The 144179-nt window shown below is 42.9% G+C and overlaps 3 protein-coding genes across 8 annotated transcripts; 2 read left to right on the top strand and 1 right to left on the bottom strand.

Annotated features, from left to right (window-relative positions):
- Positions 1 to 23777: 23777 nt before the first annotated feature.
- On the bottom strand, positions 23778 to 51731 carry RDH10 (retinol dehydrogenase 10). Of its 2 annotated transcripts, XM_040626046.1 has the most exons (7): positions 51037 to 51731; positions 49888 to 50136; positions 48039 to 48274; positions 28388 to 28486; positions 27019 to 27164; positions 25310 to 25441; positions 23778 to 25211 (listed from the first exon to the last, which is right to left on the bottom strand). In XM_040626046.1, exons 1-7 carry the CDS (start codon positions 51152 to 51154, stop codon positions 25088 to 25090), a joined length of 1104 nt encoding a protein of 367 aa, XP_040481980.1. In that variant the 5' UTR covers positions 51155 to 51731; the 3' UTR covers positions 23778 to 25087. The 2 variants fall into 2 exon arrangements, with proteins under 2 accessions (XP_040481980.1, XP_008709046.2); XM_008710824.2 differs by lacking the exon at positions 51037 to 51731 and having other exon boundaries at positions 49888 to 50301.
- Positions 51732 to 51808: 77 nt separating this feature from the next.
- RPL7 (ribosomal protein L7) lies at positions 51809 to 55719 on the top strand. The gene is made up of 7 exons (XM_008710799.2): positions 51809 to 51900; positions 52679 to 52787; positions 53074 to 53240; positions 54289 to 54426; positions 54549 to 54658; positions 55141 to 55350; positions 55660 to 55719. The coding sequence occupies exons 1-6, from the start codon at positions 51887 to 51889 to the stop codon at positions 55347 to 55349; spliced, it is 747 nt and encodes a 248-aa protein (XP_008709021.1). The 5' UTR covers positions 51809 to 51886; the 3' UTR covers position 55350; positions 55660 to 55719.
- Positions 55720 to 60269: 4550 nt separating this feature from the next.
- Positions 60270 to 83180, top strand: CUNH8orf89 (chromosome unknown C8orf89 homolog). 5 transcript variants are annotated; one of them, XM_040625548.1, is made up of 6 exons: positions 60270 to 60492; positions 72743 to 72912; positions 74565 to 74718; positions 77771 to 77826; positions 80546 to 80581; positions 82908 to 83180. In XM_040625548.1, the coding sequence occupies exons 2-6, from the start codon at positions 72786 to 72788 to the stop codon at positions 83054 to 83056; spliced, it is 522 nt and encodes a 173-aa protein (XP_040481482.1). In that variant the 5' UTR covers positions 60270 to 60492; positions 72743 to 72785; the 3' UTR covers positions 83057 to 83180. The 5 variants fall into 5 exon arrangements, with proteins under 5 accessions (XP_040481482.1, XP_040481481.1, XP_040481478.1 ...); XM_040625547.1 differs by having other exon boundaries at positions 60271 to 60492; positions 72746 to 72912; XM_040625544.1 differs by lacking the exon at positions 60270 to 60492 and adding an exon at positions 64825 to 65086 and having other exon boundaries at positions 72746 to 72912.
- The last annotated feature ends 60999 nt before the right edge of the window (positions 83181 to 144179 follow it).

The raw sequence follows: 144179 nt of genomic DNA, 5'->3' as shown, positions 1-144179 counted from the left end.
CAAACCCAAGGATTTACTTCAAATACCTGCTGGTCCTGGAGCCCGCTTCCTAGGGACTTCCCTGCTCAGAGATGTGCCTGGGGCAGAGAGGAATTCTAATACCAAAGCTGATAGCAGGTTTCTCTTGTCTGAGCTTGGGGAAGTCTGACATTGTAAAGACTGGTCACGACAATTAGGCATTGACTTGGTGACCTCCTAGGGGAAGGGGTCTTCCATTCTGTTTGCCCCCCACGGCCTCCCAGCTTTGTGGAGTAGAACCATGGGCTGCCCTAATTCCAGAGCAGATCTGTGGGCAACCCCACCTCTGTTCTCACAAACCTGTTCGTCAGAGGAGAGACTCCCTCTTCTGTCCTCATGTGCAAGAGAGGGAAAAGGGGTGCTCTGCCCTGCCTCTGGTCTGGGAAGCTTTAGCTTCATGTCCTGATGCGGCCGTGTGCCTGGGATCTCCGGTGAGCTCAGGGCAGCCACAGCACAGAGGTAAGCAGCTCACTACTTACCTCCCACACGGAATACAAACTTAATTTCATGTTACTACAGAAAAATGAGAAAGTATGCATTAGACGGGGCGCCTGGGTGGCTCAGCTGGTTAGGTGTCTGACTCTTGGTTGCTGCTCAGATCACGATCTCCCGGGTTGTGAGATTGAGCCCCGCGTGGGGCTCTACTCTCAGCACAGTTTGCTTGAAGATTCTCTCCCTCTGCCCCTCCCCCCACGATCTCACTCTCTCTCTCTCTCTCTCAAATAAATAAATATTGAGGAGGGGAAAAAAGAAAGTATGCACTGGATACAGACTTAAAATTCTCCATGTATTTATAAATATACATACAAATACAAAAATAGGATCATATTATCATTTTGTAACCTGCTTTTTTCATTTTTACTATATCATGAACATCTTTCAATGTTAAGAAATACAAATTAGCAACATTTATCTTTATGGCTACATAATGTTGTGCCGTAATTTATTTAATAGCACCCTATCATTGAGCATCTGTTGTTTGCCACTTTTTGCTATTATTATAGGCCACACTGTGATAAAGACTTTTTGTACATACACACTTATTTGATAATTTCCTTAAGAGAAGTTCCTAGAAGTAAGATTACAGAATCAAAGGGTATGTACATCTTAATGTTGGATCAATTTACATCCTATCAGCAGTGGGTGAGGTACCAATGGGGTACATACATTGTTTTTTGTCTTTACCACTCTGAGATCTTGTGTCTTATTTTAATATTACTTTTTTCATTTAAATTCAATTAACCAATGTATAGTACATCATTAGTTTCAGATGTAGAGTTCAATAATTTATTAGTTGCATATAACACCCAGTGCTCAACATATCACGTGCCCTCCTTAATGCTGTCACCCAGCTACCCCCACCACCACCTCCCTTCCAGCAACACTCAGTAATTTTAATTTTTGATTTCTAGTCATTTTGGCCGTTTTAAAAAAGATTTATTTATTTGAGAGAGAGAGAGCATGAAAGAGCAGAGTGGAGAGCAAAGGGAGAGGGAGAGAGAATCCCAAGCAGACTCTGTGCTGAGCATGGAGCCCAACACGGGGCTCGATCTCACAACACTGAGATCATGACTGAGCCAAAACCAAGAGCCGGATGGCCAGCCCACTGTGTCACCCAGGTGCCCCCATTTTGACCATTTAAAAAATAAATATTTAATGTCTCTTTAAATTTCTTCTTTTGTAATTGCCAATTTGTGGGACATTTTTTTTTTAACATGAAGCAAAATCACTTCAATTCACAAATTCAAACAATTTGAATCATGTTCATTTTACTACTTTCTACCTTCTCTTTTTTCTGTCTTTTCTACCTTTTCTGGATCTGACCTATGTTCCCCCTACTCAACCCTCACCTTTGCACATTCTACCATTGGGTTCTGCTCCCCTGGCCTGTCTCTGCTGTGGTCTGTGGCCAGCATGACACTCCCACCCCCCCGTTGACACAGAAATTCCTCAGGACAGGATTTGGTCCATATTTCCATCTTATAAACACAGGCAATGAGCCAGAGACTGGGCTGAGATCTGAGAGGTTAAAAATAAATGAAACACAGTTACTGTTCTCCAGAGCTGATCGTCTATCTGTACTAGACTCAGACATAGCTTTAGTCACTCATGCAAGGCAGACTCTGAGATACACACTAATGGAAGTGAAATGGGTCTGGAGGGGGAGATAATAATTCTAACTCTTGGATCTCAGATGATTTCTTAAAGAAATTGAGGTTTGAGAGGGAAAGGCATTTCAGGCAGAATGAACAGTATCAGTCAGAGGAAGGCAATTCGATATCGGGATGCCCGGGTGTCTCCTTTGGCTCAGGTCACAATCCCAGGGTCCTGGGATCGAGGCCCGCATCAGGCTCCGTGCTCAGCAGGAAACCTGTTTATCCCTCTGCCTCCAGCTCCCCTTGCTTGTGCGCGCATGCTCTCTCTCTCTGTCAAGTAAATAAATACAATCTCTTAAAATATCTAAATAAACACTACCCCTGAAACTAGTAATACACTGTATGTACTTAGTAAGGACCATGTGCCAGGCTGACAGCTGGTATTGCTAATTCTTCCAACACTAGTTTACAGCTGAGGAAAGGAAAGCGTAGCGAGGCTGAACAACCAGCTGAGGCTAATGGCTTGTGTCAGAATGGAGATTTGGACCCAGGTCAGTGGGCAGTTGCTTCTTGCCTTCCAATGCTGTTTGAGCACAAGTTGTAGGGCAGAGAGTATGCAGAGCACAGGATTCTTGGGGTCTTGGGGCTGGGGAGGCAGGACTGGTGTACAGGGCCAAACAGCAGAGAGCTGTGAATGCGCTAGCTAGCAACTACTGTCCCTACCATCCTGCAGGTCTCAATTCAGGCCTCACGTCCCCCAGGAAGCCTTCCCTGACTTCCTCTAGTCACTTCAATGTCCACCCTCACCAACTCCCACTTGTAGGCGTGACCCTGTGCCCTCCTTTCCCATGGACTTATTCATTGTATATGAATTGTCTACTCATTGGTTTCTGCTGGACAGAAAGTTCCTTGAGGGTGGGGCCATATCTGATTGTCTTTGCATTCCCAGTTTGTGAGTGAGAGAATGAGAGTCAATGGGGCACTGGGTGTGGAGGAGAGGGCATGAATAGGTTCAAGGCAGCCTGGCAGGATTTGGCAGCAGGCGATGGGGCTGAGGGCAAAGAGGAAAGGAAACTGAGGATTTAGCCTGTCTGCGAAGAGGTGGGGGAAGCAGTGGTCTCTCCCTTCCCACAGGAATGGGGGGGGGTGCAGGGAGTGGGGAGAAAACATGGCTTTATTTTATTTATTTTTTATTTTTTTAATAAGATTATTTATTTGAGAGAGCGTGCACGAGCAGGGGGGAGGGGCAGTGGGAGAGGGAGAAGCAGACTCCCCGAGGAGCAGGGAACCCGACACAGGACTCGATCCCAGGACCCTGGGATCATGACCTGAGCTGAAGGCAGACGCTTGACGGATGGAGCCACCCAGGCACCCAGAGATGGCATTTAAAATTCACAGAGTATAATCCTGGCAGGGCCGGTGCTAAAGGTAACCTTGGCTCTGCTCTCAGACTGTCTGGGTCCAAATTCCAGCTCCACCACCTGACCCCCTCAGAACCTGTGGCAACTTAAAGAACGGTGGCTCAGTTTTGCTCGCTGGTAAAATGGGGCTATGAGTCTGACTGAGCTCGAAGCCTGAGGCTGTGCCAAGGCTAACATCACTGTCCCCTCTTTCACTGGGCATCTCCTAGCTTCTTCAAGGCTCTGCCTCAAATGCTGAGCATGAAGCATGTGAGCATTTCTCCTGGGAGCATGAACTAGCCCAGCCCGAGGCTGAGCTGGTATCAGTAAGCGATCTGTAGCCGAGTTTTGGTTTGTTTGTTCAAGGTTTTGGGCTCTGGGGTCACAGGACCTGGGTCAGACTTACTAGCTCCAAACTTACTAGCTGTGGAATCTTGACTTTCTTGCCTAACCCCTCTGTGCTTCAGACTCTTCTCCTATAAAACAGGGATAGTAGTAACAGGATGTGTGTCTCGTAGGGTTGTTTGGGAGAGTTAAGTGAGATAGGATGTGGCTTCTCGTCAGACACAATAACTTCCAAATTGCTCATCACGGCCTGCGAGTTCCCATGTGCTCTGACTTCTTTGCACGAATCCGATGGCCACCACCCCCGCTCCCGCCCCTACACCCATCCCAACCCCACAGTACTCTTGCTGCTCTCTGAGCTTGCTCTCATCTTGGGGCCTGTGCACTGCTGGCCCCATGGCCGGAGCCATTCTCCCTTTGGGTCTTTGCCAATCTTTCTCCCTCCCTTCATTCAGGTCTGCTCAATGTCACCTCCTCAGAGCAGTCTCCCAGGATCTCCCTGCTCCACTAGCTTCCCTCCAGCCCTATTCCTTACTTTGTTTTCTTGATCAGCCCTTACCTGAAGTCATATTCACATCTATCTGTGTGTTGTCTCTCCCTCCTGGAATGTAAGCTTCATGAGCAGGGGGACCTCGCCTGCCTCGTTCACTGATGTGACCCACTGCCTGCAAAAGCAACCGGCACAGATTATAACCAATATTCATGAAAGGAGAGAATAAACAAATTTCTTAGAGCTTACCTGACACACTCAGGACCCATTAAATGTTGGCTCTTGTGATTCTCAACGTTATCATTATTACCGTGGAAAGGCAGAGTTACTTGGGTTAGGGCATGAGCTCCGGAGTAGAATGCCTGGGTTTGAATCCCGGCTCTGCCCCTTTGTAGTGTATAGGGTAGGCTATGGTGTACCGCACAGCCCCCGGGCCTCGCCTCCACTGTGGTGACGAGCAAATGGGTCGATCTGTGGGGAACACTAGGGCCAGGGCAGAGAAAGCCCACCATGTCCGTGTTGGTCATCCTTAGGATGGTATGTGTGGCTGCACTTAGCCATAGTCCACCAAAACACTCAGGATTCCAGAAGCACGGATGCCAAATTACATTTCTCCCCTCTTCTACACTTCATGCTTTGTTTTTGCTTTTTCAAAAATTTGAGGTCAAATTCAGGTAATGTAAAACCAACCATATTAAAATGAACAATTCAGTGGGACTTAGTACATTCACAGAGTTGTGCAAGTATCACCTCTATATAGTTTGAAAAATAGTTTCATTAGCCCGAAAAGAAACCCTGTAATTCATTAAGTAGTCACTCTCCAGGCCCCTCTCCCCAAGTCCCTAGAAACCACTCCCTGTTTTTATAATTTGACCTATTCTGGAGAAAGCATGTAAATGGAATCAGAGAACATAGGACCTTTTGCATTTCAGTTTCTTTCATTTAGTGCTTTCAAGGTCCTCCCACGTTGTATCAACCATGTATCGGTGGTTTATTTGTTTTTATAGCTGAATAATATTCCATTGTAAGAATATAAGCATTTTATTTATTCATCTGTTGATGGACATTTGAATTGTTTCCATCTTTTGGCTACCCTAAACAGAGCATCTCTGAACATTTATGTATAAGTATCTGTTCGAATCACTATAAAAGGTAAGAGCTGGGATTCAGTTCCTTTGGGTGTGTACCTAGGAGTGGAATTGCTGGGCCATATGGTAACTTTCTATCTAACTTTCTGAAGGATTGCCAGACTGTTTTTCATTGCGGCCGCACCATTGTATGTTCCCACATCGGTGCATGAGGCTTCTCATTTCCCCACGTCCTCGCCAACACTTATTTTCTGTCTTTCTGATTCTAGCCGTCCTAGAGGGTGTGAAGTGGAATCTCATCCTGGTTTTGATTTGCATTTCCCCAATGACTAATGACATTGAGCATCTTTTCCTTCCCTGGATGTTATTGAACCAGAGGCGGGACTTGGTTGGATCGCCTCGGCTGGGCTTGTACTTCACAGGAAGATGCTTCCAGAGAATGTGGTTCCTCCCCTCGGGACTGGGGTTCCCTCCCCCGGCTGTGGGGTTGGCTTCCTGCATCCTGTTTGACATCCCTGAGTGCCTGGGGAGTCGGAGCCCACCTTCCTCTGTTAAACAGAGACATCGGACCCTGACTCAGAGTGAGAACCAGTGAGAAAGGGGAGCGGCCGGCAGTGTCGACTCTGAGACTGGCTTCCAGGTGTTTCAGTCCTGGCTCTGCGCCGCGGTGGATGTGACCTTGGGCTAAATGAGTCAATGTCTCTGTGCCTTCGTTTCTCGTCTGTGACTGAGTTTATTAATAGTAACTGCCTCACAGGGTAGCTGTGAAGATTAGATGAGTTAATAATGAAAGCCAGCACACAGTGAGTGTCTGCTATTATTATCTCGGCGTTCTGCATTTCGGCTTCAGCCGGACGCGGGCTCACGTTTGTTCCGCTCTGCTCACCAGCCTCCTCCGTGTTCTTTATGGACCGTCTTCCACTTGAACTACATAAGCTCTCTCTCATCTGTTATTTGTCTGCCTCACCCTTCAAAGCAAAAGGAGCCTGGTCTCAGTTAATAGCTCCTCTTGGGTCCAAGCAAGACTTGGATGAAACCCTTTACAGTCTGTGTATCTCTGATCATCAGACTCCGGGCCAGGAATGGAAGAAGGAGAATCTGAAAAGCCAGCTTAGTGCCCCGGACCACCGCTGCCTGGGCACCGCAGGCAGAAGGAAGACCTGCCTCTCCTTCCACTGCGGGCCTCCCCACACCTCTGAGTCCTGCCCTGTCCCACTGGGGGACCTCAGTCCTTTTGGCATGAGGCTAGGCCAACCTAAGCCCAACACTCCAGAAAATCCTTCCGGGGAAATCCCCCTGGAACTTTTCCTCAGAATGGCTTCCTCTGCCTTATCTGCGATCCTTTCAGCTCCCTTGATTTTCTCCTGCTCTCACTTCAAGTCTTAAAAAGTATGAAGTCTTGGCAGGAAATCTTACTTTGGGGGTGAGAAGAATGTCACCTTGAACTACATTATCCATTTTAAAGCCTTTCTTCCAGCCCCACTGAGCGAAAGCTGTTTTAGGTAGTGGAAGACATTCTCGCCTGACAGGAATGGGGACCTGAGCGCAGGGTCCCCCGTCCTGGGCTAAAGGGCGCATCTGGGCGCTCCCTAGAAGCCATTCATGCTCATGGCGGGACCGCTTCCCCATTAAGGGATAACCCCTTCATCCAGCTGCAGGAACTCTAGGCAGGTCCTGAGAACAAGGGCTCGGGCCCGAATCCCAGCTGCATACTTGTGGCTGAGCCCTCATCTGCATGGTGGATGAATGAATGTGTCCTGTGATCAGCATGGCGCCACCCTGGCTTTGACTGGCTTTGTGAAATCCTTTGAAGCAGCCTGTGCCAACAACTGACCCACTAGAATGCAGCCCAGGTTCTTAATTCAATGGATATGTATGGAAATCCAGCCTGGAGAACTCAAGCCCAAGGTAGAAAGGTGCCTGGCACGTCCAGGGCAGACCCAAGATTAGCATGGTACCCCCTACTCTACTCTCTGAGAAGTTCCAGAACTTCTCCCTGGGGTGTTCAGCAGTGTCTATGCATCTCCAGTTCAGTAAATGGAGGGTGGGGTTTGCAAAGATTGGAAACGCTAGTTTCCCAGAGCTGCAAAGTCAAGTTCTTCTCCTAGGCCTCACCTCCAGCTACCTATTGGTTCAAACAAATGGATTATTCAGCCTGCTAACCACTGCTCTTCTCATGTTGTCTACAAAAATTACCAATGAGGGGCTGCAGTTAAAGGTGGGACAGGTGGGTCCCATCACCCAGGGGCTTCAATACAGAATATTGTGCTGTTGTGTAATATTCCATTATATATATTTTATAAATATATTTTTTCACTCGACTGGTTATAGGTATTATTTTTGTTTCTAGTTTTTGCCTATCCAACTGATGCTTTCTTGAACCACATTCTAAGCAAGAATCGTGTGTTGCACACCTCTTTATATTATCTTTATATTATCTTATCTTTATATTATCTTATCTTTATATTATCTTATATTATCTTAACCTAGAATAGCACTTCACCTTTATCCTGACTTTCATGAGCTAATCTGCTTCCAGTGGTTAGGTCAGTTGTCTTGAATAATGTCCCAAATTCTGAATTTGTCTGAATTCATCCTTTTTCTGTATGACATCATTTTAATGTTTCTTTCTCTCTGGTTTTCTTGTAAAAGAGAAGCTAGGTCAAGAGACTTACTTAAATATTCTGGACAAAAATGCTTCATAGGTGATGCTGTATACTGCATATGTTTATCACATTAGGAGATGTGTAATATCAGGTGGTCCTATTACAACTTGGTTAAGGCAGCAATGTGCTTGGTGACTGGAGTGCAGCAAACACGAAACAAATATTGTGTTTGATTAACCCCATTTTACCGATGAGGAAATTAAGACTCGTATATTTTTGACTAACATTCTCAGATAGCCTCGCTAACGAGTGACAAAACTGGGACTCAAACCCAGGCTTTCTGACTCCAAATCCAGTCAGCTTTCCCTTGACAATCCAAATTCCCAGCTTTTTAGAGCTAAAAGGCACTTACAAGTCATTCATTCACTTATTAGTTCATTCAGTAAATAATTAATGAAAGTTTACTATGAGGTGTTCAGGCACTGTCCCAGACACCAGGGATACTTCGGTGACCAAACAAATCCTCAGGGAGCTTACATTGTAGCACGGTGAGATGGGCAGTAAACACAAGCAATAAGTAAAATCATAGAAGATGTTACGTGATTTAGAGGAAAATAAAGCAGCAACAGGGGGATGGGGTGGGTCCAACTGAGAAGGTGACTTTTCAGATTTATTTTGTTTTATATGAGAGAGTGAGAGAGAAAGCACACATTCTCAAGCAGAGAGAGGGGCAGAGGGAGAGAATCTCAAGCAGACTCCCTGCTGAGTGCAGAGCCTGATGCAGGGATTGATCCTAAGACCTATGAGAGCATGACCTGAGCTGAATGAGCAGGTGACTTTTCAGCAAAGACTTGCAGGAGGAGGGAGAGTGCGCCATGTAAAAATCTGGGCAGTAGACTGTTCTAAACAAAGGAAACAGCCAGTGCAAAGGCCCCGAGGGAAACACACGGTAGACATACCCAAGGAGGTAATTGAGGAATATTCCCTCCAGCCCCCAACCCTGAGCCTATCCAGCAGAGGTACTCCATCACAGCTATTCAATGGACATATATGTGGATTATGAATAGACTCCTTTGCTCTTTTAATAGTCCATGTATGGGTCTCCACTCAAACACCTGTAGATGTATTTGCGTGTCCCACTTGCCAACCAAAAGGTCCCCTGACATCCAATCACAGAGTGCGATTCTCCCACATGATGACCAAATAGGAAAAGAAGGAAGAGAACGCCACGTCACAGAAAGCCAAAGGAGGTGGGCACAGTTTTGGAGGTTGAAAGGTCAGAGCTTTGGAGCCAATGGCATCTTGAGATAAAGTGTCATGATATGGTTGAAATGGTTCTGTATAGATAGACAGACAGACAGATAGACAGACGTAAATAAAACCAGGATGAAAAAAGTTTACAACTCTTGAAACTAGGTATATGGATGTTCAATGTACTATACGTTTTTCAACTTTCTGTGTAATTAGAATTTTTCATAATAAAAAGATAGCAAAGAGATTCTAGGGAGCTTCTGTGTTTATGCAGTGGCAGGGGTTAGAGAGAGGAACATTTTGCACAAACATCAGCACGTTCCGGTGTCTCTACATGTTGTCCCTCTCACCGCATGGCCCTGGGCAGCCCCTTCACCACTTCTGTAAAACGCTACAGCCAGTGTGAATTGACCTCTGTAATGTCCTTGAGGGGAGTTTCATGTGTAGAAGAGACACCATCTGTAGATACATTTAAAAAATTATACTTAATTTATTTAAGCAATACATTGAAAAAACCCCTAATTTCCCTTAGGTTTTTGAGTTCAACTGACAACTTTCATTATTTTACTTATAAATCTAGTAAATTTTAATAGTCACTCTTAAAGGGGCTTTTTTTCATTTGGCTAATTAAATCCCCTTACATACTTTAAATTGGATTTATAAATTTAATATATTTGGTTTTATTTATAAGCACTTCAAATACCTAACAATCAGAACATTCCCAAATTCTAAAACAATTCTATTAAGTGTAATAAATTAAACTTAAAAATATAGTATGTCTCAAGTTCTCATAAACATTCCAATATTGTTTACAAACCTAGTAAAATCACAAATCTAAACAATTACTCAATTCCCCATTTTAAGTCGGAATCATGGGGCTGATAGATTAGATTCTTTAATGCCAGCTCCTCTTAAGCATTACAAACACTCAAAATGCCCAGTATACACAAGTTGTTGCAAAACCTTAACAGAAAAGCAGTAATACTTAATTTGAACCCTTCCCAAGGTCAAAAGACAAGGTCGAAAGAAGCAGTAAAGTTGAACTAAGCAAGTTGTAGTTGGCGTTCCAGCAGCTGGAGATGATACAGCAAAAAGGGATTTTTCTGTGGCTACAGGATCCAGCTTTCCTTATGACACGTACCTACAAGTTGAACTACCTTCAGCAGGAACTCCGTGCTTTTAGAGGGGTTGGAATCTCCGGGGTTCAAGGTAAAGGGTCGCCCCAGTTTCTCACCTGGTCTGGGTCTGCAATGCCCTCTGCCCAGGTTGTTCCACCTTATTTATTTAATGCCTGATTCTGTTCAGCACCCCCCACCCCCATATATTCTTCCGGCCTAGTAGCACCACACCCTTAGAGCTATTTAATGACACCTAGTTGGATTCTGTGTTTCTTCTAGCTCCACGTGTGGCCCACAGTGGTCATGGTGGAGACTGACTGGGGCCCTGTTCCCACTTATGGCCACAGGTAAGGTGGCAAAAAGCCATACAATGTCCCTGGAAGAGGGACCCAGGCCTCTTCTACACTCAAATCCTAAAACACTGTCTTAACTGTTACCAGTTCCCCCAGAACCCTCATGGGGGAGGAGATGGAGGGACTCTTTATCCAGGGACCACCCAATCAATATTCTCTGTCATGGCTTCTCATCCATCTTTCTCCTACAGGCCCCCCCAGGCCTGGGAGTTTTTTCCTGGTGTAAGGGTAGGTGGGATCGCTTTACCCTCTTAAACCCCCTGATCCCAAAAACTTAGTCTATGCCTCTCTGTTCCTCTAAGGGATTTTTTTTTAGGTTTGTAGGGTTTTAGAAGGCAAATACAGAAAGAGATCCATGCTTTTCTTTTCTTTTCTTTTTTATTCACCTTTGACTTTCAGAAAACAGAAGTATTTCAAGCATGCAAAATAGAATAAAAGGCAATTTAGAGAACATCCTTGTGTCTACCCCCTGTCTGTTAGAGCTTAGGGCTTTTCCATACTTCATTCAGATATAGAGACTTAGAAGGAAACAAAAACATGATACAGTTGAAGCCCCTGTATCCTCAGACCCTATTCTTTTTCCTTCCCTGAGATGAGCACCATCTGGAACTTGGTGCTTAACATTTTGTGTATGTTTTTACGCCTTTATTTAATACGTGCCCCATACGCGAGCTTGAAATAGTTTTTCATACTTTTGAACTTCAAATAAATGACATCATATAATGTGTCTTCCTGCAATTTACTTTTTGTATTCAACAGTGGAATTTGAGGTGTATCCTTGTGGGTGCAGGACAGCAGTACTTCATTCTTTTTTTCTCTGCTTTGTAATAATCCACTGAACGAACATATCACAATGTGTCCACTCTCCTCTTGATAGACATTTTGGTTGCTTCTAATTGGTCATACAAACATCCTACAATGGGCATTCTTGTTCTGACCCTCTTGTGAGCCCGTGTGAGCATTTCTCTAGGCTTTCTATCTAGGGTGGGGGTTGTGGGGTAATGCCGCGGGTATGACTTTGGTTTTGCCAGATGTATCGGAAGTTGTGCCCCCGCCACCAGCAGTTATGAGAGTTCCTGTTGCTCCGCACCCTGGACAACCATCTGTAGTGTCAGATTTGTTTCCTTTTTGCCAATCGGATAGACATGAAAGTGGTACCTCTTTGTGGTTTAAATCGCTTTTCCCTGATTACCAGTGAGACTGAGGGTTTGTTTACAGACTCTTGACGGAAGGTATTCTAGTCTGTGGCCTCCTTCCCCTGTGGCTGCAGGAAGATCCAATCACCACGGCCACCATGTTGCCTCTTGCATCTATCCCCACCTCACCAGCTTACACTGATCCCACCAGCGAAGCTTCATTCTCCCGATCCTCCATAGCCAACCTGGGAGTTTTAGGTGAGGCTCATTTACCTGGGCTATCCTTGACCCTGAAGGCTTGGTGCTTGTATGGAAAGTCCTTTTATGTCCAACCAGTGTGTTTTGTTTGGGTACCAGTACCAGGCCAGAGCTACGTTTGTGGAATGAACGCTGCAAATCTGGACACTCTGCCTCTAGATTTATGGTGACTTCCTCTCTCTAAAAGCCAGGATTCCAAGCTCACCAGACTTTCGGTATTTCCTGAGGAAACTCAGACTTCCACGAAACTCTAATTAGTAAACGCCATCACATCTTCATTCCTATTGATTTCATGGCTTCCCCTCCCCCCTGAGCAGGACCATTTTATTCACAAAGAAACAGAATGGTATTAGAATGTCTACTATTTCTCTTTTATCTTAATGTATAAAGAACACTGATGCCACACGAGTGAAGGAATCTGGCTGGCCTCTGGTCTCCCAATAGGGCCCAAGGACTCCATCAGGTGTCCCAGCCAGCTCCTTGCTTGTGGAATTGAAATTGAGCCCCAGCAAATGTGAAGTGATGGTATGCTGTGGACCTTTGCAATAGTGCATGAATTTTGCACACGTGAATGGAAAACTTGGATGTTAAAAGTTTATTAAGCACAGTCATTTATTCTTTTAAAAAATATATAATTTACATACCATACAATTCACCCATTTAAAATGTATAATTCCATGGTTTTTAGTATATTCACAGAGTTGTGCAGCCATCACCACAGTCAATTTAAGAACATTTTCATCATCCCCAAAGAAACCCCCACCCCTTTAGCTATCACACCCCCATTCCCCACCCCTACCCCCAGTCTTGAGCAACTGCTGATCGACTGTCTTTACAGCTTTGTCTATTCTGGACATTTCATCATACAACTGGTCCTCTGTGATGCCTTCCTCCCCACAGCACGTGGTTTTCCAAGCTCACGCATGCCACGGCTTGTACGAGCACATATTCACCTGTGGAGGGACGTCTGTGATGTTTCCACCCTTGACGACTGTGAACAGTAGTGCTGTGACATTCGGGTGTAAGTTTTTGTCTGAATACCTACTTCTAATTCCTCTGCGTATACACCTAGAAGTGCAATTGCTGGGTCCCTTTTTGAGGAAACGCCACAGTGTTCCGCGGCAGCTGCCCCATGTGACAGCCCCAACAGCAATGTACGAGGGCGCCAGTGTCCCACACCCTCACCAACATTTATGTTCTGCTGAAAGAAGTCTCACAGACACCTGGTTGATGTGAGGTGCTATCTTCTGATTTTCACTGGCGTTTCCCTAATAGCTGATGATGCCGAGAACCCTTCCCCGTGCTGTTGGCCCTTTGTAGATCTTCGGAAAAGGGGCTTTTCCCGTTCTTTGCTCACTTTTTATTTTTTATTTGTTTTTATGTTTTTCGTTTTTACTGAAACTCCAGTGAGTTAACGTGCAGGGAAATGTTAGTTTCACGTGTACAATTTAGCGATTCAGCACTTCCATACAACACCCGGTGCTCATCACAAGTGCCCTCCTTCGGCCCCATCCCCGTCCCCCACCCACCTCCCTCTGGTAGCCATCGCTTCGTTCTCTGTAGTTAAAAATACGTTTTGGGGGGATGCCTGGGTGGCTCAGTTGGCTGTCTGCCTCCGGCTCAGGTCATGATCCTGGGGTCCTGGGATCAAGCTCCTTGCTCACCAGGGGGCCTGCTTCTCCCTCTCCCTCTGCCTGCCACTCCCCTTGCTTGTGCTCTCTCTCTCTCTCTCAAATAAATGAATAAAACCTTAAAAAAAAAAAAAAAAAGGCTGCTTCTTGGTCTTCCTCTCCTCCCCCCCCATGATAGTTTGTTTTGTTTCTTAAATCCCACATATGAGTGAAATCATATGGTGTTTGTCTTTCTCTGACTTATTTCACTTAGCATTATACCCTTTAGCTCCATCCACATTGTTGCCCATGGCAAGATTTCATTTTTTTTATGGCTGAGTAATAGTCCAGTGTGTGTGTGTGTGTGTGTGTGTGTGTGTGCCCATGTGTGTATTTCACAACTTTACCCCATGATCCAGCAATTGCACTACTAGGTATTTACCCAAAGAATACAAGAATGCTAATTCTAGGGGACACATGCTCTCCAATGTTTGCAGCAGCATTAGCAACAATAGCCAAAGTATGGAAAGAGCCCCAGAGTCCATCAACTGATGAATGGATGAAGGAGATACACACACACACACACACACACACACACACACACACACACACACAATGGGATATTGCTCATGTTTTAATTGGACTGGTTGGCTTTTTATTATTGAGTTGCATTCATTCTTTCAATAAACATTTTCTTTCTTTTTTTTTTAAGATTTAATTTATTTATTTGACAGAGACAGCCAGTGAGAGAGGGAACACAAGCAGGGGGAGTGGGAGAGGAAGAAGCAGGCTCCCAGTGGAGGAGCCTGATGTGGGGCTCGATCCCATAACGCCGGGATCACGCCCTGAGCCGAAGGCAGACGCCTAATGACTGCGCCACCCAGGCGCCCCTCAATAAACATTTTCTGAGCACAAATTGTGCACTAGGTATGAGGTAACGGCATTCAGGAAGAGAGCTACAGAGACAGATAAGGTAAGATCCCCGCTCTGCAGTTGCTCTCAGGAGGGATGTGAACGGTGAGTGCCCCTAGCAAGGACTCAGGCCTCTGAGAGTTCAGTAGAGGGAAGGAGACTGCGCTTCTGGGGGGGCAACGCTGGGGCCCCTGGGGGGAGTAAGACCCGAGGCAGGCCCAGGAGAAAGGGGGGTGAGTGAGCTCAGGAGCTGATGTCATGGGTGGGAAAACAGCAGGAATGGCCTGGCCAGAGCTCAAAGATCTCCAGGGAGAGAGTAAATCCAGGACAACATTGGGAACGGAGGTGGGCAAGGCATGTGAGTGTGAGGAAAGTGCATGGACGAGATGAAGCCCAATCCACAATTGACAAGGTCGAGCAAGAGGACAAGGAGGAGGAGGAGGAAGAATGGGAGGTTGCACCCAGAGATTCTCACCGTGTGGAACCGCAGTAGCGATCTGGCTAGAAAGGCCCCTGGATGCAGCAACAGGGGGTTGTGCCAATTTGTTGTCAGGCTGGTATGGACTCAGGTGTGGGAGGGGCTGAGAAAAGGCAGCATGAAGACCTGGGAGCCCAGAACAGTCCTTTTCCTTACTAGGTGATATCTGTGTCTGCACCAGAGTCTGGGACTACCAGTAACTTGCCCCCTGCCCTCGGGGTCTCCGTTCAGTTTATCTGAGCCCACAGACAGCAATGTGGACTGCCCTGTAGGCTGTCAGTTTCCCCCCACCCCCAGGGCCTCAGCCTCATGGCTTCTTGCCTTACCTCTCAGGTCGTTTACAACTGAGGTGAAGGATCATTCTGACCTCCCTTACTTTCCACCCCAGTCCAGCTAGAGAGCTGGTTCCCCACTGGATCCACTCCTTCCTTTGCTACAGCAGGAAGACAAGTGTCCAGTGCATTCACTCATGGGTCCTGAATGCCTCCTGGGTGCCAAGCCGTCCAGGGGGAGGGAAGAAACCGAGAAGCAAGCCTGATTCAACGAGAGCACCTGGTCCAGCCTGGATCAAACACACCATGAAGTGTAAACAGCAGCTGCATTCCCAGCGTTGCTCAGAACCGAGTACCGCTCGGGACGAAGGAGTGTTAATAGTGACTGGGAACAGTCTGTGGCCACAGAGCACTTTACTAGTGACATCTCAACGTGGGGCTGGATCCCAGGACACTGGGATCATGACCTGAGCTGAAGGCAGACGCTTAACTGACTGAGCCACCCAGGCGCCCCTCTAGGTTTTGTTTTTTTGTTTTTTTTTTAATTGTGGTGAAATACACATAACATAAAATTTACCATCTTGACCATTTTTAAGCACACAATTCAATAGTGTTAAGTATATTCGTGTTGTTGTACACCCAGTCTCTAGAAAATTTTTGTTTTACAAAACTGAAACTCTGTACACATTAAACAATACTTCCCCATTGCTCCCCACCCCTACCGTCCCCCCATCCCCCCAGCAGCCACCATTCTACTTTCTGTTGCTATAAATGTGACTGCTCTGGGTACCTCATAAGAATGGAATCATATTTGTCCTTTTGTGACTGGTTTATTTCACTTAGTATAACGTCCTCAAGATTCATTCATGTTATATCACGTGTCAGAATTTCCTTCCTTTTTAAGGCTGAATAATATTCCATTGCATGTCAATACCAGCCTGTGTTTATCCATTCTTCTGTCCACGGGCATTTGTGTCGCTCCTACTCTTTGACTGTTGTAAATAGTGCTGCTGTAAACAAGGGAGTGCAACTATCTTGAGGTATTTGTACCCGTTCTGTTGCGCATGTACGCAGAAGTGGAATTGTTGGATCATGTGGTAATTCGATGTTTAATTTTTTTAAAGGACTGCCATTCTGTTTTTCAGAGTGGCTGCTCCATTTTATATTTCTACAGTGCACAAGGGTTCTCGTCTTTCAAATAACTGTTCTTTTAAGACTGGCGTCTGTTCTCTAAACAGATATCACTTGGAGTTGGAAATAGAAAACCTTTTTCTCTTCTTTTTTTATCTCCCTGCCTCCCCAATTTTCCACTGTATAACTGGTTTGATTTCAAATGAATCTGATTTTACGGATCGGATACAATAAGAAAATACCGGAAACCCTAGGGCTCATTGAGAAATCAATGTCAGCCTCCATGCCTCCGCTGTCGGGGAGAGCCCTGTGAATCCTGCCATTTTGTGCATTTTTCTCTAGTCCTCTTCCATAACCTCATCCTTTCCTCTTTAGCGGACATTTAACTGATTTTTAAAATTACCTGACTTTTTTTCCCTCTCATACATAAAATACTACGTCTTCCCTTCTAAGAGAAATCATTTCAAATTGATAGTTCTTTGTGGAGAATAGACCAAAAGTGCCCAAATTGCACAAACTTCTTACCGTGTGGCTCACTGAGCTGAAACCTAGAGGCAGGCATGAAACTTGTTCCCAAACGCTGGGTCCCAGAGAGGGGAGCCTGGCCGACCCCCTTCTCCAGAACGCACTCTCCTGCATCTGCAGCAGGTAAGGGGGAATTGGTCCTGGGCTTTCAGCTGGCTGTGGGGATGTCTTCGGGGACAGACTCCAGGCGGTGGTGGAGCAGGAAGTCGGAGCAGCTGGAGGAACTGTGGTTAGGGAATCTCCCCCGGGCCTGCAGCTTTTGCTCCATCTAGCTCCTTCCGTGACAGCCGTATTCATTTCTTCACTCCCTGGCCAGGCTCTGCAGTCCGCGAGGGCCTCCCTCTGCTTCAGGAATGCTGAGGGCAGAGCATTGGGCTCCAGGGGCCGTCATGAGAAAGATATCTTAGGTCCACTTCCAGGGATATTGCAAAGACCCTTTAGCATCCATCCTGCAGTAAATCCCTAAATCTGACAGTGCCATTGCCAAGGTCAGAGCAAAGGGATAGAAATTAAAAGGCAGCTTCTGGACAATAGGGACTTCTATTTGTTTTATTATTTTATTTTATTTTATTTTATTTATTTTATTTTCCCCAAAGGACAAGCTTTCCATTGTCAATTGGGCCAGAAGAAAATGGTGTTACAGGGGTCTAATTAAAGTGCTCTGTGTCTGCCTCAATGCCCATCCTTTTCAGGACCCAGCTAAGGTTTGTTGTCTCTCTCTCTCTCTAAGACTGGCCAGATATCCTGAAGGGCTGGAGGACCAGCATCTGTGGGGTGCCTTACAAACTCTTCTGGTCTTCAGTCACCTCTGCGCACAGGTGAGGTTGATCAGAGAAAAGACTTGAAGGGCACATAAATGGAAATTTCCTCTGTCCTCGCAGTTCCTTCAGAAGCAACGGGACAGGGAAAACAAAATCCTTTCATGTACAGAAGACTTGGGGAAGTCCTATTTCACAGGTGAGACCAGCAGGTATTATGTGATGAGCACAAGGGTCATCCAGGTCAACATTTATTAAGCATCTACAGCATGCTTAGCATTATATGAGGGGGCAGGACTGGAACCACATGGGATGAATGAAACAGGACACTCAGGGCGCCTGGGTGGCTCAGTCATTAAGCGTCTGCCTTCGGCTCAGGGTGTGATCCCAGGGTCCTGGGATCGAGCCCCGCATCGGCCTCCCTGCTCCGCTGGGAGCCTGCTTCTTCCTCTCCCACTCCCTCTGCTTTTGTTCCCTCTCTCGCTGGCTGTCTCTCTCTCTGTAAAGAAAAAAAGAAAAAAGAGAAAGAAAAAAAAAAAGAAACAGGACACTTGTCCTCAGATGTACAAATAAGTCATTGCAGCACAGTAGGTGTTTGTGATATAATAAAAAATATGTATATTTGGTCTTTGCCCCAGTTCCCGGCATAGATCTCCTAAAACCTTTGGAATTTCCTGAGCAATGGGAGTGTCTTCTGTTATTCATAAAAGCCTTTTCCCACCATACCGAAGTTCCTGCTATGAGATGACACAGGGTGGGCATGCAGTTAGTTTCAAGGGAGGGGCTGGCCACACTTAGAGGCTTGGAATTTTCTACCACCCCTCCTCTTAACTTCCAGGATAGGAGGAGGGGATAGAGATTGAGTTCATTCACCAGTGGCCAGTGGTGGCCGATCAAGCAAGCCTAAATAATAAAACCACCCTAACAACTCTAGACCTATGAGATTTGGAGAGCCTGCGGGCAGGTGAAGACATTAAGGCGCTGGGAGGGTGGTGTGTCCCCACGGGGCGTGGAAACTGTGTGCCAGCTCCCCTACTCCCCCCTTGACATATGTACCTCTTCATTGGGTGAGTCATGTGTATTACAAACTGTAATCGTAAGTATAGTGTTTACCTGAGTTCTGCGCTGTTCTAGCAAATTATCACACCTAAGGTGGGTGTCGTGGAAACCCCTCAATTTCTAGTCAGCTGGGCAGATGTGTGGGTAGCCTGGGGCCCCCATTAGCAGTTGGCGTCTGAAGTAGGGGCAGTCTTACTAGGACCCAGCCCTTAACCTGCTGGGTCTGTACTGACTCTGAGTAGTGTCGGAATGGAACTGAATCGTAGGACACCCAGCCAGTGTCAGAGAATTGAGGATTGTTGGAAAAACCAAGCAGGCCCATCCACTCCGATATCAGTACTGCCCGCCGCTGCCGCCACAGCCATCATTACCGTCTGGCTCAACTGTTCAGTGGGGAAAGGCCCTTGTTTAGGTCAAAGATGGCTGAGTAACAGCAGGTCCGTGTGATTCAACCCCATGCTGTTGCTTTGTGCTTTCTGTGCGTCCTCTCATATATCCCTCACAATACCCTTGAGATGCGAGTCCTGCTGTCCTGGCCAGGTTACATGCCGGGACTTCTGGACGCCTGGCTGCAGGCCCTGGGTGTGTGGTGCCCAGGGCTGCCTTGATACAGTATCGCAAACTGGGTGGTTAAAACAACAGAAACTTACTGTCTCACAGCTGGAAATCCGGAGTCAAGGCGTCCACAGGGTTGATTCCTTTTTGGAGGCCCTGAGAGAGAATTTGCTCCTCGCTTCCTCCTTGCAGGCACCCCTTGGTGCCCCTTGGCTTGTGGCTGCGTCACTCCAGTCTCTACCTCTCTCTCTATGTGGTGTTCTCCCTGTGTGTCTGCTCTCTTAGATGGATGCCAGGGGCTGGATGTAGGACCCATCGTGATTACACGGCAAAGGCCCTATTTCCAAATAGGGTCACATTGACAGGAACGGGGAAGGGAGGTTAGGACATCGATGTTACCTCTTCAAGGAGGACGTGATTCACTCCACAACACTGAGCTCTCAAACGGGGTCTCTACAGCTGGGCGACACTATGTGCTGGTGTTGGGGCCAAGACCCCCACCTGCCCGCTGGCCCCTTGGACCACTCAGGCTGTGCACAGAGCCAGGCTGGCCAGGGCCAGGATGGAGGAGGCCGGCACCTCCACTGGGGGGGAGGGGAGGCCTGCCGGGTGGCGTCCAGGTGGACCACCCAGGACGTGTGGGCAAGGCAAGGGGGCATTTTTCATGGCTGCTGTGAACACACATCTCCCTGCAGCATGGTTTAAATCACCTTGACAGGAAAACCTCAAACTTAGAATCTGGGCTGAAGATGCTTTGTTTTTCTTGCTAATCAATGCTCTTGCTTTTGGCTAGTGGTTAGAAAGGTTTCAACAGTTACAGCTAGAAAGCTTGTCAGAAGCTCCTGGAAGACACCATGTAAATGCTCTGCAGAAAAGGAGCAAGGGAGATGAGAAATAATTGCTCAGTGAGTAGGATTCTGGATGATGCCAAGTGCACATTCCCAACACTTCCCTGAAAAGATAGTCAAGAAAGCAGTTAAGTGCTCTGAAATACCGAGTGTGACGTAGGAACCGCAAACACTAGAAGAGTCGGCATAAAGAACACCTAGAACTGTGGTCGCCCACACGCCTCTGTCTGGTCATTCCCAGGGAGAGCCAGGGAGAGCAGAGGATGTCCATGAGGACCCAGGGACGTGCCTGGAGCGGTGCTCAGCTTGTGCTGAGTTCAATACTTGGGGCAAGCTGATAGCTGACGGTTGAGCCGTTGGATAGACTGGTCCTGTCCCATCTTCTTGGCAAGTAAAAAGAGTTCATTTGAGCTAACATGTATCCATTCGAAGATACTTGAAATGTACTTTGTTTTGCCTCTAGGGTTCTCATGAAACATTGCCTGCACATTTAAGCAAGTCATGCTTCTGAGGCCAAGCAAACAAAACGGCCAAACAACGGTGTCCGGGTTTCACGGAGGAAGAAACTTTCCTTTGGTCATTTAAACAATGGATTCAGTTACTAGAAACCCGAGTGCACGTTTAAAGACTCCATGTGCTATCTGTTAACACTGCCCTTCACCTTTTGGGCCTCTGCCCCAGGGCTGGCTACACAGACGCTTTTTTCTTGGGCCAGACTGAGGCTTCTGAAGGGTGACTCAGGCTGGAGATTAGGTCCAGGCAGAGGAGATAATTGTTTCTAGTCTGGTTTCTTCGAACTTTTTTCCGACGTCACCTTTTATGCCTCTTCCTTAGGCAGCTCGCTCATGTTCCCCAGGCTGTGGGCCCTGGCCCTTCTCCCCTCCCAGACCTACTGCATGGTACAGCTTCCTCGCAGAGGACTCCAGAAGCCCAGCACCAGCCTCCTTCCCGAGGACCAGATCAAGATGTCCACCTGTCTGCCAGGGCCCTGTCACCCAGTGTCTCCAAGGCAACGCTTCTACGATCAGGTTCACCATCTGTTCTGCGGCTGCTGCTGAAACATAGCCTGGCTTGTGCTGAGCCATTCTTCAGTCATGAAGCTCAAGAGTGGAGTCTCCTGGGCCATCAGTAGTTAAGCCTTAGCGTTCTCGCTCCAGCCTCTGGCAGCCACCTCTTCCTCTTCCAGCTCACCACTTCTTAGCCTGACTTTTGCAAGAGCCCCCCTCCTAACTGGTCTCGCAGCTTCCTGTATTCCAGAAGTCTTTCTAGCCACTGAATTGATTCTATTAACGTCACAACTCTGCTCAGGTCCTTTCCTGCTTAAAAAAAACATCCTAGGGCTTCTCTCTTCGCCATCCTCAGCCTGGAATGAGGCTATATTCAAGATGGGACCCACTTAGGGATCGCATAGCGTTCTCCTCGTGTGTCCTTTTTCAGGCACAATGAGTATAATCTTTCCTTTTCAACCTCTGAGCCTTTCCTGACCTTCAGTTCCCTGGAATGCCAAGCTCCCATTCTCATCTCCATCTGCTATATCCCCAATCTTCAAGGCTTCTCTCAGATGCCACCTTGCTGAGACGGCGTCCCACTCCGAGGCTTCATTTGTGGCATGCTCACATAGTTACTGGTATTTGAACGTGTGAGTCAACTGCAAGCTACCTGAACTCCTGGGATAGGCCCTCGGGTTTAGGAGATGCCTCGTGTACTTGTTTAACTGCGGGAGGATGCTGACTCTGCTCCCGACCCCTGGCCCCCTGGCCCCACGTCCCAGCCTTTCTGGCCCATCACAGCCTCGCTTTCACTCCTCTTCTTTTTAATCAGACACAGGCAATAAATTTGGCATGGAAAGCACTACCCTCCTCCCCCTAACCCCACTGATTTTAAATTTTGTTGGAGGCAAAAGCTAATTTCCAAGATTCAGATCAACACCAATTTAGAATTATTTCTGCCAGTTGGAAAAGAAAACTTTGAAAACGACATTTGACTTTTTTTTTTTTTAACTTGGGAAAAATTTGAAAGCTATAGCCTTTCAAGGAAACAGGATACTTAACACACACACACACACACACACACACACACACACACACACGCCCAGCCTGGCTTTATGTAGTTCAGTCCTGTCAAGCTAATCTAATCTCTTGTGACAGAGCAGCCGACCTGGTAGATCAAGGGGGAAACAATAGTTGGAATTCATCTTTGCTGGCTTCGCAACTTTTGATTCCACTCAATATGATTATCATTAAACTGGTTGAAAGGTTTGGGGGGTTGTGGGGAGGAGGGCACAAATCTGTTATAGCCGAGGGACAGAAGTGCTCCCTGGATGCCAGCCTTGAGCCCAGTGGCCCTGAATGTTGGCCTGAATGGGCCAGATGACAAAAAAGAGAACACGGGGTCAGCATGAATGACGAGATGGGGTGGGGTGGGGGTGTAGATTATTAATCAGCAAGAAAAGTCACTTCGGCAATTACCTATATGATCAACACTAGTATGTAGGTTGGACTAGGGGAGAGTTCACGCTTGGAGGAAACAGCAATCATTGTCAAAGTAGAATTATACTAAGAATGTGATACCAGGATGAACAAATGCAACATGTAGGAATCTTGCAGTCCTAAACTTGCACTAAATCTGTCTCCTTCCAACTCCACAGCTAAAGATGGGAAAGATAATTTGGGCAGGATTCGAGGGGGAGCCACAGAACTAATTAAACGAGGCCTGGACTAGGGATTTGAAGATTTCCACAATAAAGTTCAGTGAATCAGGTTTATTGAACTTAGAGATGGGCAAGCTTATAAGGTCAGTACCAAATGAAAATAGAAATCGGTTTAAATTATAACAGGTGAGAATAAAATTAAAAGTAAAGATGACTTTCCTTGGTCTTAAGATCAGAGTCGTGAAAGCAGCACAGATTTCTCTAGGATGGTCTGAGTGTGCTCTGGGCTCACCGAGAGGCGGAACTGCGTAAACTCGGATAATGTCTGTCTGTCCGTCCACCCCATGGTGTTATGAAGCAATACTTCAAAATACTTCTTGCAATCCCAAACTGAAAATCAAGAGGCAACCAGTGCCTCAATTATTAAAATAGCCTCAGACTTGGTTATCATTTCTCTTTTTAGAGAAATTCAAACATAAACAAAGTGATTCCTTAAGACCAGCGTTGGGGACACTCGCAGTGAGCAGGACTTTCCCATATGTGGCTACAGGGCTGATTTGGTCTGTGGGGGCAAACTAATGGAGGTAATGAGATGTTACTTTCCCACTTGCAGGATAAACAAGCCCCTGATAAAGTAACTCATTTAAGTGGACAGTAGCAATGGAAATTTGAATATATGGCACCCCAAGTTGTTAATGGCTATTCCTGATCATTACCCCCATTCATTTTTTTCTGTAAGGTGTGATATGAAAAAAAGGGGAACACAGTGATTCTCTCTACAATATTGCTGATCACTAATAATCACACAGTCAGTGGCATGTAAGTTAATTCTTTAAATTTAATCAGTCCTTTATAAAACTTCCCAATTAATTAGTAAAAGATGGCTTAATAGCCTTAAACATCGGTTGCTATTTAAACAAGACATTCTAAAAAAAAAAAAAAAGCAATCACATAATAGTTTATAGTAATTTACAAGTGGATGGTATACATTTAGATACAGAGGTAGAAGTCCACTTTAACAACATTTCACTAATACACATTTACCAAATTCAAGGCACAAAGTAGTTTGCTTTACAAAAAAATACTGTAAAACTGTCAATTGCTGTTCTACAATGTGAATAAAACTTTCAAAAGAATCTTCACGCCCTTCCGTACGTGCTCCATAGAATATGACCCCCACTGATCATAGTTGGACGCCCTTCCGTCCATGCTCCATAGAGTATGATCCCCCCACTGATCATAGTTGGCACAGAAATGGGGACTTTTTTTTAATGCATAAGTTCCCACTTTTAGAAACCATTCCTTTGCAGAGCTGCTGCTATGTATCTAGATAAAAGTCCATCCAAAGAAATGAAACACAGCAACTTCCTGAGGAAAGGGCACTTTCTGTATGCGGCAAAATTCACAGGTAGAAAATGTATGACCTTTGCGGATAACTAGGTCTCCAGAGGAATAGAGCCTTAAGGAAAGATTTCAGAGACAAAATTAAAAATTCGGCTAACACTTCAGTCCTTATGACTTTAAGAAAGAGACCTGATCCCCGTTACCGTAACAATCAAACATCATTGACTTCGAATTGATAGAGATTTCAAAATTCCTTTTTAAAAAGAGCTGTACACACAGACACCACGAACAGCCACACAGGCTTTGCAAACCGAAACTTGGAGAACATGAGAAAATATAGCACTATCAGTCCTTGAAGTTGCAAGGGTGTCAATTGGCTAGAGTTCAATTACAAGAATTAATAAACTCTATGGAGATTTAAAAAAAAAAAAAACACCACCACACAGGTGAAACACACTGTCATTTTCATCTCTAGACTTTCTGCTCTTTAAGAAAAATAATGATAGCCTGGAGACGTCACACAGTGCTTGTCTAAAAGATCTGACTGGTTTTAGGGTTCTGCCTCAAAGGACCCTATTGGCAACAACGTATGCTCACTTTTGCTGATCACATGTTCCAAGTATTCTAGTCGGTTAATTTGCACTTTATTTATTTTTTGAAAGTTGATTAAAAAAAAAAGTCAACATGGGTTTAGAATCCAGAGACTGTCAGTAATGCTGATGTGGATCGGACTGAAACACCTTGATCGTCTTCTGATAGAAATGATATTCCGTACAAAAAAGATCCTTAGATGCCATTTTTCGCTTCATTATTGTTTGTGGCTTGTTTTCTTTGAGCGATAAACGGGTACATACACTTGTCTGCTCCCAGGAACCGATACATGCACACAACCGCTTCGAAAGGGAGGATGCTGCGAAAGAAAGGGGTCTGTCAGCAAGTGCGTGCCGGCTCGCGGCAGGTTCCGGGGTGGGCACAGGAGACCCGACCCAGGGCGGAACCCACAGTTACCTCTTCATGAAAGTCACGATGTACATGAGGCGGGGGGTGCAGATCATGGGCTGGTCGGTGAGGATGGCCTTCATGGCCTGCTTCACACAGTAATCAGGCTTCAGAGGGGGTAGAAAAGGCTCAATTTCTTTCCTGAAAGTTAAATATTCAAAAAATGAAATGAATTAACACAAAGTAGGGAAGACTGGAAGTACACACCCAAACATTAACAGTGAGGTTATCTAAGTGTCAGGATCTTAGGTCCATTTTGTTTTCTGCACTGTGTTTTTCTGTATATCCAAATTTTCCTACTATGAATACATTTTATTTGCATGGTCTAGAAAACAGGTTAAAAAAAAAAGCAAAACTGGTCTGCTTTTCCGTAAAGTAAGACAATGTTTTTAAAATGCCTTAAAATGTATTTCATATTATTTCTCTTTTTTTTCCAATAGAAAAAGAAGAGGGCGTTTGGCATAACAAACACTAAACCCAAACACGACGCCAAACTTTTAGTGCTAAGTGTTGTTACAATGATGGTGTATAACACTGGCATAACTTTTCTGAGTGAAATAAGTCAGCTATATACTTTCCTGGATGCCCCAAGAGGTATTTTCTCTCGGGGGTCTCTGAAACGAAGTGTACAGAGACATTCTACCTTCAGCTGAATTCATTACATGACACGGTGAAATAACCTAATAGTGTAATTTATTCCTTTCACTTTTCATTGTCCCACCACAGCTTTGGACACCTGCCATGATACTAAATAGGAAACAGCTAAATAGGAAACAGGGCTCCTTAGACCCTAGGCAATTGGTTCCTAAGTATGTAAGATGAAAGAAACAAAACCACACACACACACACACACACACACACACACACACACACACACACACAATCGGGAAAAGAGGCAGAGCTTGAGGCGGTTCCCAGTCCAGACCTGGAGTCAGCCGGAGATTGGAATGACTCAAATCGAGCTCCACCTCCTTCACAGTGTGGCCAGCTTCAGGATGTGTTAAGAACGGCTCTGACCAACACGGAACTGGTTCGGTTATCTTCCTTTGCCTTTCAAATTCATCCAAGCAAAGATCTCAAAGTAAGCATGTCTTCACAAGTATCCTTTTAATGATTCGAGGTTTTGTTTACTCTGCTAGTTCAAGTCAGACGTGACCTGACATTTATATTCCCATATGCCTCCTTTCAAAGTGTGTGGGTATTTTATTTCGTTTTTAGTAAATCTAAATAGTTCTTCTCATTCTGTTACACTGAATCTACCTACATATACTCTCTGCAGAAAGAAAGCTCTGAAATCTGGAGGGCAATTCAAAGGCCTTTTTAGAAGAAAGGCTTACTCTTTTGTGACAGTCACATTGTTTCATATCCAAATCAAAGTCACATTCATTTACCAACACTAGTACTGAAGAAACAAAATAACTCCTAAGGAAGTAGCTTCTAAGGAAAACCCTGGATATTTATGTTTCCTTCTTGAAGGTGCAGAGAGGCCAATTTCCTTTCTGAGGCTTCTAGTTTGACTTCCTCACATTAGGATCAGTGTGGTGCCAGACCCTCACTCGTTAATCTTACCTGAATTTTACAAACCTTGACCAATGAAATGACAGGTTTAATTGTCAAATGATAGTTAAAGTGCAAGATCCAAGTCTATATATTCTCCCAATATGGAAAGATAATTTCTCAAACAGCTTTTTAGAGTAATAAGACGGGTTCTCACTGACCTGATTCGGCAGCCTCGGAACATGCCCGTGTCTACAAGGTAAGGGCAAACCAATGTTGTTTTAATTCCATCCTTCTCAGCAGCCTTTAACTCATGGCTCAGGGATTCGTGAAAACCCACCACTCCAAATTTACTGGCACAATAATCCTGAGTTAGATGGGGAGAGAGAAGAAACACTAAGTATGCGCACAGATCCCCCACCAAACGAACAAACCCAAGCTTCCCTGATCCTATTACTTTGGTTACATGTTTGATACAGAAGGTTACAGGTGACTAAGCAAAGAAAAGGAAAGCATTTTCAAAGACAGATATCTGATGTGGTTCAGTGCAGAAATAATATTTTCAAAGCAACAGCAGAAACAGACGAACACTTTTTGCCACATCGACCAAGTATCATATTACTTTGGGGAAGTTACCACAAAGGATTCTGTAAAAGCTAACAAGCTGGAGCTAAAAATGGAGAGCGGTTTACTTTGAAGCATCTGGAAAATTTACAAATGGTCTCTTGTTCAGTAGAGGAGAATGAAAATCCAGTTTATTTAATTAGTGCTAGGAGAGGAAAGGTGAATCTAGCTTAGGTTTTCAGTTGTTATGATCCGATTTTCTCTTTAGGGTAAAGTGGTAATGGTAAGTATACCTTGTAAACTTAAGCCACACCTTAATCTAAGAACACATGGTACAGAAAGTTTTTATCCCTGACCCCACTTTAAATATAGGAATGGAAATGCAGAATGTGGACGCCATCTATTCTGTGTCCTTTTGTGTATTTGTGCAGGGAGAGGTTTTCAATTTTATACTCGAGGCACCCAGAGGACAAACAGAACAATATACTTGTACATGCTTTATTATTTGAATGTGGTGAAGAATGGGGTTTGATTAAGCCCGGTGCTGCTAACTTTAACAATGCAAGACACCTCACATCCACCATAACCAACTCCTCTGATGAGCTGATACAAGATAGTTCACTTTTGGCAAGTCAACCCCAACAGGACGTCAACCTTTGGCCTCAGGTAACGGTCTCGCGTGGTACTGCCACTTTCCTCCACAGTTTCATTCTTGACCCTGTGCCTCCCCGCCATCATCAAGCAAGACTGCTCATGCAAATGGGGCCTACCGAGGACTGGCAGTCCACCTGCTTTCCCTGCTGCTGCGGCTTTGTCGAACTAGCGTAAGGGATTTTATGGCAGAAGATATTAGAGTTGTACTTCAGCAGCAGGCCCTGGTTACTGTAGAACATTCCACACACAGCACACAGGTAGCGTAGGATACTTTCATGAATGTAAGGGCAGTAGGCACTCTTCGCAAGATTTTGGTATGCTCGTCATGAGACAAACCGATCGAATGAAGGAAATGCTTTATATCTCACAAACCTCAACTCCAGCAGTACTGAACAACCCCAAGGAACTTGCAACTGTCACAATATGACCATGATTGATCTCCAGCATGGTAGGAAGGAAAGCCTTCGTGGTCTGAAAGAAAAGTAAGATTCAAGCTTTAGAACGGACACTGTGAATTTCATTTAAAAGCCAATCCTACATAACGTTTTAGCCACATAATAAAATCAGTTTTACCCACATAATGTTCCATTTTCCAATTTGTTTAAAGATCTTACACATTTACTAAAAGGGAAGACCCTTGCAGTGTCTGGTTAGCATAACACCGTATCATTGGTATGGCAGGCCTATTAGAAGCCGTGACCAACAAGACTGTAACACAAGAGCTTTTGGGGACAATCGCCAGAGATGAAAAGAAAGCCATTAGTCGAAGGCTCTTTATCACCTTTCAAGTGATAGTTATCTGCTAATCTAAACTACTCCCAGGTCAGGGATCTTTTCATGCTCAGGACATTTTAACACAGCTATCTCACGGTCTGTGAGGGACCTCCAGCTTACCCGCGAGTAAGTGCCCCGTACTAATGTCTACCTTATGGCTCTGTCTAAACAGTAGGAGACCCACGAATGAAGAGATATTCCAGCATCATCTTCCAGCATCCAAAGCTTTACCGAAGTGTACTAACAGGAGCTAAACTATTTCAGGATGTAAAAATGCAGGATAAAAGTACAGGCTCATTATAATGAGAAATGTGTCCTATGCTAACTGACAGGAACTTGTAGCATTTGGAATGACCACACTCCCCTGTGGGGCTTACAGGGCAGTGACTTTCCCACAGAAGCAGGTGACCGGCCACTCAGTGTAGCTGAGCACATGGCAGAAGTTGCAGGGCAATAGACCCAGGCACTGATTTCTTATTCACTAAACTCTTTCTTCCCCCTCTCGCTCTTTTGCCTTCAAGACACAAGGCTGTATTTAAAAAAAAAAAAAAAATTACTTCAAATTGCTTAAGATGATCTATTAACTACTCTACCAGGCTCCCAACAGTTTTATAACCTGCTTCTTAAAAGAGAGCAGCAAAGAGCAATCTGTCTGCTGTTGAGTTATATCCCATTGCCAACACAGCTTCCTCATGATTTATGAAGTTAAAAAAACCCAAACAATACACAGGGACTTCAAGAAGACTTGCATGCCCTTCTAAGGATTTTCTGGTTAAGGGATCACTGAATTTTTGCATAAATATCTGATTTGTTACAATAACTTTTGCATGTACAAGATCAAAAACAGTCATTCCATTTATTTTGAAGTTTCTCTGTGTTCCAATCCATGATGCACATAGTTGCCAGATGAATGTCTGTGGAGTATCCCAAGGTCTTCCCCAGTCTGACCCCCGATCATCATGCACCCCCCCCAATTCCTACCTCATCTGTCTGGACCTCCTCACTGTGGTTACCCAGAACATACTTCTTCTCACCTGTGAGGTGTTACCCCTGAACTCTTCTCTTCTCTGACAATCTACTCCCAATGCCCTCCTATGTAATTCAAAGTATAATATTAATCACATGTTTACAAAGCCTCTTGTGCTTGTCAACGTGCTTATGTCACAGGGAGCTTCCAAATAATTCTCTACTGAAGGTATCGAGCCTTTAAGTAATTCTACACCTTGACTTTGTTCATATTTCTTTAAGACATATGGTCAGTACCATTCACTGTAACATATAATTACGTGTTTTGTGGTATTTTGATTTTGATTGTTTTATATTTATTTGCCTGGCTGCCTCAGACTAAGCTGGAAGATACTGATTATTCTTTCAAAGATTACGGGAGAACTACTACCCTGTGATGGACACTGTGGAGGCGAGAGTGTCAACAACATTCCCTGTGAACTTCGGAGACCTGCCTTGCTGCCAGATGGCAGAGAGACACACGTTTCAGCCGGATTTTACTTCTTTGCAGCAGTAAGTGGGAAAGGTTAGGGTCATTAGGGTAGTAATTATTATTTTGGTGTGCTTGGTAGTCAAAAAAGGCAAGACCCAGAACTTCAGGTCATTATATGTTCAATTTTAAGCTCTACGGCTTATATATGGATATCATATCACAGAACTGCGATAAAGTAACATCATAAAGAAGGATATATATTCCAATCTAAATAAGAAAACATATCCTTAAGTAATCAAGTCTCTAAGTTCTTTTAAATATCTAGTTATGATTAATTGTTCCCAGATGAGCTAAAAAAGTATAAAACGCATTCTTGATGCGACTCAGAGATCATTTCTCAGCATTAAATGTTTGCCTAGTCTTGGAAGACAGGGATAGATTTAGTACAAAGGATCCTACTCTTAAGTTCTTAAGAGGGGAGTCTCAATACTAAGTCCCAAGAAATTACACACAATATAGAGCACCAGTAAGAATTTGCTGTTTAATTACCCGGCGAATCCGAATCCCTGACCCTGCCTGTTCACATCGCCAGTGACCACTCACTCTGGCTGGCGGCTGGCCCTGGCTGGAAACGCACGAACACCGAGCAAGTTAGCGCTAATGACTTCCCCGGACTCGTGTGCGATGCTGTTGCCTGCAGGTGTGAAATGACTAATCCAGACCCCCAGCACCACATAAAGGTAGGTGATAGAAGATTAACAAGTTCCTAACTGTTTTTTAAGTTTAATTTGTTGCATGGTTCTGAAACTGATTAATGACCCCTCCCCTTTTCCTGAAATTAGTCTGTGGTATTAACTTACTTCTTCAACGATTATTTTTTGAACATCTATTACATGCAGGCACTGTGTTATGATCTGGCTAAGCAACGACGGCTACAATAGGAGCTGGTTCTGTGCCTGTCTCTAAGCAGAATTTACACTTACCAGCACTTAACTGTGTTAAATCAGTACATCAAGTGTAACAGTTATACACACGGTACTGTGGCTGCAAATTCTAAAACATGTGACTCGGGCCTGCTTTCCTCACCTCCCGTCCTCCCACCAAGTAGTTTGGAGGGACATTTAAGCTACTGGTTTTGTATTTAAAAGAAAAAAAAAAAAAAAGAGAGAAAGAACCCAAATATGGCTAAGTGACCAAAATCTTCTCCAATTGTGGGTTGTACTTCACTTTGAGTAACTAGTAAAGTGTGACACGGGCTTGTTTTAATATAAAGCTTTCTTTAGAGAGGGAGAGTTTAAAAAAAAAAAAAGTAGTGGCAGATCAGCGTCTAGTTTAGAATATGTGATTTCTTTGCCTAATCAGGGACAAACACAGCCTCTGTATAAATGAAATCCAGTGTATCATCGCATTTTCTACATCCTAAGACAAAGGCCCATATTCTTTATTTAAGAAGTGCACTAATCATAGGTCTAATACTACAATTACAACAACCGCTATCAATGTTGGGCACAACAAACAAGGTTCAGGAAACTGGGAGGTGAAAAAAGCTATCGAAGGCCAGGGTCAGCCTGGGAACGGAGACTTGTCTTCCAAAGCTGGGGTCAAACACTCAGCTCCTACTGTGTGCCAGGCAAAGGCAAGCCTGGGATATGAGCATTCACATCAGGACCATTCAGGTTTCTTTTTAAACTTGGGTTTTCAGAGCTTACCCTGGAGCCTGATCCACGTGACTGAACACGAAGGCTGTTAATCATTTCCTTTGCTGCCTGAATGGAGGCGAGCAATTACTGCTCACGCCTTATTCCCACAACCCCCAGTCCTGCCTTATGTCTGGGGCACATTACCAAATAAACTTTGATCCACACTAATTCTATCCCTTACTTTACAGGAAAAATGCTACAAATGGGTGGCTAGAAAGCATCATATTTTCAGGAATTCTCCCAAGTAACCTGACTAGTTTTCTTTTCTAATTACTCTTGCCCTCAACAGTCTGGTAGACGACATCTGAGATACAGCATATTCCGTCCCTGACACAGTTTGACAGCACAAAGAAATCTGGCACTTTGCAATGAATTATTAATGCGCACAAATATTGTAGCGTGTACGAGATGGGGACCAGCGAAAGGTGAAGTGCTAGTTGCCATGACACCAGTCAGTTCAAGCTAAGGTTCGTGATCTTTAACTTTGTCTCAAAGAGTCATTAAAAGAACATCAAGGGCAAATCTAAGAGCACATCCAAATGGCTTAAGTATAAATTCACGCGTGTGCTGCCATCAGTGAATCTGGAGGGGCACCTCAGATAACTCAGCGAACACCTGGACGGCTGTGTTATCTCCACTGTAAGGATGGATTACTTGGATCACAAGTGACCACCTAGTACAAGGATCTCTAAAGTGCAGAGTTAGTTGGTGCCAAGGGTGGCTGGCAAGGTTAGCTAGATGCTTAACCTAAGGCAGAGAACTGCACTCCATCGCTATGTCCTTTTGTTCAAATGTCTATGAAACAGAGGCGGCCTCGTAGTTCTTCATCAGAAACAATGGCTGACTCTTGATCTACAGGATCTGAGAGTCAGCAACCCATATGCACGAATTGGTATGGTCAGTGGGAGAATTTAAAGTTGGAATGAACCTAGGGATCACTTTATCTGCAAAAAGAAAGCACTCTTAATAATGAACTCTGGCTAAAAAGTGTGGAGATAGACCTTTGCATACCCATGAGTAATTTTATCACAAGACTCCAATACCGTAATCGGCCACCAGCTGACAGGGTTGCTATGTGACTAAAAAGAAAAAAAGAAGGAGGGGGGGAAGGACATTGAAACGGACCCTGACATTCTTATGAAACATACTTAAGTCTAATGTCGCTATAGCTCGTCAGGGTTCCTCTTCAAAGCCCTGGGCACTTTGAAAGATAACTGTAAAGGTCATATTTATAATATAAACAAGAATTTCTTAAACAGAAGTGTGACTGGACATAGACATGACATGTCCTATCTTGAGAAATCTTTGAAAGTTAGGTTTACGCCAAATTAACTTCCAACAGTTCTAACCCTCCAGATCATTCTTGGTGCTCTTAATGACACACTGGGACGCAGGGCCTGCAGCTGCACTGTCAGGGCAAATTAGCCTAAACTTAAACAAAAGAGAATGTGAAGAAATGTGGTATCCGGCAAAGTCTGGCTTTTGAGATTTTCGAGACTGATGACATTTTAAAGGTGTAGCTAAAACACCCAGAATGTGTTCTCTGTATTTGTAAGCGATTCCAGGTTAATGGACACCAAGGAAAAAGTTAATTTCTCGCAGAAGGAAAAGGCCACATGCTGTATTTTTGTGTGTTTGCGTATCTTATGGTCAATTCCGAAAAAGGCATCTCTTAAAAAGAATCCTTTTAAAATGTTTACCTCTCATTTGAACACCCAAGAAACAGGAGACTTTCATTTCTAAGGAGGGCCATAAATCATATTATGATGGGAAAAGGATTAATACCATCAGCACATGTATAATAGTTTTCTGATGTGTAAGAATTTTCGGAATCTCCAAATAACTGCAGCATATAAACAATTTGAGGGAAAAAAATGTCAATCAAGACTCCATTGAACAAAAAACATCTAACTGGATATCCTTACAGTACTCCCTCCAAGTGGTTCAACAATTCTATTTGGTGTTTTGCTCCTTCTGCCTCTGTTGCTACCAGAATAACTTATCTTTATCAGAATCACAAAGGAACATACTGCTTATTTACAAGGCTAAAATGACATCTGGTGGCACTCTTCTCTGAACACTCAGTCCCTGCTCCTGGAAAACTGTGATTCAATAGTACAAACTATTGAAAGCGCTGTGCAAATACAGTGAACGGTGGGGAAAAGGCTAATAGGATAAATCATCAGCATGTCTAAAGATGGAAAAATGGTGACAGACCCCAAGCTAACCTGGGAAAGGAACATACGGTTAAATAAATACTCTTAATTCTGTAGATCTAAAGCCTATCTGCTTAGTAAACATACTGACTGCCAAATTTTAAGAAGTTTCACTTTGATCACAGAATGTGATGGCTGAAATTTTTCATACAAAATTATCTTTAATTAGGAAGTAAAAACTAAATCTATACTTGCTAGCAATTTATTGACTTTAAATATTTTAGTTGCATTTGACAGCACAAATTCTGAATTTCATGTAGCTGAACGACAGATTTTTTTTTCTTCCTTTCCTAGTTGGGTGTGTTTGTAGAGACAGAAAAGTCTCCCGACAAACTGTGCAACAGAGCCCCAAGATAGTGAAGCCTGGAACTGCTCCCTCGGACGTCACAAAATGCTCACCAAAGTCTCTTATCAGATCGACACAAACTGCTCTGTCCTTAGCCATAGAGGAGAGACTACAGAGTGTGTCCTAACTATTGAATTCTGACCAATGTGATATCTACCATCCTTTTATTACTTTGAAGCTACAGGGATTAGTTTAACATTTGAAGGCATCAGCAGTTAATGCTTAACACACATGCACTAGTCCACTCCTACAGTTGCCCTGCAACCAAGAAGCTAATAAAAGAGCGAGGCTTTTCAAATGAACACCTAGATGATGACACCATTAATTATTCAGCAAAAATAAATGCTTCATTAACTTGCCTTCCCACTGCTAAAGCATGGGATGAATCTAGCCCAAGGCAGCGACTCAGACATCGACATTCCCTTGCGTTTTAGGGTTTGCTATGCAGAAATACCGGAAAGGAGGTGACTTAAAACTCAATCTGTCTGGAAAGTACACTGGTCTTTGGAGTCCAAAAACCACATGGTCCCAGCTGCCAATCAATCAACTAACCATCCTTGTTACTTGACCTCTTTGAATCTTGATTTTAATTCATTTGTGAGACAAAAAGAGGAGGTTCTCTAAGGTTTCATTGTTCAGAAATGTTACGACGACTTATGTCCAATAATTCTTTCTTCGATTCCTACCACGCGTTGGAAATACAAGTTGTAACACTGAGGTGTACCTTGCATAAGACTCTCGTAAATGACTCAGCAAGGTATCAGCTCCATTAGTGCAGAGGCCAGCAGCTGGTGAACAGTAAAAATCTGTTCATTAAATATTTATATGATGTCATGACTGTGCCTTTTAAAATAATGTAACTCGAATTCATGCCTTTTACATATTAACAAAATTACACATTCTCCGCAAAATATCGCTTTTCTGTGTTTTAGTTGAGTTCATGGAAGCTCAGGATGGTCAAAGAAACTGAATGATGAACGCAGTTTCTGAAGTGCTGTGTTCCCGGACCCTCCCCCTGGCTGAGTCCTAGGTGATCAAAGGAGTGCTCCATGACGTCCTTCAAGCTCAGGCCCCTTTCCCTATTTAATAATGCTTTATAGAATAATGAAAATAACCCACAAAATTGCAGCCGAATAGTCTGCTAAACAACACATTGTCATTAATCCCTTTGCTTTGCCCCAAACTCAAATCACATCTCAGAAATTGTAATAAAGACAGATCTTCCTAAGGGCAGAGGCTCCGGTTCTGCTCTAGTGACTAGTAATCACTTCCATGAGGCCTAAACATGGCACACAAGCTCAGCCACTGCTCAGGCCACCCGAAGGGGCAGGGCTCCTCTGTTCCTCCTGCCCCCATTCCAACAGCGTGGCCCAACAACGTCCTCACGATCACTTTCCATCGTCCTTTGTATTTCCTATGTCTAAATAGTTTAAATTCTCCCTTGCTTCCTAGTTTGCTTACTGTGGAGTCTTTAAAAAGATTAAAATCTTTACCTAAATGAAAGATAAATATAATCAAGAAGTTACTCCTAATAAAATAAAAGTTATTTTATTCTTAAGCTTGCACGGTAGCAACACACAATTTACTCCTATGAGGGAGTCTAAGGGGTACCCGTATTGTATCAGGCACTGTTAAAGAGAAAACTTTGTGAACCTCTGAAAGAACGTGCACAGGAGCAAATCAAGTTCCAGACAGTCCAGTGATGGTTTTTTCTAAGCTTCAGTTCTCGTAGCGTAATGACATTTTTCAAAGTTCGGAAGGCATCCTGGACTTTAAAAAAAAAACAACTCACAACTTAAATTTGGGCTCAAAAGCCCATCAGTTTTAGTTTATATGTCCATACCTTCAAACTACCACTCCACTACTAAATTAAGAAATATCTTCAAGGACAATAATTGCTTATCCAGCAACTGGTCTGGTATATTCTAGCTTCCTCACAGGAGAACAGTACTACAGTGGAATAGAAGACAGCAGTAATCATTTATCAATCACAGTTCTGGCTAAACCACCCGAAACATTACTAAGTTGCGAAAACCAAAAAGGAAGGCTTCCCTTTAGGTATCTCAAGTGTATGAGACACCACACCCTCCATTATCCAATACTGGAAGCCCACAATGCCCAGGGGCCAGCAGTGGAGGAAGGGGATATACACAACAGGCGAGGTGGTAACTTCCTTCCTGGGTGGGAAGAATGTAGCTCTTCACTGCAGGGTCTTGACTTTGTTTCATGACGCGCGTATGGCTTTGGAAACCCCACCCTGGGCACAGCCACCAAAGGGAAGAGTGAGCAAGATAGCACCTGCACGCTTCCTTTTAGATACTGGACTGGAATCCAAATAAACAAAATAATATAATAAACCTAGACGAGGATTGGAACACAGAGTGTGTGGTCTGGCATTTTTCTTGTCTACGAGATTCCTAAAGGGCTGATCAGCTCAGGAAAGAAAAACAAAAAGGCAGCAGGGAGGAGAATATTGAAAAAGTGGAAAGGAAAATGCATATTCAAGACCAGTTCCTCTTCAAACTTTGATGTGCCAAAGAATCACCTGGGATCTGGAATCAAATACAGATTCTGATGCAGCAGGTCTGGGAGGGGGCCTGCGAGTCTGCTTTTCTAACGTGTAGCTTGCCGGGTGACGCTGTTGCTGCTGCTGCCCGGGACCGCGGGCTGAGCACAAGGTTCTAGGGTGAGCTGGGAAATCTGTTTACTTTAAACCTCAAGCGGCTGCAGATCAATTTCTCCTAGAAACTCAGCAAAACTGCGAGATTTCACTACCCTCTAGCCTACCCGTGTTCTCTGAACCAGGATGTTGGGGGTTGGGAAGCCCCACTCTCCACACCCTTTCCTCAGCAAAGTTTATAAGGGCTGGTTCAAAGCAACGTCAAGCTTGCCCAGAGCCATCTATAGACAGCTATGAGAATTTATGGACAGGTTCTCTGTATATTCGCCCTGGATCCATTTTTAGCACTAGCAAGCCTCTCTGCTGTGGTTTGAATGCTTACGTCCCCCAAATTCACGTGGAAATCTAATGCTTATCATGATGGTGTTAGAGGTGGGACCTTAGGGAGCCCTCAGGAATGGGATCAGTGCCCTTCTAACAGAGGCCCCAGAGAGATCCCTCACCCGTTCTGCCAGGTGAGGTTTCAGCAGACAGCAGCCTACCAACCAAGTGGGTCCTCACCAGACACCGAATCTGCTCGCACCCTCATCTTCTTGGACTTCCAACCTCCAGAACAGCGAAATAGAAATTTCTGTTGTCTGTAACCCGCCCAGTGTATGGCATTCTGTTCTAGCAAAGCAAATGGACCAAGACGCCCCGATAGCCATTAGAACAAGCTCACAGACGCAGCCCGAGAAGGCTTCAAAGTCCTCTCCCCACATCCACAGAGGCTTTGAAGGCTCAGTTTTCAAGACAAGGGCTTTCAGCCTCAGCCCTTACCTGTTCTGTTTTTCTCATTTGCCTTTCTGAAGCTTTTATGCTTTGGTAAGCCTGTGAGGAGGAAACCATACCTAGGAAAAAATTAGCCCTTTACAAATCAGATGCTTGGGCCATAAGTTTAGACACCATTGACTGGGCAAAACTGCATCATTTTGAAAATCCATGATTAGCATTTCCAAAGACAAAGCTTATGGAGTTATCTGGAATTCTAATCCCATAAGATTATTATGTAACAGAATAAAGGTTTTACATTTTCTAGGAGATGAGCTTTAAAATAAATAACAACAAAAAACTAAAAACTAAAACCATCCTGTTACTGACATTTTGGTACAAAGTATTTATAGAACTTTGTGCAGCCAATCCTTGTTGAAGTACCCTCTCTATTCCCTACTTTTTGTGTCCAGCTGGTCAGTGTTGACATGTGAACTAGAAGAAGCAAGGAAGCTAAGTGACCAAGGATATCCTAAAGCCTTCTCAATGAAGTAACTATCTCAGATGTGAACCATGGAAAATTACAGAAAAAGCATGGAAAAACACATGAATTGGCCTTCAGTAATAAAATTCTAATGTGGTATTGGTTCTTTAGAATTTTACATTCTTGTCTAATTTATGGAGCAAACTTTCTGGTGGATATTAAGCTAGGGTTCATTAGTCATTGCTAAATGAACTATGCTAGTTAAAAAAAAAAAAATCAACATTTGAAGGTGGATTCTTTCATTATACCAAAGGGCAAAAGCATAAGTGACTCATAGGAAAATCTAGTAGGAGCTTTGAACATGTAGCCCAGGTGAGTATTTGTAGAGATTCTAAACTGAAGTCCTAGGATGATGGACTGGGTCCTAGCTTCTTCTTTCCCCAGGGGTGACCTTAGGCAATTCCTATAACCTCTCTTGTTTGTTTCCTCATCCATAAAAATGGGGATAATGGCTCTACTTAATTCAGAGTTGCTTTGAGGCTCAAATGAGAAAAGAGTGTTTATGAAAGGGTCTGTAAAATTTAAGTGCTATATAAAAGTATGGTAAACGCACTCCAGGCTCATTAAGCATATATTTATAGGCTCTTTTGGTTATAAGTGCTATCTATTTTTGGTTATGTTGTTTCTTCAAGTTCCTGCAGTTCCTGGTTCTTCCTTTGTATGGCTCCCAGGCCTCCCTGCCCTCCTGGCAGCGCCAGGCCACACTTCCGGCAGAAACCCACCAGCTGACCACCAGAAGCAGCCTCAAAACCAGACTGCTGAGCAGCTGCTTCCGCGGCCTGAGCCCCTTCATCCAGAATCCTAGACGAAGCTGGGAAACAACAACGCTTTCCAGTAACACCTCTTCTCTAATCCTTTCCTTTAGTCCTCTTTTACTAGGAGCAGAAAACAATGGTTTTAAAATATAAATCATAACGCTCGACAGAGAAGAGTCCAGCAGATGTAAAAATACTGGAAGTTAGTACAGAACTGTTTTAAGGTAATTTATTATACCTGATGTTTCTTTTTTCCAAGAGACTGTAGAACTATCCCATTTTAAAAAATCCTTGAGAAATCAGTAGGGGGCAGTATGTTAAGTGCAATTTGCAGGTGGGAAAATTCAGGCTTTGAATTTTAAGTTTCACTTGTCCTCAAAATACCCATGTGCTTACATAAGTTACACCACAAATATTTTCCCAGTTACACTGATTTGGGAAGTGTTATTTTGAGCCCCATTGTTTAGAATAACACTAAGAAGCTGAACCTTGTTAATATTTAAAAATTCCAGTACTAAGCTATTTGAAAGAAAGGCAAGAAATTCACATTTTACGCAAGCAGCAAATGAGAACCACCACGGTTTCCCCAAACCTATAAACCAAAAACCCCAAACCAAAAACACAAAAACAAAACAAAACAAAAAACACACAATGACAACAACAAAAAACAACCTTCACAATGTTAACACAGTTGCCGTCTTTCACACATAACTTTGCGTGATCTTTGAAAGTTTCAGAGACCAAGTAATGTTTTGTTTCCAAATGTGAATTCATTGTAAGTGGCTTGTCAGTTGGGCTAATTTGACAGCACTCAAGGTTGCGGCAGTAATTGCCCTCACTTGTTAAATATTCTAGCAGCATTTGCTGCAGTGTTGAAAGTTTTATGATCATTATGAGAGGATATTCCATTTTTCCCCGCGGTTCACTTAATTTTAGTTTCAGAGCATTTAGGAAAATGGTCCCTGACAGGTGTGAACTTGAGTTTTAAGAGAATTGACAAATAAAGTAAAAAGAAAAAGGAATTCAAGAATGGGCCATGCTGGGTAAGATCAAGTAAAAGATGTTAGCATTCCTCTTGTTGAAAGGCATACCCTCCTGTGCTGGAATGGTGTAAGCCTGCACACCCAGGCGGACGGGGACTGACTGGCTGGCCAAATGTGTTAGGGTAATCGTGATGAAATCCCAAGGCCATGCTCTGACAACCTGTACTCTGCACAATGGTATCTTAACAGTGTTAGGTCACAACACAGGGAAGTTCTCTAAGGCTGCCCTACTACAAGGACTAGCTGTATGCTCTACCTGTCCACTCTGTATTTTCAAAGAAGGAATTACAAGATTCCATCCTCTGGGTTATTTTCCCATTATGCTTACAAGAGGTTGCAGCCTAAAAGGAATTTCTTAGGTCAGTTAATAGAAACTATAAGAAAGGGTTAGTTCTGTGAATAGCTAACTCCTATAGTAACTTCTGAGATTAAAAAAAAAAAATCACTAATTAATCCAAGAGAGATTAACACATTTTAATCTGGTCCCCGGAGTTCCAGGCTCAAAACATTGGATTTAACTCATTCAGTTGATACAGGGAGTAGTTCCCTATTTCTTAAGGACTATCAGAGTTTGTCATACTCCAAAGATTAGCTACAAAAGGCCCTTTATCTTGGGAAAATTACTGCTTGCGAGTACAGAAGGAAATAAGATACACATCCACCCTGCCAGGACACCCCCTAGTGGAAATTCAGCATAGTACAATTTGGGGTTCCAAAAACATCCCGGGTATTTAGGACTTAACACAGTGGCTCAAATGGGCTTTTTCCAGTCTGTTGGCTGTAACTGCACCATAGTCACGAGCTTATTATTCATTGAGCATTCCAAAACGAGCAAACGTGTCATCTACACATCTATCCGTATAGGCAGGTATCTGGGTTAAATGGAGGCAAACTGGCTACTACTTATCATAACTGAATGAGGCTTAATTTTAGTTTCTGAAAGAAATAGAACAGAAAGTTTAGACGAGTCTGCTATTAATATTCCTTAACTGAAGGAACTTAAAAGCAAAGGGTTTTCCTACTTTATTTTTATTTTTTTTAATTTAAATTTTAGCTAATGAACATACAAGGGGCTTCCTACTTCAAAAAATTATTCTAAGTCCCAAATGAGGTTATTAAACTTCTTGGAAAGAATTTTATTCAAGTTAACTAAAGTCAATTCACTAGAATTTGCCAGAGATCTTAAAAATCTGAAAAATGGTTAGGGTAAAAAAAAATTTAAGGGCAGAGACTAAATCGGGAGAATGTGAGCAGTTAAGTATTTGGCCATAGGGCTAGCCCCTGTGACCCAATCCTGCAAGGAATGGCTAAGGACCCCACCAGGGGAATACTCCTTCATTCAGCCTTTCTGAAAAAGCTATTCAATCAGTGTTAGCGTCAGCACAGGTTAAAGAATGCTTTCACTTTGACGTGTCCTATAGATTAATTTCTACTATGTTATCTACAGATACTGGATAAAGTCCTAGATGCAGAAATAACAAGGGAGAAAAGAACAAACACCAACTTTGCTTCTAGGAATCGAGATAAATAGCACATAACCAAACAAGAGTAGGCCATTCCCTGAACTGGGAATTTTAAACTACTCTACAAGGACCACCCCTTCAATCTGTAAAGATACTATTAAGTCAACATAAAAGTATTTTGAATATTTTTTTCCCTCCCAGAAGTGGTAGATATATTTTGTTTAAACTATTCTGAGACAGGTCTCAGATGGCAGAAGAGCTGAGTGCACAGGGCTCCATCAGGGCACAGTGAGGTGTCCAGCCCAGCGGGAGTTTGGGGTTGACCAGGAGATATAATAGGCAATGAGTTTGGAAGGCAGGTGGAAATCAGCTTTAGAAGATCTAAGCTGCCATGCTAATGAGCCTAGACTTCATGCTGTGAACAATACGGTCACCCAAAGGTTTGGAGTAGGTTCTTATCAGCATAATCCATAAGCACACACACAATAAATTCGAGTCTGCTTAGATACCATAGGTTGAAGAACGAAAGCTGGGAATGGGGAAAGAAGTTCAGAGACTCTTTCCAAAGTCCAGGCCAGAGATGATGGAAGCACAGGGGAGGACAGAGGACTGGGAAGGAGGGGATCAAAGTACACGGTAGCAACAGAACAGTCAGGACCTACGAATGTGGGCAGGATGTAGAATTAAAGATACTGCTGATGTTCCCAAGCCTGGTACTGGCCATACCAGGGGATTCAAGAAGGGGCAAAAAGGAGTTAGCTCAGTTTTGAGACTTGTTGATTGCAGGGAATGAGTGGAACAGCCAAGACAGTTGTGTGCACTTGGAAACTGTCTCAGAAATCAGATGAAGCCACTGAAATAAACAGATGACCCCACCAGAGGTACGCAGTGGGAAGAGGTTTGCGCATGTAGTACTAGTCATTACATCTCAGAAGCAGGGAGGCCAAGAGGACTGGGAAGACAGAAGAGAAGCAGGAGAAAGTGGGCTTATCATGGAAACTAAAGATTGGAGTTTCAGAGATGGTTAACAGGATCACATTTTGTAGAAAGATCAAGCTGCACATTGGATTTGGCAATGAGGGGGGCACTGCTATTTCTTCATATGATCTTGGTTACTGAGCAATGTTTTCTGAACAACTGAGGTAACCAGACACACATTCAAACACATATCAAAGATGTTGCAAGGATCTTTATAGGATGGTGCCCTGCTCATACCAGTTATGTAAAGTGACATTTTATCATGTCATAGATGCTGATTTCTAGTAGCAAGAGAAACAATTTGGGCCTACCATGTAACATACCAAATATAGAAACTTGATTAAGGGGCAGATGATTTTATTTTGTGTTAGGAAACAAAGCTATGAGAAGACCCTGTTAGGGACACGGTCCCAAGTATCTGAATGGTTGCAACCTGAGAGAGGTTTTTAAATGGGACCATCAAGAATTAATAAGATAAAGTATGCTTGCCCCTTGTCAATTTACAGTTCAGCTCAAGACCTAAAAAATCTTTCTAAAGCTCAAACATTTGAATTTTATGCATATGATATTTATTTAACAACAGAAGCCAGTTCTAGTATAGACTTAAAAACTGGCCGTGAATTCCAACTTTTTAGTTATCCTAAGTTACCCTAAGATAGGAAAATAATACCTTATAAAATATATGGTATAACAATATTATGGTTTGAAGGAGTAAGTACTGGCCAAGTAGTTTTATATGAATAATTTAGAAATGATGTTTTTTTTTTTTTTTAATTCTAAATCTAAGAGGCCTTGAACAAAACTAGGTTTCTCTAACCAGAGAACAATACAGCATTTGAGATTAAAAACCAGTAAATCACATAGGAACTTAAACATTAATGATTAGGGACCATTCATGAGATATTAGGTACTACCATAGCACTAATGTCTTTAAGTGCTACATTACTCAGATCTAGCTGGTGGGCTTTTACTTTTCCTGGATGGATTTTAACTAAATAGACTTTAGACATTTGGATATAGATAAATGCCTAATTCAGTAATTAGTATTTTAAAACTGTGAAACCTTTTAAGTTAAGTGGTCTATTAATTAACTACCAATTATCTTGTCTGACTACCATATCAATAGAAGTAAATTACCGACTAGCTATTTGACAGATTTAGCCCTTTACCATGCAAAATTTCTTCAGAACATAAAAGGCCTGGAGTTAAATGCTTTTGCTTCCCCCTTTTGGTTAATCAGGGATCAATTTGCTGCTCACGTATAAAGGCCAAATGCAGCTCTTTGGTCAAAAAGGATCTACAGATAAACTCTGTCTTGTGAAAATGGCAAGCTAAGATTCTACTCCTCTTAAAATAAGAAGTGAAGCAATGTTAATGTTTTGGGGAAAATACAGGTTTGCAATTCCTGTGTGGAGGCAACTTGCCATGTTTCAAAGGAGAGGAGCGAGGTTAATTTCAAGCTCTTGTAGCGCACAGAGCCACAGAGAGCACCTAAGTAAATGGTTGCTATGATTATGCCAACATTAAAGTGCATCGTGTTGCATACATTCTCCTTGGTCTTGTGCTAACCCTAACGTGAATGTTGCACAACAGATTATACTGACTAGGGCCTACTCCAAACCTACCACTTCTTGACTGGCCACCAAGAGAAGATTCCTAGGAGAGCTGCTGGTGATAGCAGAATCCTGGAAGATGAAAGCATCACAGCAGACCAAAGGGCTCTGTAGAATAATACTGAGCACAGCAAAAACTTTCAATGTGCAGGGAAATAAACAGTATGAGGTTAAGAATCAAGGAGGGAATTGCAGTGGGAATCCTCTCCTTGAGGCCCAGCCACTGGGAGCAATGAATGGTTACCATACGTTCGATCTGAGCTTGATTCCAACTGGGTTATCAACACCGGCCTTCTCAAAGTCGCTAGCCTCACACCAATGAGCAGAGTTAATACACTACAGTAAATGTGAGCACACGGGTGGGGCAGGGAGAATGGAAAAGGTGTGTAGCAAAACAAAAGGAGATACAAACCATTATGAATGTGAGCCAGCCCCACTCTGAGATCTCCGCAATCTTGCACAGCATGAGTTAGTTCGCCATAAGGCTTACCTTTTGAAATGTCAGAAGGCGGGCCCCTGTGAGCATCCTCTGAGTACGCGATCTTCTGAATCTTTAAGCAGAAGTCTAGCCTATATTCTCAAACATTTATCGAGTGTTCATTGAGTCTTAGGAATGGAGTTCTATTCCAAGCAGGGGAAAACAAGTAGGAAGGATAGAACAAACTACCTTCAGACAGCTTGCCATCTATTTTGGAATTTCAGGGCACAATGCATAAAAAAATTATGCCAAAGAGCACATACTTTGCCACAAGGGGTGAGAATGAACAGATGCTGCAAGAGATTAATGGCAAGAAGAGAGAAAGCTTTAGACAAGCCGTTTAACCGCAGCTTCGTCAGAAAACAAGGGTTGGGACAAGATGATCTCTAAGGATCCTTGCAGCTCTAATACGCAAAAATGCCAGCAAAGGGCTGGAGTGGGGAGGGAAGACTATATTAGGAACTTGTGCTAGGCCTTAAAAGGTACGGGAGTAGAGGAAGAGGGTGTTGAAGGCAGAGGCAGTAGTAGAAGGGTTTGGAAGTAGGAGCGCCCACAGCTTCTCAGTGGAAGTTCACATCGTTTTCTATTTCACTGCATAGAACTTCAATGCTGGGTCAGGATCAACATACCATTCAGTATTTTATGAAAACAGACAGCAACTGCTACTTACACGTATGGCTCCATACTATCCATTCAAATGACTAAATGACTCTTTGCTCCGCTGATCTATTTTTTAAATAAAATGTATGGGGCAACATCTTCTCCCCACCCAGATACAGTAAAAAGACACACTGGTTATTTTCTCTGGAAGGAAAACAGCACATGCCAATATATCTTTAGACAGTTGTCACAAACATTTTTGCCTAAGAGGACTACTGGAAGGGAAGCTGAATTCAGGTAGCTCTTACATCATTTAACACCCCCCTCCCCCGCCAAATCGCTGTAAAAATTATAGTAAGTCTTCTTCTAAATTTTAGTTGCTAGGTCTCAACTTCTTAAAGGGTTTGTAAGGCTCGGCAAGAAGTCAGAAATTCCATCTCTAAAATGAATTTTCTGACTCAGTATTGAAAATAAATTCTTAAGTTTAGATGCTTAGGGGAAAAACAGCTGGAGAATTCAGGAGCCTCCCATATTTTAATATGAAGTGACGTCATTACTGTCAAGGCTTCCAAGAACTCCCTAAATTGTGTAGTTAAGCAACATCTCAAAGCAAAGTAACGACTCTGGGAAGGTGGTATGTTCCTCCTTAGTATACAGATTCAATTCCACAATAATTTTTTCTATTGGAGATATGATTCCATTTTCTCCTTAGGTTAGAAAGTAGTCTAATGTTAAGGTACAGTTTATCAATTAATACACACTTTCAAAGCCAAAGCTATGGATTATCTGTGCTTAACACATTATTAATTAGCTCTCATTTCATAGAATATCTAGCAAAAAGAGGCTGCTTTCTTCTTAAAAGTATTTAACTGCAGACTGTATAGGGTTTCTTTAAAAGTGTGGTTACATTTGAAATTTTACAATTCAGCAAAAAAATCATGCAGAGAAAGTAGGCAAGCTGGCTAAACTTTAGAGCATCGTGTAGGTAAAAGTTTACAGTTCAGAAACCAAGGATCATCTCAATCAAAGGTTACTGGAAAAAAAAACAGACCCGGTGTTGGTGGTTCACAACCAGCCTGCCAACGGCTGTGTATCTATTTAAGGATGATGAATTGACTGAAATCAGCTGGAGTTTCTAAGGCAGCTTCATCCTTAACCATTCTACTATGCAAACTACAAGTCTACCTGCAATTCACATGTCTTATTTCAAACGGTGATTGTTTGTTTTACTCAGAATTATAAATACATAAGATTCTTGATATACCATATTGCCAAGTTTATTCATTTGTACCAGCCTTTACTCACCTGACCCACCCCTTGCCACTTGCCACTTGTTCTTACGGACCCCACGGCAACAAGAACATTTATTCAGTTCCCCACCCCCACTGCACACAACACACACACACACACACATTCTCTCTCTCTCTCTCTCTCTCTCACACACACACACACACCTATGCACACGCCCACACGCACAAGCGCACTTAAATCCCCCCAAACTGTATTTGGCAATCTCTGCACTCATTTAAAACATCCATATGACTTAGCTCATATCACTTGTGTGTTCATTTCTAGAGGTTTGGAATTGAAATAAAGCTCATGTTTTAAAATAAAACATTAAAGTAAGCTTCTTTCAGGATCAGAGAAACGGTTTGATGTTCAAGGAACAACATTTGAATAAGTACTTGTAAAGCCAGATTAAGTTTTTAAGCAGTTGCTAAAAAATTAATGAGGTTTAATGTGACCTATTTAGAAGAAACAGTTCTTTGTTGTGTTCCATTAGAAGGCTAATCCACCTATGGAAAATACAAAAAACAAAAATCCTATCTCCTTACCCTTTCTTTATTGGCTCTTACCTGTCTACAAAAGTAAAGGGGAATTACTGTGGAGGAAGAAGAGAATAAAGAAGGTCAACAGTGTACAGGTATAGAGGAGAGCTTCACACCTACCATTATTGAAGTTTAGCTGAAAAACTAGGATTCGTTTGGTCCCCAGAGCTAGAAGGCCCTCCTTCCCTCTCATCCTTAGATGCTGTAGTAGCTCTGATGGTTAGAAGCTGATGTGGTGTAAGTCCTGGTTCCGTAAGTGTCACCGTTCTCCTGCCTCTTATATAGTGACTCTGTGGTCCTAGCAAGGTGACCTCTATTCTCCTAGGAGAGGCACCTTGTAAGCTGAGAAAGTTCTGAGATGTACTCCATCAGGACAATACCACAGACCCTGTGGATGGTCAATGGATGTTAAGTGACTGCCAGGGTGGCCTGACCACTCCCAATGGACCACAAATGCTGATCTCAGAATCTCTGGCACTTTCTAAAATGTGGCTGAGCAGTAATTTGGAAGCCTAAACTCTGACTTCAGGAATTCATAAGAACGACCAATGTTTTACAAACTCAACAGAAAGTAAAATAAACAAACCCAGGATTTTATGCTCCCTCTTGTTATTTTTATGGCAATCTTTCAAAACTAGTTCAAAATGTTCAGTCCTTTACCCTCTTCAGAAAGACTGCATGGGACGGGGTAGAAAATAATTATTTGATAGTAACTGGCAATACAGTGTTAATTCACCATGGGGAAATAACAAATTAGAAGGAAGCTTTGTGGTGAAACAGTACAGGTGTCTTTCAGGCTGGTACTGAATTCTGGCTCCTTCCCAACCTTCTCATTGAGGAGGGCCTAGTAATAAAAACAAGGATGTTTATATTTACCCAGAAGTGTGCGTGGCAATTGACCATCATGGTTCTCTCAATGAGCTCATCGGGACATTCCAGAAGGTGATGCCCAGAGACCACGCCGGCATTATTGACCAGGACTGAGACCTCGCCGACCTCCTTGCGGACCCTTTCTGCCGTCAAGTAGACATTTTCCCTCTTTCCCACATCACAGGTGTAGGTAAAAACCTGCAAGTTACAGTGGGGCAGAATTTCTTCCTCACCATTCCCAGCTGTCCTCAGAAGTCCAGATGAAGGGGGAAAAAAATGGAACAGAGAAGGGGGTGGGGGGTGCAAAACGTGAGTCACAGGGCAATCAGTAGGACAAAGATCACACAAAACAAAAATACTACAGTGAGCTTCAAATTTCTAACACCCTGAGGCTTGCCAATGACTGAACTTACAGCTGCCTTCCTCCCCCCAAAGTCTTTGGGAATTACAGCAATTTACTGGCTAACTTTGCTTAGGGGAAAATCATGTAATTGTGACAAGCCCGATACAAGTCAGACCTCATGGGATCAGCTTCCTGGAGCTAAAGACACCTGGAAAGAACTGATCTCAGCCCAGAGAGTAACACCCCCTCCTCCCAAACACAAACACTACACACTCCTCTTTTTTGAGGAACAGTGGCCAGAACCGGCTTTTACCCTTTTAGTACCAGCACCCTCAAAATGGAAACTCTCCTTAAGGCTCACAAAGCAAAACTGTAGTTAACAATTCGAAGTCACCCGAAGCCAAGAAATGAACCTAAAGTTTCTCATGAAAGAATGAAGATCACTGGTTTGTTCTAACTGGAATAGCTGAGCTCTCCTAAGAAGCAGCTCAGATAAATCAAACTAACAGGTCAATATGCAATTTTACCACATAAGATCTCAATTTAAAAACCAAAATTCTCTTTCCTGGTTTTCAAACAGATTTCTCTTTTAGGTTTTGGCAGGGAGCGCAAAAATCTGTATTTGCTACCCCTCCATACCACTGTTGAAAATGTAACATTTTTGACCTTTGATTTTCTGACCTAAAAGGCAGGTGCCAATAGTTTTGCTGAAAAATGATCGATATGGGGGAGGGGTGGTGTCCAAGATAATCTTCTCCATATATGTTTTCTCTGGAAATGAAAAATTTTATCAAAATGTAAGAGCCATTATCAAATTTCCTAGACCAATATTTATGGTTGGTTATAGCCTCTGCTTTGGTTTTAAAAAAAGAAATCTCAGATCCACATTATTTAATAAATATACTGTGAAGCAGATTTCCTGAGGTTATCAAAAACATGAAATAAATTTACGAGGCTTAAATCTTTCAAGCGCTTTGAAAGAGGTAGGACATCTTTCAATCAGGCTGACTATATAACTAAAGCACTTACTTGTCTCTGGTGAAACAATGTTAATTATTTTCTTGTGGCTAAAGTTACAGTGAAATCATCAATGCTGCCCGAGCCTCAGCGGTTCAGACCACAGTAACATAGATACATGCATCAGTCCAGTGTGAGAACAACTTCCCACACACTTTAGTCCCCCATCGCAAACGCGACTGAGCCATTTCTTTAGGATTCAAACCGGTGCTAGCAAGTTCCCTCTGCCTTCCCTATCCTCAGAGGGTTTAGGAAACCCGACATTCATCCCCAAAGAGACAGGACCTCCGTAAAGACGAGGGTTCGGCGCACCTTCCCCCTTCTAAAACAGAGGCGACCGTGTTCCTTTCTCAGGGGGCAAATTCCACTCGCAGGAGACGAGGGGGTGGTTCTCTTCCTCGAGAGCCGGGCTGACCAGGGCAAGTGGGGGTTCGGGCCCTCTCGGGGACGGCTCGGGGGTGGGGAGAGGCTGGATCCGGCGCAGGTCCGAGTTACCTTGCAGCGCCGCCGCGTCGGCCGCCTCCAGGTCGCGGTAGATGTGGCGCACCATGCCCGCCGTCTCCTCGTTGCTCTGCGTGTTGATGTCCCAGAGCACCAGCAGCGCCCGGCGCCGGGCGAACTCCAGCGCGAAGAGGCGGCCCAGGCCGCTGCCGGCTCCCGTGATGAGGCACACCTGGCCCGCCACGCTCTTCTCCTTGGGCCGTACCAGCCAGCGCGCCGCGGCCAGCACGAACGCCCAGAGCACTTTGAAAGTGACCACGAAGAACTCTACCACGATGTTCATCGCGACGCCCGGAACCCCGCACGAGTCCAGCGTCCGCACCCACCCCGCGCAGGGCAGTCCGGCTCCCGGCCCCCGGGGCGTTTTTCAGAGCCGCCGAGACCCGAAGGCTGCGCCCCGCGCCCTCCCTCGAGGTGCCCTCCGGGCTGGAGTGCGCGGCGCCGCTCCCTGCTTGCGCGGGGCCACTCCCGCCCGGGGTCGGCGCGGTGGCCCCGGGGCTGTGCCCGCCGCGGCAGCCGCCGGGCTCGGCGCCTCCTGCCGGCGGCCGCCCGCCCGTCCCGCAGCGCCCGCCCGGCCGGCCGGTCGGTCCCGCTGCAGCGGCGGTGACAGCCGCGAGTTAGGCAGCGCGCGCTGCCCTCATGGCCAAGCCGCCGCTGCCCGAGCGTCCCCGGAGCCGGCGCGGCGGCTCCCTCTCACCCCGGGGGAGGGGCGCGCAGCGGAGACAGCACGGGCCCGTCGGCCGCCGCGGGAGTTGACAACTTGACCCAAGTTGCGAAAGGGTGGGAGAGTGGGGTGCGGGGCAGCGGGAGCGCCGGGAAGGGGCGACTCGCTCGGCGCAGTCGAGCGCTGCCCAACGGCTTGCAGCTGCCCCCGCGGTCTCGTGTCCCCTGCCCTGCACTCCCCACGGCTGTCACTTGGGCACTGAGCTCCGCAGCGCAGCGCCGCTTGCAAGTCGGAGCGCTCCCAGCCGCCTCTGAGCGGGCTCCACGCTCTGCGCTATATAACCCTCGACCGGGAAGAGCCGGCGGCGGCATCGGCCCTCCCTCCGTTCGGCCCTCCCCGCCCCCGGGCGCACCCCGCCCCCGGCCCAGCCCCCAGCCCGCCCGCCGTCCGCCGAACCGCGGCGGGGCAGCCCCTCTCACATGGCCGTGGCCGCAGCCTCCAGCCCTCGTCGCACCTCCCTTCACAGCTCACGCCCCCTGCCGTGGGGTGTCCCGGACTCCGCCTGCGAGGCCTGGCGGTCTGCAGTGCCCGGGCCATCCTCCTTCTGCCGTCGAGTCCTCGCTAGTCCCTATCTCGCCGCTTTCGTTAAGCATGGGACTCTGGACGGCTCCTCCTGCGATCAGGCGCTGAGGAAGACAGCCCTGCAGGCTGGAGGAGCCCAGAGAAGGACCTCGGCAGCGCGGCAGTAGGGTGCCGATTTCTGGCTAGGGCTGGCAGAGAGCCGAGAAGGCCGTCAAAAGCCGGGTCTTGGCAGCAACTTAGAGTCGCAGCTAGCCCTCTGGGACGTGGGCCGAAGGGCTCTAGCTTTCCCTGGCTGAAATCACCACCGCAGTGGTTGCCTACAGTCCCAGTCAAGCGTTGCCCTCCCTCCGGGCGGGCAATGAAAGTGCTGCATGCCGGGATTTGTAGTTCGCGCCAGTGCGGCGTGTCAATTGCGAGCATTACTGGGTGGAATTCGAGAAGTACCCTGTCAATGCAGCCTAGGGACTAGGACCCCGAGTAGTCAAGGTGTCAGCACTCTTTGCTTTTGTGATACTGATTAAAGACTCTTAATTAATGCATGCATTTTTCTCATACGAATTTTACCCGAAACTTGGTCATAATGGGCAGAATCAGGCAGTACTTGATTTTGCGTCCGCAAGACGAGTTCTCAGTTCGGAGTTCTTTTCTGGCTTATCCTGGGACACCTATGAGTTGTGGGGCTTCGCTCTTGTCGTCTTTAAGTGGACAGCGCGCATGCGCTAACTTCCTCTTTTTCCGGCTGGAACCATGGAGGGTGCAGAGTAAGTTGCTCTTCGTCCGCTTGAGAATCCTTCTCCATCCGCGAAGTCAGAGATCCTTTGTCTCACTTTCCCTCTATCCGGCGGTAGCCTGTACCTTTACCCATTTGTCTGTGTGTTTGTGACGCTCTGTGACACTGGTGGGGGCGCCAGGCTAAGATGGGATGCAGGCGGCCTTGGGGCGGAGGTTTTGGAGAGGAACCGGGAACGAGGTGTGAGAGCCGAATATGTGCAGGACCGGTGGGTATTCCTGTCTTTCAAGGGAGGCGCAGAATGTTTCAGTTGGGTTCATTCTTAGTTGGTATTTTTCCAGTCGTCCCTGTCGTCAGGCCTTTGCTTTTAGCATGTGGAACTTAAGACCTGAATCAGGGTGGTAGTTTATTTTTTTACTGAGAATCCTAAACCCCCTTACACTCAGCCTCCCTCAGTCTAGGGATGGTGTCTTCCAGCAGTTTCCCAGTCTATACGTTTTGTTAACTTTGCCGTAGATGTTTTAATTATCGGAGCCCGGAGCTGATCGTGCGTTAGATGTGAATTTATTGTAGTCTCTGACTGCTATTTAAGTGAAGGGGTCCGTGTTAAAAAGCGAGGATTCCTGGCATAGAAACCCCCTAAAATCTGCGCCTTCCACCACAGCATGCTAGAGCAGCTAAAGATACAAATGTTTAGAGCCAGTGGTAACAGTACTGCTAAATGACCAAGCGTGCTCAGTACGGGTTAGACGTAATGTGGTTCTGTGTGCTATTTGAACCATTAATAAAGTTCTGTTCACTAATGTCAGAGAGAAGAAAAAGAAGGTTCCTGCTGTGCCAGAAACCCTTAAGAAGAAGCGAAGGAATTTCGCAGAATTGAAGATTAAGCGTCTGAGAAAGAAGTTTGCTCAAAAGATGGTAAGTAAACTTTTGAGGCACTTTCCAAAGGCCTTGTGGCTGGATTGGAAGATAGGTGTTCTTTCTCAGCAAGACTTGTTTACTTCACCCACTGTGCCAGTGAGCTTGGTTATTAGCTCTTTAAAGTGATATTAAATGAAGGTAGTATCTGCACGTTGAAATATTAATGCATGCTGTGTCAAGGAAAAAGTTGCAAGGGAACTTTTTTTTTGTTTTAAATAGAATTGGTGTTGCTAATTGTGCTTGGGACCTAAAAATCAGATGAATAACTGGCATTGGTTTTCAGCTTCGAAAGGCAAGGAGGAAGCTTATCTATGAAAAAGCTAAGCATTACCACAAGGAATATAGGCAGATGTACAGAACTGAAATTCGAATGGCGAGGATGGCAAGAAAAGCTGGCAACTTTTACGTACCTGCAGAGCCCAAATTGGCGTTTGTGATCAGGATCAGAGGGTAAGTTCAGTTTTAACTGCATTCTGGTTTTGAAGGGAAAGCTACGTGGTCTCAGCAAGACTTCGCATTGCTTCTGGGGGTTTTTCTTCTGAAACACTGGAATAAAGATATTTGGGGCATAGCCAGAACATGGAGGGTGGTGTTTTCATGGTTTCGTTGCAAGTCCTGTGCCCAAAGCCCCTATCCATTCTCTAATTGAGTATTTGAATTTTAATTCAGTGTCCTGGAGATTATCTTCAAAAGAAGCTAAAGTGTAGGCTCATAAGTGCTCTTACAAAGATGCATACAAAACAAGGAGGTGGTAAAAGGGCCAGTGAATAAGACAGCAAGTTGCCAGTGTACAGAACACAGATGTAGCTATGGTCAAAGCAAGAGCAGCTAAACCAACCCAGAAACCCACAGAAATTCTGTCTTTACCTAAGCTAATAGAAATAGATTCCAATGTTGAATTGTTACTCAGAACATCTGTTATACAAGGTATTCAGACAGACCACGATACGCTGAAATTGGTCCCTAGGAAAGAACTCTTTACAGAAAATGTGCTATATTGTGTTGCACCAACTCAGAAGCAATGAGTTTTTTAGGGTAAAATCAAGTCTTTGTAGTTTTTAATTTTAAATATATAACTGGCAAAAGTTTTACAAATGGCAGGTATTTGAGAACCAGCCTATTGAAAATGAATTAATTAAAGTATCACTTCATAATTAAATTTCACACATTGAAAGGGCATTGCTACAAACTGCAGGACATAGTTAAATCTGGACAGCATTAGATAAGACATGTCATTGGCTTTGAAAATCAAACTTCATAAGTAAAGTAAATGCTCAAGAGGTAAAAAAAAAAAGGGGGGGCGGGGGGGGGGTCCAGGAAGTTGTAAATGTTAAAGTATCTAACTAAAGGAAAAATGCCAGTGGTCTTTGTAACATGAGAAGATTCCTCTTTATTTAGGTGGGACTTGTGTTGTACAAAATTTGTAATGGTTAGTTTTTTATTCTTAATAAAAATTCTGATAAACCTAAGTGAATTTTATCTTTTTTTTCCACTGCAGTATCAATGGTGTGAGCCCAAAGGTTCGAAAGGTGTTGCAGCTCCTTCGCCTTCGCCAGATCTTCAATGGCACCTTTGTTAAGCTCAACAAGGCTTCAGTTAACATGCTAAGAATTGTGGAACCATATATAGCATGGGGGTAAGTATGTCCTTTCCTAAGAGTTCTTTTGAACTGGCTGTTAGCAAGATGGATTTTAGGTTTTCTGATGATGATAACCCTATTGTTCAGTCATTTATGTCTTTTTTTTTTTCCTATTTCAGGTACCCAAACCTGAAGTCGGTGAATGAATTGATCTACAAGCGTGGTTATGGCAAAATCAACAAGAAGCGAATTGCCCTGACAGATAACACATTGATTGCCCGATCTCTTGGTAGGTTCTAATTTAATATTAGACAAAGTTGACATTGTCTGGCATCTTGTGGCCTTACATTCATTTTATGAATCCTCCCATATTCTCTACAATGCACAAATCTTTGGAGAATATAAGTTATGATTTCATTGGCTCAAGCCTCATCTTTTATATACAGCTGTGAATTTCCCTCTTTGTTGCTTTACTCTTGATTTAAAGTCTCACAGCCTGGGGCGCCTGGGTAATGCAGTCGTTAAGTCTGCCTTTGGCTCCTCGGCTCGGCTGGGATCGGGCCCCACATCAGGCTCCTCTGCTGGGAGCCTGCTTCTTCCTCTCCCACTCCTCCTGCTTGTGTTCCCTCTCTCGCTCGCTGTCTCTCTCTGTCAAATACATAAATAAAATTTAAAAAAAATAGTAAAGTCTCACAGCCTGTAATTATCCTTGCTGAATATCCTAAAATCTGTAAAAACAGCTAATGATTTTAATTATCTTCCAATACTCAGGTAAATATGGCATCATCTGCATGGAGGATCTGATTCACGAGATCTACACTGTTGGAAAACGTTTCAAAGAAGCAAACAACTTTTTATGGCCCTTCAAATTATCTTCTCCACGAGGGGGAATGAAGAAAAAGACCACCCATTTTGTAGAAGGTGGAGATGCTGGCAACAGGGAAGACCAGATCAATAGGCTTATTAGAAGGATGAACTAAGGTGAGCAGCTAAGTCTCGATATAAGTTTGCTTAATAATAAAAGTGGTGGTAATCTCATACTTTTGGGTAAATATTGATAAGGGTTGGGTTGGGTTCTAATATTTTTAATGGGGAAAAAGCTAGTCATCTGATTACAGCTGGTTTGATTACTCCTCTTGAGGACATTTATGGAGGAAAGAAAGAAAAAAAAAGGATGGGGTTTTTTCTTAAGAATGGAAACTGAAGTACTTTCTTAGAATTTCTTGATTTATGTTAATTGTAATCTATTAAGGTGGTTTCTTTAATGACTTTTTTTCCCCCCCTTTTCAGGTATCTACCATGATAATTTTTGTAATCTGGTCTGCTAATAAATGACTACTCTCATGGAAATCTGTTGTCTTGGTGACTTTTTGCTATCCTGACTTTGTTGTCCCTTAACTATTAAAGCAAATCTTGGTGTGTGATAAAATTAAAAGTCATCAGTTTTTGCATGCAAAACCAGGGTCTAGTTTGTATCTTGGTGGAAAACATTCCTTGGGTTTACTAAAGACTCTTCTGTACAAATAATATGTCTTAATCTTTTACTTTTGAATTGTGCCACTGAGTTAGCCAAGATGAGTCTGTTCTAAGAAAGCCTTTTCATAGGCCTTTGTGCGTGATTTATAGGCAAGGTAATAACTCAATCTACAAATAAAAAATACTGTTGCTGAAATTGTATCCTCTCTGAAGCTTTGGCTTTTCTATAAAGTACTGTGTGAACATGTTTTCCTTTTGCATTCCATTTTTGTTTTTTTCTTGTTTGGCAACTTCTGTACATATTTGGGTGAGATTTTAATAATTTCATTATACATTGTGTATGTTATAAAGGAAGAAATGAAGTTGGTGCCTGTAGCTGCAAGTTGTTTTGGAGTACCTACAGCACTAGTGAGCAAAAACATGAAAAGTTATGTTATTTTATAAATAACATTCCTGTGTATTGTATGTATCTCACTTATATTAGTGAACTGATAGTTTTCAGCATAGAACATAATACGAAGTACATGTAAAAAGTTCTTGTAGTCCTCCTTGATTATGCCAGTGGTGTGATGCAGTATGAAACAGGTACCCTGTTAATTTTGACACTTGAGCACCAGAAACATTACTAGTTAATATTTGAAAGCTGCTAGACAGATACATTTAATGATTTCTTTAAATTCTCTAGTCTTAGAAACTACCTGGATTAGTGAGTTTATGGTTAATGAATTCTGGAAATTTAGAAGGTTCTTTAGTTTGCAAACTCAGTGTTACATGTTTCACACTGTGCCAGTGTTAGGCAAGAAATTTGGTATTTTAGTAAATGCCCACTATCAGTAGTTAGTGGTACGTTTGTTTATAGCCCATGACTGGGCACATTACCCAAAGAAGCAAAGCTTTTGAAGCTGGTGAGGGATAGGAACATCTGTGGGAATATGTAGGATAACAGTGTATTGGTAGTACATGTCCTCTGTGGACATGTTTCTGTTTTCAGTCTGGGAAGTTCAATTCTCCATATAAATTACGTTCCAAGTGTGGCCAGAGGCCGAAAGAATGAGGAAACGCGTGAGAGTTTGGGAGTAGGGAGGAGTTGCAGACATAATACTGCCGTAGAGAAGTCTAAAGCGCTTGCGTCAGAATAAAGGAACATAGGCAAGTTTGAAAGAGTGGAAACAGAGGAAGGCATGTTGTCAGGGTGATAATTTCTGCTGTTGGTTCCTAGGGAGTAAGGTAGGGTTATTGGTCTGGCTTCACAGGATTGTGAGGAATAAAGGGGGTATGAAAAATTTTTGTGAACTGTTAGAATCTATTGAAATTCAGGTTAACACCGTGTTTAGAAAACCTACCTCCTAAAAGGTGGTGTCACCTATATGGGACTCCCCTAGAAGGCTAACCAACCTTTGAAAGTCTGGGCCCCACCCAGCTGCTTCTACAAAAATTCACCTCACATATGTAAATTGACATTTGTGCCCTTCAACCTTCCAGCATTGTAAGATCTTACACCACCCCGGTTTTCAAGTCATTAAGCTTAGTTGTTGCATTCACTGATCTTTAGCAGGTGTTACCTCATATTGCTTATCTTTGAAACTTCCTTTGTGGTAGGTTATATTGAATGCTGGCTCTGGAGCCAAAATGGGTCTGTATCCACCCTTCACTTAATAGCGTGGGCCAATGAATTTATCAACAAAATGGGGAACACAGTCGTGCCTAATCTAGGATTTTGATGAAGATGTCAGGTGTTTAGAGCAGTTCTGGCTCAAAAGTACTAAGTAAATACTATTTACTATATATTGTAACTTGAGCACCTAGCAGGGTCATACAAAGGAAAAGAGCCTATACTTTCATGTGTCAATCTATTGGTAAGCTAGACATAATACAAATAGTGTGATATGTGCTACAGGGATGTCTTAGGATGTGTCAGCTTTTTGGGGTGTCTGAGAACCACCTGTAAAGGAGGACTGACAACATTCTGCCCCCAATACTCTACAGATTTGGTATCAAACCAGCCAAAACACTGCTTTCATACAGATGTCTCCCTTCGCTTGGGTAAAACTTATCAAGGCCAGCTTTTTAATCATTTCAACCTAGTACTTGATATAAAGTAGGCACTAAGTTTTTGTTTTCTATTGCTGTTGTAACAAATTACAAACGTGAGTGACTTAAAACTCAGATTTATTGTCTTTAACAATTTCAGAGGTAAGAAGTCCAAAATTGGTTTCCCAGAGCTAATTCAGGGTGTCATCAGGCCTGCCTCCCCTCTGACGGCTCTAGAGGAGAATCCATTTTCTTGTTTGTTTTTTCCAGTTTCTAGACCACTTGCATTTCTTGGCTTATAGCCCCTTCTTCCATCTTCAAAGTTATAAGGACCCTTGGGATCAAATTGAGCCACCCAGATAATCCAGGATAATCTCCCCATCTCAAATTCCTTAATTTAAGTACATCAGCAAAGTCCCTACATTAGGCAACATAGTCCAGGAATTATGGTAGGGAAATGTTTGGGAGGGCCATTCTTTGATCTTTATAGTTCCCAGCTATGTTTGTTCTCGAAAATGAGAAGCTTCTAATGTAGGCTCTTGGCTCTTGCAATCTTGTGTCTGGAACAGTTGGCCCTCAAGTCTGTGTATTTCATTTTTTAATTCTGGAAAAGGGTCTTCTTTAATATAACCCTGTATTTTGCCCAGCATCTCTTACTCCCTGAAATACCTTTTCCATTTATTCTTGTTTTTCACAGCCACTCCTCATGGGTTTGAGAATATGTACCGAAACCACTATAAGGTTTGAGTGTTTGCACTTAGAATAATGCCTGGTGCATTGCAGTCCTTTTGCTTTTTTGATTGAGTGACTCAAGCCTCTTAAGAGCAAAAGGAATTTAAAATTTTGATTTTCCAGTTGCTGGTACGTTGTCTTTGGTGAATGGTGAGAGGAGTTGGGGCCTGCACTGTGGGTTCATGGAGATTAAATGTATGTATGTATACACACATACATTACCATAAAGGACTAAAAAATGAGTTTTATTGTGTAGGGATTTATTATGTAAAATAGAACAGCATGTTAGGGGAATATAGGAGATGGTTCATGCTGTGCAGATTGGGAAGTTTCACAAAGGAGGTAGAATTTGGACAACTGGTGATATAACAGCAGGAGTCAAGAGTTGGGAGGCGGTGGCAGTGGCAGATGTGATAGCCAGAGGATATGATAGCAGACTCAAAAGCAGACCATTTAATAATAAACATTTGATCACGTATTGACTGCTAGTGTACACTTAATCTACATAATCCTTGGTCTGTTCTCCACTTTGAGTGCAATCCCAGAACCGATTAATTGAGGGGATGGGTCCCAGGCCTTTCTCTTTAAATTCTCTGTGTCATTTTTAATGTGCAGCCTGTTCTATTAGGCAAGTATACCATTATACCCACATTTTAGATGAGGGGTTAACTTTCCCTCCCCCAGAATCACACAAGTAAGTGGTGGGGCAAGTATTAGGTTCCAGGTCTAATTTGAGTTTTCTTAACCAGAGCAACTAGGAAATATAAGTATGGAGCTTGATGAAAACAGAAAAGTGGTGTGTTTGAGAGCAGCTTCAGTTTTGTCGGATCTGAAACCATCTGTTACTAGGGCTAAACTTGCAGCCCTATATGGGGTCATGAAATGGAGGCAGAGGGTTTAGAACGTAATTTGGCAAAAGTATAGATGGCAAGGTCCTACAGCGCAAGTCAGGGTGCTAGGCTTCTTTACTGGGGAGGGGACACGCACCTAACCTTTCACCAAAGAACCCAGACAAAGGAGGCATAGAACATGGAATTCGGGCGGGCATGCTGAGGGAACTCGGGGATGACTATGTCACTTAACCTAAGATTGGGATAGGCAGGTATTGCCCGGCTGTTTGAAAGTTCCAGACTCATCAGTACTCTGGAGAGCCTGCCTGGTTAGTTTGAACCTTAAAAATGCAACCCAGAGAATTAAACATCAGCCTTGTCTAACTGCCCACTACCCACCCTACAGGCGCATGGCGCAACTTTCATGCCCCACTGAAATTGTGCCACGTCTGACTCCCGTGCACCCAGCCTCATTTCAGCACCCTCCCGCTCCCCACCCCCCCACCCCCCGCCACGTAGCAGTGACCCCAAAGGTGGTGGCATCTGTAGTAGTTATCGAGTGAGTCCTGAACGGCCTTCTAGCCTCCCAGTCGGTTTCCTGGCGCGGCACCGTAACCGTCAGTCCCTGTTATGGGAAGACCGCGGCAGGTGACCGCGCGCGGAAGGCGGCCCGGAAGCTCCCGGCGCCTGGCAACCGGCGCGCGTCGGGCGGGCGGGGCTGCAGCCACCGGAGCCGCTCGCCGGGCCGGGCGGGGCTGAGCGGCGGGCGCGCCGCGCTCCCGAGTGTCGCCGGGCTGCCGGCAGCCGAGCATGTTCGCCCCGAGAGCGGCGCCCGTTCGAGCGCCGGGCCGCCCTCCCTGCCCCAACGCCGTGGGCAACCCCGCGCCCGGTCCAAGCTGGGCCAGGGGCTCGGCTCCGCTGCGGGCCGCCGCTGGCACCCGCGCTGTCCGCTGCCCCCGTTGACCCCGCTGCCGGAGCCTCAGACCTGGGCACCACCGCCGCGGTCCAGGCACGCGAAGAAGCCCCTCTCCTCCGCGGTGGAGCTGCGGGGACAGTGAGTGTGGGTGGTCTCTGGAGGACCCCCGGCCTAGCGGGAGCGGAGGCGGTAGCGTGGCGTGGGGGGCCAGGGGCCCTTGCAGGGGCAGGGCTGAAGGGGACGTGGGGCCCAGAGGTCAGCTGGTCAGACAGGGTAAACTAACCCAGTGAGGCACATGGGTCACTCCAAGGATTCTCTTGACGCACTTTGAGGGGAGCTGGCGGGCAAGCAGGGGCTGAGGACTGGACCACGGCTGCTGGCGGGGTCGGATGAAGCAGAGAGATGGGAACGAAACCCAAACCCGGGCAGGAGGACCTGCCTGCCAGATCTGTGTGTATCCGCACTCCCCAAGCTCGGTACAGGCTAGCATAGCACGCGCATCGCTGTGGCAAGTGGACACGCCCTTACAGGGTCTTCCTCCAACCTGCCCAGGCTTTCAACTGAAGGGGGTGTGGGGAATGTGTTTCCCCTCTGCTTTTGACTCCCACTGTACCTCACTCTTGCACACAGCCCTGTGGAGCAGGACTTGGGACGCTGACCGTGTTAATTCGCTCTGGCTCCGTTTTCACTGTCAGTTTTGCTTTGTGATTTACCTATGTCATTTCTGATTTACCTATAGTTTGTGTGTTTATTACTTTTTTTCATGAGGGGTTACAAATACTAGAAAAGATTTGTGTAATACAGGTAGTCCATTCTATTGTATGGGTCATTCTACCCCTACAACCTTTTGGGGGCCATAGACATGAAACCTGGAGCCTCTGTCTGGAGAAATGCAACTTTGCAACCATTTTCAGGGTACTGTACTGTCTGAAGCACACGAATCCCTGCTCTTCCATCTTCATTGGCTTTTTATCGACATTGTTAATGATGAGTTTAAATCCCCTGTTACAGCGGCATTTCTTTAAAAAATACTTCAGGGGCGCCTGGGTGGCACAGCGGTTAAGTGTCTGCCTTCGGCTCAGGGCATGATCCCGGCGTTATGGGCTCGAGCCCCACATCAGGCTCCTCCGCTATGAGCCTGCTTCTTCCTCTCCCACTCCCCCTGCTTGTGTTCCCTCTCTGGCTGGCTGTCTCTATCTCTGTCAAATAAATAAATAAAATCTTTAAAAAAAATAAAAAATAAAAAAGACTTCAGACATTCCTTTTTTTACATTTTTAAAATTACATCACAACACATTAGTAGTTCTCATTCAAACAGAAGTGTATAGAGTTAGACATGAAATCCTTCTCTTTACCTTTTTCTCCTTTCTTTCTAACACTTCTTAGAGTTAATTTTGTGTTTATCCTTCTAGTCTTTTTTCTTTTTCTTTTTCCTTTTTTGATCATCACAGGAATCATATCTGGATTCTTTTGAGAAATTGTCTTTTTCACTTAAAGAGATGTGACAAATTATTTCATATCAGTTTACTTAGGTCTGGATTGATATGGTAGATGTGTCATACAGATGTATGATCATATGGCATAGATGTAATTTATGTAACCATTCCTCAGTAAAATTGGTTCCGATTTCTCCTTATTAGAAACAATGCAACAATGAGCATTCCTATACATGGGGACAGTTCTATAAAATGAAATCCCTGAAGTAGAATTGCTGGGTCAGATGTGTGTATGTTAAAATTTGTTTGGTAGAATTTTGCGTTCTGAGAAGTACATTTCCATCCACAGAACGTGTTGAGAAAAATCTGTGTTATTTTAAAACAATTAAAACGATAGCTTCCACTCACTGAATGTTTATTACATGTCCAGCACCGTGCTGAACACTTTACGTGCATTTTGAAATTGAATCCTCACTAACCCTATGAGAATCGGAGGCACTATTATTTTCTTCCTGACCCTATGGTTATGCTGCTATTGAAGGGCAGAATCAAGATTAGAATCCAGGCTCATTTTACTTTGATGAATAAAATGTGTTCTTTGTTGGGTGGGAGTTGCTGGTCAGTAGTTGACCGGGAGTTGTATATCATTGGGTTCTTTGGGGATTAAATGAGATTGTGCTTTTGGTGGTGCCGTGTTAATAGTAGCTCCTTCCTCTAGGAACTTCTATAGAATTGGACATGGTCCAGTGCTTCCTATGATTTTGATTCCTCTGTATTGTCTGCCTCTCCAGTCACCTCTCAACCTCTTCTTTATCTTCCTGCCTTGTGGACATCTTAAGGAAATCTGGTTTTCTTCCTCCTCTCAAGTCTTCTTTGGCAACTTTAATCCAGTCTCTGGCCTAAATTCTCACCAGTGAATAGATAACTTAAAATTTTGTCTCCCAACCGAAGCTCCGGTCCTCAATTCCTACAGCTTAGATCCGGGGTTATAGCTCTGCCTGGATGTCCTCCACTCATCTTATCTAAAACCAAGCTCTTCGTTGCTCTCCACCCCCAGACTAGCAATTTCTCTTTGACTGTAATTCATCATTCTCTCAGTCACCCTAGTTCACAGTCTCAGTCATCTTTGACTCCTTTTTCTTTGCCGAACCTCCTAAATTCAATCAACTGTTGTATTCTCACGGTTGCTACTCTACTTGAAGCACTCTGGACTATTACTATTATAGTAGCATCTTAACTTGGTTCCAGCCTCTGCCAGATGGATCATTGTAAAGCATACCTGTGCATGGGCCACACCTCTGCTCAGAACCCATCAGTGCCTTCCTGTCGCTCAAAGAAGAAAGTGCAAACCACTTTGGCTGGCATTCAGATTTGCCTGTCATCTCGCCCCAATGTGTCATTGTGTTCTCTCTCACAGCACCCTTATCTGAACAGGCTCCATTCTCCGTGGCATGTTTTACACCTCTGTCTTTTCCTGGAATGCCTATACCCGCATTTCTGCCTATCTGAATTCTATTTAAGTGTCATTTTCTAGCTTCTTCCACGTCTTTTTTGAACTTCCATGTGAAAATAATATCTACCTTCTTTTAACTCTCTCTGTCTCCAAGGCAGATAGTCCTGGTCATCAGGCAGCTTTCTTCCAGTTGGTTGTAGGACCAGGCTGTACCATTCATTAGCGCTTCCCTATTATCTTACTGTAGCAAGGAGAAGAAGCTACGGAGAAAGCAGACCTGCTTCTTAAAGGCTTCCTGCAGAAAGCCTTACACATTACACTCACTCACGTTCCATCACAGGGAGGTAGGCACTTCTTAGGAACAACTCTGTTCTCTGGAGGGGCAAGAATTTTAGTAAACATTCAGCCTACTGACTGTCACAGTCAATTTCTACTTACAAAAACCTGTGTGATGTACCTTGAACATCCCTTCCTCAAAAACAAAAGCAAAACTCCTACTTCCCCAATCTGGCTAGGTTAGCAAACGCTCTGTGGTACCACAGAATTGAAACATACCTTTATCACTAATATTTGTCATAATGAACTATAATTGTTTGTTTACTTTGTTGTCCCCAACATACTGTATGCTTTTCTATCTTCATCATTTTTGTATTTCAGCTCCTAGCACAACGACTGGCATTATGGATAAATAAGTAATTCGCTTTCTCAATGAATCCACAACTTGTCTTTATGTTCACTCGATAACTATTTTGCTTTAAACAAAGCTAAAAATAATCTTACCACCTGCTCGTTGATGTTTGGATTATTTCCAGCCTTTTTTCTTATCTGTTATAAAAAATAGAGGATTTGACATCCTTGAAGATAAATATTTGTATGTATCAATGATCTTTCCCTTTAGGATAAATACCTGGAAGTGGAATTGCTGGGTCAAAAGTATATAAAATTATTAGGACATATATATTGCTAGATTGCTTTCTGGACACATTATACTGATACATACACTGAAACCTTATGAGAGTGCCTATTTTCCTTGAACCTCATCTTCCATTGTCTAGTATTAAAGAAAAATCCTTGCCATTTTGATTGGCAAAAGTCATAGCTTGTTAAATTATTTTGCTTTTATTTGAGAACTTGTAAGGATGAACTTTTACTGATCATTTGTATTTTTTTTCTGGAATGAATTATCTGTCCTTTAATAAATACATTTTCTATAGGGTTCATTCTCTTTTTTATTTTTAAGTATCTTTATATATAAAAGGAATTAAAGCTTCAGTTTTTTATGTCCTCATTTGAAAAGTCATGGGAACTTCTGGGTCATGTGGCAGAAGGAGCTGACACAGATGGAACTCCATTCTACTTCGGTATATTTCAGATGCCGGGTAAGATAAAATAAGATAATTTATGGAAATGTGGCTGAGCTAGGGACCAAGAGAAGGAAATCCCCAGGTGCCAGAAATGAAGGAACACTCACATAGGAAGCCACTGTTGAGCATCTGCCGAAAGCTGGAAGTCACAAAGGCGTACTGTTCCAGTTACTATGACTGCATCACAAATTTCTCCAAAACTCAGCCGTGGAAAACAACCATTTATTGTGCTCTGTGGGTCAGGAATTCGGACAGTGCACAGCAGGGCCAGCTTGGCTCTGCTTCGAGATGTCTGGGGCCTCAGATGGAAGAATCGCAAGCTTGGGGCTGGAATCACCTGCAGGCTCATTCATTCCCGTGTCTGGTGGTTGATGCTGGTTGTGGATTGAGACCTTAGCTGTGGATGTCGGCTGGAACCTATATATGTGGCTTCTTCCTGTCACCTGGCTTCCTCCCAAAATGATGGCTGGATTTCAAAGGTGAGTATCCCAAGAGAGAGCCAGTGAAAGTTGTATTGCCTTTTATGCCCTAGCCTTGGAAATCACAGTGTCACGTCTACGGTCCTTTATTTACTCAGGAAGCTAGTTTCAGAGAGGGGGACACAGACCTCACCTCTGGAAGGAGGAGTGTCAGTATCACATTGAAGGAAGAACATGTGGAATGGATACGTATTAGTGCATCTTTTGAAAAAGACAACCTTCTACAGACACGGAGATGATAACTAGAAAAATATCCCCCCATTGGCCTGAGGAGGCTGCAACGAAGCTTGCCATCCACTTGGACTATGGCAGGAAAAGAGTTGTGAAACCCAGCACATAGACTCTGCACAGCTTCATACCCATACAGCTCAAGTCTGGGGTCTGAATTCACATGACCAATGGTGCTCCAGGGACCACCATCCAAGAAACTGACATATTAACGGCTCTGGCACCTGTGAAACCCAGGGCCAGGCAGAGACTAATGGAAAAATCTGTGTAGCAAAGTTTCCAGAGCTCAGGGAGTACTGGACTCCCGTAGGTAGCAGTCTCCGTTAAGGACGAGCTCATGGTCAAAGTTTACAAGTTTTATAAGGAAATGAACACAAGGAAGGAGACTTGGCAGATGCAGCAAGTGGGAGACGTGTACTGCAAAACTGAACAGGACATCATGGGAAAGTATTTAAACTTGTACTGTGCAAGCAGTTGAAGGGCATGGAAAGCATAAGGCAAGAACTGGACAGTATGAAGAAAAACAGGAGAGGTCTAGGGGTGCACCTTTACCCTGAAAGGAAAAGAGGAAGAGAAGAAGAGGCATTGAGTCAAGCTGTACCTCTCGGACCCAGCCATTAGCTGATTCTTGGCCTAGGGTAATAATCATGGTGATTATGATAATAATAGCAGCCATCATCTGTCTCTGTGTATAAAGCTCCCTTACTGCATGCCGTCTGAACTGAAGATTCTTGTTTGAGAATTAAAGCAGCAAACTAGGCATTTCGCTAGATGCTTGTCTTAAATCACCTTCAGACTTTATAATAACTCTGTAAGGCAGAGCTTATTAGTTCCCTAGGTAGGGAGACTGAGGCACAGAAGGGTTAACAAGCAAAGGAATGGGTGACAGGAATGGGGACGTAGCAAAGGGCTCCGTGATGTAAAGGGGATGGGATGTATTGTAGGGGCCATTGCTCCTATATTTCTTCATTTTTCAGTTCACAGTCTGGGGCGTTCTTAGGGACTGCTTCCATGTAATTCTTCCTGTGAATCGAATATTTAAACACAAACTGGCAAATTGACTGCTTATGAATTTTAGGAAATGGGAAGTCCCCTATGTCCAGATAGGAACTTTGCCTACAGTTTTTAGAATTGTTTTTCCTGATATTTTACATGCTTAGTTTTAATTTTGTTAGAGCTCAATTTTAATACTTCTTCAATTGCTTTCTTTTGTCCATTTCTCCTTTCCACTAAAAGAAGAGAATTTGATGAAATTAACACTCTTGTTGTTGTTCCTTATTGTATAATTTTAGAGGCAAACTATTTAATAACACTTCCCAGACCTCAGTTGTTTAATTAAAAAATTCCGAGATCAGTTCTCTTACAGGCCTATAAACCAGCAATTTCTGTTGTACTCAGGCATGAACACAACATTAATCTCCTTGTCCATCCCCGTCAGAGCTCTTGGGTGACCAGGTGCATTGTCAGTGAGCAGTCATATTTTGAAAGGAGTCTTCCCTGAGCAGGAGGTCTCAACAGTGGGCTTAAAATATTCAGTAAACCATGTTATAAACAGATGTGCTGTCATCCAGGCTTTGTGGTTTCACTTACAGAGCACAGGCACAGTAGATTTAGCATAAATCTGAAGGGCTGTAGGATTTCGGGGGATGGTCAAGGAGCATTGGCTTCCAATGAAAGTCACCAGCTGCATTAGCCCCAGAGAAGAGAGTCAGCCTGTCCTTTGAAGCTTTGATGCCAGGCACTGACTTCTCCTCTCTAGCTATGAGAGTCCCAGATGGCATCTTCTTCCAGTAGAAGGCTGATCCGTCTCCACTGAACATCTGTTGTTTAGTGTGGCCGCCCTGGTTAATTACTTTGGCTGGATCTTCTGGAGAACTTGCCACGGCCCCCACATCAGCATTTGCTGCTCTACCTTGCTCTCTGATGTTTGGTGATGGTTTCTTTCCTTAGTGCTCATGAACCAGCCTCCACCAGCTTTAAGATTTCTTCTGCAGCTTCCTCACCTCCCTCAGCCTTCATAGAATTGAAAAGAGTCAAGGCCTTGCTCTATATTTGGCTTAAGGGACTGCGGTGGCTGGTTTGATCTTCCATCCAGACCACTCAGACTTTCTCCGTATCAGCAGTAAGAATATTTCACTTTCTTACCATTTGTGTGTTCACTGGAGACGCACTTTTAATTTCCTTCAAGAACTTTCCCTTGGCTAACTGTTTAGCACACGAGGACTAGCTTTCAGCCTGTCTCAGCTTTTGAATTGCCTTCCTTACTAAGTGTAATCATTTCTAGTGAGAGACATGTGACTCTTCTTTTCACTTGAACAATTAGAGGCCATTGTAGTGTTATTAATTGGCCTAATTTTGGTATTGTTGTGTCTCAGGGAATAGAGAGGCCCGGAGAGAGGGAGAGAGATGGAGGAACAGCTGGTCAGTGGAGCAGTGAGAACACACAAACACTTACTGATTAAGTTCGCTATCTTACATGGGTGCGCTTCACTGCACATCAAAACAGTTACAACAGTAACATCACAGATTACTTATCACAGATCACCGTGACAAATATAATGACAATGAAAAAGTTTGAAATATTGCAAGAATTAGCAAAATGTGACAGATGTGAAATGAGCAATGCTGTCAGAAAAATGACACCAAGAGACTTGCTGCACGCAGGGTTGCCACAAACCTTCAATTTGTAAAACAAAACAAAACTAAACAAAAAAAACCCCAACAAAAACAAAAAACCAAAAAACCCCAACCACAACAAAACAATGATCCGTGAAGTGCAATAAAGCAAAGCACAATAAAACAAGGTATGCCTGCACATGTATCTATTATACATATTTAATATATTTCAATTCATTGCAGTTAATGTTTTTATTAATGTTTATAACTCTCATTTTTGGTCAGTTCAGAGCCTTTTTAAGTTGATGGCTACCATGGTTATAGTCTTCGTTGATAGATTACTAGATCTCTGGAATGACAAAATATTCTAGGCTTATCTTGTGCATTTCCTTCCACAGACCTGGAATCAGCTATTTCTTGTTGGTTTTTGTGGTTTTCTTTCTTTTCTTTTTTTTTTTTTTAAGTCACATTTTAGTTATTAGGTTTAGTAAAGAAACATTTTTTTTGTCTTTTTTCTTTTTTAGATGAAAGTCTTATACTTCCAATTCATAGTTAGGACTTAAAGGTCTTTGTTTACTCTTTATCGATGTGAAATCTGTGTCTTTTTCTCGCACTGAAAACCCTGGTTCCCACCAACACCAGTACAAATGTTCATTTACTCAATGAGCTATCTTGAACTGTACGGTAGATAGTATGTGTTCAGGACAGTGGAGCAGTGAGGTAGAGAAGGAGGCAGGGTCGCTGATATCTTAGCACCGGTCCTGAGGTGTCTGGCCAGGCTTTTTTTTGAGGGCAGATCTTCTTGTTTAAGTACATATTTTGGATTTTCTGTCCTTTGAAGCCCAAATAATGCAGGGAAATACCATGGATTTCCAATTTTTAAAGGATTAGTATATGGAAAATGCATTTCATACCAAAATCTTACTGAATTTAGTGTTGTCTTTGATACAGAAGACTTCTCAGAATACTTTTTTTTCTCCTTCAAATATTACAGAGAATATCGACAGTTATTATTGTGCTAAAGAATTGAGTGGGTCTCAATTGTTGTGCATTATCCTTTTTTTGATTTTAAGAAATTGGTTTTAAGAGAGTGAATAAATTTATTTAAATAGAATTTTAAAAATTATCTCCAGTACATTTTATATAGGCTATGATATAGTGTTATGTATTGAATTTTGCCTCCCCCCCACCCCAGTTCATATGTTGAAGTCCTAACCCCAACCTCAGAATGCGACCTTATTTGGAGGTAATCGAGTTAATAAGAGGTTATTAGGTCATTAGAGTGGGCCCTAATCTATTATGACCAGTAGCAAATTAAACCAAATACATAATTAATTATTCTTCTGTGTCGATATTTAGAATAAAAGTAATGGCTATCATGAAGACATGTTTATTTTCCATGGGGCATAGAAACTATCTTTTTTTTTTTAGGCACAAATGCGTATTATCATGGTAATAATTCTAAAAAAATTTTTTTGGCAAGAACACTTAAGATGAGATTTACCCTCTTAACATTTACCCTCTTAGTATGTTTTTAGGTGTACAACACAGTATTGTCTATAGGTACAATATTGAACAGCAGATCTCTAGAACTTACTCATCTTGGAACTACACTCACTAATTAGCAACTCCCCATTTCCTCCTCTCTCCAGCCCCGGGAAACCACCATTTTGTGCTTCTATGAGTCTGACTATTTTAGATACCTCATATAAGTGGAATCTTCGTATTTGTCCTTCTGTGACTGGCTTATTTCACTCAGCATAGCGTCCTCAAGGTTCATCCGTGTCTTTACGTATTTCAGGATTGTGTTGTTTTTCTGTAGCTGATAAATATCACATTGTATATCTACACCACATTTTCGTTATTCATTCATCTGTCGATGGACATTTAGATTATTTTCACGTCTTGGCCATTGTGGAAAGTGCCGCAGTGAATATGGGAGTGCTAGTATCTCTTCGAGATTCTGATTTCAGTTCTTTTGGATAAATACCCAGAAGTGGGATTGCTGGATCAAATGGTAGTTCTATTTTTACTTATTTGAGGAACCTCCATACTTTTTTCCATAGTGCTGCACCATTTTGCATTTCTACTTATAGAAGAGTTCCATTTTCTCTGCCCTCATCAACACTTGTCTTTAAAAAACTTTTTTATAATAGGGGCACCTGGATGGCTCAATCAGTTAAGCGTCTGCTTCGGCTCATGGTCCTGGGATCCAGCCCCACGTTGGGCTCCCTGCTCAGCAGGGGGTAGTCTGCTTCTCCCTCTCCCACTCTCCCTGTTTGTGCTGTCTCTCTCTGTCAAATAAATAAAATCTTTTAAAAAATGTTTTTATAATAGCCATTATAACAGGTATGAGGTGATATCTCTCTGTAGTTTTGATTTGCATTGCATTGACAGTGACATTGAACATCTTTTTAAAAATTTTTTATTTAAATTCTAGTTAGTGAACATGCAGTGCAATATTGGTTTCAGGAGTAGAATTCAGTGATTCATCACTTACAAACAACACCCAGTGCCCATTACTTCAGGTGCCCTCCTTAATACCCATCACCCGTCTAGCCCATCCCCCATCCACTTCCCTCCATTACCCCTCAGTTTGTTCTCTGTCATTAAGTCTCTTATGGTTTGTTTCCCTCTCTCTTTTTTCCTCCCCTGCCTTGTTCATCTGTTTCATTTCTTAAATTCCACATATGAGTGAAATCATATGATGTTTCTCTTTCTCTGACTGACTGATTTTTCTTAGAATAACACACTCTAGCTCCAACCACATTGTTGCAGATGGTAGATTTCACTCTTTTGATGGCTGACTAATATTCCATTGTACATATATATATACCACATCTTCTTTATCCACTCATCAGTTGATGGACATTTGGGCTCTTGCCATAGTTTGGCTACCATTGATAATGCTGCTATAAACATCAGGGTGCATGTACCCCTTCGAATCTGTATTTTTTTTTTTTTTTATCATTTGGGTAAATACCTAGTAGTGCAATTGCTGAATCATAGGGTAGTTGTATTTTTAACTCCTTAAACATATTTTTTAAACCAGGTTATAAGGGCTTTTTGTTTTGTTTCGTTTGTTGTTGTTTTGTTTTTTACTTTGGAATTATATATTTCGGATATTAACTCCTTATCAGATATATGATTTGCAAATATTTTCCCCAGCTACAGGTTTCCTTTTCACTCTGTTGATTGTTTTCTTTGTGCAGAAGCTTTTTAGTTTGATGCAGGTCCCACTTGTCTATTTTTGCTTTTGTTTCCTGTGCTCTTGTTATCATATCCATAAAGTCATTGCAAGACCCATGTCATGAAGCTTTCCCCCTATGTTTTCTTATAGGAATTTTACAGTTTTAGGTCTTAGGCTTAAGTCTTTAAATCATTTTAAGTTGATTTTTGTGTATGGCGTAAGATAGGGTTCAGTGTCATTCTTTCACATGCGGATCTCTCGTTTTTCCAATGCTGTTTGTTGAAGAGACTATCCTTTCCCTATTGTTACTCCTCGGCATCCTTATCAAAGATCAGTTGACTGTATATATGTGGATTTATTTCTGGATTCTATTCCTCCAGTGGCTTATATGTGTGTTTTTATATCAGTATCATATTGTTTTGATTACCTTAGCTTTGTGATGTATTTTGAAATGAGCAAGTTGATGCCGTCAGTTTTGATCTTCTTTCTCAAGATTGTTTTGGCTATCTGGCTTTGTCAGTCCATATGAAGTTTTTAAAAAACTATTTCTGTAAAAAAAAAAAGTGCCATTGGGATTTTAATTGCATTGAGTCTGGAGATCATTTTCGATAGTATGGTTATTTTGACAAAATTAAGTTTTCTGATTTGTGAACATGAGATGTCTTTCCATTTGTGTCTTCTTTAATTTTTCATTGTGTTTTCCAGTGTAGAAGTTGTTCACTCCTTAGTTCAGTTTACTCCTAAGTATTTTATTCTTTTGTATTTTATGCTATTGTAAATTGGATTGTTTTCCTAATTTCCTTTTCAGATGGTTTATGGTTAGTGTATAAAAGTGCTAGTGATTTTTTGGTGGCGTCTGTAGGATTTTCTACATATTTAAGATCATGACATTTGTAAACAGTGACAGGTTTCCAGTCTGGATTCTTTTTCTTTCCTAATTGCTCTGGCTAGGACTTATAGTCGAATAGACGTGGTAAGAGTGGTCATCCTTGCCTTATTCCTCGTCTTAGAGGAAAAAATTTGATTCTTCACCCTTGACTGTGATGTTAACTGTGGGCTTTCCATGCCTTTATTATGTTGAGATAATTTCTCTCTATTCCTAGTTTGTTGAGAGTTTTTATCATGAAAGAGCATCGAATTTTATCAAATGCTTTTTCTGCATCTATTGAGATGATCATGTGACTTTTTAATCCTTTATTCTTTTAAAGTGGTATATCACATTAATTTTTGTGTATGGAGCCATCCTTGCATCCGAGAGATGAGTCCCATCTGGTCATTGTGTATAATGGTAATATATTTGAGAGAATCCTAAACATTTTACTGTCTTGTACACCATAACTTGCTGTTGAACTTCAAATTTTTTTATGTTGCTAAATATCTGTGACCTGGGACTTGAAAGAACTTATTAAAATATTTAAAGGAAAAAGGTTTTACTATTAATTTTAGCTATATTATTAAAGGCCACTTACTTTAAAATCCCAAGAATATGTATTTACATGTTATAAGTGAACTTTCCATGTAAGTCTATGTTAGTATTTAATCTGTATGATGGAAAATAAATTAGAAAAAATATTTATCTCTGAAATACCTTTTTTTTTGTATTTTGTGTCCTGAATTTGAAGCAGCATCTCACTTTCATCAGCGCTGTTGCAAGAAGAAGAAAAAATGCCAGTCCTGTCTCCTGAAATCAAATTGGATGCTTCTAATGTCACCAGAAAGTCCCTTGACAGTTGTTTTCTCTTTGAGAGCAGTTGGAGGAAAGCAGTTTTAGAAACACAAAAGATGAAGAAAGGTAACTTCATTTTTACAATTATTTTACTGAAGAAAATATAGAAATACTACCTTAAAGTTACACATGCACTTTTTTAAGCAGTCAGGAGACATCTTATAATTTCTGTAACATTTTTGGAAGGATAATATCCTAAGTTTATGGAAAATAAAAATGGAAGCAAATTAAACGTAATTTACTTAATGTAATTCTGTAACTCATGATGGAAACAAATTTTAAAGAACTACTTCTCTTGGTGTCAGTGCAGTACTATCTCTTTTGGGTCATACTACTTCTCACAAATTGTGTTTGTTTTTAAACAACTCAAGTTGGTTTTTAAGAAACCCAAATCTTTAACAGCATCTTTTTGTATTTATAATTCTAACCAAAATTTTATTTGTTGTGTGAGTTATGTGGCAAGTATCTTATATTCTACTGTTGCTCAATAAAGACTAATCTGAGAACTTTTGATATGTGTATGAATATATTAATAGCTTAATTTCAATTTATATTTCAAATTAGAAGTGTATTTCTTGTTTTTCCTGAATTCTGCCTTCAACTTTATAAATAGAAATGTAATTCTTGAAAATAGTAAATCCAAATTCCCCAACCCATTTCATCACTCCTGGTTTTGAGTGTGTTGCTCTGTTTTTTCAACTTTTTCGCTAGATTCCCATTAAAGATACTCAAAAGATATAAGCTTATCTGTCCTTTTACCCTCAAATCTAACTGCTAAAAAGAGAATTTTATGTTTTTTGATCAGGAGAAACTTTTTTTCCCCCGGAAGAAAAATCAAAGGTTGCAAAATAGCATTCGGAGCATTTAACATAACTCCAGTCCCATTATATACTATTTTTATTGTTGTGCTAGACTTGCTTAGTAGAGAAAGCTTAAAAACAATTCTCTACAGTTTAAAGATCACCCAAAACTTTAATTTCTTAATATGTTTTTGTACATTTATTGCCTTCATTTTGAAGTTTTGTTTTGTTTTTAAGTAATTTGACAATCTCTGTCCAATTTTATGTGAGGTCAGTAGAGAAGCAATCTTGATGCTTCAATGTTAGTATTTATAGATTTGGTGTGAAAATTGCAGAGAGAAAATTATTATTTTTTAAAGATTTTATTTATTCACTTATTTCACAGAGAAAGAGAGAGAGAGAACAAGCAGGGAGAGCAGCAGAGAGAGAGGGAGAAGCAGACTCCCCACTGAACAGGGAGCCTGATGCAGGGCTGGATCCTGGGACCTTGGGATCATGACCTGAAGGCAGACACTTCCCCGACTGAACCACCCAGGCATCCCTGAGAAAATTAAAATCAATGCTTAAAAGTGCTTTTAAATTCTATTTCAATGTGACTGTCTCTAATATTCTGGAAATTCTAATTATATAAAATTATGAGGGCAGAAGGCAGTGACAACTGTGGGAGATCTGTGAAGCTGTCCTTTTTCTTTATCCTACTTCTTAATCAGCCCCGGAATCAACTCTTCCCTACAATCCCGATAGTAGGGATTGAAAGGTATTCTCTTAGGAAAGATACTGGATAAATTACAGTAGCTTTATTTTCTTTACTTAATGACTAATTGACCATTGTATTATGCATTTTAGTATGTAGTAAAAGAAGTTATATACATTTCATCAAGAAATAATACCATGCATTATGATACTATTTTTAATTAGAATACACCACAGCATTTGGTCTAGAAGAGTTCAGAGAGTGTGTCAAAATGCCATATTTACCAGGACTGCAGAGTTGCCCAAAAAGTCTAAGTTCAACTCCACTGGAAGTTCATCCAAGACTGCTGCATGCCCATACGGAGATGCCTCCCGTCAGGTAGACCATTGCTGTTCCGTCCTCTTGCCTTCGACATGTATCTGTAGGAATACTGCTAAAGGTAGAGGGTTTCCTGCCTAGTGAATTGAAGTCTTTCTTGCCCATTGATATTTTTTTCGTAAAGGATCTCATGTTTTAATCTAGGTAGCAATTTTATTCGGTTTGACAAGTAGGCCCTTTTCTCAGTTTTCAAGGGACATTGGCAGAAAGGACTGAAGGACTTCCTTTTAAAAATATTTGTTGCCCTAGTGTAGATTGCCCATGAGAATATTGGAATTTTTAGCAATAAATAAATGAACTCTCTGCAATATTAACAGGTTTCTCTATGCTGAATGTAGTACCTTGGGTTTCGTTTCTAGTTTGACTGACGGAGTGTGAGGGGAGGTTCTAAATGAGATGACAGCCTGATGAAGACCTGCGCTGACTCTTGAACAAGGAGTCTGTCAGCCAGAAAAGTCCCACTCACTTTGAATATTGGTGTTTAAAAGCATTATTGTAATTACCTCCCTTTTTATAAATCAGACTGGCTGACATACCATTAAAAGAAAACCCCCTTCTCCAAAGGGGTCTGTAAATTAGTAAGACAGTCTCATATTCTATTTGGTGCCTGCTTTGGTTTATTTATTTATTCATCAGGTATTTTTTATTATTATTTATTCATCGGGTATTTATTGAATGTCCAGGACTTGTTCACTTTGCCAGCCTAAAAAAAAAAAAAAGGTGATGCATTTATAGTAGTCTGAGTTGTTACTCTCCTTAGGGGAAAATTTATATTTTCATATTTCCTGAGCTTTAAAGTCAGCCAGTTACACAGAGCACACAAATATAGGAGTTTTAGAATATATTTATTGAGTTTTCCACTAGTGTTACTTTTCTTGTTAATTACTCTTAAAATAAGTCTTGGTCATTTAAATAGAGAACTAGAATACACTAAAAATGAAAAATTGTGCATAATTTACGAAATCATGAAAACAGATAAGAACTTTGCAGAAAATTTGGAGAAAAAAGAAAAACAATATTTTGATAATTTACCCATTTTTATTGTTGAGTGTTTGTTCTCTTCTTCTTCATTTTTATGGACTTGTATTTTTGCTATAATTTTAGTGTATTTACAATTTTTTATTTTGCCTTTTTAACTTAGTATTACACATATTCATTTTTTCATGTCACTGCATAGTCTTCGAACAGTCTTTACTGGCTACATGGTATCTCGTTAATGGAGCCATAGTTTATTTAACCATTCCCTATCAATTTTAATATTATCTGAGGACAGATTTCCAAGCTATAAAAATATAAAATGCAAAATTACTCTTTCTTCTATGAGATTATAATGAAATAAGGCAGAATCAGGGATGGTGGAAGAGAGCGAGCGAGTTGCTAGTGAAGTAGATGGTAACAGGTACGGAGGAGGGACAGTAGGGATGTAGCAAGAACAGAGACAGATGGAAACATGAGTATATAAAACCCACTTAAGGACATGCTTACTGAGACACCCATGTCCCTAACACTCACCCCACTCATCATTTCCATCGGGCTTCTCAGGCCGTTTGAGGAGAGTGTAGGGCTGAGTCTGGCCATGGACTTGTCTCAGTACACACCAGTCTTATTATCCTTCTTTCAGTGCATATGCACATCTTTAAGAAACTGGAATCCCAGAAAGCACCCCCTGAATTAGCCCATTAATTAGACGATTTAAGAATACGTCTTAATCTTAAGTCCTCATTTTGCTTCCTACTATTTTCACTCTATTTCAGTTTTTATTTTCATTTGCAATTGTTTGTGAAATGATTCCTTGCCACTTTACATTGACTTGAGTGTGAATTAACCTGGGCAGTGAAGGATAATTTGAATATATTAAATTCATGTTATGACAAGTGTTGTTCATATACAAAGTGGAAGAGCAGTGGCTACGTGCCATAATGTTTATGAAGTGTTTGGCAAGTGTAAATGTTCCTTCTTTTCCCTGTCTTTGAAACAAGTGTCTTTATTTTAGCCAGTCTAGTGAGAACATGTCGAGTTGTGTACAAGTGTTTTATTCTCCTCTGCATATTGCACAGCGCCCCGGAAACGAACAGCCGTGGCAAAGCAGGGAAGTAACGCATTTTTGTTTGTCTTGCGTACAGCCCCTTACCACCTTTTCCCTCTCCATGTGTGAATATTTGTTTTTAAAATGCCAATAAAAGTTTGTTTTTTCAAATTTCTTTTTTTTTTTTTTTAGGTTTTTTTTTTTTTTTGACAGAGAGAGAGAGCACAAGCAGGGGGAGTGGCAGCAGAGGGAGAGGGAGAAGGAGGTTCCCAGCTGAGCAGGCAGCCTAACTCGGGGCTCGATCCCAGGACCCTGGGATCATGACCTGAACTGAAGGCAGACACTTAACTGACTGAGCCACCCAGGCGCCCCTCAAATTTCTTTAATTATACTCATATACTTTCAGTGACTCTCAAGGCACACTCTGGTAATATAACTGATAATAGTAATCCCAGAGGTGAAGGGCACTTAAAAGTTCCAGCTGACTTCTAAAGTTTAATGTAGTTACAGGAAATTTGCAATTCTTATGGATTATCTCACCTACAGCAGGTCAGTCGTGACATACTTCCTCTAATAACCCACTTGGTATGTAGGTCTAGTCCAGTAGGAACAAAAGTTAATTAAGGCGAAATTCAGACTGTGGTGGTTAGTAGGTAAAATATGCACAAATAAGTGATAGTTGATATCTGGCATATGTAGGTACCCTCTTAATCTAATTTTGATTCCCTCCCTCTTAGCATTCCCTGAATCGTACTTAGAGAAAGTTAAGATAAAGCTAAATATGGGAAAAGTTGGACATGGTAGAATTTAACAAAAACTGAGATGTTGAGTTGCTCCTATCTGCTTCTGATTAGATTAGTTATAATGGAATGAGTTCACTTTCTTTAATGTTTGTTTACTTTCCATGTGATATCCTTCACCAAGTGACTTTTGCTGAAGCAACTTCTTGCCGCTTACTGTATTTTTTTTACGTTAATGTACCCTGGATTTATGTAAAAGTGATATTATGATGATATGTAATTTTAGGATAAGGAAGACTAAGGAGACCTGCACGGTGGTACCACTTCAGGAGAAACCAAAGGGTAAGTTGGCTTATTTTTCTTTCCTGCCACATGTATTCTTAGGTTGTCTCATACTTATTCTTTTTACCATCTTTTCTGTCTGCTGATTTAATTGCTTTGTTCTTTTTAATGCTTCTTTTAAGCTTTGTTTATTTTATAAATGTAGTGGATGCTATGTTCACTCTACACACACCTTTATTATTTCAGGACTTTGGGATAGACCCTCACCATCTCTCATGTGGGCCATTGCATGGCTTCCATACTAGTCTTGCTTTGAGCTTCTGACCTTTGAAATTTTTCAAAGCCGTGGCAGCTTGATGCTGAGATGCTGAGTGTAGTTCAGGAAGGAGCTTGATGGTGCCTCTCTCACTGTTCAGAGTGCATCTACCTCTATAATGGCTGTCTGCAAAACAAAGAGCTCTATTTTCAGGTTTTACCTTTTTAAAATCAAAGTGAAAATCTTTGTTGGATTTCTTTCAGTTAGCAAAAACAGGTACGGATGTAGGTCTTTATAGAAGTAAAGTGCTTTAACATGAACTTTTGAAAAGCTGGAATACCTATATTATATAGCTATGAAAAAAGGAAATCTGTTGTTTATGACAATATGGTTAAACCCAGAAGGCATTATGCTTAGTAAAATAAGCCAGACAGAGAAAGACAGATGTGGCATGGAACTTTGTTCCTCATGGAATCAATCACTCATGTGTGGAATCTTTAAAAAAAAAAAAAAAAGTTGAACATACAGAATAGAATGGTGGTTACGAGGGTTTTGCATGGGACAAATGGGGAGATGTTGGTACACAGTTACAGTTCTAAGATGAATAAGTTCTGGGGATCCAATGTACAGCATGGTGACTATGGTTAATAATACTGAATTATACACTGAAATCTGCTAAGAGAGTAGGCCTGAAGTGTTCTCATCGTCCCACATGAAAACCCAGTTCCTTCCTAGGAAAGGTAACTATATGGGGTGACGGATGTGTTAACTTAATTGTGGTAATCATTTCACAATATATACGTATATCAAGTCATCGTGTTGTATACTGTACATGTATGCAATTTTTATTTGTCAAATATACTGCAATGAAGTTGGGGGAGAAATGGAAAGCAGCAGATGATAGGATTCGTAAAATGAAAGATCATTAGAAAATACCCAATTAAAGTGAAAGGAGAAAAAAGATAATACAGAACAGAGTGTGCAAGTGATTATGTGACAAGGTAAACCTGCTTTACACATGTGTAATTCTAATTCCAGAATAAAAAGGGTAGGACAGAAACAATATTTACCTACTGGCTGATAAGTTCCTAATTTTGATGAAAAATACAAATCCGCAGATACAAGAAGTTCTGTGAGCCCTCAACAGGATAGAAACAAAGAAAACCACAGCTAGGCACATCATAATAAAAAGACTAAGTTAAAAAAACCCAAAAAACTTGGGGCGCTTGGGTGGCACAGTGGTTAAGCGTCTGCCTTCGGCTCAGGGCGTGATCCCGGCACTGCGGGATCAAGCCCCACATCAGGCTCCTCTGCTATGAGCCTGCTTCTTCCTCTCCCACTCCCCCTGCTTGTGTTCCTCTCTCGCCGCTGTCTCTATCTCTGTCGAATAAATAAATAAAATCTTTAAAAAAAAAAAAAACCCAAAAAACCAAAAAAACCACAGAACAAGAATACAGAGAAAAGATATGTTGCCTTCAGTGGTACAATGGTAAGACATACAAGTGACTTTTTAAATGTAGACAATGGAAGCATGAAGACAGTGGAATAGCATTTTCAAGGGCTAAAAGATAGTAACTGCCAAACTTGAATTGGATACCCAGTGAAGATATCCTTACAATTAAAAGTGAAACAAATACATTTTCATTCAAATAGAAGTTGAGAGAATTTATTGTCTGCAGAGCTTCACTAAAAAATATTAAGGAAGAAACGATACAAAAAGGAAGTCCAACAACTTGGAAGCGAATGAGAAGCAGTGGCAGTAGTATTATGAAGTTTAAAATCTATGTAGAAATAAAATACTTGACAATAGTAGCACAGACGTAGGATGGGGCATATGTGGAGTTAAAACGTTGTAAGATACTTGCATTATCTGAAAAATGGTAAAATAACTAATTTAAAGTAGACTGTAATACGTCAAAGAGACGTGATATTCTGTATGGTAACCACTTAAAGAAAAATAAAATAATACAAGTAACAAGCTAATAGGGAAGATATAATAATGAGAAAATACTTGATCATTTCAAAGGAGGACAAGAAAGGAGGAAAAAAAGAAACCTAAAACATACAGGACAAATAGAAAACAATTAGCAAGATTGAAGATTTAAAATTAAACATTGTTATGTTAGATATAAGCAGAATAAATATTTCAATGAAAAAATAAAGTATCAGACTGAGAAAAATAACTATATGTTGCTTACAAGAGGCATATCTTCAATTTAAGGGCAAATAGAAAACAATTAGCAAGATTGAAGATTTAAAATTAAACATTGTTATGTTAGATATAAGCAGAATAAATATTTCAATGAAAAAATAAAAAGTATCAGACTGAGAAAAATAACTATATGTTGCTTACAAGAGGCATATCTTCAATTTAAGGGCAAGAAAGATCAAAAGTGCAAGGCTGGAAACTACAAGCCATGCGAACAGTAATAAAAAGAAAGACTGTGTAGCTACGCTAACATCAAACAAAACAGCAAGGCAAGAATTATTATTTTAATATTGATTCAATCATTTTAATTTTAGGATTTTTAAGGCGTTCAAATTCTTCAATCAATTTTGGTAAGTTATATTTTCTAAATTTTTGCATTTTGTCTATGTTTTCAGATACAATGGCATAAAGTGTTAGTTTTTGTTCTACCTGTAGTTCTGTCCCTCTTCTTTTTTTAAGAAAAATATTTTCTTTTTTTTTTAATTTTTATTTATTTATTTGAGAGAGAGAGAGAGAGAGTGAGTGAGAAAGAGCACAATCAGGGTGAAGGGCAGAGGGAGAAGCAGACTCCCCGCTGAGCAGGGAGCCCGATGTAGGACTTGATCCCTGGACTCTGAGATCATGACGTGAGCCACCCAGATGCCCAAAGATTTTATTTTTAAGTAATCTCTACACCCGATGTGGGGCTCGAACTCACAACACTGAGATCAAGAGTCACATGCTCTACATGTCCCTCTTCTTTTAATGTTATTTATTTGTGCCTTCTGCCATTTTTTCTTGATTAATCTCACCAGAGACTTTTCTTCTTTATTATTCTCTTCAGTGAAGAACTTGTCTTTAAAAAAATCTTTCTTATTGTAAATTTGTTTTGTACTTCATTGATTTCTTCTCTTTCCTGTGTTAACTTTTCCTTTTACGTTCTTTGGGTTTATTATTTTCCTAGTGTATATCTTATACCTCACTTATTAATTTTCAAACCTTCTTTCTAACATAGGAATTTGGGGTATAAACCTCTCTGTGTATAACTTCTGCTGCATCTCACAAGTTTTGTAGTATTTTCTTTATCATTTAGTTATGAGTATTTTAATGTTTATTATGATTTCTTTTTTGACTGTGAGTAATCTAGAATATGTGTATAAATTTCTAACTGTTGGAGAATTTTAAATTTATCTTATTGTTAACAACTTCCAACTTAATTGCATTGGTTTGTATGGAGTTTTAAAGTTTTTTGAAGTTTTTTGACATTTGGTTAATAACTAGAATCTAGTCAATTTGTAGCCAGAGAGTTTTTTAAGTGTCAGGTTCATTGTACTGCTAAGAACAGGCATCCCGAGCATATTCTTCCCCGCTACCCTCTCTCTTTCTCTGAACTTCCTACTTATGTTATACACTCAAAGAGCAAAACAAACTAAAAATAACCACACTGGAGAATTGTAGATAGCTTTTTTGACACTTGACCATTTGAAATTAAATAATAGTATTTTTTTAAAAGATTTTATTTATTTATTTGACAGAGAGAGACAGCCAGCGAGAGAAGGAACACAAGCAGGGCGAGTGGGAGAGGAAGAAGCAGGCTCCCAGCGGAGGAGCCTGATGTGGGGCTTGATCCCAGGACTCTGGGATCATGCCCTGAGCCGAAGGCAGACGCTTAACGACTAAGCCACCTAGGCGCCCCTAAATAATAGTATTTTAAAACAGTTTGAATCAGTATATTATTTTCAAAGTTTTATATGTTTTGAAATAGGAGTATTTATACCTGTTTACATATTTAGGGCAATATGTAGTGATTGCATGGGAAATGAATTTGATGAATCTGGATTCATATCATTTGCCCTTGGGCAAAATTTTTAGCCCCACTAAATCTTTTTATATCTGTAGTCCCCAGATAGTACCTTCCTGCTTCATAGTGTTGTGTGGGTGAAATAAATGTAAGTACTTGGCACAGAGAGATCATTTGATACATGTTATCTATTACTATTATTACTACCGCTCTATGATAGAAACTTGAGTAATGCTGTTCAGTTAGTGAATAATTCATTTTCCTTTACAATTTTACTATTTTACTAAACTTAGCATTTATGAGAAATGGTACATTTGGAGAAAATAACTTGATGAGCATGTAAGGTATGAAACAAGTTATTTATGGAGACTGTGTCTTTTGCTTTGGAATAAAATCCACAGCCATCCCATGTTTTAAAAAGTACATTATAGACTCAGATTTAGTTTTATATAATTAAATACGAACATTATAGGTTTTTTCTAGTTACATTTGTAAAAAAGATTTATTTATTTATTAGGGAGACAGCATGAGTGGAGGGAGGGGGAGAGGGAGAGGGAGAGAGAATCTCAAGCAGAACCCCTCTCCCCCTGCTGAGTGGAGCCCTACACAGGGCTCGATCCCATGACCCTGAGATCATGACCCAAAACAAATCAAGAGTCAGACGCCCAACCGACTGACCATCCAGTTGCCCCTAGTTAAATATTTTTGAGATGACTTGACATCACAATCACTTTAGAAAGTAAATACTTTCTATTTCTACTTCAATGAACGTGATATATCAAGAACTAGCAGTGTTTAATGATAATTTGAGGAAGAAATATTTTGTTTGCCCTGTAGTTTAGAGAATATCATTTCAGCGTGCTTAATTTTAATAGCTGGTTTCTTTTCCTTCACAGGTTCTGGCTTCAGCGATCCTCTTGCTGGAGCATCATCTCAGTACTTACAGAGACTTTCCAAAATGGCCATATTGGAGTATGATACCATTCGTCAAGAAACTACTAGAAAATCCAAAAAGGGCAAGAAACGAGACCCTCGAGACTGCTGATAAGTATCACATGGTGTGATGCTTTTTTCACTGATGTCTAAGGTTTATATGTTTTTTCCTTTCTTTTTCTTATTTTGGTACGTGATATGATGTGCAATGATTTATAAAAATGGAAATGTAAATAGGAAATAAATATTTTATGTAATATACAGAATCATTTGCAATTTGTTAACATCTACAAAAAGACATTTAAGTTATGCTTTATGGAGACATGACATAAGAGAAATTACATTCCATGAATTTTATGCACATTGATTATGTCCTTGGATTCAATTTGGTACACGTGTTTTGAGAGCCTATCTGTACAGTGAATGACTTTGCTAGTTGCTGCAGAAGATTCAAGACAGAGCGAATCATTCTTGGGGTTAGAGATGCCCAATAAGAACCCTTCCTTTTCCCTGCTTGAGTTTGCAAACCGTTGTGAGATAAGTATTCAAGCAGATGAAAATATTAGCTTTGTTTACTGGTAAAACCTGGAAAGAAAATCCTGTCTTAGGTGTGTGGCAACAGTGGTCCCCCTAGTCCTGAACTTCAGAATTGGACAAATGGATACACTCAGGCTTTGCCGACAGGCTCACCCACCACATCAGGGCCTTTTCTGCCAAGTAGAGCAAGGCATCTCCACTGTGTAGACGGGAAGATCCCCAAGAGGAAAGATGGAGAGTTGCTCCATCTCTGTGGGGAGGAGGAGGGAAGGTCTAGGTCAAGAGGAAAAGCCCTCCTTCAGAAAGTCTTGAGGAGTGGGGGACAAGCATCCATCAGTACACCTCCTTGAGAAATGGAAGCAATCAAGGATACCAATGACTGATCCAGTGAATAGTGGGGTACAGGCCATAAGAGAACCACAAAGTATCACAGAGGTTCAAAAACAGAGCAGTAACATCCAGCAGAGTGGTCAGAGAAAGCTTCACAGAAGGTAACAGTGTTTGAAATGAACTTAAAGACAGGAAAGATGGAAGGAGAGGGCATTTCTAGAAAGATGGAGTAACATAAGCAGAGACATGCTGTGCATTTGGGGATGATGCACCTGTCTGGGGCACTAGGGAGTATAGGGCAGGTGTCATAAGTTCACGTGCTTATAGGCACCCAGCCAGGACCAGATCGAGTGGTATAGCACCATTCAGATGAAGGCTGTGGTGACCCGGGGCATGTTTCTCCATTTTAAAGACCACTCGCATGAGAAACAAACTGAGGGCTTCAGAGGGGAGGGGGGTGGGGGAATGGGATAGACTGGTGATGGGTAGTAAGGAGGGCACGTATTGCGTGGTGCACTGGGTGATATATGCAACTAATGAATCATCGAACTTTATATCAGAAACCAGGGATGTACTGTATGGTGACTAACATAATATAATAAAAAAAACATTAAAATAAAATTAAAAATAAATAAATAAATAAATAAATAAAAGGCCACTCACTGCCTAGCTTTGTGTCATGTGGCAATGTGGAAATGTGAACAACTAAGTGAAATAAGCAACTAATTCCAAATTTATGAAACTGTGTGTGGGTCAAAGAAAATTACACATGCAAACTAGATCTGCTTTTGTGGGGCCATTCATTTAGGCATGCTCGGGGTCAAAAGAATCGAGGGCAGTAGGGCTCAAAAGATTACCCGATGACAACTGGTAGGGAACCTCAGATGCCAAGCCCGAGTTTATATTTCCTCTGTTTCACAATAGCAGATTTTGAGAATGAAAGTCAATTATTGTGTTTGTGATTTAGGAAGGTTCATTCAGGTATAATGTGTAGGCCAGACTGTAAGGGGGTGGGGAGGTGCTGGAGGTAGGGAAAGCATTTAGGAGGTTGTTATAGAAATTGAGGTAAGAATCTCTCAGTAGAAAGGTAGAAACAGGAATGGGAAGGAGAGACAAGATAATTAAGACATGGTGGCAAAGGACTTCAGATTAACTGATTAGCATAAGATATCAGGAGAGGAGGAGTCAAAACCAGCTCATTTCCAAGTTTAGACATAAGATTCTCTGAAGGAGGTGCTATCTGGGGGGCAATAAGATAACGAATGCAACTTTGGGTATAGTCAGTTTAGGGTGCCATCAGGACAGAGAGGCCAAATAGGTAGGTGGGAACAGGTGTGTAGTTCTGGAAAAAGGTACTGATGAGAATTAGAATTTGGAGAAAATTTGCCTAGCAAAGCCTGTGTTTCCCTTGATAAAAAAGTAGAGAGAGAAGAGAGCCCAAATTCCTAAGCGATGGGAGGAAATAGGAAGAAGGCAAAAACAGATGCGGGAAAATGAACATGTTCCATGTCCTTGATGCTTTATATTACTGTGTAAGATACATTATGAACACGCATGTGTTTGTATGCATTATCACAATGCATTCGTTCCTGGAAGACAACCAAGTAAACAGACGTGGATATGTTTGTGCTTACATCTGAATTTCAACTGAGAAAGACTTAGATATTACCTGTACTTTTTCTGTCTTCTGACCAACTACTCCAAGTGTGGTCAGTGATTTGAGAAATGGGAAACAGGAGAAAAGCCACTCAAACAAAAATCTGATGAACTCTTATTTGGATGAGCACTTCTAAACATCTTTGATTATCAAATGGATTTCATTTATTCAGCTCCTAGTATGTGCTCTCAACGTTTGATATTACTTTGCAAACGTTATGAAAACCCTAAAACGTAAGTAAGTGATGTTTTTCCTGTTTTATAACTGAAGTAAATAAAGGGTTTTTGTTTTTCACTGGGTCTCTAGCTAGAAAACAGGAGAGCTAGAATTCTAACCTACTAGGATTCAAAGCCCATATACATACACTTAATGGAATGATAATTTTTTAAAAACTTAAATTTAATTGATACATCATGATTTAGTTACTTAAAATGTAGAGGAAGACAGTCCTTGCCCAGAGAAAAATATCTCCCGATCTTGAGCTGAGTTTCTAAGTTATGACACCAACACATCCTACAGCATTTATATTAAAGGAGTGGAAAATCCCCACCCCCATCTCCCCCATGAAAGAGTTCAACCCAAGTCAATGCAAGAAAGGAGTGGAATGGTTATTTCTTTTTAATAAAGATACGAGATATACTGACAATAATTAATCACTTTTTAAGCCTTGGATTGAATTTAATTTAACTTATGTTTTTCATTAAATTTTTAAAAAGAGAAAAAGCCGCACAGGCTCTACTTCTTTACATTGCATATGCTGTGTTTGTTCCTCGTGAACAGGATGCACTTAGTACCCAGAAGTCTCAAATAACCCCCAACTGAGATAAACCCAAGGTTGTAGAGATAAGTATATCTTCTGATATCATAGCTACCATGGATGTTAAATTTATGTTTGAGTTGAAGATGATCTTGCCAGAAATGACCTTTTTGCATTTGTGACTTGGAAAGCCCTCCAGTGTAAGCAATATCAATCATACTCTTGGGAAACTGTACCTTATGGTAAATATTTAGGATGGGAAGATAGAGTCTTGATTTTCGGGTGAGAAAACAGTTCTTGACAAAGAATAATTGCTTCAGTGAAGGACAAATCATTAGCCAATGATAGTTTCAAAGAAATTTCCTGAAAAGACCAGACATACTGACTTTTCTCTGATTCTATGCTCATTAAGCACTCCTCTAATATGTAGTTTAGAGTCCTGAGTAAATACGGTCACTGAAAAGTAGGTGCCTTCTCTGAATGACATATCTTAGATTTAGGAATGGGTGTGTTAATTAATGTGTTGCAGTTCTTTTTTTCTTTTTTTAAGGATTTTATTTATTTATTTGACAAAGAGAGACAGCCAGCGAGAGAGGGAACACAAGCAGGGGGAGTGGGAGAGGAAGAAGCAGGCTCATAGCGGAGGAGCCCGATGCGGGGCTCGATCCCAGAACACCGGGATCATGCCCTGAGCCGAAGGCAGACGCTTAACCGCTGTGCCACCCAGGCGCCCCTGTGTTGCAGTTCTGATTGACAGTCTCTGTGACTTTGGTTGGTGTGAGCTGGCGCACAGGTTCTGATCATCCTGGCCTAATTAATGAAGTGAGGATTTGGGTTTTGTTTTTTTACTAGAAAAATCACTTCAGTATTTTTGGAAGAATAATTTACATTTTCAGGAATTTCAACAGTGCAGAAGAAGAAAATTCAAAAAGTACCTCAGCTCTCACCACTCATAAATAACATCAGGTGAACATCTTTCTCTGTACATTTGCAGGTAGATACAGTTATTTTAATGCGATCATTCTATGCAGGCTATATCAAGGTTAGTCAACTTAATTTTACTCAGATATAAGAAAAATAAACTTAAATGCAACTGAAGACATTGCTAAAATCCAAATGTTATTAATTTTAAAATAGTCTATTAATCTATATTTAGATCCATCTTTAGATTTGCCTCTGAATCTAGATCTAAACCTTTTTTCCTAAAAGAGATATTCTTTCCTAAAAGATTCCTCTGCAAATAATGAATCATGGAACATTACATCAAAAACTAAGGATGTACTGTATGGTGACTAACATAACATAATAAAAAATTATTATAAAAAAATATAAAAGATTCCTCTGCAAGAAACTTCTGGTTCTGAACTAAAACATTTGTCAATTTAGAAAAACCTACATGAGTTCTTCTAAAGATGAGTGAACAAAAAAAGCTTCCGCGATCTTTGTTGCAGGGGAAACTTGAGCATAAGTCATAGAGAGAGAGCTTGGGACTTGAATGGCTTTCTCCACTAGCGTTGGCCTCTGCTTCACTCCGTTACTCACACAGAAGTTATTCCCCAGTCTTTTAAGAGACAGTAAGTCACCAAAAGATAATGAACACTTTCTCAAAACCACTGAATCTTTTTAACTATAAAGTGAACAAAATATTATGAGAGAGAGAGATTCTTCTTCAAGGCTTTTCAAACTTAAGCAGGTAATCCAGATTTCCTGGAAAGCTTGTTAAAATACAGATAAGTCTGCATTTATTTCTATAGGCCTAGTGTGGGGGTTGACACTTGGCATTTCTACCAAGCTCCGTGCTTGTTACTGCTGAACCAGGGTCCACACGTTGAGTGTCCTGCCTTAGAATCACTTGCACTTAGAGTCACCTGGTGAAATTTTTAGAAACACCCTTGTCCAAACTCTACTCTCAGAGATTCTGATCTAGCTGGTTTGGGGTGGCCTCTAAACATGGAAGATTTAAAAAACACTCCAGAGATCCCAAAGTGCAGCTAGATCTGAAAACTACTGTTGTAAGGGTGAGAGATTATGAAAAATATTAAGAATATTTTCTTCCCTTCAGCGCTTTACGGATATTATTCCATCTTGTCTTGGCATCACAATTTTTTTTTTTATCCCTTGTGGGTTATTTGCAATTTCTGCCTGGATGTCTGATGATGTTCTTGATTCTCCAAACTGAATCAGAATATGACTCACAATGGGTTGTCCCAGATCAGGATTTCCTGGAACATGGTATGTTCTTTCAAGGTTACACATTCAATTCTTTCCACATTTTTGGAAATTTCTTGGATTATATCTTAATTCTTACTCTTTCTGTTCCATATTTTTAAATTTTCTACTTCAGGAACACCAAATATCCTTGAGATCGTCTTTAGCTGTTCCAAATTTCTGGAGAGTTCGAGAATAACATGTGTCAATATTCTTCTATTTTCCTTCTGATTGCTTTAACCCGTGAGTTGTTTTTTTTTCCCCCCTAACTGCATTGGCTGTTGATGATTTTAGCAGTTTCTTCTAGGTCAGCAATTCTGTTTCTAGTGGTCTCACTTTTCTTCCTTGCTGTTTCTAATGGATTCATTCTATAATGATATTATTTGGTCTCTAATTTTTGTTCTTAGGTCCACAATCACTCATTACCTAATTCTGTGTTCAGGGATCAACAAACTTGTTTTGGTAAAAAGCTAGATACTAAATATTTTAGGCTTTGCAGGCCATGCAGTTTCTATTGCAAATACTTAACTCTGATGTTGTAGCATGAAAGAAGTTATAGACAATCTGCAAAAAAAAAAAAAAAAAAAAATGGCATCACTATGTTCCAATAAAGCTTTATTTACAGGGGTGCCTGAGTGGCTCAATCAGTTAAGCATCTGCCTTCATCTCAGGTCATGATCCTGGGGTCCAGGAATTGAGGCCCCCATTGGGCTTTCTGCTCGGCAGGGAGTCTGCTTCTCCCTGTCCCTCTGCCTGCCTACTTGTGCTCTCTCTCTCTGTCAAATAAATAAATAAAATCTTAAAAAAGGAAAGCTTTATTTACAAACAGGTCACCAGCTGGTTCGTTCTCAGTAGCAGTACTATGTGTGGCACAGAGTGTTCTTTAATTGTTACATTGTTCCTTTCTTCCTCCTTAAAAACAGCTCTCAGTTCACTGCCCTTGGGGATAGTTCCCCAGCTTTCCTGGGAGGGGTACTTCCTCCATGTTCTCAAAGTACTTTGAGGCATATCATGGTCATCACCAGATTGACTTAATAATAACTATTTTTAAATTTGTTCACTATGTACAGGGCATTGTGCTAAATGCTTTTCTTTTATTATCTAATCAAATCATCCCAACAACCCAATTTTCAAGCCCTAGTCAACTCATTTGGCCTCCATTCCCCTGAGTGACTACGTACTTCTTTTCTCTTCAGATCACTAGTGCCTTTCCCCAACTTCTCTCACTCTTAGCTTATGACCGTTCTCCTTATTTCATTGAGCAAATGGAAGCAATCAGAAGCGCAGTCTCTCATCTATGATACTGCCTGGGTCTGTCCTCCTCCATTTGATCTCCATGCTCCTGAGAGCAGCATCCTCACTTGTGCACCGGACACATCTCTATCTGCTCTCACTGCAGCAACCGTATCCCCAAATCATCGAAATTTCTCCCCCGGGTCATTTCACCAGTATAGAAACTTGCTGCAAAATCTCCTGTCTTAAACGTACAAGTAAACCTCTTATGATCTGCCACTGTATTGCTTTGTTTCCCCTCACAGCAAAACTGTATCCCCCCATCATCCACGCCGTCTCCACATCACTGACCCCCTTTCCCTCTCCAACCTACTCTACAGTTAAGCTGTTGCTCCCACCATTCCACTCAAACAGCTCTTGTCAAGCTTTCTGGTAACCTCCATGTAGCCGTAGCCATAGCCAATGAAAATTCTCAGTCTTTATGTTCTTTGACCTATCAAGCAGCATTTGACACTATTGGTCTCACCCTCCTCCCTCAGGAAGGTTCCAGAACATCATTCTCTTTGAATCTGTCTCCCCCCTTTCTAGCCACTTCTTCTCAGTCCCCTTAACAAAGTCATATATCTAGTAAAGTGGCATATCTGGGATTTGAACCCCCAAAGGCAGAAACTACTTCTTAGCAACTTCTGTGTTTGTAGTACCTGGCACTGTGCCCAGCACACAGTGTGAACTGAGAACCATATTTATTATTTTATGAGAAAGAACATCAGCACTGGAGGTCGGTTGGTGATGAGATGGTTCAAACCAGAGACACTGGACTCTCTAGTCGTAGGGGGAGAGAGGACCAACTAATCAAATTTCTGAGGGGTGGGTAACAAATGGGAGATCCAGACAGATGAGTGACAAACTGTGGTTAGCACTTGACAGAAGGAAGTTTGGTTTAGTCTGGCAGGCACTGTCCTCAAAGGCTAGCAGCATGGAGACCACTTCTTGGTCTTCAGTCAGGAACCCGTTGTCTCAGGACATATTCTTAGGTAACAGACACTATAATGGAGATATGTGCCCAAGAAGTTCACTGGCAAGTGCTGCCAGAAACAGCACTGATGAGGGAGAGCAGGCAGAATGAGGGGCAGAGGAGTTGAAAAGCAATGCAGTGTCATTGAAATCTTCAGCCGATCTCACATGGAGCGGTGGAGCTGGAAAGGGCCTTCAGGACTGTACAACCCTGAAGCAAGGAGATTTCACTTTATAAACCTCACCCTTCTCCTCACTGATCAGTCATTGGATCACTGGATGTGAACGACGTTTGGCGAAGGGTGTCACCCTGGGCAAGGTGGCTGTCTTCTGCTGAGGGAAATTCCTGAAGAAGGATTTAGCCATGAGCACTGTCAGCCATGAACACCACCACCACCAGCAGCACCCCCAACAGGGGAGTGAGTACCGCAGTCCTAAAAGAGAGATCTGAGTGGTACAGTCCAGTATCCACTACCCCTTCCCCAGAGACAACTGAAGTATCCAGTAGGGAATGAAGACAATCACCTAAGGAGAAGGGTTGACCACGCCAGGTAAGGCTCCTGCTAGGAGAATGTTCAAATGAAGAGACTTCGTAGTCAATGTCAAGGAAGCAGATCATGAAGTACCCAGAGATAACCAACAGTGGAAAGCTGTTACCACCCTTATGGCTGAAGGGCTAACGGAGGAAAGTAGTTTACCTGAGCCCAGTGGGAGCTGAGCTGTAGAAAAACAATTGTCTGGCAGGCACCATAGTCATGAGGGATGCTAGAAGGTGCACCATGGGAGCAGGTAAGTCCCCACCTCTTTTTACTACCACTCTCTACCTCCTGCCAGTGCCTCCCATCATTCAAATCCAGCTGAAAGTCATTTGGCAATGGAGTGTAGGTGAGGCATTCCACAGGAGTCAGCTTCTTGGTACAGAATAGGATGAACAGAGGGTGGATTTGGGGTAAGCAAATGGGGAACAACCAGCAAAGACCACAAGCTAAAAACAGGCCAGGGATTACAACCGGGGACAAAGGTCAACATGCTGCTCCACTCTGCCTTCCAGACTTTTCTATTGACCGAGAGTGAAGCTGACCTAGAGTCTGGGAGCAGGGCTGAGTTTTGGCTGGGTTCTCTGATGTGAGAATTGGATCTAAAGCATGGCAGTGGGGTTGAACAAAGGATGGTGGAAGGATAGAGGGACTGAGGGAAAGAAGGTATGGAGAGTAATGTAAAGCCCAAGAAATCAACAAACCCCACAGAATTCAGAAGCCATTTGACCTTGCCTCCACGCCCATCAAGCCCTGTTGTTTTTGCTTGGTCTCCAACTAGGGTCTCCAACCCAGGGATCAGATGGAGGACCAGATCTTCCTTCCAGATGCATTTGAACAAGTGAATGTGGGGAGGGGAGTTTGAATATACCATGTAGCCTGAAAAATCTGAGCTGTAGAGAGGGGAAGGGGGGGCAGGAGAGCTTTAAAGTGAGGGAGTTGGACTGGATAGGGAGGGGGCTCCTGTGTGCAGCTGCAGTCTATCATTATAAAAATAATTACCAGCATCTCATAATGAACGCATATGAAGTCCAATTGATGGCAGCAAATATTTGTTCCTTTTCCTGCACAGTCAGCTTGAATCAGGCATCTGGGAATTCCTCTCCCTTTGGTCTCCTCCCTCTTTGTTTTTAGCCCCTCTACCCTACTGCTCCCCATCCCCATCTTGGCTCCCTCTTGGTACTGGGAGGTCAAGGCTCTGGAGATGACTTTTCCTGAGAAGATGAGAAGGTGTAGCTTGTAAACAGTCCTCTTTCGAGGTAGACTTTGTGTTTCCATTCATCATGGTGGAACACCTACAAGACAACCACGCATCTCTCCTGGTAAATGTGGCCACTCCCGTAACCCTGGTTTGATGTGTTATTCAGGTTAGGCTCTCTACCCACCGGGAGTGAGGCCAGAAAAGAAGGAAGGATGGGGTGAGGGTGACGAAAGCCCTGTTCTTCCACGCTGAGAATAGTAGTAATAACTATTATTCTAGCAGCTAATTATTGAGTAGAGGCTTATATATTGAGTGGCTGCTCTATGCTGGGTACATATTAGGTGCTGTGGTGGATTAAATGGGGTCTGCCCCCTCCCTCCTAAAGGCAGTCCATGTCCTAATCCCTGGAAGCTGTGAATATGACCTTATTTGGGAAAAGAGTCTTTGTAGATGCCATTAAGTGAAGGATCTTGAGATGAGATTATCCAGGATTATCCAAGTGGACCCTAAACCCAATGACAAATGTCCTTATAAAAGACACAAAGAGAGACACGGGAGAAGAGGGCGAGACCATGTGAAGATAGGAGCAGAGATTGGAGATGTGTGTCCACAAGGCAAGAATGGCCTGGAACTCCTGGAAGCTGTAAGAAGCAAGGAGGGATTCTCCCCTAGGGCCTTTGGAGTGAGGGTGGCCCTCTGATACCATGATTTTAATTTTCTGGCCTCTGAACTATGAAAGGATAAATTCTTGCTGTTTTAAATCACCCAGTTTGTGGTAATTTGTTTCAGTGGCCGTAGGAATCTAAACAAATGCTTTACATGCATCAATTCTAATCCCCACGATGACTGGCAAGGTGAAGGTATTGTTTTCTCATTTTATGGACAAAGAAATTGTCCGTTAGTAACTTACCCACTTTCCCACTGCTCATAACTCATGAGTGAGTCGTGATCCCAGGGTCCTGGGATTGGGCCCCGCATCGGGCTCCCTGCTTGGAGAGCCTGCTTCTCCCTCTCCCTCTGCCTGCTGCTCCTCCTGCTGTGCTCTCTCTCTCTCTGTCAAATAAATAAATAAAATCTTAAAAAAAAATAAAGGTCAGTGGGCTTGGCTGGGATAGAGACCTGAGGCCACTGCCCTACTCCTGGAGAGAAGGTAGGCAGGCAAGCAACACTGGGATAGATGGTGTAGAGACAGTGATCTGAAGAATGCTTGAGGCACACAGCGGGGAGATTATTTGCTTTTCTTGGAGCATGTCCCTGAGAGGTAGTGTTCACAGAGATGCCTCTCCAGGGATAAAGGAGCCGGTAGGTGCCATTTCCCTCCCCTGCCCTCCGCGTAGACGTAGAGCCACCTGTGGGAAGCAGCACAGTGCTGACACTGGCTGCCTAACCTGCTTACACCAAGTCCCACCCCCCTGTGCTCTGGTGGTACTGCCCTTTTTAGTCAAGTTTGCCTCAGTCTCAGGACGTCAGGCCTCTCCCCCAGAAGACCAGCAGAAACCCCTGCCCACACCATATCTCCAGACCAGAAAGTTCTGCAGGGCCTCAGTTCTAGTGGAAGTAGTATCAGGTCTCATTTAATAAGCAGACCAGAGTACACCTAATTAAAACTTGCCACCTTCTGGCCAAGGACCAAACACTGCCCACTATAGGCAAGGGGAGTCTCTGCAGATGGCTGGTCTGAAGGATAAAGCAGTCAAAACACAGCAGCAGAGTGCACACAGCACACACCAGAGATACTCCCTAGAGGACCAGGCTCTGGACACATGACCTCTTTCATAAAGCCATTTCTCTCAGGAGCAGGAAGCATAATGGACTTTTCCAACACAGAGAAGAAGGCAGAGACTTAGACATAATGCTAAGATGGAGGAATTAATCCCAAATGAAAAACCAAAATAAGGTCACAGCCAGAGATCTAAGTGAAACGGATGCAAGGAATGTGCCTGATGGAGAATTTAAGGCAACAATCATCAGGATACTTGCTGGGCTTGAGAAAAGAATGGAAGACTTCAGGGAAGCCCTGACTGCACAGATAAAAGAGTTAAAAAACAGTCAGAGATGAAAAATACAATAACTGAGATTCAAAACACGCTGGATGCAATGAACACAGGAATGGAAGAAGCAGAGGAACAAACAAGTGGTATAGAAGATAAAATAATGGAAAATAATGAAGCTGAACAAAAGAGAGAAAGAAGAATTATGCAACACGAGAAGAGACTTAGGGAACTCAGTGACTCCACCACACACAAAACATTCGTATCATAGGAGTCCCAGAGAAGAGCGAGAAAAGGGGGCAGAAAATTTATTTGAGGAAATAATAGGGGAAAACTTCCCTAATCTGGGGAAAGAAACAGGCATCCAGATCCAGGAGGCACAGAGAGCTCCCATCAAAATCAACAAAAGCAGGCCAACACTAAGACATATTGTAATTTAATTTGCAAAATATAGCAATAAAAAAATCTTAGAAGCAGCAAGACAGAAGCAGTCCCTAACTGACAAGGAAAGACCCCTAAGTTTAGCAGCAGATCTCTCCACAGAAACTTGGCAAGCCAGAATGGAGTGACATGATATATTAAACTTGCTGAATAGGAAAATCTGTAGCCAAGAATACTCTATCCAGCAAGGCTGTCATTTAGAGTAGAAGGAGAGAGGAGAAGTAGGAAGAGAGATAGAGTTTCCCAGGCAAACAAAAACTGAAGGAGTTCGTGACCACTGAACCAGCCCTGCGAGAAATATTAAAGGGGACTCCGAGTGGAAAGGAAAGACCAAAAGTGACAAAGACTAGAAAAGAACAGAGAAAATCCCCAGAAACGATGAAAAAACATAGTAAGATGGTACTAAATTCATATCTATCAATAATTACTCTGAAGGTAAATGGACTAAATGCTTCAATCAAAAGACAGTTGGTGTCAGAATGGATAAAAAAAAAAAAAGACCCATCTATATGCTGCCCACAAGGGACTCATTTTAGACCTAAAGACACCTGCAGATCGAAAAACGAGAGGATGGAGAAACATTTATCACGGAAATGGATGACAAAAGAAAGCTGGAGTAGCAATACTTATGTCAGACAAGCTAGACTTTAAGCCAAAGACTGTAACAAGAGATGAAGAAGGGCTCTATATCATAACAAAGGGGTCAATCCAACGAGAAGATCTAACAATTGTAAATATTCATGCCCCCAACATGGGAGAACCCGAATATATAAAACAATTAATAAACATAAAGGAACTCATTGATATAATACAATAAGAGTAGGAGACTTTCTATCACACTTACATCAATGGACAGATCATCTAAGCAGAAAATCAACAGAAAACAATGGCTTTGAATGACACGCTGGATGAGATTGACTTCACAGATATATTCAGAACATTCTCCTGGGGCGCCTGGGTGGCTCAGTCAATTAAGCGTCCACTTTCAGTTCAGGTCATGATCCCAGGATCCTCCCCCAGCCTGATTCTCCCTCTCCCTCTGCTGCACCCACCCCCCCGGCTTGTGCGCTCTCTCTCTCTCTCAAATAAATAAATAATTTTTAAAAAGAACATTCTCCTAAAGCAGCAGAATACACACTCTTTTCAAGGGCACATGGGACATTCTCCAGAATAGATCCCATACTAAGTCACAAATCAGGTCTCAACAAGTACAAAAGAATTGAGATCATACCATGCATATTTTCTGACCACAACACAATGAAGCTTGAAGTCAACCACAAGAAAAAATTTGGGAAGATCACAAATATATGGAGGTTAAACAACATCCTACTAAACAGTGAATGGGTCAACTAGGAAATCAGAGAAGAAATAAAAAAATACATGGAAACAAATGAAAATGAAAACACAATAGACTGAAACGTTTGGGATGCAGCAAAAGTGGTCTTAAGACGGAAGTATATAGCAATACACCATTTGTTGAAAAGAACGTCTTTTTTCCAATGGACAGCAGCATGCAGAAGAATGAAACTGGACCACAGCATACACAAAAATAAATTCAAAATGGATGAAAGACCTAAATGTGAGATAATAAACCATTAAAATCTTGGAGAAGAATATAAGCAGTAACCTCTTTGACGTCAGCCATAGCTGCTTCTTACTAGCTATGTCTCTGGGGCAAGGGAAACAAAAATAAAAATGAACTATTGGGACTTCAACAAAATAAAGAGCTTCCGCACAGCAAAGGAAACAATCAACAAAATTAAAAGGCAACCTATGGAATGGGAGAAGATATTTGCAAATGACAAAGCCGATAAAGGGTTAGTATCTAAAATATTTAAAAATGTATAAAACTCAACACCCAGAAACCAAATAATACAGTGAAAAAATGGGCAAAAGACCTGAATAAACATATTTCCAAAGAAAATATACAGATGGCCAACAGACATGAAAAGATGCCCAACCTCACTCATCATCGGGAAAATACAAATCCAAAGCACAACGAGACATCACCTCACATTAGTCAGAATGGCTGAAATTAACAACACAAGAAACAGCAGGTGTTGGCAAGGATGTGGAGAAAGGGGAACTCTGTTTCAACATTGGTGGGAATGCAAACTAGTGCAGCCACTCTGGGAAACAGTATGGAGGTTCCTCAAAAAGTTAAAAACACAACTACCTTATGATCCAGCAATTGCACTTACTGGGTATTTACTCACAGGATACAAAAATACAGATTCGAAGGGGTACATGCACCCTAATGTTTATAGCAGCATTATCAACAATAGCCTAATTATGGAAAGAGCCCAAATGTCCATCAACTGGTGAATGGATAAAGAAGATGTGGTATATACATATATAGACACACACACGATGGAATATTACTCAGCCATCAAAAAGAATGAAATCTTGCCATTTGCATCGATGCAGATGGAGCTGGGGAGTATTATGCTAAGTGAAATAAGTCAGTCAGAAAAAGACAAATACCATATGATTTCAATCATGTGGAATTCAAGAAACAAAACAGATGAATATAGGGGAAGGGGAAGAAAAATAAAATAAGACAAAAACAGAGAGAGAGGCAAATCATAAGAAACTCTTAAGTCTAGGAAATAAACTGAGGGTTGCTGGAGGGGAGGTGGGTGGGGAAACAGGGTAAGTGGGTGATGGTCATTAAGGAGGGCACTTGATGTAATGAGCAGTGGGTGTTGTATGCAACTGATGAATCATTAAATCCTACCTCTGAAACTAGTAACAATATATGTTAAATAAATTGAATTTAAATAACAAATTTTTTAAAAATCAGACTCTTAACTACAGAGAACAAACTGATGGTTACCAGAGGGGAGGTGGTGGGGGGATGAATGAAATTGGGGTGATGGGGATTAAGGAGGGCACTTGCGATAGGGATCAGGTGACGTGTGGAAGTGTGGAATCACTATATTGTACACCCGAAATGAACATTACACCGTATGTTAACTAACTGGAATTTAAATAAAACTAAAACTAAACTAAAATCTTTTTTAAAAAGTAAGAGAGGACTGCCAACTGGGATTAGGAGGAGCCGGTTCCCATTTGAATGGGTTTGGGATGTTGAATAAATGGTCAATGTCAGCAGACAGCCTGAGTCAGAAGAAAGCTAAACGAAGACCTGCTTTAGAATAAATATTTGTGATTCCTCGAGCAGTTCTTTCCTCTTAATGTATGGCTTTTTCAAAGTGCTTACGGTCTGTACCCTGACTGATGCCTGTATTTAAAGAAGTATTGAAATTGCCACCGGTACCCGGTGATTTAAGCAAGGTATTCGGCTAAACACAGACAGTGTATCCGTGCCCAGCTGTGGGCGCAATTCCTTTCCCGGGAATGCAAGTTGATATCTACACAAAACAGACAGTAAGGAGAGACATTAAGAGTGTTCTGCCTGTGCCATGTTTCTATCTGAAACTAAAGAGATATCAGTATGTACTTTTTCAACAACCCTGTAAGACCGGGTGTAATCTGAGACAACGTGCACAACGAACAGAGATCAAAAACCATCTTCCAAAAACCGTATCTGGTGAAATAATGCCTCAGAGGACCTCATCTTAAAAGTGATGATTTCTGAGGTAGGTGACAGACTTAAAGTGTATGCCTAGGGGGTGTTGTTTTGACACCAACAACAAAAAGAAGAAAAGAAAAGAAAAGAAAAGAAAAGAAAAGAAAAGAAAAGAAAAGAAAAGAAAAGAAAAGAAAAGAAAAGAAAAGAAAAGACACCTCTGGCTTATGGCAAGTCAATTTCACTTAATGTCAATGTATTTTAGCAAATTAAATATATTCACCAGCTGATTTATACATTAGAAGGTTTGCCACACACACTTGAAACAATTTCTGACAACTATCCCTTCCCCCCAGTACAGTTTCTGTTTGTACTCTCTTTGTGTGTGTTTGGTGAAATACACGTAACAGAACATTTACCACCTTAATCATTTTTATGTGTATAATCCGGTGGCATTAAGTACATTCTTATTGACAGTCTTCAATTGTCTTGTTTTGTTCAGAACTAACTTCCTTTCTTCCCTCCTGCTTTACTTTTCTCTTCTTGGCTTGACTCCTGCCATCCCAAAACACAGGCAGAAAATTCTGAAGCTTTGTACAAAAGGGGAAAAAGAACGATCCACGTGGCATCCATGGCAGGATAGTGCAGCAAAAACACAAGTCGGAGTGAGTTGTGGAGGCCTTACTTGTGTATTACTTTCCACCGTCATGGTAAGAGGTCCCCTCCTCTGGGCTGGGGTACAGTGATGGGCTGGCCAGTAGTGGGGAGGAAGGAAGATACTAACTTCCCAGGACAGAGTGGAAGGAATTTCTGTTTCTAAGGTCAGGTCTTCCTTAATCCTGGGGTTGGCTAACCAGACCTTTTCATGCATCTGGACCCTTCTGTTGCTAAACTCCAGCTGATGGGCTGTCAGTTTCTACGGTGGCAGAGGACGAATGAGCTCTTTTGTGTTGCAGAGGACTCTGATCCAAACTGGCGGTAAGAAATGTAAAAAAAGTCTCCGTGTCCTGAGGACCAGATGCTTGAGTCCTAACGTGACACCTGAGAGTCGGCATAGGTCCCAAGACATTTGGGGCTGGGAGACACTTGTGCTGGTGCCTAGAAAGAGTGGTTTCCAGAAGATCCATCTATCTCAACTCCACAGCTTGTAGAAAGAGTGGAATTATCATGACGTCAAAAACAACGGAAATTGGTCTTAGAGAAGGAGCTGGAAGCTCTCAGCAAAATGTAGGGACTCTGGTATTGCTTGCATAGACCAGATAAGGCTAAGGGCAAATAAAGCCCCAGTCATATAATGAGATGAAAATTCAAACAGTGGTAAGATGTGGCAAGCCTGTGCTTTGGACAGGGGGCCCCCTACACGGGGAACAAAAGATATTCCTGTTACCATGTAGTTTGAACCCTGTGAATTTCTGTGAAAGCCACAATAGCTCTAGGAGTCTTTCTTATAATTTGGCAAAATTAGAAAGAAGCCTACTCCTGAATTATTATTTTTTTAAAGATTTTATTTATTTAAGAGAGAGCGAGAGCAAGAGAGATCACAGAGGGAGAGGGAGAAGCAGACTTGCCACTGAGCGGAGAGCCTGATGCAGTGGCTCGACCCCAGGACCCTGAGATCATGACCTGAGCCGAAGGTAGATGCTTAACGAACTGAGCCACCCAGGCGTCCCTCTTGAATTCTTTAGGAGAAGTTGTAGATGGCCTTGGGCGGCTATCTCCATCTAAAGGTATAGTTTCTGCTTCAGAGAGATTACTTAAATCAGCTCAACGACCTCTGAGCCAGCCATGTGCAAGGCATTGCAGTGGACATTTAAAGGTAAGTAGCATAGAGCTCTTGCCTTCAAGGATTTTCACACTAGTGTGGATGGGGGAGCAAGTACAATGATGTAGCATAAATATTGTAAAGGAAGGTAAATGAACTGCACCAAGTTTAAGACTTCAGTTCTGCTGTGGAGGGTATATGCAGCCGATAAGTAAAACGCAGTCGTGAAGAAATCTATAAGGAAAACTACTAACCAATCAATTTACTTTAGTATATATTGATCTCGCATGCACCAGACACCGCATTAGTCCCTGGAAATCCAGAAGAAAATGAGCACAGTTCCTGTGCTTGAGGGTCTGACCTACAGAAACAGGAAAGTGACGGCCACTGGCAATACGGTACAAGAAGAGGCATCAGGTCCCCTGTGTCTCCACGCTCCTTTCTTGGGTGGAGCTTCTCAGGATTGCTGGGACGCTGGAGCACTGGGATAACTGAAGTCATTGAAGGAGCAGCAGGCCGGGTCCTGCAGTGTGTGCATGGAGTGGGGAAGCCAGGGCAGTGCACTAATGGGCAGTGGAAGGAAGGCGATCCACCAAGAGCCTGGCCGTGTCCCCCCAGCTGCCTCCGTGATGGCTCTGCCATGGCCAAACCTCGTAGCTAAGGTTCTCTAAGATGGAATGGTTAAAGCTGGGGTGTTCTAAGTTGCCTGCCACGTACCAACCCTTCCGCTGAATTCACGTGCCCTCTTCTGCTTCTTTGCAAGTTTCTCACAGTCCAGCTTGACCATGACCTGGGAAGACCTATGGGGTGTGGCTATGGCCTGAAGTGCTTTCCAGTCCCTCCTGAGATCCAATCCAGGGGTCAGAGAGGTGGCCGTGTGGGCCAGACAGGAACACCCCATGGCCAGCTGGCTGCTAAGTGCCCCATCAGTTGCTTTCAGAGCCGTTGTGGATGTGGAGTATCAGGAACCTTCTAGCAGCACGGTCACCCAGCAGGATGGAGTTTGAATTTCATGTGAGAATGCTGGTTAATTACCCGTGTGGGCTCTGATGTCCAGCTGCCTGGGGTCAGATCCCCACTCTGAAACTCACTAGCTGCTTCACCGTGGTCTGGTTTCTTTGCCTCCCCAAGTATCATCTAGAAGCTGGAGTTGTGAAAACACCAAAGTAGTAACAACACCTACTTCTTTGGGGGTATGGGGAGAGTGAAGTAAAATAACGTATGTAAAGTTTTGCACACGGTGGCCAGCACACGGTATTTGACTGTGTTATTTTAATCCTTCAGGATGGTTCCCACCTCTGAGGGGTTGAGCAAACCCTTGGAGTGCCGGGCTGGTGTGGGAAATGGAAGCCCTGCGTGAATAGTGCCGTAACACAAGAAGGACGGATCCGCCCCTGCCCCCTTCGGCACCCTTGTACTGGCAGGGGTTGACTGGGATACAATTACCAATTCCTGGTTTTCTTTTCTATCTTAGCAGAAAGGGTATAATTTTAATCAGATGAAAGGCTTGCAGGCTCCTGACAACAAAGAAAATCCCCAGCCGCCGCTGTGGGCCTGCCCTTTCTCTGCATCTTCTTCAGGATCGGATTAAGGAATCTGAGGTGAAGGGGTGACACCGATGCCCTCCACTGAGACTCGGCTTTCCCTCTCGGGGGGCACGGATGGGCGGGGAACCCAGTTCGAGTTCTCTTGCCAGAACTGCGGTTGTTGAGGTGGAGGTGGGGCTGCGAGTGTGTTTCGCTACCCTTTTCGGAGCGTTCCTGAACTCTGTCCCACCAGGGCAAGGAAGCTCTGATTCCTTAAGTTACCTGGTGATGGTTTACAATTCTGATTTAGGGAAAAATGAGTACATTTTTGAAAGATAATAAGTACATGCTCATATCAGAGTTTAACTGTTGATGCATATTCTTTAAATAAACCTTTACTCCGGCCCTTAACCTTCCAAGTGAAGGACACCGATATCCGTTATGGGATTCAAGAGAAGAGCACACAATCTGCAATTCCCTTCCGCATACCCACCCCTGCCAGCCCCCTAGTGGCTTTCTCCTCCCTCCGGGTGGTTTTGTCTTTAGTCACAGCCCACTGCCCAATGCTCAACAGCAGCACAGGAGAAGACATATCTGAATCATGCACTTGAAATCATCCGTGAGTGACTGACTGACCGAATCACGCCTCTGTCTTGAAAATAGCAACTTTCACTGTCCCTCCCCTACCTCTGCCCCTGGTTGTCAGAACCCTAAGCGGTAATAGTTGTTAGGTTGCTAAGAGGGAGTATGACATCTCCATGGAGACCCGTGAGACGAGGGAATATTTAGAGGAGGCTCAGATTAGTAACGATCATCGTCTGTGTAGGTCCTGGGCCGAGTAATTAGCAAACATTATTTTATTTCATTGATTCTTCACAACGGCCCAAAGATCCAGGTGTTTTTATTATTATTCTATGTATGTTTCGGTGAGTCTCAAGAGGTTAGGTAACTTTCTGGAGGCCCCATAGCTAATGGTAGTAAATGGCAGCACTGAGATTTGAGCCCATGTCTGTCCTGTGCCAAAGCCCGTCCTCTCAACCACTCTGCTGCACTCCAGGACACGGGACCCTCTGTGAGACGACAGAAAAGACAGGCTGCTCTTCTCAAGCGGCGTATAGCCTAGAATGAGCTGGAACATGTGTCATTGTATCTTTGATGCAGTACCGGAACTTATCTTCACTGTTTGTTCATCAAAAAGAACAAATGGAGGGTTGTCTGGGTGACTCAGTCGATTAAACACCTGCCTTCGGCTCAGGTCATGATCCCAGGGTCCTGGGATCGAGTCCCACATCGGGCTCCTTGCTCCCTGGGGAGTCTGCTTCTCCCTCTGCCTGCTGCTCCCCCCGCTTGTGCTCGCTGTTGCTCACTCTCTGACAAATAAATAAATAAAATCTTAAAAAAAAAAAAGAACAAATGGAGCATCTGATTTTACCACGTGAGGGAAGAGTCACACTGATAGATTCACATCCCAGTGTGTGGTTTAGACTCCTTTTCCCCAACATCAATCGTATAGAGCTGTGAATATTCGCTCTGCAGGCACGATTCAGTGCGAATTCAGTGCAGTCCCACGAGGCAAGGATGAGGCCTGGGGACGAGTGGGCTGAGGATGACAGAAAGACTGGCAATGATTATGAAGGGTTGCGGACAAATCCCGGTATTTTTATTGAATGAAAAGTAGTCTTCTCCAGCAGGGTCAAAGTTTGGGCCCCTAGTGTGACAGAGAGATGGGTTCTCCTAATTATCACCGATTTACTTCTGTCAGGGAACGATTTACCGCTAGCTATGTTGTGGAAGGGAAAGGACAGGCACTGGGATAGAGATTAGGAATACAGAGATAATTTGTCCCTTTGGTTCTTCACTGAGGGAAATACAGGCCCACAAGCCACCAATTCTAACAGTGAGGTTCAAGTGCAGAAAGAGAAGTGTGTGTACCATTCTGTGTGAGGAGCGAAGTTAGAGGGGCTAATTCTGCTTATGAGTCTACAGGAGATTCTCAACATTGGGACGAGGATTTGCCAGGCAGAGAGGAGAAAAGGTCAAGTCAAGGAGACAGTCTATTCAATGGCTTGGAGGTATGAGTGTGTATGTTGTTGTTATGGGGTAATGAGGAATTTGTGATGAAGGCATGAGATGTATATGGGGGGGTGAGGAAGACAGGACCTCCGTAAATAGGGTTTATGACAAAGATATGCACCAAATCTCTTCCTGTTATATGTTAAGCCCAGCTTCATATCAATTACAGGGGGAAAAAGAAAGATTTACAATATAATTTTCATGACTGCTTTTTTTAGAAAATGATCCACATTTCCTCATATTCAACAGCATTGTAATTCCTTTGGGTCATAGTCAATTTGGGGCCACTGAGTTTCCCATTCAAGTAGAACTCTAGAAAGGACAGCTACCCCTCTTGCAGTTACAGAGGACAAGACTGAGGATAACTTACTATGTCTTAAGAGATGTCTCTGGCAGATTGGGGTGGGACTTTTGAATATTTTCTTAACCTTGCAAGGAAAGAAATGGAAAAAAAAACCACTTTAAGATAAAATAAGACTGAGTAAACCCAGAGAAGTTTTCTTGTTTGCTCTTTTCATCCCAGTGTAAGTGTATGCTGTGCAAAGAATCCACTGGAGAATTATTTGTAGCTGTTTGTAAGATCGCTCTATTTCATAGTTTAAGCTTTCACATGCACATTGATAATGAACTCCCAATACCAAATAAAAGAACTTGATGCATAACATGACTCACGGGGCTTCCAGGCCATTCCAGTCTTTATATCTGCTGCACAATTAATGGTGACACGTAAGCCAGTTATAAACTGAAGTGAAAAGGGGATTTACTTTGAGAATGCTCTTTGAGATAACGCTGAGGCAGTCAAAAACTCACTAGTGGAGTTCCTGAAGACTCCAGGACACCTCCTCACAGAGCTCGAGTGATTTGGTGATTTTATTTCAGGTGTGGTTCTCTGAGCCTCTCCCAGAGGACGAGTTCCATCCAGTCCTGGCTCCTGATCCACTTCAGAGAGAGAAGTTTCTGAAACACCAGAAAGACTATTGCAATTCAACCTTTCTTCTTCAGTTATCCAAAGAGAGGTAGAGCACAGTAATCATAACAGAATGTTCGATGATAAGTTTTAAATTATTAAAAGAGAGAGGGAAAAAGAAATATAAAAACAAAATTCAAATTCCACGGAGGGAAGAAAACGAGCAGCAATTTTCTACTTCCACCCTTTGTGTGGTAATGGAGGCTAAACTGCCCATGGCATCACAGGGCTGCCCATTATTTTAGAAAAGGAATTTGTTATTAGCATATCGATGACTCCTCTCAAGCATTTTGTGGATTTTATTTTTCAATGCCCCTCTTTCATGTTTGTGAGTTTTTCTGGGACAAGATCGCTCCATCACGCAGGATTACACACGGCCAAATTCATTTTATATTGGATGACAAATTGCATTTGAATTTGTAGGGTTGAAGGTCAGGGCTGTTCTCTGTTAGTCAGCCAGGCTCCCTCAAAGTGTCTCAGTCATGAGAATGTGCTGGCATCCCCTCTATGCCGCTGCCCGCTCAAATCCTCATGAATACTGAATTCTGCCCTGGTTTGACTGCCTACTAATGGCATCGGAAGGAGGAGATCACGCCAGGGGGCCGACACCATGAACATAGTCTTCATCCTGGGGCAGCCCCTAGGTAACGATAACCCAGAATTTTGAAACAGATCCATTTCCTGAGCCCTAAACAAGAGACGTATCGTGAGGGCTCAGCTCCAGCCTGTCAACCAGGTCTGTCCGGAGTTGTCAGAAGGGGCACAGAAACCTAGCTCTGCACGTCTGAAGCGCGAAGTCACCAGGAATGTAGAGGTTGCGGGTTGTAAGATGGGCGGAGGCTGCTTCTAATCTGAGGAGCCCACAGGCGCACCAGCCTTTCACACATGCCTTCACCGAGTGGAGAAGGTTTTTCTTGGGCTAAGTTTACATTCGTTTGATTAAAAGCGACTGACCGCAAATGCTTGGATCTCCCGTGAGCACCGTTGTTCTCGTCTGTCCTGCTGCGCACCTGCAGCACCTGCGCACCTGCAGACGCACGAGAAAACCCCGCAGCAGCTGCGACCGCTTGTTGTCAATTTTGCACCATCCACACGGATACTAGCTAGCATTTAATTTTGTACTCTCTGGAATACAATGAGTGTTCCTAGACCTTTGGCAACATACACTTATGTATAAGTAAAAGATTATTTTACTCAGGAAAATATTTTTTCCAGGTACATATAAGCTCTAGCTGACACAAACAGCTGAAATGCTAATTCAGGTCGTTTTTACATAGTCATTTACGGACGTCCTTTCAAGACCTTTACTAGCTACATTAAGACCTATTTCTTCAACTAAATTAATTATTTACCCCTTCTTTTCTCTAGCCCAGGGCACTGAGTGCCCTGAATTAAATAAGTTTTCAGAAATGTCTTTTGAGGGTCGCCTAGGTGGCTCAGTCGGTTGAACATCTGACTCTTGGTTTCAGCTCAGGTCATGATTTTGAGGTCATGGGATTGAGCCCCACGTCAGGCTCCATGCTCAGTGGGGGATTCTCTCTTCTCCCTCTGCCCCTTCCCCTGCACTCTCTCTCTCTCTCAAAAATGCTTGTTGATAATTATGTCAAAAACTATGATAATTGGACACTGTGTAATTTAGTTACTAAATGTATATTTTTTAAAAGATTATTTATTTATTTATTTATTTATTTATTTATTTATTAGAGAGAGCAAGAGCAAGCATGAGCAGTGGGGAGGCGCCAGGGAAGAGGGAGAAGCAGACTCCCCCCTGAGCTGGGAGCCTGACGTGGGACTCGATCCCAGGACCCTGGGATCATGACCTGAGCCGAAGGCAGACACTTAACCAACTGAGCCACCCAGGCACCCCATTACTAAATGTATATTAAAGTAATAAATCTGTAATAAAAATTCCATAATTCAAACTTTTCCCTTCATGAAGTATTTAATAATAGCTATCATATATTAAAGCCTTATTTTATTAAGATGCTAAATGCTTTACATCCACTATCTAATTTTTTTGCAGCCCTACGAGGCAATATAAATATGATATTTACATTGCAAATGAGATTCAGAGAGATTAAGTAACTTGTTCCAGCTCACACGGCAGCTGAGTGGCAGAACTGGGATTCAAATTCAAAGCCTTCTGATTCTGAACCCAAAACGTTTAGCCACTATGATGGACTGTATTCGTGGCCTGGTTAAACTCATCCCCCATGTGTCTGAATTGGGTGGGATTTTTCCTGGCCATCTCTATGGCAAGGCCTGGCCTTCATGTAGTCATTTAACGAGCATTTGTCCTGCACTTGTGGACGCGTTAGAATGAATGTGAAGAGCCAAGGTTAAAGACAAAACAATAGGTAATATCTACGACAGGAAAGGCTTGTTTGCAAAATAACGAATTTTGATATTCTTGTATAAAACAAAACCCCAGATCCTGCTTGGTTTTTTTGAAACATGAATAGCAGTCTTTATTCATACGTTTGTAGAAAGCAAAAGACTTTAATTAAATGATCGCTGATGTTAAAATGGAAGTGCGTACATCTTATTTATTCATTTTTTTAAATGTACACTTTAGTTCTTTCAAAGTGAAAGAACCTAAATCTTCCCTTTAAAGGTTTCAAGTGACAGAAGCTAATAAATGAATTTTTATTGATTATAAATTGTTCGTTAGTCTTTCGATCCATTCCGTATTTAAAGATGTTGGAAATATGGTTCAATTCCCCACATATTTTTTTTTTAAGATTTTATTTATTCATTTAACAGAGAAAGACAGCCAGGGAAAGAGGGAACACAAGCAGGGGGAGTGGGAGAGGAAGAAGCAGGTTCCCAGTGGAGCAGGGAGCCCAGTGCGGGGCTAGATCCCAGCACCCTGGGATCACGCCCTGAGCCCAAGGCAGACGCCCAACGACTGAGCCACCCAGGCGCCCCATCAATTCCCCACATATTTATCAATAGCCTTCATATGGCATTCTCTGAGATGGATGTTGGAAACACTTTTCTTTAGGGACTCACAGATAACAAATCAGGCAAATGTAGGTGCCACAAGTACAGAAATGAGGTTTTAAAATGATGGTTAAGAATATTACAAATCATATAAAAATATTGGCCTAAGCACCATCTCACCAATATTTAGTACAGGCAATAAGAGTAACCATAAAATCATGAAGCTTTCAAGAGAGAAGCAGAAGCATGGTTCAAACACCACCAGTATGTTTGAAATGCGATCAAAGTATTCTCAGCGAACACTTTAGGATTTGTCTAAACTAGAAATGAGATTTTCTCCACGTCTTAACTAATTTAATCTTTCTTGCAAAGGAACAGGCAAATTTTAACTGGGCAAACTGTTGCCAAATAAACTAGCCTGATGCTTTACATTCAGAATTGGTTACATTGATACGTCTGTGGGTCTTAAATTTCTGGTGGACACGAGCTTTAGATTTCACCAAATGAGGGGTGACATTTTGCTTTACAAATTAGAACATCCGTCGAAAATACCAGTGAGCTGTTCACATGATGCACATGTGAAATGTTGGTTGGGAGATTAGATAGGCTGCTGTTCACAGGGTTTTCTCACAGGTCAAGGGTGGACCCCGAGTCCCTAGTTTTCTTTCAGTAGTCCATTATACATCTGTTACCCAGAGTGAAGAGTGTGGTACGTGGCCTCTGAAACAGATCAGACAGACTTGGGGTTGGCTCCTGTTTTTGTTACCTTGTATCTATTTGTTATGGGCTGAATTGTGTCCCCCCCCCAAATTTATATGTTGAAGCCCTAACCCCCATACCTCAGATGTGCCCTTATTTGGAAATGGAGTCATGCATATATAATTATTTAAGATGAGGTCATACTGCAGTAGGGTGGCCCCTCATCCATTATGGCTAGTGTCCTTCAAAGAGGGAAATTTGGATGTAGACACGCACACACCCAGAGAACACCACGTGAATGAAAGTGAAGGCAGAGATCAGGGTGATGTTTCTACAAGCCAAGGGCTGCCTAGATTGCCAGCAAACCAGAAGCTCAGAGAAACACGGAGCAGATTCTCTCTTACAACCCTCAGAAGTAACGAACCCTGCTGACACCTTGACCTTGGACTTCTAGCCTTCAAAACCGCGAGACAGTAAGTCTGTTGTTTATGCCGTCTAGTTTGTGGTCCTTTGTTATGGCGGCCCTAGCAAACTAATCTGCTACAAAATTCTGAGCTAACTCCTTAATTTCAATAAAGTTTGGCTCATTCATCTATAAAAGAATGATGATAATATTACCTACCCCTCTGGGTTATGGTGAATTTCATAGTGCTAATCACGCTGTGTTAGAATGACCTCTTCTGTGTTCTCCACTCACTCGTTCACTGCACACTCCTTGAGGGCAGGGACCAGGCTGTTGTCCTTTGTTCCGTTCCCAGCGGCTGCACAGTAGATGTGTAATATTTATTAATGATGAAGTGAGCTATTAAATGAGGAAAGATATGCAAAGTATGAAGCACACGATCATAATAGCGCATGCTTATTCGGTACCAGGCAAGCAATCTAATCTTCCCGGTCCATGCAATTTTTCAATTTAGTCCCCCAGCATCTCTATGAGTTAGGTGCTATTTGACCTCTTTCATTTTACTAGAGAAGAAACCGAGACAAAAAGAGATTAAGAGACTTGCCAAGAGTAATATTACCCACAAGCTGAGCTTCGAACCCAGGCAACCTGGTTTCAAGGGCTGGTATTTTAAGAGCCACACTGTGCTGCCTTTTGGTGGTTGCGGTGGTGTGGCTGTAAACATTGACTTCCTCCACTACATCTTCTTAGTCACTGGGTTGGCTCTGTGGTGTGTGAGACTGGCTGGGCTGAGCTACAGTCATACCCAGAATTCCTCCCAGGATGCTTCTAATAGAGTAGCTTCCGAGAGATATTCTCTCATGAGCGCTGCAGAATAGAAGGGAAACTTCTGTAACACACACACACACACACACACACACACGCACACACACACACTTTTTCCCAGTTATTCAACCAAACCTAATCAAGATGCTACTGTGAAGAGGTTTGATTTTTATTATTATTATTATTTTATTTTATTTTATTTTATTTTATTTTTTTGGGTGCAAAAAGGTGGTTTTACTATAGCATGGAGACAGAACCTGTGGGCAGAAAGCTGCCGTGAAGAAGTTTTAAAGATGTAATTAAAGTACCTAGTCAGTTGCTTTCAAGTTAGAGTGTCCTGGGGGGGTCTGAGCTAATCAGTTGGAAGGCTTTTAATGACTGAGCCACCCAGGCGCCCCCAATTGGAAGGCTTTTAAAGAGATGAGAGAGAGAGAGAGAGAGAGAGAGAGACACCAGAGAGAGAAAGAGGGGGAGGGAGGGAGTGGGAGGAAGAGGGGGGGAAGAGACGCTGAGGAGTCTGGTGATACTCTCTCTCTGAGACGGTCTCCAGCATCACATGTGTGCACAGGTGTGACCCATGACTTCTTTCAAGGATAACTCTGTGTCTTCTGTTTGGTTTCCTAATACTCATCTCAGTTTGGTTCAATACCGTTTATGAAGTGCTTGTTACATGTCTGTACTGAGATGGGCCTGAAATCTGATACAAATCCTCAAAAAGATAAATCTGTAAAATTGGAAGGAATTTTAACCAGCACCTTGCCTGATCCTTTTGTTCTGTGTAGCGGTGAGTGATTTTTCTCAGGGTCATACAGCTTGTTAATTTTGGAGCCAAATCTAAAACCCAGTCGTCTGATTCCTAATGTTACCAAACTACGTCTCAGTGGTCATGAATTTTTCAAGGTAGTCTTTTCGACGTTAATAACTTCATCAGATACGACGGGGTCTTCCTTTTGAGATCATCTCATCCTTTATACTTACTTAGAGTTCACAAATCCTGGTTAGAAATGACATCAGTCCCCGTTGCCCTACTGTCTTGTTGGTACACACATCACCGAGTAAAGTTCAGGTGAGTTAGAGCCGTATTTTATGAAAGGGCAGCAGCACCTTTATCACCAACACTATTGAAGCATTAGGATTCAATTTCACTGTGAATCAAAGACCGAGAGGAAAGCAATGTGATTCTCGCTCTCACTGGACAGTGCTCCCCTCCTCGGGTTGAGGTGTGTCTGAGTTCACAGGGAACGCAGGAACAAAGCTTCCCACCACTCTCATAAGGACTTCGGGTCATCTCATGAGCTACAAGCTGGGTTCTCAGGAGCCCTGATCGAATTTTTCCTTCTGCAGCACCCCCACTTCCTCAGCCTCTTGTCCCTTATACCCCTTACGAACGGCTAACCTGGAGTCAATCCGAGCGTCACCCATTGTATTCTTTGGGGAATGCGGGGGGTTCAATGTCATAAATTTGATGAGCATACATACGTCATGTAATATATCACCACAACCAAGAGACACAATATTCCCACTGCCACAAAAAGTTCCCTTGTGACCCTTTGTAGTCAACCCCCCTCTCCCCAACCTCACCTTGGCAACCACTGTAATCTGGCTTTTCAGTTTTGCCTTTTCCAGAAAGTCATATAAATGGAATCCTACATTATGTCACCCTTGGTGTCTGGCTTCTTTGACTTAGCATAATCCTTTTATCCATGTTGTTGTTGCACGTTGGCCCCTTTTGATTGCCGAGTATTCCATCGTATGGATGGGGCACCTTTGTTTATCCATTCACCAGTTGATGGGCATTTCTGCTACTTTCCGTTTTTGTTGATTTTGACAAAAGCTGCTATAACATAACTCAGATTTTTGTGTGAACACATGGTCTCCTTTCTCTGGGATAAATACCTAGGACTCGGCTGCTTGGGCATATTGTAAGAGTTTAACTTTGAAGAAACCACCAAACTATTCCAAAGGGGCTGTACCATTTTTCATACCCACCAGCAAGTAAGAAAATTCCAGGCGCTCACATTCTCACCAGCAGTTGTTAATCACAACATTTTAGAATCTCACTTGGTAAGACTTTTTGTGTAAGAGTTTTAATTTTAGCCATTCTGATAGGTGTATAGTGGTATCTAATTGTGTTTTTAATTTGCATTTCTCTAATAACTAATGTTATTGGGCATATTTTCATGTGCTTCTATGATGTCCGTATTTGTTCTTTGGCAAACTGGGTCTTCAACTCTCTTGCCCATTTTTTTTTTTTAAACAGGGTTGTTTCCTTTTAATAGGGTGTGGAGAATTCTTTATATATTCTGCATACAATTCCTCTATCAGGTGTAGATTTTTCTCAGTCCATCGTGTATCTTTTCAGTTTTATTACCAGTATCTTTTGAAAAGCAGTTCTTAATTTTGATAACATTCAACATACCGTTTTTTTTTCTTTTATGGATTGAGATTTTGGTATCATATCTAAGAACTCTTTACCTAGTTCAGGGCTGTAAATATTTTCCCCCTATGTTTTCTTCTAGCAGTATTATAATCTTAGGTTTTATATTTTGATCCATAATCTATTTTGAGTTAATTTTTTTATATGATATGAGGTGTGAACCTAAGTTCATTTTTGCATATGGATAGCCATTCGTTGAAGAGACTATCTTTTCTCCACTGAATTGCCTTTGCCAATATAAATATATATATATATACACACACACATATATATATACTCAACTGATTTTTGACAAAGATGCAAAGGCAATTTATATATATTTAGATCTATACCTGGACTTTGTATTCAGTTTCATTGATCTATTTGTCTATGTTGACACTGATACCACCCTGTCTTGATTACTGTAGCTTTATAATAAGTCTTGAGGTCAGATAGTGTTAGTCCTCCAACTTTGTTCTTCTTCAAAGTTGTTTTGGCTATTCTAAGTACTTCAAACCTCCATATAGATTTTAGAATCAGCTTGTTAATTTCTACAAAAGAATTCTGCTGGGATTTTGAATGTGATTGTATCAAATCTATAGATAAATTTGGGATGAATTGACAACAATTTTTTTTCAATCCATAGACATATCCCTCTCCATTGGTTTATATCTTTTAAAATTTCTCTCAGCAATACTTTGTAATTTTGAGGCTACAAGTTTTACACATTTTGTCACATTTATCCCTAAATATTTCATTTGGGGGATGTGATTATGACTGATTTTGTTCTTCATAATTCCAATTTCTGATTATTCATTGTTAAGATATAGAAACACAATTGACTTTTGCATATTGACCTTGCATCTGCAACATTGCTAAACTCACTTATTCTAATAACATTTTTGCAAAAGGACATTTACTCCTTTTTTTCCGATCTTTAATATTTTGTCTTGTTTAATTGAACTGGCTGCAGTGCAATGGGGAGAGAAGACATTCTTGCTCTGTCTTATGGGGAGAGGAGTCAGTCTTTCCTCATCAATTTTAGTGTTAGCTGTAGGTCTTTCACTGATACCCTTTATCAGAACGTGGAAGTTCCCCTCTATTCCTGAATTGTTGAGATCTTTTCTCAGGAATGAGTATTGGATTTTGTAAAGTGTTCTTCCCCTTTTTTGGGTGCGTCTGTTAGGGGAAACATAGGTTTGTTTTAGTTCCAGTTTTCTTTTTAATATTGCATTGATTAAGTTGATTGATTGTTTTTCTTGTCGGACCATCCCTTTAACTAGAGATAAACCTTAGTTGATCATGATATATTATCCCTTTTATATATTTTTGGATTTGTTTTGCTAAAATTTTGGATTTATCTTCATGAAGGAAACTGGCTGTAGCTTTCTTTTCTTCTAATATCTTTGTCTAGGTTAGTATCACGGTAATTCTGGCTTCATAAAATGGTTTGGGAAATACTCTTTCCACTTTCATTTTCTGCAAGAGTTGTGTACAGTTGGTATTATTTCTTTCTTAAATGTTTGGTGGAATTTACCAGTAAAGCACCTGGGCCTAGAGTTTCCTTTGTGAGCAAGTTTTTAACTACAAATCCCTACTTTTTCATAGATACAGGACTACTCTAGCCATCTATTTCTTCTTGAATGATCTTTGTAGTTTGATTTCAAGGACTTTATATATTTTTTAAAGATATTATTTTTTTATTTGTCCGAAAGAGAAAGAGTGAGCACAAGCAGGGGGAGCAGCAGGCAGAGGGAGAAGCAGGCTCCCTGCTGAACAAGGAGCCCAAAGCAGGACTTGATCCAGAATCCTGGGATCATGACCTTAGCCAAAGGCAGATGCTTAACTGACTGAGCCACCCAGGCATCCCTCAAGGACTTTATTTATCACACTTTTTGATATATAGTTCACAATATTTTATTATCTTTTTAATATATGTAAGATCTATAGTGATCTCTCGTTCCTTCCTGATATTAGCAATTTGTGTCTTCTTCCAAAATTTCTCTTTTCTCCTAATTGGACTGGCTCAAAGTTTATCAATTTTATTGATCTTCTCAAAAAGCCAGCTGTTGGTTTCATTGATGACGTCTATTGATTTTTATTTTACTTGATATTCGCTCTTATTCTTATTGTTTCCTTTCTTCCGCTTGCTTGAGCTTGATTTGTTCTCCTTTCTTTAGTTTCTCAAGGTCAAAACTTACCAGCCTATCCCATTCCCCCACCCCCCTCCCCTCTGAAGCCCTCAGTTTGTTTCTCAGACACTGGTGATGGGTAGTAAGGAGGGCACGTATTGCATGGTGCACTGAGTGTTATATGCAACTAATGAATCATCGAACTTTACATCAAAAACCAGGGATGTACTGTATGGTGACTAACATAATATAATAAAAAATATTATTTAAAAAAAACTTACATTAGTGATTTGAGATCTTTTTCTTTTCCTTTAACTTTTTTTTTTTTTAAAGAGAGAGTGTACACGCGTGCGTGACTGAGTGGGGCGTGGGTAGGAGGGTATGGTGGCGGGGGGGGGCAGGAGAGAGGGAGAGGGAGAATCTGGAGCAGGGTCTACACTCAGTGTGGAGCTGACACAGGGCTTGACCTGACAACCCTGAGATCATGACTTGAGCCAAAATCAAGAGTCAGATGCTTAATGGACTGAGCCACCCAGGTGCCCCTCTTTTTTATTTCCTAATGTAAGCATTTAATATTATAAATTCCCCCTCTAAGAACAACTTTAACTGCATCCCTTAAATTTTGATATGTTTTCTTTTTAATCACATTTTCTAACACTTCTTGCGAATTCCTCTTTTAACCAAGGATTATTTAGACGGATATTGTTAAATATAATGTGTTTTGTGATTTTTCTAGATATGTTTCTTTTTTTTTCTTTTTTCTTTTTTTGATTTTTTTATTATATTATGTTAGTCACCATACAGTACATCCCCGGTTTCCGACGTAAGGCTCAATGATTCATTAGTTGCGTATAACACCCAGTGCACCATGCAATACGTGCCCTCCTTACTACCCATCACCGGTCTATCCCATTCCCCCACCTCCCTCCCCTCTGAGGCCCTCAGTTTGTTTCTCATAGTCCATAGTCTCTCATGTTTCATTCACCCTTCTGATTACCCCCCCTTTCGTTATCCCTTTCTTCCCCTACCGATCATCCTAGTTCTTATGTTCCATAGATGAGAGAAATCATATGATAGTTGTCTTTCTCTGCTTGACTTATTTCACTTAGCATTATCTCCTCCAGTGCCGTCCATGTTGCAGCAAATGTTGAGAACTCGTTCTTTCTGATAGCTGAGTAATATTCCATTGTATATATGGACCACAACTTCTTAATCCAGTCATCTGTTGAAGGGCATCTTGGCTCCTTCCACGATTTAGCTATTGTGGACATTGCTGCTACGAACATTGGGGTGCATATGGCCCTTCTCTTCACTACATCTGTATCTAGATATGTTTCTGTTATTGATTTCTACTTTTATTCACTGTGGTCAGAGAAGAGACAGTTATATGACTCTAATTTTTAAAAAATTGTTGAGGCTTTTTTGATGACTTAGACTATGGTCTGTCCTGATGGATATTTCCTAAGCACATCAAGTGAATGTGTATTCAGATGTTGTTAGTTCAAGTGTTCTTTAAATGTAATTAGGCCAATTAGTTTAATAGCATTGATCATTGTAGCCTTACTGATTTTCTGTCTACGTTTTCTATCAATTATTGAGAGAGGAGTGTCAGAATCTCCAATTATAGTTGTATATTTATCTATTTTTTCTTTTTATTCAATCAGCTTATGTATTTCGAAGCGCTGTTAGGTGCGTGCCCATGTGGGAATGTGGTATCTTTTTGATGAATTGACCACTTTGTCATTATGCAATGTCCTTATTCCAGCTAAGTTTCTTTTGTTTCTGAAATACTGATATTCTAATAGTAATGTAACCACTTTTGATTGTTTTGAGTAGTCATTTTTATGGTACATCTTTTTTTCCATCCTTTCATTTTTAATCAGTTTGTATTTCCCTATTTGTAAAGTGGGTTTCTTATAGACAGCATAGAGTTGTGTCTCATTTTTTAATCCAATCTGACAATCTTATCCTTTTGGGTTGGGACTTCATCTATACTCATACCATAAAGAGGGTCTGTTTCTGGTCCCTTGCTCTTTCCCCAGTTTTCCTCATGAGCCCTGTGTGGAGGCCAGTGGTAAAGAGTTTGTGAGTGAGTGCCATCTTCCCTTGTGTCTGGGATCCTACCTATTCCAAACTGACATGCTGGCCCACACTGGCTTTTAAGAATATGTCATAATTTTAGATCATTTTTCCCCACCCACTTATAAGGCAGCCACCTCCTGCATCCTTACTCTGTCAGAGGTGAAACAATATTTGTGCCCTGTCTTTCTTCACAGGGCTTGTCACTCTTTAGGATTTAGTTCATTTGATTGCTTGTGACCTCAGCTCCTTGATGGGTTCAAGACAATTATGATTGTGTAGATTATCTGCCATGTGCATTGTTGGGGAGCTCTGTTCTCCTGTGGCTTCCTACATCCTAGTGGGAGCAGAGCTTTCCTGGAGGGTTGTAAGCAACAGAGTGTTATTATCTGATTCACATGTTTAAAAACTCCCTCCGACTGCTTTGTGGAGGGATAAGAGTGGAAGTGGGGAGGGGCACCTGGGTGGCTCAATCGTTAAGCGTCTGCCTTCAACTCAGGTCATGATCCCAGGGTCCTGGGATCAAGCCCTGCATCAGGCTCCCTGCTTGGTGGGAAGCCTGCTTCTCCCTCTCCCACTCCCCCGCTTGTGTTCCTCTCTCACTGCCTCTCCGTCAAATAAATAAATTTAAAAATCTTAAAAACAAAAACAAAAGAAAGAGTGGAAGTGGGGAGACCATTGAGGAGGCTAGCAAGTCAGGAAACCATGCTAGTCTGGACTCAGGCGGCACCAGAGGGAGAGGAGGGATTTGGGACACATTTTAGAAGTGAACCGAGAGGATCTGATGATGGACTAGATGAGACTAGATGAAAAGAGGGAGGGGAAGGGAGGACTCGAGGATGCCTCCTAGGCTTAGTCTGAGCAATGGAATGAATGCTGATGCCACTTCCCGATAAGAAAACAGATCTGGAGGGAGAGTCAGGCGTTCTATGTTGGACACATGACATTCTAAATCAAGTGGGGGATCAAGTCAGAAGGCGGATACTCACGTCCAGAGTCAGAGGAGGGTCCTGGTCCGACAATTTACCTGTGAGAGTTAGCAGCACAGAAATGATATTTAAAGTCTCAAGACCGGAGGGGGTTACCCAGGGAAAGGATGACGATAGAAGAGGTCACCCATTTGACATAAGATGGCGGAGGAGGAGGGAGCATAAAGAAGACAGAGAAGCAGTGGCCAGGAACACAGAGGACAGACTTTAAGGATCCCTCAGAGGAAGATTTTAATCTAGATTTGGTAAGAATCCATAAGTCACAAAAACACTGTATTTCATTCCACAGAAACTTGAGATAATAAAACTATGTTAACTCTGTTGATTATTAGGCAAACGACTGCCCATTGCTTCTGGATTCTCGGGCCCAGGATTTTTCAAGGTACTGAGCAGAAGTCTACCATCGCTGACGGGAGGGCCAGAGCCTCTCTCTTCCCAAGACCAACTGTAGACAAAGTCAAATTGGTTCTTGAGAGAAACCCTGCTCCAAATCCCACAGGATCAGAATGAGCCCTTCCGCTGGAGCTCAGTGCAAGCTCGCCTGCAGGTACACGTCAGGGCACCTTGCGGAAACTGCATGAAGCTTGCAGGTATGTGCACGTGTCAGAGGCTCGAAGCCCCTTTTTAAACATTTGCTTCTCCTTCTTCTCCTGCTGAGGCAGAGGCCCCCTGGGCTGCTGGGTCCTGGCTGCATCACAGACATTCCTCCTCCAGTCTTTGCCTGTGTTATTGTGAAATCCGGTTCTTCAGAGGAGACATGCTCTATTGAGTAAGAGAAATGTGGCTAAAGGAACATACTAATGAGACTGATTAGATGCTTTTATTGGTTATGACCTTTCTACTTAACCTGAGAATGTACTGTTTTGGGTTTTAAAAATAAATCATAAATCTCACATTTCTTTCATTTGGCCTCTGAGTCACATACAGATGTACCCTATGTAACAAGGTTTAGAGAGGAAAAAAAACTATTAATGTGAGTTTGGATTTAATTTCAGGCAGTTAAGAACAATGTCACACCCCTCTCAAACTTCCTCATGGAGAGAAGGATGTGACCAGCTGTATGGAGGAGGGCGAGTTTTTGTCTGAGAGCACCAAACGCCATACTTTCTGCTTTGGTTTCCTAGCAACTAGAAAAGACCACTGGTGCAGCAGGCACCTAGCATCCTGCAAACAGATCCAAGCACCTGTCAAGACACACCCTAGAAATGAATTCTGTTGGACTAGAGAACACTGCTCGGTCCCTAGGTGACTGTGTCTTCCTCCCTTAAGATACAGACATTTGGTCTGTACCCCTTCCCCTTCACACCTACAATGCCATTTCTTTCAGATAATTATTTTCAGTTAGTTTGGGCATCTCTGTCATCTCATGCCATCTGAAGGACCTTGGTTCTCTCTGCTAACCCCAGGGAATGGGCCACCATGCTAGCCCGGTAGTGAGTGGCCCCATACTAGCAATATCCAAGATGGCTCTTCCTCTCCTTCTGTCCCTGCCTGGGCCCAGGGGGGCCCCTGATGCACCCAGCAGGAAGGCAGCATTCACACTGGAGCATGCAGGACCATGGTGGGAGGGGTTTTTCATTTTCCTCTTTTCCAGAATCAAGATGCTTTCCACATTCTTTTTTGCACATTGCCTTTCTTCGTGTTTTATTTTACTTGCTTGATTTATCTGGTTGTGTTTCCCCCTTAATCTCAGAAAGGAGTATGAATCATTAGAAGCAAGTGGTGGTCACTAGCAACGTTTTATCACTTAGCTCTGCTTCTTAGCATGTTAGCTGAAGATGATTAATATGCAGGTAGTCTGAATTTAAAAGCAAAAAATGTTTTGGTTTTATGGGACACAGATGTCCAGATTGGTGGGGGGCAGCATAGAGGCAGAGGGAGGGGCAATTTCCTTACCCCATCTTTTTTTTTTTTTCCTTAAGGATTTTATTTATTTATTTATTTATTTGACAGAGATAGAGACAGCCAGCGAGAGAGGGAACACAAGCAGGGGGAGTGGGAGAGGAAGAAGCAGGCTCATAGTGGAGGAGCCTGACGTGGGGCTCGATCCCAGAACGCCAGGATCACGCCCTGAGCCAAAGGTAGACGCTTAACGACTGAGCCACCCAGGCGCCCCTCTTGCCCCATCTTTTAAGAGCTCCTTGAGTTTGGCTGAACATTGTGGACCTAGTGCTTTCTCGGAAGTATGCAAATTCCTGGGGAGACGAAAGAAAGGCTCTTTCTCATGGAGTCTTCTGGCTTCACATTCTTGCTGTTCCCGAACTGGTTCAGGTTGAGGGTCGTCTTGCCATCTGCCGGGTGTTATTTTTGTTCTGTGCGATGACGACCCAGACGCAGAACTTAGCTCATTCCTTTGGGTCACACACACGCACACACACACACACACACACACACACAAATACACAAAAACCACTTGAACAAGGCATGCCAGTGGGTTGGTGGGTTGCAGACTGAATGTGTTTGAGGAAATGGAGTGGAGATAGACTTCACAGCAGCCCAACTTCACATTTAATATTATACATCTGGTTGTATTAGTCAGGGTTCTTCAGAGAAACAAAACTAGTATGATCAATCGATCTATCTATCAAGAGAAATTTATTTTAAGGAGTTGGCTCATATGATTACAGAGGTTGGCAAGTCCAAAATCTGAAGTTTAAGTCTGAAAGCCATCAGACTGCAGATTCAGGAAGGAATTCATGTGGCAGTTCAAGTCCAAAGGCCACCTGCTGGCGGAATTCTCTCCGGCTGGGGTGGGGGAGGGGCAGTCAATCTTTTGTTCTATTCAGATCTTCAACTGATAAAAAGAGAGCCAACCACGTTACAGAAGGCATTGTACTTTACTCAAAGTCCATTGATTTTAATGGTAATCTATCCAAAACACCATCACAGAAACATCCAGAATAAGGTTTGACTACCTATCTGGGAACGCAATCGCCAAGGCAAGTTGACACATAAAATGAACCATCACCCCTCCAGTTCCTACTACGCTGAGTTGCTCAACAGCCCCAGGGTCCCTGCTCTTCTCCTACCTCCAAATGCCTGCTTTTATTTATTTATTTATTTATTTATTTATTTATTTATTTATTTTGAGAGAGAGTGAGAGAGAGAGCACACACAGGAGCTGTAGGAGAAGCAGAGAGAGAAGGAGAGAGAGAATCTTTAGCAGGCTCCACACCTAGCACAGAGCCCAGCATGGGGCTCGATCTCACGACCCTGAGATCCTGACCTGAGCTAAGATCAAGAGTCTGATGCTTAACCGACTGAGCCCCAGGAGCCCCTTATGCCTGTTTATTTTAACACTGTGAAATTTAGCCACTTCTTTTGGTTGAATCTGCTGAGTCTTATTTTATGTCCCAAAGTGGCTTATCAATGTGTTTTCCCGAGCAAAAATAAGTTTCCTCCCTAGGAGTCCTGGGTCCAGATGTTAAGATGATTGTTTTCCCCACTCAGTTACATCTATAAGAATGCTATCAATGTAGTGGCCATTTAAAAACTCTTTCAGGACGTCCTCCTTTAAAGAAATTGAACAATCACTTGCATTTAATAAACTTACTCATAATTTATATTATAAAAAGACTAATTGGAAAGAGTCTCTTAAAGATGGAAAGTTCCCTTGTGAGTTTAAAATACGATTGTGTGTCAAGTTCGCTTTCCCTGCGAACCCTCAGGACACATCCCGGGGAATGAAAAGGCAGGCACAGCTCACGTTTGTCTTTTATCCAGCAAGCGTTCATCACGTGCAGCCTAGAGATCTAGCTAGAATGTCCCGTGGTGCTTCGCTTCTGCCCAGGCTCAGTTCTGCTTCCTGCCCACCGCTGAAAATACCTCACTCCTGACCAAGCCTAGAGGGGCTGAGGACAGTAACTGCTTAGAGGAAGAGAAGTTTTTTCTATGATTTTGCTCTCATCATCATTAGCGGCATGTGTTTATCAAGACGGCAACGGCTAACACACACTTTCGCGGGCCCTCTATGGGCCGGCACCCTGTATCAAGCCCAGGATAAACTTATCTCCTGTGATTTGTACAAATCTCTCTCACTGGGTATTCTTAACTGCTTCTTTTTAAGGCTGAGGAATTGGAGAGTTGAGTGCTGTCCGCAAGGTCACACAGCTGTCTGATCCTGAGGCTGCGATTTTCATCCAAGAGGATCTGACTCCAAACCTAGCCAATAAGCCAGGCTCTCTCTGAGCAGGTGTGGGATATTGTGCGGGATGCCTTCCACAGCAAGCCGCTTGCTTTTGTAAAATTGTAGCGATTCAATCACATGACGTACTTAGCGCTTTGTAGCACTTAACAATAAAATTGAGAATCCCCTTTCTTTTTCTCAATTCCTTTTTGCAAATCAAGTTTTAGTGGGTGCAAGAGGGGCCCTGGCGGGGGCGGGGAGACAAGAAGTCAGCTTCTTAACATTCTGGCCAGCAGTGCCTCATAGCCTAAAATTCGGGCTCACTTCGCAGCGGTACGGCCTGGCGCCAGTGTTGGGGTCACCACGGCATTGTTACATGGCAAGGGCCGGAGCCTCATCCCCCAAGACTGCCAGCTGTTTTGATGTCTCAGGGGTGTCATCTGTCTTGTTCTGAGTGACTCTTAGAAAAGAGGATTCTTGGACAATTCCCTGAGAAGTTATTCCAAAACCTGAGAACTATCAAAGTCAGAAAGAATGGAAAAATCTAAGAAAGAACAATCACAAGAACATCCTGATTAGTTTCACACCAGGAGGGACTGGCGACTCAAGCTACGGTGTCAGTGGAGAGGAGGATAATGAGAATTGTCATTTGCTGTCCCTCTGGTCTCTCCTGCAGTAAGGGACAGGCAGGGATCGCGCTGGCGTGTCACAGGGCCCCTCCTGAGCTCTTGGAGACCAAGAGGAAGTGTCTGTTGGAGAAGTTGTGCAGAAAGTATCTAGGCTGGAAGTGAACGATCCCACTAAAAGGGGTTGAGAGCAGCCCTGCCCTGCCCTGGTGACAGAGCCCTGGCCACCATGGGGGTGGGGACCCAGACACACAGGACCGAGAAATGCAGCAGCTGGAGCATGATACCATTCTCTACCAAGCAGCACAGGCAGCCAGAGACGTGCAGGACACATGAAAAGGCGAGGAGACCTTCAACTCAGCACTTAGGAAGCTGACCAGGTGCAAGGAGAGCCTGAGGATGCGCCGGCCGTCGTGATGCTGTGGCAGACACCCCAGCCCGAGGGTGCAGCGACGCTGTGAGAGCCCAGCCCAACCATGCCACTCCCTTCCCCAGTGCGGACTTCAGCGGGGGAGGCTAACAGCCATGTGGGTGTGAAATGACGTTGTTGACATCCTCTTAATCATTTATTTCCCTTGTTATGCAGGTAAAAGATGGTGACTGTAAAGGAGAGAAAGGAGGAAGGAAGGCAGGAAGCCAGGGAGAGAGGGGGGAGAAAGAGAAGGGAAGAAAAGAAAGGTAAGCAAAGAGAAGGGGGTACCAATGAGGGAAAGCTAGGGAAGAATACATGGGACATCTCTGCGCCATTTTTGCAACTTCCTCTGAATCTATAACCATTTCCAAATACAAGTAAAAGAAAGAAGAGAGCCCATCATTCCACCCCACAGAAATCCCACCAGTGATAATGGGAGCATGTGCCTTTGGGTCCATGTGTGTGTCTGTGTAATTCATTGGGATCAACAACGCACGATCAATTAAATGAGAGCTCATTACAGAGCAGGAGTGAGTCATTCTCATAAAATGTGTTGCACCTTAATAAAGTTCCCACAATCCCTCCACATAAAGCTAGCTATAGCTCTGAATCACAAGGACCTTACCTGCGAGTAGGGGTTCTGGTGCTTCAAACTGGCAAACCTCCTGTTGGCAGCTCCCTTGTAGAATTCGGCCTTAAACGGGTTTATTTGTCTCTGGGTATATACCATCTGTCTCAGTTTCCCCGAGAAAATACTCCTGCCCTGAGGGCTCCGAATCCTGCTGTCTAGGTAGGAAACAATTCTCACGCAAAAGTGACTAGTAGAGCCAATGAAGAATGACATTGCACAAGTAACAGGATAGAGCGAGAGATTTCAGAGAAATCCACATCCCGAACGCAGAAGATGGAAAGGAAGGAGATGCGGTGAAGGGTGTATGTTATGGGCCTCAAAGTCAGCCCAGTATTATGTGCTGTCTTCACATCTGAAACCAGAAGGGCCTTGAATGGCCCCACCACAAGTTGCCCTCCCCACTCTGCTCCTGTGGATAAGCTGCCTTAGCCAAACAACCCTGTACGTCACTGTCACTGTCACCGGCGGGGAGCACAGTGCCTGCTTAGCCGTGAGTATCAGGCTTTAGTTCCCTGCCCGCCTACGGAATTACTCAAACAAGCCAAGTGCATCCTCCCTCGGGAACCAGGGGGCAGCCCACCCTCTTGAGCATACAAAACCTGCCTCCCCGGCCCCAGCTGGTTCACGGTGCCCGAGGGCAACCCCTGCAAGACTCTGTGCGGCAGGTGGATTCTTCCTCCCCTGCGTGGAGAGCATCCGTGATGAATAAGCCGCTGCCAATCTCAGCTGTCCAGCGTCACTGGCAAGCGTTTGGCCATCTCCTCCCCACCCCCCAGCCCTAGGGCAGGACTCCCTCCGTGACCCACAGGGTGACGAGGAGGCGACCACAGCAGGGTGGGGTGCTACACGGGCCGTCAGAGCCCTGCGCATCTGAGGGGCCGCGGGGCCTTCAAAGCGCGGCATCTGCCGTGTCTTCGTGTTTGTGCGGTCCAGGCGGTGAGATAGCTGTTAGAGCTGGCTGAGTCACTTCTGTTTGCCTGACTTACTTACATTTCCTCCCTTTGTAGAGTAAATGTCAACAAAGCCAGGGTTCGCCTTTCAGGGGTGGTTCGGCCCGCGTGGGAAGACCTACGCCCGCGGGGGGAAGGGGGGCGGGGGGCAGCTGCGGGCGGAGCTGGGAGCCACCCCGCGTGCACCGCGCTCGCGGGAGGAAGGAAGCGCGTTCTCTCTGCGCGGGCCGGTTCTCTTGTTCGTGAGGTTTTTCCACATTAAATGTGTAAAAGGCCATAATCAGAAGCATGCTTCTGAGTTCTAGGCATATTTGAGTAATTCAGAACAGGCGTCTGCTCGCCAAAGGGGCAAATAAAAGGAAAGGCTAGGAAAACAATCTCCTGCGATTATCTTTCCTTCAAGAACCAAAGGAATGAGAGTAAATAACTTCATTAGAGAAGAAAGTGTCCTCGGCTGTGTTTTGGGATCATTAGTCATATCTGTCCTTTTGAAGACCTTCATACTTGGGGGGAGGGGGCAGTTCTCCCTTTAATGGTTCAAAATAATCCCACGAAGTGTAGCAGGAACTTAATATTTATTGAGGACGGGAGGAGGCAATGTAGCCGGTATTATTCTCCGATACCGGAGACGTCTCAGTGTAGACCGTGCAGATCGCGGCCCCCGGCAGAGTCCACGGACAGCAATGTCAGTGGGAGAAAAGGCGGGCTGGTACTTAGGCAGGACTCACAGCCTGGTGGTGCCTTGGGGTCCCTGCTCCAAGAGCTCCAGGTGTGCGATTCCGGAGACCGTTGGGGCCACCGCCTGTGTGCTTGGCTCTTCACAGCAGCAGAGGGGACACATAAGAGGGGGGCCTACTGTTTCCGCACCTGCCGGTTGACTTCTAGCCCCTTGTACTGGGCTCCACGTTTCCTTGCCCCTGCTCAAGGTGTTTCTGTGACACCTTCCATTGACCTCACCCCTGGATGAGGACTTGCGCACGCTCCAGACAGGACCAGGAAACTGCACAATGGGAGATTAATAACAGTCAGTAAACTGCTTGAGTCTGATTTTGCATCCACAAATCTCAGCCTGGGTTTGGCTTCCTTTATACCAATGTGTGTTCACTGCCCTTCTGTGGTTCCCAGGAGTGAAGGCACACTCACTTGGCTTAAGAGAGCACTGTTGTCAGAATACCGTAGAAACAAGGACAAAGGAATCTCCACCATAGAGCCCAGCCTTCGAGAGCTGGGGCTCACTCAGAATAGAAGTGGTTTAGGCTAGTGGCTAGGTTCTTCCGGTGCCCCCTCAGTAGCATGAGAGCCCTGTAAGCATGGCCATATAGTCTCAGTCTTTATTTTTATAAACGTGTTCAACTTCTGCTCCTTCAGCCACTGCCCAACCTTTTTCTATGTCTCCTGTTCAAACCCCACAGAATAGGATTTGATGGATATACTATGTCATAATCATTCCTGGCAGGCAGTTTTGCCCCAAACATACCACCCGTGACACCTTAGGTCCTGGATAGGCTGCCTTAGATCGGGTGTCTGTCCCCGCTCTGGTCCAATAAAGCTGTGGCCACGGTGGAGGGGTCCCAGGCAGTGGTAAGTCACCTACGGGGAAAACCCTCTGGCACCCCTGAGGGTATGTGGGTCTCAGGAGGGTTTGCTGGCTCGGTATACCTTGTTTCTTCTTCTTCTTCCTGTAAAGAATGTCTAATAATAGTCAATATTTATGAAAACTATTTTAATTGGAGAAACAGGCTATTTCTGTTTTGAAATCATTATGAATTTTACTCCTCCTTTCAATTCAAGCTCCACACTACTATGAAAATTGTCTGTAAATAGATATTAAATCACATCAAGTTAAAATCTTTCAGTGACTTTTCATTACCTTCAGGCTGAAATCTGAACTCCTTACTTAGCATGGCATTCAAGACCCTTATGATCAGGCTGTAACCCGTCTCATCTCCTCTTCCATTCCACGTTACCTTATTCCCCACACAGTACACACCTACACACACACACACACACACACACACACACACACACAATGTGCACACAGACACGCTATGCGCTAAGCATGTCCAAACTTTTCAATCTTCTGCATTTGTCATATTCTCTCATGTCTGGAGGCCTTTCTAGAACACCGTTCCCTCTCTCTTCTGATTGACTCCACTCACCCTTTGGGCTTCAGAGTGAAGTGTCTCAATGAAGACTTCCCCTACCCTAGAGAGCTGACTTGGATGACCTCTGTCCTGTACCCACAGCATATGACCCACCTAGAGCCGCTCACCACACTGCTCTGTGACTGTTGATTTGCTTGTTTCTCTCTCTACTGGGTGATGCAGTCATTGAGAGCGGGGGTGATACTTTATTCACAGTGGTATCTTTACATTTTGTGGAAGCTCAAAAATGTTTTGAATGAATGAAGAATACGTGAATGAATGAACCTCCTTTGAGGTGGGCTCCTGTTGCAGGAGCAATGAAATAAAGTTATGTACACGAACTTTAGAATCTTGAATCCCAGCTCTACCACTCACTAGCTGAGTGATCCTGATTTCTCTGGGGCCTGCATTTTTTGTTGGGTGGGTGAAGGATTAGGGATTGGGGCGTACATGGCCTGAAGTTCTGCTTTCTTAACTCTAGACTCTCAAGGACCTGCGTCCACAGAGGGCCATAAGAGGACCTAAATAGGGCTTCCTGGCTCAGGACGGCTAGTCACCAAAGAGATGGGGCAAGATGTTCCTCCGTCCTGTAAACCGTTGCCGTATAAACAGGACTGTTTAGTAGCATTTTCATGCTTCTTTGGCATTTTTACAAAATGGTGCATTGACTCCATTTATTTTCTCTAATCGATCTTTAAAAAGAATGATCCTTTGGGGCATCTGGCTGGCTCAGTCAGAAGAATATGCCTCGTTTGAACTCGGGGTCGTGAGTTTGAGCCCCATGTGGGTGTAGAGATTGCTTAAATAAATTTTAAAAAACTTTAAAATTAAATTAAATTAATTTAAAAGGGACAGTGCTTTGATTCCATAAATTTGGAACTAGCCAAAAGAGAATGTAATTAGAATCTACCTACGTGCCTAGACTTTCTCCCTGCACTATAACTCCCACTCCATGCTCCTTTCTTTTAAACTTTTATTTTAAAATATTTAAAAATCTTTCCTACTTGAATCTTCTTGATTTGGAATTTTTCTTTTCATCAGAATGAAGCGTTCTGGGACAAGTAGTGTCCCAGAGACTTTCTTCTAATAGTGGTATAAAATTTTCGGAGGACCATGAAACAAACGGATTACCCAAAGAACTTGCATTCTGGGCAAGATGCAGCTAAACTCACCCATTGCCAACTTACTGGTTAATATGTCTGTTGCCGGAATGTGCCGAATGTGCCCAAACAAGTGATTTCAGTTAGTTGTTGATTCCAAACCCATTGTCTTTCAAGTTTAATATTGGTCCGCCTCGTCACTGTGGCCAAGAACTTTGAACGGAAAATAAAGACGAGGTGGATTATTGGCCCCCAAGCGCCCCTCAAAGGCAAACCTTGCCTTTGATTGGGTTTTTATGTGGATACTCTCTCCCGGTTATGGTGTTCAATACCCATTGCTCTGCATGCCAGAGCTGAGTTATTGGCGGGGGAGTGTTTACTTGCCTTCTGGGGGTAAGCTTTTAATCACCTACAAAGAGCAGTTGGCTTCCCCTAAAAACATTTCAATAAAGTGGGATTCAGCCCTCAGTTGGTTCAGCCCTTGTCAGCCCCAGATTTCCTTGTGCCAATATGCACCGAAGCCAGAAACGAAGGTCAAAAAGTTACTAAGCGTTGGCACATCTTGCTGGCTGGTTTGTTTGGTAGATCTTTATTAAAACATAGGTGAGTGTTGGCTAGCTTGTTTCTCACTTTTATAAATACTGTCGTGTCCATTTTCATCCCTTTCTTCTTGCCTGCTTTTTGCGACCTTGGCTGTTACGGCTGATGGACAAGCTGAATTCGCCGGTAGAGCTGTCAGCTTACAGGAGATTCCCGGCATCCCAGATGATTAGCGCTGACGATGCACATCAAGGGGGTTGTGTGATGAGATCACCCGGGAGCCGGCCAGATGGACCAGAACGGTTATGGCTAAACCCTTCACTGGGATCCAGCTCCTCTGAAAGGGCTTCAAAGGGCGGCGGAGCTCTATGTCCACTAGATGGCACAGTGACACTGGGCTCGCGCATCATGGCGCGCCTCTGGCTCTCCTGCACTCTGTTCCTGGCTTGATCTTCCCTGAATGAAGGCTGGAGGAGAGTAAAGGCAGGGAGCTGGGGATCAACTCCCTGAAGTCCTATATCTTGGATCTATGTCTCTAAATCTTCATATACACCTCATGAAAATTGTGCGAGTTTTGTAAAACTCTGGGCGATAACTAATGACAAGGAACCACAGAAATACAAAAACACTTGATTATGGAGGACGCATGCCATTTCAAGTGCATCTGGTTATCTCTGATACTTAGAAAATGTACCCTGCTGTTTTGAGGAAAATACGTGACTTACTTAGCTCTTATGTTATACCACGTTATCTTAAGTGCTTTCTATGAATTCATTCATTTAATCCTTATAATAATTTATGAGATAGTTGCCATTAACATACTAGTTTTGAACACAGGGAAACTGAGGCACAGAAAGGAAAGCTTCCAGTCCCAGAGCTATTAAGTGTTGGAGCTGAGACTGAAACCTTGAGGGTTTGGGCTCCAAAGTTCATGTTCTTAGTGGCTATGCAATCCACAAAAGAAAAGTCTCGGGAACTAACTCTGCAAAATAAGTTTTTTATACTTCCTCAATACAAAGGAAAGACCTTAGGTTTTAAACGTCTTCCTCCTTAATATCCTTCCTTTTAACACTACTGCACAGGGACATCATGCTAGACGTCAGTGCATCCATGTTCTCTTGTTCTAGTTCAACAGCAACTGTCATCATCATGACAGAAATAATGCTGGGAGAGGGGCGCCTGGGTGGCACAGCGGTTAAGCGTCTGCCTTCGGCTCAGGGCGTGATCCCGGCGTTGTGGGATTGAGCCCCACATCAGGCTCCTCTGCTATGAGCCTGCTTCTTCCTCTCCCACTCCCCCTGCCTGTGTTCCCTCTCTTGCTGGCTGTTTCTATCTCTGTCGAATAAATACATAAAATCTTAAAAAAAAAAAAAAGAAGAAAGAAAAAAAGAAATAATGCTGGGATACCATAGTTTTTTGTCCTTCTATTTAGGAGAACATTGCTGTCAAAACATCAGCCTGCTGATTCTCATTATCATTTCTATTTACAGATAGGAATATTAATATGCTAAGTCATTTGTCCGTTTAAGGATACTAAGGCCATTTATTCAATGACATTACAGAGCACGTGCAATGCGCCTGGTCCTGAGCTGAGAGAGAGAAGTTGGGCAGGTTAGCCACCTTCACGTCACTCACAGTTTGAGAGAGGAGACCAACATGGCGAACACGCCACGGACAGCGATGCTGTTGGTGCTATGGAAGAGTTTTGGACAGTTGGCGGGGGAGGTTGCCTAACTCTTCAGGGGCTGGGGACAGCAGGGCCGGCTTCACACAGGACAGGAACCCTAGGCTGAATAGTGACAGGCAAGCAGGGGTCCCCTAGGTAAACACAGTGTTCCCAGGGAAAAGGGACATTCAGAGTTTGGCCACTGTGGGAGAGAAGTCAGTCACCAAGTTCTTCATGAGTCATTCAAGCTGGAACTTTATTCTGTGGCCCATGGAAAGCCACAGTGGGCTTTTCCAGGAAGGGAATGATGTCATTAGGCTTGTGTTTTAGGAAGTGGGCTCTGGTCTGAAAGATGGACTGTGGGTTGGGGGCGGGGACAGCAGCTAGACTGGATGCAGAGCCCGGTTAGGAGGCTTTGGCAGTGGTCGAGGTGAACTGAGACAGTTAGGGTGGGGCATGCTGAGGGGAATGGAGGGGGAGTTTTAGGGCAATCCAGAGACACTGGAAGTAGGACCTTTTTTAATATATGTAGGTATGAATAATTTATAGAGAGCTTTTCCCCGCAAAGGATTTGAGGTCGTCCTGCAGGACTTGATGATCAGATGAGTGCAGGGACTGAGGGAGAGGAGAGCACCCAACAAGACTCCCAGTCTCTGGGTTGGATGATGGGGTGAACAAAGGACGGTTCATCAATACAGGAAATGAAGGGACAGGAGCGCATGCTCAGGGGCTTGTCCAATGTTTGATTTCAAACATATGGCATCTGAAGTATTGTGGACCATCAAGTGGCTACCAGGACCAGCACCCTGTGAGCAAAGCTGTGGTGGGAAATGCAGAATTTGGAATTCTCAGCCTATTGGTGGAGGGTAGATGTCATTACAGACTCTGATAAAAAAAAGTTGTTTACAGATGTTTGGCTATGTAGTATCTCATAGCTCTCTCTGCATTTTTTCACCTTTCTTCAAAAGTTTAAATACCATACAGACAGCTTCAGGGGGTAATAACAGAACTGAGCAAGGAATACGGTGTTTCCAGGATTTCCTTCAGTCTGCTTTTTCTTGTGCCCAAAGTCCCATGCACATTTGATACTCAAAGTTCTTCCCAGGATAATCAAAGACCCGTGCAGAGGGAAAATCCCTGGAGATTTCACCCAGATCATCTGCAGATTCTAGACAGCATTTCCCCGTCAGAGCTTGAGTAACACTCTGGCGTTTTGAAGAACTGGAAAGAACGCACTTCCATGGCAGGTAAAGAAAGGGAGAGGGTTGGCGCTGGCTTCAGGCTTGTATTTATTTTAAAACTTTGTAAATGTTTAAAATATGATACGTAAACTTTCTTTTACAAAGTAGCCTTGATGGTTAACCATTAGATTACTCGGGGTGGGGAGGGGGGACCTGTGTGTTCTTTTGGAAAAGCAGAAGCAGAAAGTTCACTTGCTACATGATACAGGGGCCAAGGCAAATGGGTTTGCCATCTGCTCTCAGCTTTGGCAAAAAAAAAAAAAAAAGAAATCGAAGGCAGCTATGCCAGCACTTAGGTGAAAGTAAATGATATACCTTATTCCTCCAATCTCAGGGCTTTTGCTATGGTAAGAGACAACTCCCAAATCCAAGCGGCTTATACCAGCAAACATTCATTTCTCCATAATGCAACACGAGAGCGGTGGATTGACTGTGGCTCTGCTCAAGGCTGTGGGCTGACCCTGGGTTGGCATCTCACATTTTCTTCTGGGGCTCAGACCACAAAAGCAGTCCTCACCTGCAATGTACAGCCCTGTGGCAGAGCGCAGAAGCACAAGGCTGAGCCAAGCCATGCAATCCCACTTCCAACAGGCTGTTTGGAAGTGGCTTGTGTCCCTCCCACTTGCGCTCCATTGGCCAAAGCAGGTCACATGGCCAAGCCCAAAGGGATGTGTTATAAGAAAGGAGGAAGTGAATACTTGAGCATAGAATACCATCAGAGTTGTTCATTCTTTTGTCAAATATTTATTGAGTGTCAGCATTGTACTGGAAATTGACCTCTAGAATTAGATCTGTTCCCTCTCCCCATGGAGTTTATAATCCAGTGTGGGAGACCAACGATAAAACCAGCAATTTCAATAAAGCCTGAGCCCAGTCTCAGATTGCAGACCTCTTTCAAGGGCAGTGGAAGCTGCAGAGCGTGGAATGTTCTGTTACCACATCAAGGCCTAAACGATAGTTTTCCATGGGTGGGGTGGGAAGTGGTGGAGAGAGTCTGTTCTCAAAATTCTACTCAGGTCACTGGCCTCCTGGGACTCTCTATCACCTTCTTTATTGAGATAGTGTCAGGCCTAACATGTTAGCTATCTTGACATTTTTTGTCCCACTTGCCACCTGCAAACCCAACCCCATCTCACTTCCCTGTCTGGTCATGCCCTGAATCAATAAGGACTTAGACAGATCCTTGGCTATTTGCCTCTTGATGACCAGCTGCCCGAACTTGGAAAACTGGATTCCTGCATATTCCTAGGCCTTCTCTATTACCTTCAATGCTCTTCTATACTTTGAAACAACTTCCTAAGGTTCCCACCCAATGATTCCCTTTATACCTGTTGGACCCCCCAGTTCCAGTGTTAATAGGCCCAACTACTCCCTCAGCATCTTCACGGAAAGCTATCTTTCTGAAGACTCTGTCTTGTGGGAGCTATTTCTCCAGCCCTCTTGCAGTCAGGAGCAGAAGACTTGGGAACGTTCTCCTTACTCCCCCCGTATGGTTTCCTATACCCTGCTGTGACATTCTATGTTCCTTTGAATGGTGAAATTATTGGCTACATATATGTAGACAACTCCATTGGGGTTCAGGAGAGGCCCTGGCAGAGGATGACTGCTGCTTTTCTTTATATTCCCTGGTAGGTGCAACCAAAATGTTATGCAGGTATCAAGGGGTGGGCCCATGCACACAGCAAACAGGTAATGCCCAGGAAGGGCTTTGAAATATGGCAGACCAAGAGTTCCCATCAATGACTCATTCAAATTTACCTTTTATATGAGTCCTGGCTTCAAGAACAGTGACCCTGGACATTGGGATATAAATACACCCAGAGGTTTTAGAGAAGTTTACACAGGACTAGTTAAGGCTGAAAGCAAGCCAGCCAAGTGGGGAAATAGCTCAAGTGCCCTGTCTGCAAAGCTTTACTAAGATTTATTTGGAAAGTTACAGTCTCTCCCAAAATGAATCCACAGCTTGCCTTGCTCTGATTATAAGGAGAACGTTGAGATCTTTATTAACCGTCATCATTGGATTCCTTCCCTCCTTAAGGAGATTAATTAGGTAAATTTCATTACAGTAACACCAACTTTCTTGGAAAGAAACCATGCAACTTCAGAATGACTTTGAGTTTATATCTGAAAACGAAGCAATGTTAATGTTTACAGTTGAGAATGTGAAACATTAGGTTTTAACAGATGTTGATGTCATCCTTGGCACCCTGCAATGATATAAACTACTCGGTAACACATTGTTCAATGTAATCAAAATGCAAAGAAAGAAGTTAAAATGTACACACAGTCACTGTTCAACCCTGCCTCCCACTTACCCACCCTGCATTTGCCATCTGAGCTGAACCAGAAAATGGCACTTGACATGCTCCCATTTATCACAAATGTCTAGATAGAGAGATGAAGGAATTTTTCCCATTCTATTTCGTGGTTTGATGCTGTAGTATTTTCAGAGAAGGCCAAAATGGCCAAGGAAAGACAGGTCAATTTTAGTCCTGGTTTTGCTATTACTTGTTGCTTGACCTTGGACGAATCACGCTGTCTGGGCCTCAGTTTCTCCATACATAGTGAAGGTCTAGACTCACCGGTTTCCAACAATCAGCATAAAACTGTTTAGAGAGTACTTTTCTTATTATTTGGGTAGGCCGTCCAATATACAACCATTTGACAACCACCATCCCCTTTAACCCATGGCGGGGGGTGGTCTTGGAACTTAGGGCCTGATTCTAAATCTGCCAGGTGGGTTATTGAGGTCCTGAACTGGCCTCATGACAGTTAGGTGCTGGGACACTTCTGAGACTGCCTCAAACAAGACTTTGTGAAAACTCACTCTTAAAATCCTCTTCCTACAGCTAGCTGCCTGTGTCGTCTTTCTGTTTTTATGGTTTGCAGAGTGTCACCATATGTGATTGTATTCTCACATTACCGCAAGGTGGGCAGGGCAAGAGTCTTACACAGAATTGCTAAATGAAGCTCAAATGCATTAAGTTGAAATTTTCAGGCACAATGCAGAAGTCCGCCCATGGTACTGGGAGAGGGACATTTCTTCGTGATTTCTCAGTGTGCTAAAATCATTCCACACAGCAGCCTTAGATAAGTAGGTTGCTTTGGTAGGAATCTGACAAGCCCCAGATTGACCTGTGTGCCTGATTTCCCCTAAAGGTGAGTTTGGTTCTCTAGAGGGGCTTTAGGACCTGGTCAACCTTTCAGTAGTCCTTTAGACCACTGAGGGATCTTAGTAATAAACAGAACTTTCCCCTTATGAAGCTATAGGGTAGGTCTAACTTTCCTCCCATACCACCTTTCACCTAAAATGTTGTGTGGATGGAACTTGAATAACCAAAGGTACCTCTAGGACTCCAAGGGTCCCAGAATAGATCTGTTGGGGCCTGGAGAGGCCAGAGGTTCCCAGCATACCCTGGAGGTTTGGGCCTCCCAAGGAAGTAGGAATGTTGGGCTTTTTTCCACTGACTGAACACACCCTCAAAACACTGTGCTCTGTTCTGGACTCTACAACTTCAGAGAGATAGGAAAAAACAACAGGAAAGCACAGAGGTGAGCCATGATGATGAGTGGACTGGAAAATTATTCTATGCATGAAAATGGAAAAACTGGGTGAGTTCACTTTGGGGAGAGATAGTCAAAGGGAGGATTGGTAATCGTCTTCAAACACACAAAGATTATATTGCAAAGACTGAGGCCATTTACTCTCCACAGAAGAGTTAATGAGGAGAGGCAGTCACACAGTCGTGCTCAGATGGATTCAGTTAGTGGGAGGAAGGCTGTCCTGCCAGTCAGAGCAATAAAGCCTGGAATGATTCTAAGGAAGCTGTCAAATGCCCTCCTCTGGCACCCTTGCAAGCAGAGGGACTTCTCTTCTAGTGAGATCGGAATTCCCTGACGGCAGCGGAAGGACTAGATCAGACATACACATTAGCACTTCCCACGGTAGCTCTAATTTTTTGTGGAAGGACAAATAAAATCCACCTACAGACCTACGGAAAACAGTGTTGAGTGAGAGCAAGAACATGAGAGAAAACGGAAATACTTAAACTGTCGACTCCAGGACTTTTAAGTGTGAGAGCTGGGGTATAGGGTCACCGCCCCAGGACATGTGAATGCCCCGCTTTGCTTCCCTCAACTATTCCTGAAACTACTTAAAAGATTGAACTAGCTGTTCTTTCAAGCTTCTAGGATTCCTGGATCATACCTGTGTTGTTTTTTTTTAAAGAGTATTTTGAAGTTGTCTATAAACTACATAGGAATGACTCACTCTGCTCCATTGGTCGCCTGGGAAATTAGAAAAGAAGAAACAAGACTGCTTCAATGTCAAAGGTCTAAGCCAATAGTGAGAGTTGCTTTTGCTATGAGTGTCTAATTTGCAAAATGGTGACCCAGTTTGTGTGTGTGTGTGTGTGTGTGTGTGTGTGTAGGTAACACATCTATGATGATAACGATGATGTGTGTTGTGTCTCGAGGCATGTTTCTTATTGTAGGTTTGGCTCTTGGCACTCTTGTGTCTCTAGTCACACAGCAGTGGGCTGTGGTAGAATGGGCAAGAGCCAAGACAGCTTCCGAGTCTGCATTCCTGACTCGTGGTCATTACAAGGGACTGTGTGATCTCAGATGAGCCACTCAGCTTCCGGAGTTCCAGGTTCCCTTCTTACAAAACGAGGCCATTAGAATAAAGCGGTGTTTTCTAAACGTCAGCCAATTTGTGATTCAATGTCATATCTTTACCCTCCAAATGCTACCTGCATTTTTACATTCATGTTTTTCTTTACACGAACTCATTTTTAATTAAATAAATGTATTTTAAAGAGAATTTTATATCTATTTTATATGGCAAGCCATCCTACTTGCCATAAATAGAAAGTAAATACAATGAAAACGAAATTATGCAGTTAAATTCTAGCTAATAACTGCTGCTTGCCAAAGACTGAGCCCGAGGCTTGCTCTCTCTTTATTTTATTTATATATGTATGCGTGTATGTAAATAAGTAAGTAAGCTCCATGCCAACATGGGGCTTGAACTGAAGACCCTGAGATCAAGCGTCATGTGCTCTACCAACTGAGCCAGCCAGGTGCCACTCTTCTCTATTGATTAAAGAGGGAGATTAGCAAGTGTTAGAAAAATGTTAAACATGTATTAATTCCAAACTGATACTTTCTCTTTGACATAATCCTGAGGGTTGAAAGAAACTTGAAAGACTGGCTAACGCTTTTGTAAGAAAATTTTTTATTTTTAAAGAATTTCACACTTACGTAAAAGGTATAAGAATAGCATAAAAGGACTCCAGCAGAACTTTTGTCTGGATTTGTCACTTTTGAACACTGGCCACATTCGCTTTATCATTCCTTCTCTTTCCATCGGTATACTTAGAATTCTTGCCTGAACCACTGAGTAAGTTGCATACACCACACCCTTAGTGTCCCAGTATGCACTTCCTAAGAACAAGGATATTCTCTTCTACAACCACAGTATAATGATCACAGGAAATATAACACCACTGCAATACTTTTACCTAACTGCAGGCTATGCTTCACTTGGTCAGTTGACCCAGTAATGTCATTTATAGTTGCTTCCCCAGTACCGGAATCGGTTCAGATCATGTGTTGCGTATAGCAGTCCTGTCTCTTTGGCCTCCTTTATCTGGGCCATTCCTCACCTTTCTTTGTATTCCATGACATTGACACTCTGGAAGGATGCAGGCTAGTTCCTTTATAGACTGACCTTCAATTCCTGGTTGTCTGATGTTTCCTCTTGATTAGATTCAGGAGAGACTGGCGTACTTCCGGGTTAGCGTCATGTAAAGCCGTGTCCAGGTTCCTATGAAATCGTCTTTTGTATGACAGAGAGAGCCACCCACACTTGACTGACACTGAGAGAGATTATCTCCATGGTTCCGTTTAGTACCTTTTAGTTTATATTTCTTTTTTTTTTAAAAGGCCAATTATTTTTTTTTTTAGATTTTATTTATTTATTTGACAGAGATAGAGACACCCAGTGAGAGAGGGAACACAAGCAGGGGGAGTGGGAGAGGAAGAAACAGGCTCATAGCGGAGGAGCCTGATGTGGGGCTCGATCCCATAACACCGGGATCACGCCCTGAGCCGAAGGCAGACGCTTAACTGCTGTGCCACCCAGGCGCCCCTTAGTTTATATTTCTAAAGAAACCCAAACACTGGTGTTAACCTAATCACACTATTTATAATAAGCCACATGATCCAAAATATTTCATGTTGTTTCTGGAATTTAAAAAGAAGCTCCTCCTTCAGACATTTCTCTGTCTCTGACAGGGATTGATAATGTCTTTTATTTGACAGTCAGGCACAGCCAGCGACAGACGGTAAAGAGGAAGAAGGATTCATGAATTGCATGTAGAGTGAGTGAGTGGTGGTAGCAGTAATTCCTGCTCAATGTGACCTCCATTGTGAACAGAAGTGGAAAATAAACAATGGGAGAGACATGGTCCCTTGTGAGGAGCTATTTGGGTCAAAGAAGACGTCTCCACAAGCAGTTATAGAGGCAGGTAGCAGACAGTGGCCAAAAAGTATAACTCAACTCTGCTGTCCCTTCTGCTGTGGGAAGTATCTTTGTAGTGTTTTTGTTGTTATTGTTGTTGTTTTAATGTTTAGAGACAGAAAACCAACTCGAACTAGCATAGGTGAAAAGAAGAATTTATTGGATCACTTATGGGCTTCAGGAATGGTTAGATCCAGGGGCTTGAACGACATCATCAGAATATCTTTCAACTCAGCTTTATTCTGTTAGCTTCTGGCTCCATTTGGATAGAAAAAATGGTCCCAGTTAACTTACCTGATGATTATAATCTCAGAAGGAGGGACCTAATTTCCCAGCATGTGTCCCTCCAAAGTGGACTCGGAATGACCTTGTCTTGGTCAAGAGTCCACTGCCAGGCCCATCACTGTGTTTTGAAAGATGGGATACTCTGGCCTGGGCTGTTCACATACCTCCCATTTACTGGGTAATTAAGGCATGTGGTTGACAATACCACCAAGTGTAGAAGCGGTAGTTCCCCCTAGGGGAAGATGGTATCCAAGGAACAAATGAGCAGATCTTCAGCACCAAGTTATGATGAGGTATAGAGGATGATTTCTCGAGCTCTCTGATGTTGTACAAAGAATTGGTGCAGTGTGGTGGCTGAGTCCAGGCTTTGGGTCTGAATTCTGTACTGTATCATTCAGTAGTTCATGGACATAGACAAGTTCTGTCTGAACCCGTTTCTTCATCTGCAGAAAGATGAAAATACTCCATTTTGCAAATACTCCAATCTGTAAAATGGGTAAAATGACCATATTATCAGGGTTCTTACTTGCAAACTCGACCTAGTTTAAACAGATAGAGATTTACTGGAGATAGTGGATGGCTCGTAGGACCGCAGAGGATTTAGAGAAATGGGCCCTGGGGTACATTTGCAGGAAGGACTCTCGGAACTATTCTGCCTCACTGGCTGAATCAAGGCCTTGCTGCCTCCATCCACCCTTGGAGTTGCAGTGGTGTGGGAACTACTGTCTACCCCGGGAACATACTGCGTCCACCCACCACCATGCCTGGCAAGACAGAAACCCCCCTGCCACACCCGTCCCTCTGCACAGCTCACTTCTGAATCAGACTCTCAGGCGTGTGTCTGATCACTAGGGCTGTGTTTACCTGCAGAGCGACTTTGTGGCATGCGGCTGCTGCGGGTAAATAGGGATCCTCTTTCAGACGGGGCCTGTTCTTGGCTTACTGGTCTGCTCTTGCTGTCTTGAAATTCTTAACAATTTGCTCTTTAAACTTGTGTTTTCCTGTGCAGTCTGATGGGACAGCGGTGCCCGTGCACAGGCAGAGGAGATGCCCCGGCCAGCAGCGCAGCCGCATGCGCTCAGGCCCGCAGGTGTGAGCGTGCCCAGTGCTGACATCTGCACCTGTGACAGTTGAGGGCACAGTGGGCCCAGACTGGTGGTGGTGATGGCGGCAGCAGCAGCTGTGGTGGTAGTGGCTGCTCCCTGGAGAGAGAAAGGGCTCTGCAGAGGGTCAAGCAGGGACCGGAAGGGGAAGCCAGCTTGTGTGTGCGTCCTCGCAACCTCTGGGCAAATACGAGCGCAGTGAATCTGATCTTACATTCTCCAGCCTGAGAGCTAGCACGGGAACTGCTGGTGCTTAGCGAATTATTACAAAATAAAAGCGTACACACAGACATTGCAATAAACATGTGAGGGAATCATTAGTGTTCTTCAAAGGGTTTGGAATCTCTAGTTTTTAAAACTGTGCAATATCACAAAGCAAATACCCACAGGGTGAGAAACAGCTGTTCAAATTTTGATATGGTCACATTTGATGGAAAAGAATCTATTTTCAGATGAAGCTTCAGATGAACCAATTATCAACAGGGAAAATAGTTTTAAGGTTAATTTTTCTTTGTCATTGAAGATACAGTGAGGTAATGTATAAACAGTCCTCTTGAATCATGTGCAAATCATGACCACACTTTCAGCTTTCTGTATGGCCTCAACAAGTTATAGGAAGTGCCAGACGAAACATCAAAATGTCATTGTATAAATTTGCATTTAAAATTAAATTCAGGGGCGCCTGGGTGGCACAGCGGTTAAGCGTCTGCCTTCGGCTCAGGGCGTGATCCCAGCGTTCTGGGATCGAGCCCCACGTCAGGCTCCTCCGCTGGGAGCCTGCTTCTTCCTCTCCCACTCCCCCTGCTTGTGTTCCCTCTCTCGCTGGCTGTCTCTATCTCTGTCAAATAAATAAATAAAATCTTTAAAAAAAATTAAATTAAATTCAGACCTGCACAAAACTGATTTGTATGAGGAGTTAAATATGTTTAGGAAAGTTATTCTTCAAGAATTATCAACTCTAGAGATACTAAAATTTGTATCTCAAAGTAACTCATCAAAAATGTTGTCAGAGACTATAAAATATTCTTAACAACTCCAATAACAGGGGCATCAAAAAAGTCCTTCTCAAAATCAAAAATTACAAAAAATCATCTGTGAGCTTACATTTGATAAGAACAATTGAATCACTTTTGATTATACTGGTTGAAAATCTTGTTACTAAAGGCATAGATTTTGAGGAACTAATAAATGGATCTTTGAAAAACAAGTTAGAAAAATCTTAGTCAAGATGGCACATTAATAAAGTATTGTTCCTTATTATCTGATTTAAAATTATGACACAGATTTTTTGCTATTTGTAAATTTATGCTGCTATTAACATATCACTCTTACCCCATAGTATATTTTATAAGTAATAAAATATTTTTAAAGAAAAATGTATCATATTGTACTATCTTTAACTGCTCCTTTCCCTCCTACTTTTTGAATAAGGGACCCCCACATTTTCAATTTTCTCTGGGCCCCACAAATTATATAGCTGGACTTGGTTACATGCTTGTACAAAGCACGTATGAGTGAAGCTGGGAAATGTGGTTTCGGGGGTTCTACCTTGGGAAGAGGGTTTCGTAAAGCAAGAAATCAGCTGGTCAGGAATGACAGAATATCAGCACCCCTCCCACTTCACTGGCTGCCAAGCCACTAACCATATTTATTTTCTCTCTTCCTTTGGGTAGTCCCAGCAAAGTCTGAAAGAGGATTAGATTCTGTGCATTAATCCCAACATTCTAAGGAAAGATCAGCAAATTCCAATGGCCAGGGAGGTGCATCAAAGCAAAGGAGCCCTCCCCTACCTCTGCGAGGGGTGGTCTCCCTAACTACACATGACCCCTTGGTGCTAACTCAGCTTTCTCAGTGCCTCTGAGCACCTGCCTGCCTCCCGGAAGCTATTTTTGTTCTTTGGTGCTTTCCTAATGCAGTATAATGCACAGAATGGATAAACTGCAAATATTTACCTTTCTCGAAAGTATTGACTTAAAAAAATTAGTCATTTAGTCTCACGCCATTTTCTTTTTCACTGAATGACTGAGAGTGATTCTAAAATTCTCCTCCGCAAATATCCTGAAAGGAGAGGAAGAAGAACAAGTTGTTCTGAATTGAGGAATAAATTTGATCTTGTAAATCAGAAAGCTCCCCGGCAAGACTTGGCAAAGAGGCATTCGCTGTCAGTGTTGGGGGTCTTGCTTTTTTATGCCCCAAAGGACGCCATGATCACTTGTGTATGTGTCCTCGTGTCTCATTCCTGCCCCAAGATAGACCACCAAGCTTCCTGGACGAGAGTGTTGGCTACAAAAAGAAGAATCACCAGTCTGGCACCCCGGGGAAGAGACGACTGAAACACAATTTGTTAGTGTTTCGGAGATAGCTGACGCTAAAGTTTAGAGATAAGAGCCCTGTGCCCAGGAGGCTGCCTTGTTGGTTGGAGGTAGAGCTGGGCTCTCCCGAGGCCTGATGCAGAGCTCCTCAGCTTCCTCTCCGCATGGCTCCCTCACTGTCAAGACCAAAGAAATGGGTGTCCAGGGGCAGCCACTGAGTGGCATAGAATGCCTATTAATCCTGGTATGTGGGGACTTCTCAGTCCAGAGCTTTCACAGAGGGGAACATAATGAAGGAAAGGTCAAGACGGGAATACAGCTGTTTAGATTTGCAGCTGGAATGTTGGAGTGAGATGGAACAGGAATAGAGGTCAGGAAGTTGGCTCAGGCAGGGATCGCGGAAAGAAGGACGAAAGTGAGTGTGCATGTCAGTTCTGTGTAAGAGGCATCTGACTTTAGCGCCCCAAAACCTGTGGGTGTGTGTGTGAGTGTGTGTGTGCGTAGCATATCATTCAAGAGTGATAGTTGTGGGACCAGGTCCTAGCTCTATCACTCACTAGTTGTGCACTTGGCAAATTAAGCCATGCCATTTCTCTAGGCCGCAGATTCCGTAGTTCTAAAGTAGGGAGAATTTCCGTCGTTACTTCATACGGCCGTTGTGAGCATGCCATGAGCTTATCTACGCAAAGCACTTGGAACAGCGCCTGGCTGTTGGTTAGTGACCCATAAAGCTGTGCGTTATCACATCAGACAACATCTACGGCCCATGCTTTCTAGGCTGCTGATTTTCTGGGACGCTGCCCACCAGGTACGCTTCTCACCTGTACACAAAACTAACCCCTTCCATACAGACTGCACGTCAGCACTTTTGTGCCTAGAAAGGGACAAGTTCCCCTAACAGGCCTAGTCCTCTGTGGGGCAAAGCCCGGTCCTCTAACCCCCACCTCAAACCTGCTTCTGACAGGGGTTGTCGTGATCAGTTGTCTACCAACCACAGCTTCTATTCCCACCCCTAGATAAAATCATAGTCTCCTTCCCGCAATAAGAACCCTTGTGTCTGAATTTTCCTAAAATACGTCAGATCTTAGAACTTATTCCTCGTGGTAGATCTTTCATTAAAAAACAAAACCCTTTTGCATGACTAGAACAAGATCACCACATCGAATAGAAGATTTTTATTCATTATTAAAAAAAAAAAAACTCACTCCGTGTTCTTTCTTTCAAATCACTTTAGGGGCCTCTGGAATTTCCTGGCCTTTGTGCCTTAGTGACCACAGCTATTGAAATGTCTTTACTAAACCAAGCCATTCTGAACTGACTGGGCACCCAGAGTCCTGCCCTTCTGAGGGGGGTGGAGTATCGACAGGTCAGAAGATCTGGGGCTCTGTGGTTTCAGGAAAGATTCTAGCCCAAGCAAGTTTGAACAATCAGTAAAACAAGAAACCCAGAGGCGACAAACACCCACATCGAAAAATGGAAGCAGACTCTGTGGTGGCTGGAGAAACTGCATACCCTCAGCAGGGGCTGAGGCAGCAAGGGGCCGCTGCCTGGCTGTAGGTCACTGCCACCCGCCTGGACTGAGGCAGAGGAGGCTGTCTCGTGAGGATATACTCAGGCAGTCCCCAGAGGGGCCATATCTCCAATCCTACAGGACGTGTGTCTCCCATTGATCATTGTTCACACAGGGCAACACCACTGGGATGGACTGTGTGTCCTTAGTAGTCTCTGGGCTCAGGGCAAGTTTCTGGTAGGTCTAGAAATGTGGGTAGAGTAGGGTAAATCATGGGTTTGAGGTAATCGTGGTGGCCAGGGCCTGCCCTTATGGTGTGATATGGCTTCCTCTGAAGGCTGGCCAGGTTCCAGGCTAAGGGAACTTGACTGTAGATTGTGACATTCTGGATCGATAATTTAGTGATAGTGTTGCCTGTCCTCTTAGTAATTTGCTCCCTCACTCACCGACACACTCATCCCAATACCTGCTGCGTGTCTACCGTGAGCCAGACCCGTGCTGAGTGACAGAGGGTGGAAGAGGAGGAGACCGACACTGTCTCCAAATGGTTGCAGCTATAGGTGAGAAATTTTAAGTAGTTACGAAATTGGGATGGTTAATTTTACGTGTCAACTTAGCTAGGCCACAGTAACTAGGTATTTGGTCGAACATTATTCCCGATGTTTCTGTGCAGGTCTTTTTTAGATGAGATTAAGATTTAAGTCAGTAGACGTTGAGTAAAACAGGTTAGCCTCCATGATGTGAGTGGGGCCCTTCAGCTGGTTAAAGGCCTTACTAGAAAAGAAACTGATCTCCGCATAAGACAGAATTCCACCAGCAGACTGCCTTTGGACTCAAACTGCAGCGTCAGCTCTGCTCCGGGAGTCCAGCCCGCCACGCACCCTGAAGAGTCTGGACTTGCCAGCTTCCATAATCATCACATGAGCCGGTTCCTTACAACAAAGCAATCTCTCTCTCATTCTGTTTCTGTTTCTCTGGACACCCTGACCAATACAGGAATCCAGTCTCTATTTTATTGCCCTCTTGATAACTTTTGCATTTTATTAAAACAATATTTATTTATTTATTTATTTATTTATTTATTTCTGATGGTAAAATGCACACTGTGGAAAACAGCCAATAGGAACAAAGAGCATGAAGACGGCCGCGGTGAGTGTCTTGCTGAAGGCCCTTCTTTCTCCTACGCATATAGTGTCGTGTATATCCAACAAAATTGTAATCATGGGTCTTTATCCCGTCCTTTTTTTTAAAAAAATAACATTAATTGTAAGCATTTAAAAAATGTCATTAAAATATATGAAAAGATGTTTAGGGCCTGCCTACTAGTCTGTTTTTGCTGGAAATTTAGGTTGTTTCCTATTTTCTGTTATTATAAATAGTTCTGCTAGGAAAGTTTTTGTACATAAATTTATGTCTGCCTCTGTGATTATTTCCTTAGGGAAGATTCCAGGAAGGGGAATTACTAAGAACTCCGGCCTCATAAATGAGAGAATTATGAAAAATGGAAGGGGAAAATGCAATAAATTAAATGAATTGGGTTGCTCGACTCCTTTTAACTGAGAAAATAAGAAACACCTGACCTCCTCTGGGGCTGAACTCATGGTCATCCACGTTACTTAGGGAGACCAGGAGACACGAGAGAAAGAGCACTGAATTAGGAGCCAGAGCTTGAGTTCTGGGCCCACTCCATTTCTCTTGACAGCCTGGAGCTCCTGGACAGCACGCTCTGCCATGTTCTGCTCCCAGTTCTTCGTGTAAAGTGAGATACAGTAACTGCCCTGCCTACTTTGCAAGAGACCCTGAAGAGCCGTTGGT

Source organism: Ursus maritimus, unplaced genomic scaffold, assembly GCF_017311325.1.
Source record: "Ursus maritimus isolate PB19 unplaced genomic scaffold, ASM1731132v1 scaffold_9, whole genome shotgun sequence".
NCBI classification, from domain to species: domain Eukaryota; kingdom Metazoa; phylum Chordata; class Mammalia; order Carnivora; family Ursidae; genus Ursus; species Ursus maritimus.
Note: the sequence above shows the minus strand (reverse complement) of the source record. Positions and strands in the feature narration are given on the sequence as shown.

What these genes read in the sequence shown, in the direction of transcription:
- RPL7 (XM_008710799.2), top strand. An exon ending in AGAAGTTTGCTCAAAAGATG is followed by an intron (nt 52,788 to 53,073) that starts GTAAGTAAACTT and finishes ATTGGTTTTCAG; the next exon opens with CTTCGAAAGGCAAGGAGGAA. An exon ending in GAACCATATATAGCATGGGG is followed by an intron (nt 54,427 to 54,548) that starts GTAAGTATGTCC and finishes TTCCTATTTCAG; the next exon opens with GTACCCAAACCTGAAGTCGG.
- RDH10 (XM_040626046.1), bottom strand. Translation starts at nt 51,154, where the DNA reads ATGGCCCGGGCACTGCAGACCGCCAGGCCTCGCAGGCGGAGTCCGGGA. An exon ending in GAGGCTGCGGCCACGGCCAT is followed by an intron (nt 50,137 to 51,036) that starts GTGAGAGGGGCT and finishes TCACTTTCAAAG; the next exon opens with TGCTCTGGGCGTTCGTGCTG. An exon ending in TTCCGAGGCTGCCGAATCAG is followed by an intron (nt 25,442 to 27,018) that starts GTCAGTGAGAAC and finishes TTTAACTTTCAG; the next exon opens with GAAAGAAATTGAGCCTTTTC.
- CUNH8orf89 (XM_040625544.1), top strand. Translation starts at nt 65,031, where the DNA reads ATGTGGCTTCTTCCTGTCACCTGGCTTCCTCCCAAAATGATGGCTGGA. An exon ending in ATGATGGCTGGATTTCAAAG is followed by an intron (nt 65,087 to 72,745) that starts GTGAGTATCCCA and finishes AATTTGAAGCAG; the next exon opens with CATCTCACTTTCATCAGCGC. An exon ending in ACTTCAGGAGAAACCAAAGG is followed by an intron (nt 77,827 to 80,545) that starts GTAAGTTGGCTT and finishes TTTTAATTTTAG; the next exon opens with GATTTTTAAGGCGTTCAAAT.